The following is a 137,041-nucleotide window of genomic DNA, read 5'->3' on the forward strand; positions in this document are numbered from 1 at the left end:
ATGTGTGCACCATGCTTTGTCTTTTGGCCTGACAGAGGCTCTGTGCCTTTAACAGCCCCATGACAAGCGGGGACTCAGCAGGGGCTGGGGAAAGCTGGATCTGCTGCATGACTGCCTACGAGGACACTCCTGCTGGAGATGAAAGCTGGCCCAGCCTGTACTGACGCCATGGCAGCAAAGTGCATTATTTGTAGACACGTTGTGGTGGCTGGATGACTTCGGAACCTCTGACGTTGCCTCGTACCGAGTCAGACCCCAGGCCCACGACGGCCAGCAAGGGCCCTCCGGGGTTTCGGGCAGGAACTTTTCCTGCCCTGCCTGGAGATGCTGCTGGGGATCGAACCGGGGGCCTCCTGCAGGCAAAGCAGGAGCTCCACCACTGAGCTGGGCCAAGATGGATTGGCAGAGGTTTCCTCAGGAGGCGCAACGCTTGGGAGCTCATGCTCTATTTTGCTTCCCCCTGGTCAGTTTGTAATCCCGCCCCCACAACCATGTGTGCATATCTTCCTGTAACTTAGGATAACTTCTTCCCTGGCTGGGAGCACGTGCTATTTGATTCTACCTGTATGGTAAAAAAAAATATCACAAGGAGACCGTAACTCAGGTCCAAGAGCAACCATTCCAAGGAGAGGCAACACTTAAAAAAAATAAAATAAAATCATGCTTTATTTTTTTTTAAGATATTTGATTAATTTTATAACTGTAGATTTCTTTATATTCATAATCAACAGATTCCTAGCCACGAGGCTGGGTCTCAGTCCTGCCCCTTCCCATTTATCCTAATCCTAACCCTGTCCTATAAGTGGAGGATGTTCTTGTCCATGGTTGGACAGTATGCCTCCAAAAATGTGCCTGATGTTTATAAATGTGCATTATATTATAATAGTAAGTGAGAGAGGAATAATAATTTGGTATTAGTTAATGCGTGATAATAAGAGTTGTGTTTTTGTAACAAGTTTTTGCAGGTGAGTGTAATCCTTAGGAGTTTGGTTTTAATTTCAAAAAAATGTATTCCTGAAATATATATATCTATTCCTAACCCTATCCTTACAACAACGAACCATTTCCTTTTACATATGGTGGAATGACACTGAGAGACAGTGGTGTTTCTACTAAGGCCCTCCCAGAGATGAGTTTAGAATAGATGCCTCTCTGATGGTCTTTGTGCTGGAATGCATTAGCTGATGTCACATCCCGTGTCCAGCCCTTCCCAGAAAAGCTCGTGGACATTCCGTGACACGCCCCAGCCATTCAGCCAATGCCTGATAGGAATTGCAGATGGCCAACAGCGGTTGGTTCTTAGCCCGTTATATGTACATGTGACCAGGAAATCAGTTGCATGGGAATCCTCCCGGAATCCAGAGGATCAGGATCTTCTTTCTTCTAGACCTTCAGCTCCATCTCACATATCCAGAGGAACGTGCGGGAACAGTGGTTGTCGTTCCATAAACCACTGGGGTACATCTGAACACAGTCTTCGCCGCCCCCGAGGCCATGGCCATACCAGTGGTCTGGTTGACCCTCACTCCAGTCCCTAAAACAACAGTGGAGGGAGATTAACATTTGTTAAAGGGGCGGGGGGAAGAGAGAAACTGAATGCATATTTACAGATGTGTTCTTACAGTGCTCTGAGGTCGCGAGTTACGGTCTGAAATAATCAATCTAGGGTAACAGTTTCCAGAAGGGAGGCAGGAACCATGCTAGCCTACAGCAGGGGCATTTCTAGGCCTGGGCTCCTGCGGCCCCGTTGCCCCCAAATCTGTTTCCCAGGATCTGTTCTCAGAGCCCTGAGTGTTTATTAGTGCCAAAGGAAGGGGCTTTTTCTCAACTTAATTGCCATGCAGAGGACAATGTCAAGGGGGATTTCAGCTGGGGAGGGACGGGTTAACTCTCCCCATACCATGTGCTGCAATTTAGCTATCTACTTGCCCGTGCAGACACACCCACGATTTAGCTATTTCTTTGGGGTAGTTTTGATGAGAAATCAGTTTGCTGACAATGCCTTCTATGAAATTTAAATGAACCCTATTAAGGATTTCTAACTTTGCATATTTTAGATGTAAATTAGCATATGGAAATGTATACAGCTTTGTGCCTTATGGGCCTGGGCCCCAAATCTTCCAAGCGCGTAGCAATGCCCCCTCCCGAAGTCTACAGCAACAACATCAAAGATTCCTATGGCATCTGAAAGGCTGATGCATTTATTATGGCAGGAACTCTCATGGGCCACTTCATCAGATGCATAAAATGTTATTTCGGGTTGGGAGGGAGACATACATGTGGCTAGAGAGAGAGACAGAAATGTTAGCAGTGAGCACAGAGGGAAATTGTTCCCTTTGTGATTGTTCTGTTATGGCTTAAAAGTATTTAAGCTTTAACGCACCAGCAGCCATTCCAACAAGCTGTACTGCAGGGAAGCAAGGCCCTTCCACCAGCCCTGTGGAAAGAATTATTTTTTCCTCTTCCCTCCCCATTCCTTTTTCCTAGGGTGTCGTGTCTGTTTAGATTGTAAGCCTGTGGGGGCAGAGACTGACTTACTTTACTGATCGTCTGCAAGCCGCTCTGGGAGCTCTTTTGGCTAAGAGCAGCTTAAAAACACTTCAGATAAGTGATAAATAAACGCAGAGGTGGGGAAGCTGTGGTCCTCTAGATGTTCTTGGACTCCAACTCCCGTAAGTCCCAGCCACCATGGCTAATTGTCAGAGCCTCTGAGGTGATGGAAGTTGTAGTCCAACAACATCTGAGGAGCACAGGGTCCTCATCTTCTACTTAATGCAATTATCGCATTATTGTTATTATTATTGCAATTATTTAGGCCCCAGGCTAAAATGGTTTTCTTGCGGAAAGCTTTGGGCCACTTTTATTAGTTTATTGCAGCTTTCTCCAACCTGGTGCCCTCCAGATGTGTTGCACTACAACTTTCATCATCCCCAGCCAGCATGGCCATTGGTTGTCCAGCACATCAGGAGTCCACCAGTTTAGGGAAGGCTGGTTTATTGATATATTGTGTGTTATCCAATTAGATTTTTTACAATTGTATTTTGGTTTTTATCTATCTATCAATCAAAGAGGATGTACGCCCTCCCTTTCCCATTCCTAACAGCAGTTCAGAAATAGTAATATCAGTTTCCGTGTTTTTATTAAAAAAACATTCAACAAGCAATCACCCAAAAAAGAAGAAAAACAGTAGCCAGAAAAGCAGCAAAACAATGAGAAGCCACTAAGTAAAAACACTATTAAGCAGTAGGCAGAATGTAATTTAAAAACAAACAAACAAACAAATAAATAAATTCAGGCTGGTGCATCAAAAATAATTCTACTTCCTAGTTCTTGCTGGAAGGGCCAGTGGTGATTAATTGAACTCACGCTTGGTTGAAGGTGTACAATGTCCCATCCGTCCACTTCCAGATCCCGCTGGAATCAGTCAAGCCGATCCATGTGTGAGCTGACCTCTTGCGCTGATTCACAAACCTCTAGCATGAAAAACATGCATTAACAAATCAGCAGTTTGCTCAGAGTTTCCCTAACCCCCCAACCACCCCCGGAACCAGAGAACTGGGGGATGCCTATTGGGGGATGGTGCTCCCTCCCTGTTTTCTATGGCTCCCTCTGCTGGAGGACTACCTACTTTCTCCTCAGGCGAGTTGATGGAAACTAGGTGGGCTTTTTTCCTTTCACAGTCGCTTTTTGCGTTGTCCCATGACGCTGTGGATCTGGACACCCAGTAGCAGCTCTCTTGAAAAACCTGCCAGCCCCTGGGGCAGCAGCCACTTTTGGTCCCTATCCGTGGGGGAGAAAAGGTCAGAGCATGACCCCCATGTAACCAGTGGCTGCATTCACACAACCCATAACCCACACTAAGGACAGATTGAAGGCAGGACTTCTTCACATAGTGCAGAGTCAAACTGTGGAACTTGCTACCACAAGATGTGGTGATGGCCACCCACTCGGGGGGCTTTAAAAGGGGGTTAGACAAATTCCTGGAGGAGGCTATCAGTGGCTACTGGTCCCGATGGCTATGTGCTGCCTCCAGTATCAGAGGTGGTCTACCTGTGTACACCAGTTGCTGGGGAACATGGGCAGGAGGGTGCTGTTGCACTCGTGTCCTGCTTGTGGATTTCCAATCGGCAGCTGGTTGGCCACTCTGTGAACAGAAAGCTGGACTAGATGGACCTTTGATCTGGTCCAGCTTTAGGGCTCTTCTTATGTTCTTGTGCTATGTTCTTATGTCCGGATAGAATTCGGAGCAGGGCCTTATCATAGGACCCTGCCAGGGGCGGTGGCGGGGCAGTAACGTGTGTCTGTCAGTCACTGCTGGGGTTTACACAACATGATAACCCACACTCAAGGTTCAGTGTGGGTTGTCACTGAAATGTGGGTTGTTGTGTTGTCTGAATCCAGGCGTGCTAACAAACCATGGTTCGTTAAACACAAACAACCCATGGTTTCTTGTTGGGTTGTGAACTTGGGCTGTTCATGGGTTGTTCAAACCATAGTTTGTTAGCATGGCTGGGTTCAGACAACACAACCCCTGGTTCAACGACAAGGTCAAGTGTGGGTTATCATGTTGTGTGAACCCAGGCAGAGACTCACAGACACACATTACCCCTGCCCCACCGCCACCCCTGCCAGGGTCCTACGATAAGGCCCTGCTCCAAATTCTACCCCATGAGAAGGCTACATCAGCCTCGGCTGGCAGAAGGAGGTTCACTGGCTCCAGTGCTGCAGAACTCTCCACCAAGAGAGATCTCTGCCACCTCTCCCCTACTAACTTTCCTAGAAATATACAAGCCCTTGTTGTGTTTTTGCTTTCTTTCAAAAAATGAATATCCCCCCCCCCCCGGCCTACAGAGGGGTGTTGTTGTTTTGCCATTTTTGTTGCTGTTGTTTATTTGGAAGGTGTTATTTAGATTTCATTATTTTAAGAGTTATTGTATCGTCTTTTTTACTTTGTGAACTGTTTTTAAAATTAATATGAAAAAGGGGTATACAAATGTTTTCAAATAAGCATACAGGAAATGCTGCATCCTGTCACTGGACCCACTTGCTTACAGGGCTGGTATCAAAGGCAGCCATCCTCGGGCACCTGCCGAGGCCCCGCAGCCCAGCGGGGCCCCTGACAAGAGCCCCCGGGCTTGCGCCTCCTCCTCTGCCCCGCTGCAACCGGCTTGCCTACCTGCCTTGCCAACCGACAGCGTCATGGCGGCAATTCCAGCGGCATCCCATGACAAGGGAGCGTGGACCACTGGCCAGCAACACACCGAGCCAAGGTGGGCCTTGGAGCCCTTTCGCCCGGGGCCGGCGTCCAGGGTAGGCATGGCGGGCGCCTGCCAAGGGCCCACCCCAGAGGGGCCCACCAACAACAGCCCCCTGGACGTGCTCCTCCCCCTCCTCCCCTTGCAACCTGCTTGTTCGCTTGCTTCTTGCTCGGCCCCGATGACGGCGGAGGGAGAAGGCGCAGCAGCCACAGCCTGCGTGCTCCTGGGCTCTCTGCCTCCCAAGTAAGCAAGCGGTAGCCACGGTGAGAAAGAGGAGGAGGGAGAGCAGCGGGTGACAAAGCCGGGGCAAAGGCAGACTCTCTGAGGGAGGGGGCCCACGGAGGGGGTCTTGCTCAAGGGCCCTCTGAGCAGGGCAGGCTCCAGGTTTTGGTTACTTGATTTTCATAGACACCCTCTATCCAGGAAAGGCTACAAAGAGCAGGGTCTTTTCTGTGGTATCACCCACTTTGTGGATTTCTCCTCCCCTAGGGAAGCGTGGTCTCTTTTAGGAGGTGGGACCAGAAGACTCGCCCCTTTCAGAAGGGTGTTGGAGTAGCAAGCAGAGGTGGTTCTGCATACTGCTGTTTTTCTTCATGTCTTTTTGCGGATTTCTTGGTCTTTTACTTTTCTTTATTGTGAAATCTAATCTAAATGCAGTCTTACCTTGTAAGCCACCTTGATGGCCCTACTGAGGCCATAAGGCATAGTATTCATGTAATAATATTAATAAATAGTTTTTAATGCAATCTGTTTTAAAAGATGCTAGACTAGCATCCCTCTAAGCAGGGATGGGGAACGGGCCACCCCCTCCCCCTGCTTTTTGTACTGTTATCTCCAGTCACAGATAGGAGATAAGAAGATATTTAATGGCAATTAACCTTCAAATACCCTGCAAAAAATCAGGCTGTTGCAAAGATTTTGAGCAGTGCATTTTGCAGGCAGGCAGACCTGCTTACTTGTGAGTAGACATGCAGAGGCTCAGCATTTGGAATGCTGTTTGAAAGTGCTACTCAGTGATTCAGTCCTGCTTACTTGTGAGTAGACATGCGGAAGCCTTGTCCTCCTGAGTAGACTTAAAATGGTAAGCCAGCTCTAAACCAGCAAGGGAGCTGTCACCGAGAGAAAGCCTGTGTGGTAAAAAGCATTTCACTCTACAGGAAATTAGGGGAACTTTTCTTATGGTCTTTTGTAACTGTTTGCTTTGCACTCTGTCGATGCTCCAGAGTTCTAAAGAGTTGGAACTTTTGGCCCATAGTGGGGAAGTTATCCCAGGACAGTAACCGAAGGCTGAGCAAAGGGGACTTCCCAGTCTCTTACAAGGGGGCTCAGTGTACAGGACTGTTCCTCCATGCTCCTGTTGGTAGCAGAGTCAATACTAAATTTTATCTCTGGAGTAAGGAGGCAGGGCAAGGAGGAAAATCCTACTCATTGAGGTCTAGCAACTTGAGATTTTGGCCCATCTGCTAAATCTGAGCGTGCACAAGCCATGCCTAACAGCTCAGGAACTGTGGGGGTGGCAGAAAGGGATGTGACTCACACTTGGCCCTCCCCTTGGGTCCTCCTGTTTGTGGAATATAGGCGTGACATTCACATGTGCCAGTGGGGAGCACAGACGTAGCAGCAGGGAGAAAGGTGGGCTGGGTTCACAGTACTGCTGCACGGCTGCATTATGAGCCAGTAGCAAGAGAGCTGCTTCAGGGTGAGTGACTGAATGGGTTGGACTGCGGTAGGCCTGGGGCAGCCTCCTCCAATACATCTGGAGGGTACCAGCTTGCAGGGGCCTGGCCTAAAAGCCCTGCAATAAAGATGAAAGAGAGAAAGCAAGAGAGCTGAGAATGGGGGGGGGGGGCACCAGGGGGGGAGGAGCCTTGCTGGTTGGTCGACAAGTAACTGCACGAGTGAGGCCTCTTGCAGTGGGGGCCGGGGGCTCCGACGGCGGGGGGCAGTGGATGCGCTCCAGGTTTCAGTCTGAACTCTGAAGGGGCGACTTCAGATGCCTCTTGAAGTCCCGCCGGTTTACTCTGGCTTTATTATTTATTTGAATTGATTGGATCCCCGCCCTTCTGTCAAAAATGGCACTCAAGGCTTTCCCTGACATGTAATAGTGCTGCTCTGCTTTACTGTTTCTGCAGTGTTTTCAATGTATTTATTATTTCAGATTGTTTTTATATTGGCTTTTAGATGGTATTTTATGTATTTCTTATGAAAACTGCTTAGAGATCTTATGATACCAAGCTGCATACAAGTAGTTTAGATAAATAAGAAAACAAGTAACAACTGCACAAAGATTAAAATTTTTAAAATGGGATAAACACCCACCACCGATCATTCAGTGGACTGATGATCTTGCTGTTTTTCTGTTTCCTCGAGCTGTCCTTCTTCCATGGATGTTTACTTAGATATATGGACTGCTTATATTAAAGTATGTTTTTGAAATGGAATTGTTAAATCTTTTCCCCCTTGTTTTCTTTTTCTGTTAAGGGTGATGTAAATGATTTTGTGCAGGGATATGTTCTATGATGTGTTCTCTTTTTACCTCTTTTCTTTTTGTGCCCGCCCCCCACACACTTTGGTTTGGTTTTTTGCTTGTTATTGCTGTATTTGCAAATAATGTTTAAAAACACACATGATCCCAGAAACAGTACATGGACCCTTTCAATAATACTGTCGAAGAGAGGGCCTGCTCCGCGACACCCCAGGGGAAATGAAAGCGCCTGCTTTGCTGGACTCTACAAGAGGGGGGGATGTAGAGCTTGCTTCATAGTCTGAACTGCCGTACACCCCACGAGGGGGCATTCACAACAGTCGCTCCCAGATGTCTTCCTAGGACTCTTATCATAGAAGCACCAGCCTGCTGGTGGAACGGCTGCAACATGAAAGACCTTTTTGCCGCTGAGGTTCTGAAAGTCCCCAGTGTATATTCTGGTTATTATTTTACTCTTGCCTGATGGCCACGATTTGCACATAAATGGGCAGCCTTCTCCCTTCCTTCCCTGCTCTTGAAAGCCTGCATTTCAGCAGTCCTTGTAAATAAACCAAACATGTAATTATTGGTGATATCACATTGACAATATTTGGGAAGAGGAGGGAAGGGAGGAGGCCAAGGATATACTGGCTGGGGATGATGGGTCTTCGAATCATAGAATAGTAGGGTTGGAAGGGGCCTATAAGACCATCAAGTCTTGCCATTCAACACATCGGGGAGCATCAGGTTGGGGGAGACTGCAAGGGTTCCTGTAAACAACTTAATTAGGGTGCAATCCTATACATGTTAAAATAGAAGAAAATCCTACAACTCCCAGCATCCCTCAGCCAGCATGTTGTAAGACTTTTTTCTGCCTAGACATGCATAAGATTCCACACTTATTAATCATAAGGAAGAGGAGATTATTTATGGCATGAAAAGAGAGGATCCCGACCATCCAAGTGGCCCTGCCTGACCCCTAGAATTTGTATTCTTGCTTTTTACCATTGCTTCTCAATTCTACCAGGTCACAGTGGAATGCTCTGGTGTCCTGTTGCAAGGTATCCAGCTGCACTTGGATGAGTTTCTTAACTGGGAGAAGAGAGAGACAGAATAGAAGTTCATTACACACACTTCTGTGGGTTTACACGAGGGAGACTTAAGCCTGGTCCTCCAAATGCCCTGTGCACTCGCGATGAAACCAAGAACACCAAGGGGGACATTCTCCTAGCTGCACTCATTCTGATCAGGTGCCAAGCACACTGATTACTAGGAATCATAGGATAGTAGGGTTGGAAGGGGCCTACAAGACCATCAAGTCCAACCCCCTGCTCAATGCAGAAATCCAAGTCAGAGCATCTCTGACTGATGGCTGTCCAGCCTCTTGAACGCCTCCAGTGTGGGAGAACTCACTACTTCCCTAGGGAATTGCGTTGTCATATTGCTCTAACAGTCAGGATGTTTTTCCTGATGTTCAGCCGGAATCTGGCTTCCTGTCACTTGAGCCCATTATTTCGTGTCCTGCACTCTGGGATGATCAAGAAGAGATCCTGGCCTTCCTCTCTGTGACAGCCTTCCAAGTACTTGAAGAGCGCTATCCTATCACTTCTTCCCTCTGAGTATTAAGCACCCTGTTCAGAAGCACAATGTGCAAAGTAATCATCTCTCTCTCTCACACACACACACACACACACACACACACGCACACTTTTGTAGTCTGAGCCCCACCTTTCTCCATCTTGTTGTTGTCACTGGTCAGTGTTTTCTCCAGTGATGCCAGTTTCCACCCCGTGCTGTTCCCTAGAATTGGCGACAGAATGGCGATGTGAGGGTAATGCTGTCTCCAGCACCTTCCCCTTCCACGAATCCAAAGGAGCACTTCCCTCTCTCTAGCACTCCGGTGGAGGTGGTGGTTCTTATTGACTGGATTGGGCCCCATGTGGCAGGCAGGGATCCCTCACTCCTGCCTGCCTGCCTGCCTGCCTGCCCTCCTCCTCTTCCTCCAAGGCCTGTGCCACTTCAGCTTCCAACCACCAAAGGAACCTCTTGCCACAGCATGTTCCCAGCCAGTCCTCCTGCCCACCCTGCTCCTTCACTTACTCTTGCTCCGGAGGCTGCTAAGCCCACTGAAGACTGTCTGATTAAAGCTTTTGAGGGCCTCCTGTGTCCCCCATTGTTCTCTGCTGAGCTGGATGCCTGGGAAGAAGCAAAGCAGGGTGAGAATGGAAACCGGTCCCTTGCTTTGCATGCTCACACATCCCCTCTTTTGCACAAACACTTGCTCTGCCTCGCACACTCATTTCCTGCTTAGCACACTTTCCCTCAGATTGACAGAACTGGATGTCTTTCACACACTCATCTCCACCTTGCAGTTCTTCCACACACCCATGTCACCCACTTTGCACACATCATGTGCACTACAAGCTGGCTACCCTCTTGCTTTGCAGGCTCTGTCCTGGGCCTTCACCTTTCCCAACAACGTGAAGGGGCAGAGGGTTAACCCTTCATCAGAGTTGTAGATGAGACAAAAATGAGAAGGGATTGCTAGCATCTCAGAAGACAGGGATACAATTCCAAAATGACCTTGACAGAATGGGCTGAAGCTAACAAATGAAATCTAACACAGGCATTTAGCAAACAAAACAAACCCAAACCCCCAAAAATTAAATGTAGAGGTGTACAGGGTGGGTGGGGATCTGGCTTGGGAGCAGGTCATGTCAAAAGGATCTTGGGATTGCAGTCAATTGCAGTCAATCACAAACTAAGCGTAGGTTGACAATGTGACCGAGCTGCCAAAAAGGCGAGTGCAATTTGAGGCTGCATTAACAGAACCACAGTTTCCGAGTCACCGGGAGTGCTACTTCCACATTACTCCGCCCTAGCCTGACTTCATCTGGAGTACTGTGTCCAGTTCTGGTCACTGCATTTTAAGAATCGGAAGACAAACTGGAACGGGTCCAAAGGGCGGCCAGGAGGATGAAGCAGCAGCCTAGGAGGAAAGGCCGAAGGGGCCGCTTCGCCGGGAGAAGAGAAGGCTGCGGAGGGCAGGGCAGGGCAGGGCTCTTCGGATCTCTGCAGGGCTGTCGCGCGCACGGCTGGGCCTCCGGGCTTCAGTTACAGGCTGGCAGACCTGGGGTGACGGCAGGAGAGACCGCTACGCGGCAAGGGCGATGCTGCTCTGCGGCCCTCGCCCGCGCCCCCCCCCCGCGCGCCCCCCGCGCCCCGCGCCCGTTTCCTCCCCGGCCGAGCCCGCGCGCCTGCGCACTCACCTCGGACGCCCAGTATCGCCGCCGCGAGGGTGAGGACGGCGCAGAACCCCGTCAGGACCGCGACCAGCCGGCTGGTGGGACAGACGCGTCGCCAGGAGGACCGGGGCGAGGGCAGCACTGGGGGCGGCGGGGGAGGCGCGTTTCCAAGGCGAACTCCGTGCCCTCTCGCCGCGCCTTCCGAAGGGCCCCCCCGGCCCCCCCCCTTTGGCTTTGGTCATCTGTTTGCTATTAGTTATCTGCGTGCGCGAGGAGCCCAGAGCGGCGTACATCCTCCTCCTCCTGCATTTATCCTCACAACAACCCTGTGAGGTAGGTTTGACTGAAAGGGTAGCATCCAACGTTAGTCTTACGTACAGCAGACCCCTTGAAATCATGACTGACTTAAGTCTCACTCATTTCCGTGGGACTACTCCATGTAGGACTAACGCTGGCTATTACCCAGATTCAGTGACTGCCCCAGTGACTGCCCCATTGAGCTTCATGGCCGAGTGGGGACCTGAACCTGGGTCTCCCCAGGCCATTACTCTAACCACCACACCAGTCTAGCTGAGCGGAGCCTCACACTCAACAACCTGGTTTGCACCATGACAACCCAGAGTATGGTTGAGTATGGCTTGTTGCATCTTAGGTTGCTGTTACATGGGAACCCAGAACTATGGGTTAACTATGGGTTATTAACCACAACAACTGAAATAAATAAATAACCAACCCAAGAAGAGAAGCCATGGTTTGTTGCTGAGTTGTGAACTCTGGGTTGTTTTGACTATGGGTTGCCATTACATGTGAACCCAGGACCGTAGGTCATTCATGGCTTGTTTTGCCAGGCTACAGAGGCAGCTGGCAAGAGCAGTTAAAAAAAAACAACCCAGCTGCTCTACATGACAGTACAACACTGCAAAGGCATTTGGGATACAGGGAGGGAGCAGGAGAAGGAGGGTATCAAATAACCCAGGGTCAAACAACAACCACCACCACCACCTGCACTTTGCACGATTGTCTGGCAGACAAATCATAGGTAAACTCTGGGTAAGGCAACAGCCCACAGTGTGACCCAGGTCCAGAATCAATACCTCCTTTGCCCTCCCTCCCCACCACTTCCCATTGTTTCCATTTACCCATCTGCCTGCTTCAGAAGCAGCAAGTAGGGCAGTCAGGTTTAGGTTTAGCCAGGTTGAATGGGGATAATTGTCCCACATGCCCAGCTGCTGGGCCAGCCCTGCATGGAGCCCAAATCCCCCCTCGGTACCTCTCCCAAAGTGCTTTCCACTTTCGTCAGCCACATCCAGGGATTTGAGGTCTTGGTAATCCGTGGCCATTGTGGGCTGAGGTTCGCAGGCAGCCGAGCTGGAGGGAGGGAACATCAGGCAGCATGTGAGAACTGGAGAAAAGGGGTGTGGAGAAGGGGGAATGGTGCATCCGGAGCAGATACACCTCAGAGGCTGAGACAGGGATCGGCTGAATTCTGCCCTTAGATCATTAAACAATGCTCTGCAAGCCAAACTCAGCCTCCCTCAGGGGTTAACAACAACACCCCACCTTATAGGGTTGATGTAAGGATTGCTACAATATCATTGGGGCTGCAAACTTTAATCATTTTTTTTATTGATTTACTGAAAGATGCCCTGATTAACTGGGCAGCAGGTTAATAAAGAGCAAAAACCACCAACACTATTTTTTAATACAAATGCATACAACAGCTTTCTCCAACCTGGTGCCTTCCAGAATGTGTTGGACTACAATTCCCATCATCCCTAGCCAGGCCAGGTTGTGTGGGATGATGGGAGTTTTATTCCAACACATTTAGAGGGATGTGCTATTTTTGGTTGTTGTTTTAGAATACGCAAATCATATGCAAATGTATGCAAACATAAGTGATTAATCAGTTGACTAAAACTCTTATGGTTAATTGATCAACAGTGCAGTCCAAATCCTGTGTGCCCTTACGTGGGAGTAAGGCCAACTGAACATAGTGGGATTTACTTCTGAGTGAACTTGCATGGGCTTGTGGTGTAAGATTTCTTTAATCCCGTGAGAGCCTTAAAGATAAACATAAATTAAGTGCTCTGAACCCTGTAAACTCAGTAGAGTTTTATTAATAATGAAGGCTGTGTCCCATAGTGGTTACAGAGGTGGATTTGTATCCAGGGTGGGGGGGATTCCCAGTTCATGCAGCCTCTAATTCCAGGGCCCTGGCTGTAGAGAGGGTGCTGGAATCACCTTACCCCACCACCGTGCCTGGAGGCAGGGTCACATCTGATCACAGCCTCAGGCCTCCTTGCCACACTCCTGGCTGCCCCAGCACCAGCCGCTCTGCTGGGAGCCACATTATCCGCTCTTTGCTACTTACTTAACCACAGACGTGGCCATCTCCCAGCCCCAAGCCTCTCACGCGGTGTGGCTGACCGTGCCGCTGTGCTCCTGGGGCTTTGTCCAAATGTTGACCTGAGTGAAGTTGGGACAGAGTTAAGGTCCTGGCGGTGACTGATTTCCCAATCGAGGCCGCCTCCGGAGCAGGGGGTTGCTCAGCCATTGCCCGGGATTTGCAGGGAGCTGCCGGGGAGGCAGCTGGGAAAGAGGGTAGTGGACACGGGCTGGGCTCTGGGGGACACAGAGCCTCCTTTCACCGCCACTCCCCCCTTCCGAGTCTCAGGCAGCCACCCCAACCTCCAGCCCCTTGGCCTGGTTTTGCTCACTGTGCAACGGCTGGGATTCCTCCCACCCATTAACCTTTGCCCTGTCAATATTATTTCTCCCCAAAGTGCTTCAAATGGAGAACTTTCCAAAACACCCTCCCCCCAGAAGCTTGTGTGCTGGAGGGAGGGATGACTCCAGGATCCAGAAGTCTCCACGTTGGAATTTGACAGACACCCGGCCCACACAGGGATGGGGACCCTTGGTGGCAGGAGAGGAATGAACCACGCAAGCCTCTGGGGCCGAGGCCCTCGCTTATGCAGAAGTCCAGCTTAAAGGAACAAACCAGTAAGATTCAGGCATGTGCGCAAAGGCACGTGGGGGGCATCCTCCTGTCTTGCTCTGGTCTGGTCCCAAATGGCGAATGGCTGTTTCTTTTTTCCTCTCTCTCACTGCTTACATAAGCTTTCCCCAAGCTGATGCTGTTTGGATGTGTTGAAGTACAAGTCCCATCATCTCCCAGCCAATGGCCATGTTGGCTGGGAGGTGATGGGACTTGTAGTCCAATACATCCAAAAGGCATCAGCTTGGGGAAAGCTGCCCTACATCCGCCCCCACCCCGCAGCTGAAAGGAGTGTCACCTTCCCCAAGTGCATGTGTATGTCATTCAAGCCTACAGGGAGACTCCTGCCATCGCTGGACCTAAGAAGAGCTCCCATCAGCCGTCCATTCTGGGCTACTAACTCAGAATCTGCCTTCTAAAGCAATGAGGAGCCATAAGCCCCAAACACCATGTTCAGGACTACAGTTATTTCATTCTCGTTTTTCGCACAGCCAGCGTGTGAGACATGAAGTGCCACACAGAAGATGCCCATGCACACCCTGCAAACCCAGTTGGGAGAAAGATTATCACTGCCACATGGATAATGTTTACTCTGTTCCTTGGGACCGTTAGAACGTAGGCAGAAATCCACCACCATGGCTGTGAGCGTGGGGTGGTGCTGAAAGAAAGTGACTAGGTTGCTAGTCCTCATGAACTTATCTTGAGAATATATTTGACAAGCTCTGTGTTCCTTAAGTAACAATGCAATCCTACACATCTCTACTCAGAAGTAAATTCTCTGGTTTTCAAGGGGGCTTACTCCTGGGTAAATGTTTATAGGATTGCCATCTTAATCACCTGCTGATTTCATACTAAGATCACTACAATATATTGTAGTTCTGTACTTCACTCATAATCAAGCCCTGATTCGTGACTACAGTGTCTTTTTTTATGGGCACCTTAAGTAGCTGTATGGCAGGCTGAAATTCATTGGCAAATTATGGGACTACAGCAGGAAAAGCTTTCCCTGTTGAATATTATCTACCTGTTACACATCTGTGGGGAATGCCTGGGGGCTGGGAAGGGAGGGGCTAGCTCTTAGAAACTGCCTGGATCAGGGGGCCATGGAGGGGTGGGCGGGGCCCAGGAAGGGGCCATAAAGGGGAGGATGCACAGCTGCTCTCCGTCCATGTCGGCTGGCAGGCTGTGGTGATGGGGCTGACGGTGGGGAGGCGCTTCTTGCTACTTCTGGAAGTTTTGCTGAATTCTGGGTGCCTGACTGAGCAATGGCCTCCCACTGGGAGGCAGTCGGAAGCCCCAGGGGCCCTGGGCCATGTCCGCCTGCCCCTGGTGGAGCCTGCCGCCCGCCTTCGGAGGGCTGCACTGCCCCCTTCCCATGTGGTACAGGTGGACTGCGAGCCGCACGGCGTGGTGGTGGCTGTCCACCGAGACCTCTTTGGGGTGGGCAGGCTGGTGGCCCCTTCTGACCTGACGCTGGGGCCAGCTCCATGCCTGCCTGTGTCCTTCGATGCCACAGCTGATGTGGTGGTCTTTGCGGCTGGCCTCCACGAGTGTGGCAGTGTTGTGCAGGTAGTCCTCTGTTTGGGGGGCAGGGCGGGGGCGACACACAATGTGGGCTGCCTGGATGATACCCCTGCGGGCGTATTGCAGGGCTGGCTGTACCAGGGGACACAGTCCAGTGGGTAGATCTCCCACAGAAGCCCTGGCCCAGGGGTGTAGAACCTCTTTTGCCCAAGGGCCATATTCCATTTCAGAGAAGCTGTTGGGGGCTGCACTGCAGTGGTGGGTGGGGACGAAGGCAGAAGGGATGGGGCAACCCCCCCCCCCGCAAATAATCACATATTTTATCGCTGCTTTCCCCAACCTGGCGCCCTCCAGAAGTGTTGGACTACAGCTCCCACCGTTCCTGACCATTGGCCATGCAGTCTGGTGGATGCTGGGAGTTGTAGTCTGACATACCTGGCGGGCACCAGGTTGGGGAAGGCTGTTCTAGCTTCTTGCCAATACCTAAGCCTTAGGAGAGGATCTTTGAGAATGGGGGAAACGGCACAGAAGCCGGGAAACGGCAAAACGGTCAGTGGTTGGGTGAGAAAGGGCTGGGGTGTCTGGAGATTGGGGGCTCCAGAGAGCCAAATTTGGCTGCTGGGCCTGACGTGTGCAGGGCTTAGGAAATGCTGTGTCTGTGTCTCCTCGTTCCAGATGACTCCAGACTTGCTGATCTACCGAACGAGCCTATTCTACACACCCTCACTTGCTACCAATCCAGTCATTCTCCGGACCAATGCTGCTGAGATTCCCATTGAATGCCGCTACCCCAGGTAATAAAGGGTATCAGTGGGGAGGTGGGGGGGTGCTCTGCAGGGTTTCTTCCCCACCCCCAGCATGTTCTGTTTCAGTGCCAACATGGTGCATCTTTACTGCATGTAAAGGAAAGGGCGTGGCTCCTGCGTGGCTTCTTGGGGTCTTTCTCTGTGCTTTGTTGGTGCTGCATTATCCTGCTGGAGAGACACTCCCCCGTGTTTGGGACTGTGGCAGTGGAGGCTGGTGGCTCCAATCTCAGTGGGGTGGAGGACTCGCTCTGGGTTTCGGTCCAAACCAGTGAGAACTCTAAAGGAGCCCGAGGGATCCCCTGCCCCACTGACAACTGCAGTCCAGTAGAGGCTAAGCTCTGGCTTTGTCAAAGTATAAGAGGACTCAGCCCTGCCCCAAGGAGCTTACAGTCTAAAACTGGACATGGGGAGACAACAAAGGGAATGCAGGTAAGGCAAGGGGATGTATTTATTTCAGCCTGGTGGGGAGGATTCAGCCCAGGTGCTGGAGGCGGCTCATGGAGCATTTGGATCCAACATACAGCCTCCCCGCTTGGCCCGCACTAGCCCACATGGCAACTCGCTTTGGAAAAAAGATTCCACTTGCGCAGAGAGCAGGGGGGAGAGAGGAAGGGCATAGCAGAAGGGGGGCAACTTGGAGATAACCTCACAGGTTTACCCCAGCAGCCCTTCCCTCACCGAGGAGTTCTGGGGAGCAGTTCAAGGCATCCGGGGCAGCACAGGGGAAAGGGCGGGGTTGCTCCAGGGAGCAGGCCACCTCCAGACTGCTGGGGATGGCTGAGCTGGAGGGGAGGATGAACAGAATGGCCTTGAGGTGCCCTGCAGTCCTTGGACTAATGCTGCCAAGGGGCCACCTGGGCTCTCTGCTGCTTCCCTTCCAGGAAAAGGAACGTATCCAGCCAGGCCATCCAGCCCACCTGGGCGCCATTGCATTCTACAGCATCGGCTGAAGCACGGCTGGGCTTCTCGCTGCGGCTCATGAACAGTAAGGAAATCTCTGCGTTCGGAAGGGAGAGCCCCCTGTTTCTGGGACTCATCCAGGGGGATGAGTCATCCCTTCCCCTTCCTAGCACCCTCCAGGTGTGATGATACAGTCTCCATCATCCCCAGCTAGCCTGGCCATTCCCCAATGGGAAGGCCCGTAGTGTGGGGGTGGAGCCCCTGCTTGGCCTGCAGAAGGTCCCAGATTTGATCCCTGACAGCATCCTCAGGGCTGGAAAAGCCCCTGGCCGAAACCCCGGAGGTACAGCCGTTGCTGCCAGTCAGTGTTGACAATACACGGCTGGATGGATCCAGGGTCTGACTTACTGTAAGACCACTTCTGATATTAGAATCATAGAATAGTAGGGTTGGAAGGGGCCTACAAGGCCATCCAGTCCAACCCCCTGCTCAATGCAGGAATCCAAGTCAGAGCATCCCTGGCAGATGGCTGTCCAGCCTCGTCTTGAACGCCTCCAGTGTGGGAGAGCCCACCGCCTCCCTAGGGAATCAGTTCCATTGTTGTATTGCTTCACAGTCAGGACATTTTTTCTGATGTTCAGCTGGAATCTGGCTTCCTGTCACTTGAGCCCATGATTCCATGTCCTGCACTCTGGGATGATCAAGAAGAGATCCTGGCCTTCCTCTCTGTGACAACCTTTCAAGTACTTGAAGAGCGCTAAACATGCCCAGTTCTTTCAGTCTCTCCTCATAGGGCTTTGTTCCCAGTCCCTTGATCATCTTTGTTGCCCTCCTCTGAACCCTCTCCAGCTTGTCTGCATCCTTCTTAAAGTGTGGTGCCCAGAACTGGACACAGTACTCCAGATGAGGCCTGACCAGTGCTGAGTACTTCCTGGGATTTGGAAGCTATGCTTCTATGAATGCAGCCCAAAATAGCATTTGCCTTTTTTGCAGCCACATCACATTGTTGGCTCATATTCAGCTTGTGATCTACCACAATTCCAAGATCCTTCTCGCTTGTAGTATTGTTGAGCCACGTATCCCCCATCTTGTAACTGTGCGTTTGGTTTCTTTTTCTAGGTGCAGAACTTGGCATTTATCCCTATTAAATTTCATTCTGCTGTTTTCTGCCCAGCACTCCAGTCTATCAAGATGACGTTGAATTTTGTTTCTGTCTTCCAAAGCATTAGTTATCCCACCCAATTTTGTGTCATCTGCACATTTGATCAGCGTTCCCTGCACCTCCTCCTCCAAGTCATTAATAAAAATGTTGAAGAGCACTGGGCCCAGGACTGAGCCCTGCGGTACCCCACTCGTTACCTCTCCCCAGTTTGAGAAGATCTCATTGATAAGTACTCTTTGAGGCCGATTCTGTAGCTAACTATGGATCCACCCGATCGTTGTTTCATCTAGCCCTCTTTGAGCTAGTTTGCTCATCAGGATATCACGGGGCACTTTGTCGAAAGCTTTGCTGAAGTCGAGGTATATGATGTCCACAGCATTCCCACAGTCCACGAGGGAGGTTACTTGATCAAACAATGAGATCAGATTTGTCTGGCAGGATTTGTTCTTGACAAATTCATGTTGGCTTTGAGTAATCACTGCATTGTTTTCAAGGTGCTTACAGATGGATTGCTTTGTAATCCGCTCCAGAATTTTCCCAGGGATTGATGTCAGACTGAAGCTATGCTTCTATTAATGCAGCCCAAAATAGCAGTTGCCTTTTTTGCAGCCACATCACATTGTTGGCTCATATTCAGCTTGTGATCTATCACAATTCCAAGATCCTTCTCGCTTGTAGTGTTGTTGAGCCACGTATCCCCCATCTTGTAACTGTGCATTTGGTTTCTTTTCCTAGGTGCAGAACTTGGGATTTATCCCTATTAAACATCATTCTGTTGTTTTCTGCCCAGCACTCCAGCCTATCAAGATCCCTTTGGATTCTGTTTCTGTCTTCCAGGGTATGAGCTATCCCACTTAAGCTGCATATCCAGTGAAGGCCCAATGTTTGGCTTTGGTCTGATTCAGGTAGCTGACTAGGATGAGCTGGCACCAGGGCTTAAGAATGCAACAGTCCATGTCGTCCAGCACCCTGTCTCTGACAGTGGACAGCCAGATACTCTGAAGGCCACAGCCCTCTCGTGCTGGTTGCCTCCCCTCCACCCCAGCTGCTGACATGCAGGACTGGTTTAGGTGTCATGGTTAATAGGACCGACAGAAGCTGCCTCACAGCAAGTCAGGCCATTTGATCCATCCAGCCATCTTATCGACACGGACTGGTGGCAGCAGCGCTCCAGGGCTTCAGGCAGGATTCTTTCCAGCCCTGCTGGGAGATTCCACCTGGAATAGGACCTGGAACATTCCACCACTGAGCTACAGCTCCTCCTCCATGTACTGGTCTAATGCTTTGCTTAAAGCCAACTAAGACCATTGCTGCCCTGCTGTGGTAGCCAGTATGGTAGCTGTTGGCCACAATGGCTGGGAATGATTGAAGTTGCCATCCATCACATCTGGAGAGCACCAGGCTGGGGAAGGCTGTCTTGAAATGTTGATCCTTTTAGGCTGCAATCCTAGGCATGTTTAGACAGAAAAAAGTCCGACTCCCCGCATTCCCCAGCCATCATGGGTGGCTGGGGAATGCTGGGAGTCGCAGAACCTCTTTCTGTCCAAACCTGCCTAGGATATGCCCTTGAATACGGGTCTAACTACCTTGGGAAGATACCTCAAGGTTGCTGGGAAGCCATTGCCACCGTTGCACTATTTTTTAGCAGAAACTGTGCACATCGCTTTTCACACTTAACCATCTCATTCATGGGAGAACTCCTGGAAGCAACTGCACAGCTGGTTGCTTTTGAGAATGCAAAAGGGAGATCCAGTGCTCTTTTTCTCTTTTCCCTCCCCAGCACCCCCCCCAAACAAATTGTATCATGTTTTGAAATGTAATTAAAAGCAATCAGAATCTTAATTTTGCTATTGGAGCCCCATGTTGGCTTTAAAATGGTGGCAACAAGAGCTGAGACTAAATTATTTGTTCTCCTCCCTGCCCCAGATGACTGGAGTGCGGAGAGGACCTCCACCCATTTCCGGTTGGGAGACATCCTGCACCTACAAGCAGATGTCCATGCAGAAAACCAGCTTCCTCTGAGGCTCTTTGTGGATACCTGTGTGGCCAGCTTGAGCCCCCAAACCACCTCGGCGCCCCAATATGCCATTATAGACTCTAATGGGTAAGACGAAGAGCACTGTTGGAAATGTAGGGAGAGGCCTTGTGCCTGGACAGACTATACTGGTCCATGAAACATGGTTATTGACACAAAACAACAAGCCAGAGTACGGGTTGAGCGTGGGTTGTTGTTGAACTGTGGGTTGTTGTGCGAACCCAGCTGTGCTAACAAACCATGGTTTGTTAACCGTGAATAACCCACAGTTCGGAACTAAACCACAAATCATGGGTTCTCTTCGTAGGGTTGCTCATGGTTCACAAATCATGGTTTCTTAGCACAGCTGGGTTCACATGACACAACAATGGGAGTTGTAGTCTGACACAACTGGAGGGTGCCAGGTTGGAGACACCTACAATACAAGACACTGTTAAAAGTGCCAAGACAGATTTGGAAAAACCCTTGAACAAGCCAGTTGGGGGACATGGAGAGGGCTTGTCCCAACAACGAGGTTCTATAACAAAACCTCTTCTTGCACACACAGATGCCTAGTGGATGGGAGGCAAAAGGGTGTCTCATCCACATTCCTCTCCCCACGACCCCGGCAGGAGGCTCTGCGGTTCACAGTCGATGCTTTCAGATTTGCTGGCGATTCCAGGAGCCTGGTGAGAACATCTTGCTGTGGTGAGCTCTTGCGGGGTGGGGTGGAGGTTTTTACCTGGATGGATCCCACCCAGCAAATGGCAAAATTCCAAGGCAGGGATATGGAACCTCTTGTTTGTGGGCCTCTGAGCCGGCCTGTGGAGGATTCTACATCTGACAGCAGAGACTGATTGGATTCCACACAGAGGCAGGGCTTGGCCCCCAAATTCCACCCTCATGAGCAATCCCCAGTTATCTCTAATCTATGACCCTTCGCATCGAAGGCAAGGATAGGCAATGTGGCGCCCCCTGGATACTTTTCTTGGCACCCGCCAAGGGGCCCTGCTCCCCCTCCCACTTCTTAGAATCATAGAATAGTAGGGTTGGAAGGGGCCTATAAGACCATCGAGTCCAACCCCCTGCTCAGTGCAGGAATCCAAGTCAAAGCATCCCTGACAGATGGTTGTCCAGGCTCGTCTTGAACGCCTCCAGTGTGGGAGAGCCCACTGCCTCCCTGGGGAATGGGTTCCGTTGTCGTATTGCTCTGACAGTCAGGAAGTTTTTCCTGATGTTCAGCCGGAATCTGGCTTCCTGTCACTTGAACCCATTGTTCCGTGTCCTGCAGTCTGGGATGATTGAGAAAAGATCCTGGCCTTCCTCTCTGTGACAACCTTTCAAGTCCTTGAAGAGCGCTATCCTATCTCCCCTCAGTCTTCTCTTCTCAAGGCTAAACACGCCCAGTTCTTTCAGTCTCTTGTCACAGGGCTTTGTTTCCAGTCCCCTGATCATCTTTGTTGCTCTCCTCTGAACCCTCTCCAGCTTGTCTGCATCCTTCTTCAAGTGTGGTGCCCAGAACTGGACACAGTACTCCAGATGAGACCTGACCAGTGCTGAGTATTTCCCGGGATTTGGAAGCTATGCTTCTATTAATGCAACCCAAAATAGTAGTTGCCTTTTTTGCAGCCACATCACATTGTTGGCTCATATTCAGCTTGTGATCTACAGGAATTCCAAGATCCTTCTTGCTTGTAGTGTTGTTGAGCCAAGTATTCCCCATCTTGTAACTGTGTGTTTGGTTTCTTTTTCTAGGTGCAGAACTTGGCATTTATCCCTATTAAATGTCATTCTGTTCTCAGCTCAGTGCTCCAGTCTATCAAGACCACTTTGAATTCTGTTTCTGTCCTCCACTGTATTAGCTATCCCGCCCAATTTTGGGTCATCTGCCAAATTGATCAGCATTCCCTGCACCACCACCTCTAAGTCATTAATCAAAATGTTGAAGAGCACTGGGCCCAGGACTGAGCCCTGTGGTACCCCGCTCGTTACCGCTCCCCAATTTGAGAAGATCCCATTGATAAGCACCCTTTGAGTCCGATTCTGTAGCCAACTGTGGATTCACCTGATAGTTAATTCATCTAGCCCACTTTGAGCTAGTTTGCTCATCAGGCTATCATGGTCAAAGCTTAGTCAAAAGCTTTGCTGAAGTCGAGGTATATGATGTCCACAGCATTCCCACAGTCCACAAGGGAGGTTACCTGATCCAAAAATTAGATCAGATTTGTCTGGCAGGATTTGTTCTTGACAAATCTATTTTGGCTTTGAGTAATCACTGCATTGTTTTCAAGGTGCTTACAGATGGATTGCTTTTATGTGCTCCAGAATTTTCCCAGGGATTGATGTCAGACTGACTGGTCTGTAGTTCCCAGGTTTCTCCTTTTTACCCTTTTTGAAGATAGGGACAACGTTAGCCCTCCTCCAGTCATCTGGCACTTCACCCGTCCTCCATGATTTCTCATAGATAATAGACAGTGGTTCTGAGAGTTCCTCTGCCAGTTCCCTTATTACTCTAGGATGCAGTTCTTCTGGCCCTGGAGATTTGAACTAATTCAAAGGAATTAGGTGTTCCTTGACCATACGCCTATCCATCTCAAGCTGCAATCCTGCCCCTTCAGCCTGTACTTCACCTTGGCCAGGGGGGTCATAGACCCTCTTTTGGGAGAAGACTGAGACAAAGTAGGAATTGAGCACCTCTGCGTTTTCCTTGTCATCTGTTATCATTTTGCCATCCTTATTTAATAGCGGAACCACCATTTCTTTCCTCTGTCTTTTACTATGCACATAGCTGATGAAAGCCTTTTTGTTGCTTTTAGCCTCCCTCGCTAACCTCAGCTCATTCTCAGCATTAGCCTTCCTGATGCCATCCCTGCAGTTCTGTGCTACCTGCCTATACTCTTCCTTTGTAGCTTGGCCTTTGTTCTACTTCCTATATGGGTCCTTTTTTGTTCTCACATCATCTCTTACGCTTTTTGTGAAGCCACATTGGCTTCTTCTGTTGTCTTCCACTTTTTTTTTCTAGTTGGAATTGTTTGTAAATGTGCCTTTAGAATGTCCATCTTGGACTCATTTTCTCATTAGAGAAAAGGAAGGCTAGTTTTGATGTTAGCAAAGCTTGCCATGGGACCTTACTTATCATTGTTCTGAGTTTATTAACATTGGCTTTCCTAAAATCCAGGGTATGGGTTTGGCTACACTTGGCTTTTGCTTCCCTTAGAACCAAGAACTCAAGTGCAACATGGTTGCTTTCCCCCAGAGTTCCTGTAACTGCTACTTTACCCACTAAGTCATCTCTGTTGGTTAGGATCAAGTCAAGGATAGCCAATCCTCTAGTTCCTTCCTCCACTTTCTGTAGGAGGAAGTTATCCGCCACACAAGTCAGGAATTTCCTGGAGGGGCCATGTTTTGCAGAATTTGCCTCCCAACAAATAGTGGGGAAATTGAAGTCCCCCATTACAGCTACATCATGCTTCCTTGAAACATTGGCTGTTTGCTTTTCAAAAGTTTCATTCTCGTCTTCTCCTTGGTTGGGTGGCCAGTGGTAGACTCCAACCACCATGTTCATTTTATTCTTTGCTCCATTTATTTTATCCCAGATGCTCTCAATGGGACTACCAAGCTCATCCTCCTGTATTTCTGTGCAGATATATTATTTTTAACATATAGTGCAACCCCGCCTCCTTTTTTGTTCCTCCTGGTTTTTTTGAACAAGTTATATCCTTCAGTTGCTGTATTCCAGTCATGAGTCATCCCACCAAGTCTCAGTTACACCTATCAAGTCATAATTTCCCTCCTGTATTAAGAGTTCAAGTTCATTCTGTTTGTTTCCCCATACTCTGGGCATTAGTATATAGACATTGAAGACCATGTGCTTCATGGTCTGGCTTTCTTCCCACATGTTTGAAGACTATTTTTGGGTGCTATTAGAGCTGTTCTCTCCATTGCGGTGCATGAGCCTTCTTCCAACTTTATGCCTCCCTCCCCCGTAGGATTCAGTTTAAAGCCCTCCTGATGAAGTTCTTCATGCTGTGGCCAAACACATTCTTCCCATCCTTTGTGAGGTGCAACCTGTCCCTTGCCAACAGTCCATCTTCCAGGAAGTATAGCCCGTGGTCCCAGAATCCAAATCTCTCTCATCAGCACCACGTTCGTAGCCAGTCATTCACCCAAATAATTTTTCTTTCCCTTTGTATCCCTCTTCTAACTACTGGAAGGATGGATGAGAAAACTATCTGGGCCCCAAAGTTCTTGAGTTTCCTTCCCAAAGCTTCAAAGTCTGACGTGATTTCTCCATAGCTCCGCTTGGCGGTATCGTTTGTTCCCACATGGATGAGAAGAAAGGGATACCTGACAGTGGGCTTTATGAGTGCAGGCAACCTTTCAGTCACGTCTCTAATCTGTCCTCCCAGGAGTCAGCATACCTGGCGAGTCCATGGGTCTTCGTGACATACTTGGGTTTTGATCCCACGCAGCAAGGAGTCTCCCACTACTATTCCTCTTCTCTTCTTGCTGTTGTAGGCCTTGGTTTCATCTCCTCTGCTTGACTGACCTTCAGCCTCTTGCTCGCTCTCACGCAGGTTCCCCTGTAATTCTTCCTCTGCATGCTGTCCTCCAGTCTCATTCTCAAGTACCTGGAAATGGTTCCATAGTTCCAAGGCTTCCACTGGTGTAGAATGGTTCTTTCTTTTCTTTCTTTCTTTCTTTCTTTCTTTCTTTCTTTCTTTCTTCAATTAACATATTTTCTTCCTGGCAGCTGGAATTGCTGTGAAATAGGTTTCTGCTGGTGCTGAAAACTTTGGGTCCAAAGGGGTTGTTTAGTGTGTTGGGGCTCAGGCCCCACCTCTGCCTTTTCCTCAGTCCTTGGGGCAGGTGACTTGTCCTTTGCCACGCTTCCCGTGGCCATTTTGTGGTGGTGCCCAGGACAGTTTATCAAATTGCCAGATGTGCCCATGGGCCCAAAAGGTTGCCCCACCCTGATCTAAGGAGTCCACCAGGCTCTGCTGAAAGCCTTCCTGCTGAAGCCTTCCTGCCAAATTCACCAACCACCTCCCCACGCCACCCTGCCATCACTGCCCCCAATGTTTAAAAATGGATAAAGTGATACAAGAGGGGCTGATGACGGCCAAGTAGCTGCGTCTTGAATGTCCAAACCGAGGGCAAAGTGTGGGGGTGGGATGGGGCTGCAGGGGGAGATTTAGAATACTGAATCTCATTCTGTCAGCTGCTAAGTGATGAAGGAAGTGTCTATCTCTCATGGGTTTGGAGTATTAAACACTGACAATAACAGCTGAAGGGCAAGTCTCTGGCTCTGTTTGCCTCTCTCTCTGCCTGCTGGGGAAATTGCTACTGAACATTCTCCTTCCCTCTAGATCTACCTTACGTGCCACCTGAAAGTCACGCCAATTGAACAAGCACCAGATGCCTTGAACAAAGCTTGTTTGTTCAACGCAGCGAGAAGCGCGTGAGTTTGTTTGTAAGATTTTCCTCTCCCCAGTCTTGGTCTGAAGCTCTCCCTCCTTTTTGCAACTCCTCTTCCCGAAGAGACAGGAATGCCACGGTGGTGCCCCCCCCCCCCCGATCTGTTGAGGTGGCCTTGCTCACTGTACCATCACCTGTGGATGCATAACCAGCACCTTATTAGGATTGGAGCCTTTTCAGTAGCAAGCCTGCTGTTGTGGAATATCCTTCCCTGACTCCAGTGATGGCACATTACAGAGCACAAGAGTACAGTTCCCTGCCCCAAAGAGTTCACAATCTAAGCTTCAACGCAGGGAATGAGGTGGAGGCAGTGGGGGAAATACATATTAGCACCATAGCTCAGTGGTGGAGCCCCTGCTTTGCAGAAGGTCCCAGGATCGATCCCCAGCAGCATCTCCAGTAGGGCCGAAAAACTCCTGCCTGAAACCCCAGAGAGCTCCTGCTGCCAGTCAGTGTCAACAGTACTGGGCTAGATGGACCCAGGGTCTGACTCCATATAAGGCAGCTTCCTAGGAATTCTGGTCCTTAAAAAAGGGTATCGTAGAGTTAGAAGAGATGCAGAAAAGGGCAACCAAGATGATCAGAGAATTGGAGCAACTCCTCTACTAGGAAAGGTGACAGCGTCTGGGACTATTTAGCTTGGAGGAAAGGCGAGTGAGGGCAGACATGATAGAGTTGTACGAAACGATGCCTGGTGTGGAGAAAGTGGAGGGGGAAACATTTTTCTCCTCTCATAACCCTAAAATCCAGGGTCAACTCATGAAGCTGAATGGTGGGAGATTCAGGATAAAAGACGGACTTCTTCACTCAGTACGTAGAATTTGCTACCACAAAGTGTAGTGATGGGCATCAACTTGGATGGCTTTAAAGGGGGATTAAACAACTTCATAGAGGAGGAGACTATCAATAGCTACCAGCCATGATGGCTATAGGTTATCGGAGGCAGCGTGCCTCTCAATCCCAGCTGCTGGGGAACATGACCAGGAGTGTCCTCTTGCCCTCCTGCCCTGCTTGTGGGCTCCCCATTGGGGCATCTGGTTGGCCACTGTGGGAACAGGATGCTGGACTAGAGAGGCCTTTCATGTGATCCAGTGGGGCTCTTATGTTCTTAGGTGTTCTGGGAAGCAGGTCCAAGCAGAGGAGAAAAGGGGCTTTCAGAGGAAGCAGGAGACTTTCAAGTAGTAGAAGATGGGCGAGTAAACAATCATAGGCAGGGATGCAAACCACTCGAAGTGGCCATAAAGTTGGTCAGGCTGCAATTGGATTCAGATGGTTGACGAAGCAAAACACTCTTCAGACTTTCAAAGCTCTCTTCTGTGGGATTATTAAGAGCTTGGCGTAACTCCAGCATGTTCCTGTTCAATAGGAGCCCTGTGAATTTTCAGGGATTGCCTTCACAGGACCCATTTTTCAGTGGAGACCCTTGGCAGTCTCTAAACTGTGGCTCCTAAAGAGAATTTCTCACACTTCAACTGGAGTGCTCTGGAGGTGTGTCTCTTAGAAAGACAATTGTGTGTGCAAAGTGGGGGTGGATGGGTGGGGGTCTGCCCACTCCTAACACGACCTGTTTCTCCTCGCAGTTGGCTTCCGGTGGAGGGTTCCAGTGGCATCTGCAGCTGCTGTGAGATGAGGAGCTGCGGTCAAATGATGGGAGGGCAGCCTCAGGCCTTTGGCTCCAGACATCTGCCAGTGGAGATGAGTTGGCAAAGAAATCTGCCAGGTAGCAGTGGGGCTTGGCAGTGGCTACAGTTCTCGGCAGGAATGGCACTAAAGCAGCCTTTCTGCGCCGTTGCCCTCCAGATGGGTTGGACTACAACTCCCAGCATCCTGGCCAGCTGGCTGGGATGCTGGGAGTTGTAGTCTAACCCACCTGGAGGGCAATGGGGTCAGAAAGGCTGCACTAAGGGATCTAGGGAGACTTCCTTTAATGAATTGTATGAGGTTTTCTATCATAAGCAGTCAGTAGTCCCACTACGGCTGGATACTGGGGCTGAGAGTGTGACATGTGATGAGACCATCAGGGCAGCAGAAGCAAACTCCATTTTATTCCTGTAGTCACGGTGGCACTCTGATTTAAGTAAGTTTCAAATGCAAAACTGCCCGTGCTTGGGGGTTGTTGCTGTTTTTAAGAAGAGGGTTGGCAAATATTCTTGCTGTGGCTGTTGTTTTCTAACGTGATCAGGAATGTAGAAGCAGTTGTACAGCATGGGATGGTGGTTGGGGTGAAGAGAAACTGTATCAGTCTGTTTTATAATTGTGAGCTGCCTTGGGAAGGAATGGCTGGCTGGGGGATGCTGGGAGTTGTAGTACTTCTTTCTGCCTAAACATGTGTAGGATTGCGCCCTTCTTTATTTACATAGTTGTATTGCCTGATAGCCAAAAGCTCTCCGGGCAGTTCACAAAGTCAAATTAAAAACCATAGAATACAGTAACATAGTAAAACATAATCTTAGAACTTTTAAGTTTAAAACTGGATAAAACCATAGCGAAAACCAGCAGGAAAGGCCAGCAGCAGTGCAAAGATCTAAAATTGCACTAACACAATGTTTAAAACTTGAAGGACTAAAAAGCCTGGGAGAATAAAAAGGTCTTCAGCTGGAAAAGACAAAGACTTTGGTTGCTAGGACTGATCAGCTCTAAGGCCACCTCCCCCAGCCTGGTGCCCCCTAGAGGTGTTGGACTACAACTCCCAGCATGCCTCAGCCAGCCATGTTTTGCAGTCCAGCACATCTGGAGGGCATCAGGCTGGGTTGGCCAATTGAAATGTGCCCCAGCCTGATGTAGCCCAACACATTTGGAGCGTAACTGCCATTAGCTCAGGCAGGGGGATATATGGTGTGTGTCCCTCCTAAGCTGCTGCTTCGGCCCAGAAGTGCACACATCAGCGTCTTGCGAAAGCAGTGCGTGACGGATGGGATCTCCTCTTGCTACCCAACTTGGGCCGCCTAGTCCAGCAAACGATGCTGCACTGGACCTGGGTTCAAAGTCCAAGGGGGATGACCAAGGAAAGTTTGGTTCCCCCTCTGTAGGGAGACAAGTTGGTCTCTCCTCCCTGGAGTTCTGCTTACAACATCCTAGTGGATGGCGAACAGCTGCCCACTCACCCCCGCAAAGCACTCACCTGTTCCCTGGCTTCCTCTGACCACAGTGGAGACGGCTGCTCATGGGGACCTGGTGCTGGGTCCGCTCTTCATCTTTGGCTCCCAAGAGGGCGAGGGACGGTTCCCAGGAGACCTGGCAGATGCTGAAGAGATGGAGATGGAAGGTGAAGGGAACTAGCTGGGGGGAGAGGGCGGAGAAGGGTTTGCCTTGAGCTTCTCAAGAATTGTCTTGTAACTCCCCCACCCCACCCACTTCCTCAGCAGCAAGAAGCTGCCTGTCAGGGTTTCACTTCTGCGGGCTTCTCGGGAACTCTCCACAAGGCTGACTCCTTTCCCTGGAAGGGCCAGTTTTGTTCACTCACTGCTTATTCATCGTTTCTTTAAAGCATTTTTTCACCCTGCTCTTCGGCCAAAGAGACTCCCAGAGCAGTGTAGAGTTTTTGACCTTGTGTAAGCCTGAGGGCCTATCCAAAAGACATAAGGCAAAAGGAAAAGTAGATAAGGAGGGGAAAGGAGAACAAGCCAACTTGGACACCAATGTGCTATGCTGGTTGGGGATGATGGGTATTGTAGTTCAATACATCTAGAGGGCACCAGGTTGAAGAAGGCTGTTATAAGCATGTCACTGCATTCTAGTGTTTTTTGTGTTGTAGTCCTGTGCTTGAAGAAACGTTTCCGACTTATGGAAAGGTTTTGCAATGCTGTACAGTAGCAGTTCTAGCCATGCCCAACATGCTTTGCATGTCCACAGTTGAGGCATTTCAGGGCTACTGTGCCTTTAAAGGCAAGAGACTTCAGAATTAGCATTAAACCTGTTGATTAATTTTATCACCTGAGGTCTCCAATCAGGATAAAGGATTTGTATCACACTACATGTGTTAACTGGCTTACCTAGTGCCAGGATGGTATTGTCACTGTCAGCACTTTCTGCATTGAATTTCCTTGTGCCCTCACTGTTTATAATTCTTCCCCCACCCCCTGCTACCATATGCACTGTATGAAAACTTGAAGCTCTACGTAATGCTCCATCCATATATGATGAAGTGGACCGTAGGAACTCAATGAAATGCTCTCTCCTTGGTGGGGTAGCACCTCTTCCCAGCTCAGCTGGGGCATTAGTAATGGATTGCCCTGAAGTTGGCGTTGGCTCCCCAGGGTGCCAGCTGGGGATGGGGTGCTGGGAATGGTTTACTGGTTTCCTTCCTATTTCACTATTAAAGAATTGATAAAGGAAACCAGTAATTGCAGGGTGCCACCCCGTCCTTTGCAGGCAACACAGGATGAATGAAGGCAGCTTTCCCCAGCCTTGTAGTCCAACATGTCTGGACGGCACAACTCTCACCTTTCCCAGCCAGCATGGCCATTGGGGATGATAGGAGTTGCAGACCAACACATCTGGAGGGCGCAGGTGAGGGAAAGCTGACTAAAGGGTTGGTGTATCTCTAGCAGCTGTGCTGAATTGGGGGCAGTTGGGGGGCTGAGCCTCCCAGGGGGACTGTTGTGGAGGATGTTTGCTGAGTGGGACGGGCGTGTGAGTGGCCCTGCAGAGGAATCGTGGCCATGGAAAGAGCGTTTAGCACGGTATACTCCAGCCGGGCTGAACCAACATTTTGAATTCTGCTTTCAGCCAGTTGCAGAACAGCAGCTGCTTCAACAGCACAGAAGGGCTTTCATGGGGCGGCACCCGAAGGCTGTTTTTCATGTGGGTGAGCACTCGCTGTTCCACAGTCTGCTAGAAGCAGAAATAACCTGGTGGCACCAGCGCGCTCTGTCCCATAACAACCCTGCCATGCCAGCTCTCCTTGCTCCCAATCCCTTGCCTCCTTTTGCTTCCAGAATTGCTGCCAAAGGAGTTACAGCAGCCCTCCCCAGCCTGGGACCCTCCAGATGGGTTGGACTGCACCTCCCACCATTCCCAGCCAGCAGGGCCAACAGAGTTGCCATCCCGCCCACCTGGAGGGCCCCAGGCTAGGAACCTCAGAAGCCGCCTTATGCAAAGTCAGACCCTGGGCCCATCTAGCCCAGGCTTGTCAGCACTGACTGGCAGCAGCGGCTCTCCCAGGTTTCAGGCCGGATTCTTTCCCAGCCCTACTGGAGATGCTGCCAGGGACTGAGCCGGGGACTGCCTGGGTGCAAAACACGTGTTCTGTGGCTGCACCACAGTCCCCCTGGGGGAGGCTGAGTTACAGGCAGCCTCGGTGCTGCTGGCGCAGCTTCCCCAGTCCCTCTGTCCAGCCACAGCTGTCTGTGGGCTCTCCTGCTCCCCCCCCCCCCGCTGTTGCCAAGGGGGCACCCAGGGAGGAAGCGATGCCTGGTCGATGGCCAACTATCCCACACCAGCCCTTGCTGTTGCTCCTGCTGTTGGCTGCTTCAGGGACCGATCCAGCACTGTCAGCAGCAGGAGCTTCTCCACTGCCACCCACGGATTCCTCCCCACTTCCCCTGCTTTTTTAAAGTGCTTTTAATTGCTGCACTTCTCCTTTTTCATAAGGAAAAGAGAAATGAAACTAAAAAGTGAAATTGAAAAGTTTAGCTGCATCAGTAGTGCTTGGACACAGTGGTGCCATTTCTCTTATTTTGCCGCACAAGCCAGCTTTTTCCCCATGGAAAGAGCTGGAATGAAACTGGCTGGCAATTACGGAGGATCCAGGCAACTGCACATCTAGCAGTTCTGGAGCGAATGGCGAATGGCTGGCAGCTGCCGCACGATCTGCTTTGCTTATGAATACGAAAGCGGAGCCCGCATGGCATGAAAGGGGTATCCTGCACGAGGCAGCAAGTCCACTGCACATCAGATCCCAGGTCTGCGGTTTCAGCCTCTGGACCCCAGAGGTGCCCCCTAAGACTAGCTAGCTCCAGTTAAAACTCCCCACCCTGCCTCTCCCAGTTCAAAACTCTCCCTCCCCTCCTTGCTCTAACTCGAGAGTACTACATTCCAAAGGCAGGGAAACTATTCCCAGCTATCAAGGAACACAACTGTTCTCAAGTCTGACAGGACTTGTTGCCTGATGGTCACCAGCCCATCTGCAGTCATCAAGATGGCCAGGCTCAGTGCCAGGAAACGCCTGTCGACATCCCCCAGCAAAGCTCACCTGGGCGAAAGCAAGGGCTGGTCAGCTATTGCTCACCTAGCACTGCTCCCGTCCGGCGGTTCTTGGGCCTCTGCGGATTTCATGTTTTGGCTGAGCGGAAGCATCGCATGCTGGGAAGCGTTGCTTCTTGATGGACTGTGCCTCCACAGTGCAGCCCTTGCCAGGCCAGCATCCAAAGCAAGGAGACGTTGTCTGTGCCCAGAAGGGGCTATTGAGTGCATCGCCATGTTCGCAGTCTTCATCAGAGGCCCTGCTGTGTGTCCCGCCCTGAGAGAGGGTGAGATGTACCACGGGCGTATGAGAAGGGCCCTCTCCTGTAGCAGCACCCTGGCTATGGAACCTGGTCAGGTTGGCGCCATCCCTACTGGGTTTCAGAAAGGCAGCGGAACTGGCTTGGTGTGCCAGGCCTTTGGCTCTTACAAATGTTTTGGCCTTCTTTGTTTTTGTCAGATTTTATGTAACGATGCATTGCTTTGAGAGATGCGGAAACGTAATTAATAAATACTTTTAATAAAAATAATTTGTTGAGGCACCACGTGGGAGAGGTCCTTTCCCCAGAGCTGGTGCGATGGCTGATGAGGAATAAAAATGGTGGATTATGGGGGTTGTGGTTCAACCCATCTGACGGGCACTGATCTGGGGAAGGCCGCTATAGAAATTTCTGACACGGGGTGCAGTTGGTTCTTCCTTGTGCAGAATTTATGCCGGTGATCGAATCCAAGGCGGCTGTAGCAGGAGCCCAGCTTCCCTTTGAGGAGGAGGAAGGGTCTGCCACCACCTCAGAAGACCAAAAGGATAAACCGGCGCTGCCGGTGGAAGGTAAGAGCTGGGCGATCAACAGCAGTAACATTCAGAGGAGGTAAAACTAGCGCTGGCCCCAGGTTTTGGAGGGCCCTTGGGCAAGGCACCCTCCGTGGGCCCCTCCCTCAGTGACTCTCCCCGCTCGCCACCGTGGTCACCAGCTGCCCTTGGTCCTCCTCGCCTCTCTCCTCCTTGCCTCCACTTGTTTGCGTGTCAGGCAGGGAGCCAGGCAGCAAGCAGGCCCGGCCTTTCCTGCTCCTCCTTCTCACCACCACTGTTGTCAACGCCCGGATGAGAGGCAGGGGCACAAGCAGGTTGCCATGGGGAAGATGAGGAAGAGCAAGTCCAGGGGGCTCTTGCCAGCAGGCCCCTGCTGGGCTGTGCGGCCTTGCCAGGTGCCCAGTCATGTCTAGCTTTTGATGCTGGCCCTGGGCAGAAGAGCTCCAAGGTCCATCTTGCCTCGGCGTATTCCCTGCTAACCTTCCATGTTCCCTCATCGTGGGATTCCGCTAGAGTGGCAGCCGTGAAACTATCAGTTGGCAATGGATCATTGCAAACAAGTCCTCTCCCATCCAAGTTTTCTCCCATTATGCCCGGTCTTTGAGTTTCCCAGAAGCATTAGGCTAGTCCCTGTTGAGGAGACATCCTCTTGGATGGCCCTCTTGGGCTGGTCCAGTGAGGCAGTTCATGTCTTTAATCCTTTGCAGTGTACATCAGAGGAGGCCCAATCTTCATCAGCGAGGAAGAAGATGCCTCTGGATTTGGGGACCAAGCCAAAGCAGAGATGCCAGGTATGAACCTCCTACAGGAGGCATCCCAGAAGTGCTTTTTTAGGGGGGGGGGAGAGAGAGAGAGAGAGAGACTTGAGAGTGGTGAAAGAGTTGTGAAAGGTATGCATCAGCTTGCCAGTGGAACTGTGCTCTGATCTAGCACAGCCTTCCCTAACCTGGTGCCCTCCAGATGTGTTGGCCATGCTGGCTGGGCATGGTGGGAGTTGTAGTCTAACACATCTGGAGGGTGCTAGGTTGGGCAAGGCTGGTCTAGCATCCCTTGCTCTGCAAAGCTCTATGTTTCAAGGCAGACTGAACCACAAAATGTCCTGAACTGCCCCTTTCTCATCCCCAGAGGAGGAGAGCGCAGCCTTGGAATTGAAGGCGGAGGTCATATCCAGGCTTCTTGAAGATGCTGCCACCTCCAGCACCGAGAAACTCCCTGTAGAAGCAGCCAACATGGCAGCAGCAAAAGGTGAGGAGTCAAGCAGCACGTTCAGAGTCCAGATTTGGATCCAGGCTCCAAACGGGCCTGGCTTCAGTGTCTCATTGCCCAGGGTAATGGGCTTAACTCTAAACTGCTGTGGGGGCTCCAGTTTGCCTGGATGCCCCCTGCAACAGCACCCCAGACTCATGGATTGGTTGTGACCAGTCATGAGGGAAGATATTTTGCACAAGCTCAGGAGCACTCTTGATATCTCAGGCAGAGCCCCAGCCTTGCTCACTCAGGGTCTCAGCCTTAAATTCTAGAAGAGAGGGCAGCACAAGGCGCCTTCATGGCCCAGTTGAAAAAGGGAAAGGGGGAATGCTGAGCAGGCTGTAGCCTGGGGATGGGGGAGTCTGTCTTTCCCTTCCTTTCCTGCTCTGGAGTGCAGCTCTTCTCCCTCAGCTGTCCACCACACTCCTACTGAAATCATAACTGGAGTTGTTTCTCCTATGGGCTTACATTTAAAAAAAATAATCATGTAATGAAAATGGCAAGTTTTCTACCTTTTCTCTTAAAGGTGCAGAATCCCTGGTGTCCAAAAATGCCAATCACCCTTCCATAACTGGCTGACCCCAAGCTGCATTTCTTCTGCTGTAAGAATCCCACCGCTGGGCAAGTGCAAATGTCCAGCAGCATCAATGCCTCTGGGAAGGCTTAAGGGGGAGGCCACAGTTCTGATGGCACCTACTAGTCACCCGCATCGGGTGCTCAGAAACCTCCTGCCTCCAAACACGGAGGCTCAGTTCCGATTAACTGGCATGAATTGTGTTTTCTAGGCTTCCCCCCACCCTGGCGCCCTTCAGATGTGTTGGCCTACAACTCCCATCATGCACAGCCAATGGCCGTGCTGGCTGGGCATGACAGGAGTTGTAGTCCAGCGCATCTGGAGGGCGCCAGGGTGTGGGGAAGCCTGGTCCGGTCTCCCTTGTACAGCTGTCCATGCGCTCAGCCTCAGAGCAACCAGTTTGTAAGTGGACATGTTGAATGATGGACAGGCGTCAGACTGCAGTGCTCAGCCTCTGCCTAAGCCCTTCCTCTGCTTCCCTCTAGGTCCAGAGCGGTGGTCTGGTGTGGTGCTTGTCCTGTCACTGCTGATGGCCGGGCTGCCGGTCGGCTTCCTGGCTCTAGGAGTCTTTGTCCTGCTCAAAAGGTGCCGCCACCGCCGTTTCGACTCGGCCCTCACTCCATCTCTGCTCAGTGTGAGGCTTTAACATCTTCTGTATATGCTGAAACTGAGTAAAACGTGCATTAGACCCCCTGCATTTTTGCAGTCTGCTCACTCCAGGGTTTGGGAGGGTGATCCAGTGCGGGAGTCCTCGACCTTTTCAGGCCCGAGACCCGCCTTGAACCAAATGGGCATTTGGGGGTCTACTTACTCTTTTAGGGCACAACCCTAGGCATGTTTAGATAGAAAAAAGTCAGCTGGCTGGGGACTGCTGGACTTTGTAGGACTTTGTTCTGTCTAAACATGCCTAGGGTTGCGCCCTTACAGTATTTGCATGGTGGTGACGCTGCTTCAGGGTTCGCTGGGTGGCCACGCCCTTTCCCCTGGCCACACCCCCTTTCCTCCAACCCCCAATCCTTTTGTGTTTTCCCAACTTTTGCACCAGTATTTCCCCATTCTAAAGCACTGAGATGGCTCTCCCAAGGCGGTGTCATGGGCAGGAAGAGCATGACATGAAAATATGCTATCTTTGGCCCCGCCCCTTTTGCCTTTGGCTCCACCCATGACTGGAATGTGGCCCCTGAGAGCTTCTCTAGAAGTGAATCCAACCCTCAGGCTGAAAGAGATTCTGCACCCCTATCCTAGTGGGTCCTGATCCACCACTTGAAGACCAGTGGTCGAATGCATCTTGTTCTAGAGTCCTAGTTTTCTTGAGTGCTGTGGTTCTTGAACTGTGGGGCAGAACCCTTTAGGGAGAAAGCAAAGGTGGCAAAAAGCTCCAAGGAAGGACAGGATCCTGAGGCAGATGGGTGCATTCCCCCTCTAACAGCCAAGGTCTGGGAGTAATCATATCCCTCACTAATACACATTAGATGCACAGAGGGAATATGCTGCTATTACCCCGTCACTCCAAGTGAACTTGGAGCTACTCCTTCTCTCCCTGTACATGGCTTTAGAGGATGTCCGATTCTGCTCTCTTCTAATGCCAGTACAGGATTAGTACCCCAGTCCACAGCTCCCTCCCTGCAAACAGCATGCAAAGGTCTCTACACATCCACCTGTAGAACAGACAACTGGAGCCAGGTTGAAGATAGAGTCTCAAAAGGTTTCTGGAGAACTGTGCAAATAGATCTAACTTAGCTTTGCTATTAAGAGAAAAAGCATATACTGCGAAGTTAGAAGGGTCAGTACATCTATGAAACCTAAAGTATAAATACTTCATTTTTAGAGAAGCGTATCCATCATTTAGATATGCACCTGCTTACTGAAGTACCTCTGCATGCCTTGAGAGGGGAAGGTTAAATGGGAAGCAACAGTGTACTAAACAAAAAGGAAGCTGTTACACAGGCTTAGAAACAAACTATCCCTGCAGCTCATGGGGAGTGGCGAGACACACAAATTGTAACACCTGTTTATCAGAGGTGATAGTGAGGTGAGTATACACTCAAGCAGCAACATCTCTTTCAAACTGCTTCCAAATATCTGGGGAGAGAAAAAAACAACCCTCTAACAGCACAATCCTATGTATGTTTAGCTGGGCGCTGTAGGATATTTTTCTGCCTAAACATGCATCGGATCACAGCCTAACAGTCCTTAATACTCTAATCAGTAAATCTGAATACTTTATCAGGAGGGCTTTAACCTGAATCCTATGGGGGAGGGAGATGTAAAGTTGGGGGTAACAATGGATGAAGGCTTATGCACAGCAATGTAGAGAACAGCTCGAATAGCGCCCAATAATAGTCTTCAGACACATGTAGGAAGAAAGCCAGACCATGAAGCACGTGGTCTTCGATGTCTGTATACTAATGCCCAGAGTATGGGAAACAAACAGAATGAACTTGAACTCTTAATACAGGAGGGAAATTATGACTTGATAGGTATAACTGAGACCTGGTGTGATGACTGTCATGACTGGAATACAGCAATTGAAGTATATAACTTGTTCAAAAAGAACAGGAGGAACAGAAAGGGAGGTGGAGTTGCACTATATGTTAAAAATACATATCTCTGTACAGGAGGATGAGCTTGGTAGCCCCATTGGGAGCATCTGTGTTAAAATAAATGGAGCAAAGAATAAAAGGAACCTGGTGGTCGGAGTCTGCTACTGGCCACCCAATCAAGGAGAAGATGAGAAGGAAACTTTTGAAAAGCAAATAGCCAATGTTTCAAGGAAGCATGATGTAGTAGTAATAGGGGACTTCAATTTCCCCACTATTTGTTGGGAGACAAATTCTGCAAAACATGGCCCCTCCACGAAATTCCTAACTTGGGTGGCGGATAACTTCCTCCTACAGAAAGTAGAGGATTGGCTATTCTTGACTTGATCCTAACCAACAGCAATGACGTAGTGGATAAAGTAGCAGTTACAGGAACTCTGGTGGGAAACGACCATGTTATACTTGAGTGAGTTCATGTTTCTAAAGGAAGCAAAAGTCGAGTGTAGCCAAACATGTACCCTGGATTTTAGGAAAGCAGATTTTAATAAACTCAGAACAATGATAAGTAAAGTCCCAGGGCAAGCGACTCTAATGAGAAAAGGAGTCCAAAATGGGTGGGAGCTTTTAAAAAAGGAAATTCTCAAGGCACTATTGCAAACAATTCCAACAAGAAGAAAAGGTGGCTTCACAAAAAGCTTAGAGATGACCTGAAAACAATAAAGTACGTACAGTCAGGGCCAGAAATATTGGAAAAAGGATAACTGTTCTGGCAGTTGGCCTCTGTACACCACCACATTGAAGTTGAAAGGAAACACACCCAGATGGGAGTGAAGTCAGGACTTTCAGCTGTAATTCAAGGGGTTTGACAAAAGTGGGACGCTAACCATTCAGGAAGGACAGCCAGTGGCATACACACACCCCCATCGTTGGTGGCTCACAAGTAATGGACCGAATGGCTGACAAGCAGCTGCATGGCCAGGTGTGGACCATTTCCTGGGTACCCCATGACCTATCAAGCAGATAAAAGGCCTGGAGATGGTTCTGAGTGTTACATTTGCATTTGGTAGCTATTCACTGGAACTCCCAACATGAGGTCCAAAGAGGTGTCCATGCGAGTGAAGGAGGCCATCATTAGGCTGAGGAAATGAAATAAAGCCATCAGAGAGACAGCAAAAACAGTGGGAGTGGCCAACACAACAGTTTGGAACATGCTGAAAAAGAGGGAATTAACTGGCAAGCTCAGCAGCAGCAAAAAGCCTGGAAGACCATGGAAGGCAACTAAAGTGGATGACCGCAGAATTCTGCTCATGGTGAAGAGGAACCCTTTCACAACATGTAGCCAGGTCAGGAATGCTCTTGCGGAGGTAGGCATGTCATTGTCAACATCTACAGTCAAGAGACGGCTTTATGAATGTAAATACAGAGTCTTCACAAGGTGCAAACCACTGGTAATGCTCAAGAACAGACAGGCCAGATTAGCCTTTGCCAGCAAACACCTAAAAAAGCCTGCCCAGTTCTGGAATAAGATTCTTTGGACTGATGAGACCAAGATTAACTTGTACCAGAATGATGGGAAGAGAAAAGTATGGAGAAGGAAAGGAACAGCTCCTGATCCAAAGCATACCACATGATCTGTCAGACATGGTGGAGGCAGTGTTATGGCATGGGCATGTATGGCTGCCAATGGACCCAGGTCACTGGTGTTTATTGATGACCTGACTGCTGATAAAAGCAGCAGGATGAATTCTGAAGTGTGTACGGCTATACTTTCTGCTCAGATTCAGCCAAATGCTGCCAAACTGATGACGCCGCTTCATATTGCAGATGGATAATGACCCAAAACATACAGCAAAAGCTACCCAAGAGTTTCTCCAGGCAAAGAAGTGGGATGCTCTTCAATGGCCAAGTCAGTCACCTGATCTCAACCCAATAGAGCATGCTGTTCACTTCCTGAAGACAAGACTGAAGGCAGAAAGATCCACAAACAAGCAGCAGCTGAAGGCAGCTGCAGTAAAGGCCTGGCAAAGCATCTTGAGGGAGGAAATGCAGCATTTGGTCATGTCCATGGGTTCCAGACTTCAAGCAGTCATTGACTGCAAAGGATTTTCATCCAGGTATTAAAGGCGATCCTTAAGTTTGAGATTATGTTGGTTTGTTCCATTATTTATGATCCACCAACGATGGGTGTGTGTGTATGCCACTGGCTGTCCTTCCTGAATGGTTGGTGCCCCATTTTTGTCAAACCCCTTAAATTACAGCTGAAAGTCCTGACTTCACTCCCATCTGGGTGTGTTTCCTTTCAGCTTCAATGTGGTGGTGTACAGAGGACAACTGCCAGAACAGTTATCCTTGTTCCAATATTTCTGGCCCTGACTGTATATAGGAAGTGGAAGGAAGGCCAAGCAACAAAGGAAGAGTACAGGAAGGTTGCACAGAATTGCAGGGATGGCGTCAGGAAGGCTAAAGCTGAGAACGAGCTGAGATTAGTGAGGGAGGCTAAAAGCAACAAAAAAGGCTTTCTTCAGCTACATGCAAAGTAAAAGGCAGAGGAAAGAAATGGTGGTTCAGCTATTAAATAAGGATGGCAAAATGATAACAGATGACAAAGAAAAGGCAGAGGTGCTCAATTCCTACTTAGTCTTCTCCCAAAAGAGGGTCCATGACCCCCCTGGCCAAGGTGAAGTACAGGCTGAAGGAGCAGGATTGCAGCTTGAGACTGATAGGCATATGGTCAAGGAACACCTAATTCCTTCGAATTAGTTCAAATCTCCAGGGCCAGATGAACTGCATCCTAGAGTAATAAAGGAACTGGCAGAGGAACTCTCAGAACCACTGTCTATTATCTTTGAGAAATCATGGGGGACAGGTGAAGTGCTAGATGACTGGAGGAGGGCTAATGTTGTCCCTATCTTCAAAAAGGGTAAAAAGGAACCTGGGAACTACAGACCAGTCAGTCATAGAATCATAGAATAGTAGGGTTGGATGGGGCCTACAAGGCCATCGAATCCAACCGCATGCTCAGCCCAGTCTGACATCAATCCCTGGGAAAATTCTGGAGCAGATAATAAAGCAATCCATCTGGAAGCACCTTGAAAACAATGCAGTGATTACTCGAAGCCAACATGGATTTGTCAAGAACAAATCCTACCAGACGAATCTGATCTCATGTTTTGATCAAGTAACCTCCCTTGTGGACTGTGGGAATGCTGTGGACATCATATACCTCGACTTCAGCAAAGCTTTCGACGAAATGCCCCAGGAGATCCTGATGAGCAAACTAGCTCAAAGTGGGCTAGATGAAACAACAAGCAGGTGGATCCACAGTTGGCTACGGAATCGGACTCAAAGAGTGCTTATCAATGGGATCTTCTCAAACTGGGGAGAGGCAACGAGTGGGGTACCGCAGGGCTCAGTCCTGGGCTCAGTGCTCTTCAACATTTTTATTAAGGACTTGGAGGAGGAGGTGCAGGGAATGCTGATCAAATGTGCAGATGACACAAAATAGGGCGGGATAGCTAATACTTTGGAAGACAGAAACAAAATTCAAAGTGATCTTGATAGACTGGAGCGCTGAGCAGAAAACAACAGAATGACATTTAATAGGGATAAATGCCAAGTTCTGCACCTAGGAAAAAGAAACCAAATGCACAGTTACAAGATGGGGGATACATGGCTCAACAATACTACAAGTGAGAAGGATCTTGGCATTGCTGTAGATCACAAGCTGAATATGAGCCAAGAATGTGATGTGGCTGCAAAAAAGGCAACTGCTATTTTGGGCTGCATTCATAGAAGCATAACTTCCAAATCTTGGGAAGTACTAGTTCCCCTCTACTCAGCACTGGTCAGGCCTCATCTGGAGTACTGTGTCCAGTTCTCGGCACCACACTTTAAGAAGGATGCAGACAAATTGGAGAGGGTTCAGAGGAGGGCAAGAAAGATGATCAGGGACTGGAAACAAAGCCCTACGAGGAGAGACTGAAAGAACTGGGCATGTTTAGAGGTGAGAAGACTGAGGGGACATAGGATAGCGCTCTTCAAGTACTTGAAAGGTTGTCATAGAGAGGAAGGCCAGGATCTCTTCTTGATCATCCCAGAGTGCAGGACACGGAATAATGGGCTCAAGTGACAGGATGCCAGATTCCAGCTGAACATCAGGAAAAATGTCCTGTTAGAGTAATAGGACAATGGAACCAATTACCTGGGGAGGTGGTGGACTCTCCCACACTGGAGGCATTCAAGACGAGGCTGGACAGCCATCTGTCGGGGATGCTCTGACTTGGATTCCTGCATTGAGCAGGGGGTTGGACTCGACGGTCTTGTAGGCCCCTTCCAACTCTACTATTCTATGATTCTATGAAATCTGGATAGGGATCTAAACATGTACTATTCAACCATGTGATGTCACAATAATGGTGGACAGAGTTCCATGACTTTTGCGGCATGGAACTACTTCACTCAATACCATGCTCTCAGGTTTCATTTTCTAAACAGAAGGGGTTTCTGCAGGAGCGGTAGCTTCCATCTCCAAATACTAGTTTTCATCTCCAGGGTCAGCAGAGAACGGAACACTTGCATGGATCTGAAATGAATTTCTCTGCTCCTTCTCATGTTGGATTGTGTTTGGTTCCCAAAACATACTGCCGTTTCTCTCACACAAGAGCCGGAGTCATAAGCAGGTAAGGGGGGTTGTACTGTGGATCAGGTGTGGGCAGGTAGAATCTGTTTCCTGCTGCAACCCCCACCCCCTCACATCCATCAGCTAAACCCAGGTGCAAAAACACATAGAGCCAGGCTCCATCGGCAACCTGTGAGCTGCATACTGGGATGACCTACATATCCTACATACTATATCAAGGATAGACAAGGTGGTGCCCATGGGTACCAAAGTGCCACTGCCACCCACCAAGGTCTCCTGCCCCACCCACGTCTTTTAATTTTTTTAAATTAACACTTTTTCTTACCGGCAGCTGGAATTGCTGTGAAATATTTTTGTTGGTGCTGAAAACTGTGGGTTCAAAGTTGTTTAGTGTGTTCAGAGGTGGGCTCAGACCCCACCTCTGCCTTGTAGTTGGTCTTTGGGGCAGGTGACTTGTCATTTGCCACACCTCCCATGGCAGCCATTTTGCAGTGGTGCCCAAAATAGTTTCTCAAATTGCCAAATGTGGCCATGGATCTAAAAGGTTGCCTAGCCCTGTAGTATATTGTTTAGCCTTCCCCAATCTCATGCCCTCCAGATGGGTTGGACTACAACTCCCATCACCCCCAGTCAGCATGGGGATTAGGGAATGCTTTGTTAGATAGTATACATATAGCAAACCTGTTATCTGAGTATGGATCCTTCTATAGCCAAAAATCTGTGCACAAGAGGGAGGTATTGATAGGCTTTTTGCAGAACTACAAAAAATATTAAGGAAAACTATAAGGGGGGTGGAGGGAAAGCCCCCAAACAGCCCAGTGTGAGCGAAGCATACTTAGTGGCCGCAAAATGCTGACAATCGGAGTTTCCTATTCTTGTGAGAGACAACAAGTTCTTGTCTAGTTTCCTGCCTGACATTACACTGACTGTGTGTGTGTGTGTGTGTGTGTGTGCGCGCATGCGCGCGCCTAATGGAGTATTCTGAAATGAGGCATGGCTGGCTGAAAGCAGGAATACTGCACACATGTACATTGTGCAGCTATTCTGTTCTTAACAGTTTTTTGGGGGAGAAAGCTAACAGTAGAAGAGGATGACAGCTGAACACCTCCCCCCCATCCCAGTAAAATTCATGACTGAGGCAGTGCAATTGCACAATAAAAGTTTTGTCCAGAAGCACTACAGAGCAGCTTACAAAACTCCTGGGCATTTTCCTGTCAACTCAGCAGGTGATTCTGTCGAAGCCCTGGTAGACCTCTGGAATGGAGAAATGGCCTATGACCCAGTTCGTACATCACAGCAACAATTCCTAGGTTGTTTAATGCAGGAATTGCAGAGATGAGCAGTGTGTGTAAACATCCTCCCATGCAAAGACAAGGAAGGCTCCCTACTTTATTGGGGGGGAGAATTCCTTGGTAGGGCACCCCTATTCCTCCTTTCCACCCATCCTCTGGAAAGAAACCAGACTAAGACCTGGGGCTAGGGGAGGAAAACGGTGCACAAGAACTAGCGTGGCAGAACCAGCACTGCACTTGCTGCTCCCCGGACATGCCCATTTGCAGCCGTTTCCCCGCTCACTCTGGGCTTCCCATCAGGCATGGCAAGTCAGCAGGACTTGGTGAGTTCCAAGCACCTCACATTGTGTGAGCCATTTCCACTTTTAATTAGCAACCCAGTAACAAACCACAGGTTAACTCCGGATTGTTTAACCCATAAACAACCCAGATCTTCTGGGTTTACATCACATGAGGCAACCCAGGAATGAAGCATTCCTGGGTTGCTAATTAAAAGCAGAAATGGCTGACGTGTTTCACACATCCCAGGAACTGCTGCCATGATGTGTGAACCGGCTCACTGATTCTATAATTACCAGATGTGTTAAGTGTTCACTTAATTTGGCAGGCAGGTGTGTCTGTATATATGCCTAGATACTCACAGGGAGAGAAAAATGTAAGCAGTGATGCTGAGGGGAACGAAATGCACAAAATATGGACTGTGAAAATTACACTGAAGATTTGTCGTTCAGTCGTGTCCGACTCTTCGTGACCCCATGGACCATAGCACGCCAGGCCTTCCTGTCCTGCGCTCTCCCCCGGAGCGTGCTCAAGTTCATATTCATTGCATCGGTGATGCTATCTAGCCATCTCATCCTCTGCCGTCCCCTTCTCCTTTTGCCTTCAGTCTTTCCCAGCATCAGGGTCTTTTCCAGAGAGTTTTCTCTTCGCATTAGGTGGCCAAAATATTTCAGCTTCAGATTCTGTCCTTCCAATGAGCACTCAGGGTTGATTTCCTTTAGGATGGATGGATTTGACCTCCTTGCAGTCCAGGGGACTCGTAAGAGTCTTCTCCAGCACCACACTTCAAAAGCATCAATTCTTCGGCGCTCAGCTTTCCTTATAGTCCAGCTCTCACAGCCATATGTTGCTACTGGGAAAACCACAGCTTTGATTATACGGACCTTTGTCGGCAAGGTGATGTCTCTGCTTCTTACTATGCTGTCTAGGTTTGCCATAGCTTTCCTCCCAAGGAGCAAGCGTCTTTTAATTTCATGGCTACAGTCACCGTCTGCGGTGATCTTGGAGCCCAAGAAAATAAAATCTGTCACTGCTTCCATTCCTTGCCCTTCCATATGCCAGGAAGTGATGGGGCCAGATGCCACGATCTTCGTTTTTTTAATGTTGAGTTTCACACCAGCTTTTGCACTCTCCTCTTTCGCCCTCAACAAGAGGCTCTTGAGAAGTTTCGATAACACAAACATCCTGGCGTTGGTACGGTGCTTGCCATACACCCCAGCCTTCGCCAACCTGGTGCCCTGCGGATGTGCTGGACTGCAACTCCCATCATTCCCAGCCAGCTGGGAATGATGGGCCTTGCGGCCCACCACATCCGCAGGGCACCAGGCTACTAAATTTAGCATCCGGGCAGGGCAGGGCAGGGCAGGGCAGGGCGCTCTACCTAGCGAACAAGGAGGCGCCGGGCCCACCGGCTCCTCGCCCCGAGAGGCCCCGTGTCCCATCGCGCCCTGCTTCTGCGGATGACGTCAGCGCCGCCTTTCGTCTGAGGGCAACCCACCGAGACAGAAGCGCTCGGGATGCCCGCCTGAGGGGCGACCTTTGTTTTCCGGCTCGGGGGAGAGCGAATGGGGCAGGCGACGGTTGGGGCTGCCATAGAGACGGGATGCGCAGGGCAGCGAGCACGACCGGCCGCTACTGCCGTCGCCGCGCCGCCGCCTCCTTAAACGGGCGGATTCTTAGCTCGCGCCGTGACGTCACGCTCCACGAGCGGGGTGACGCGGCGTTTCCCCGCTCCTCCTCCTCTTCCCGTAGTCCCGCCCCTTTCTCCAGACGCCGGTTGATGACGCCTTTGGGCGGCGCCGGCAGCCGCGGCGGTTCCTGAAGGAAAGAGGCGGCGGCGGCGGCGGCGCTGGGAGCCGGGAGCCGAGGCGAGAGAGGCCTCCCTCTCTCCCCCCTCCCGCCCTCTCTCCGCGGCCCCCGCGCTCGGGCTCGCTGCGGCGCACGGTGAGGCGTCCCCGCGCGGGACGGGCCCCTCCCCCCAGCTGGGCCCCCTCGGCCTCCGTAGCCACCTGGGCCCCCTCCCCCCGGACAGGACCTTCCTTGCCCTCCTCCCGCCGCGGGCAGGCTCCCTTCCCATCGCCCTTTGCGGTGGCGGACCCCCAGCCCCCCCCCGGCTGCGTCGGATCCCCGAGGTCCCCCCCTCGATAACCTTTCCAGCCACGCCCCCTTTCCCAGCCGCCCTCTTTGTATTTGGGTTCGCCCCGGCCACGCCCCTTTCCCATCCCCCTCGTCCTCCCCGTATGGGGTCTGCTGGGACCTTCCTCCAACCAAGCAGCCCAAAAGTCCGCGCAGGCCCGTGAGTGGTGCAGTCCATGGCTTGCACGCAGGCATTCTCTCCCCACACGTCTCTGCCAGCCAGCTCCAGCCCCTCAGGAAGGGGTTCAGGTAGGCTGGATGGACCAGTGGTCTGACCCAAGCTTCACGTGTGGGTGCAAAAGTCTGCTTCCCCCATGCTGGGGCCTCGCTCAGGTGGGGGGCAGAGTGGTCCAGCAGCTTCTAGGCACTCAGAAGGTTCAAAATGCCCAGCATCTCTAGCTAAAAGTCTCTGGGTAGCAAATTCTCTCTTTGCCTGAGACCCTGGAGACTGCCATCCATAATAGCCAGGGTGGGCAGATGGTAAACCTGGATCTCTGGGTGATTTGCAGGAGAAAAGCAAGGATTTCTGACTCCCAATTGTTTAATGATAGCAGCAGTAAAATAGCTCCCTGCCTAACTTAAGTTGTGCTGCTGAAATGAAGAGTGATTTTTGGTGTGGAAGGGCTGTAAGCTCTGTTGGGTTCTGGCATTTAGAACAAATTCCTGGGCTCAGAATTCTTAAATTCTAGGTGTATGCCTTCTGCACCAGGCTCAAGTTGATGGACCTCAGGGTTCTAGTAAAAAAGAAGAAAAAAGTAAATTTCACAAGCCTGACATCTGTCCTTTTGTGGAGTAGACAATATTGGGATGGACCAGCTTGTGTGAACACTTGTGAAGACTTCCATCCTTTTCTAGTTACATTTCTTAATAAGATTTTGTTTTCTTCTCTCTTCCAGCCTTCTGCTAGAAGTCTTGCTGGCACAGTTACAGGTTTCCTCTCCCTTCCCCTAACTCACTGCACTCAGCCTTCTGCTTAGAGCCAAGGTTGGGAGAGAGTTGAACTTTCCTCTGCAAATTGGGTTTCAAATCCCCATCCTCCTGCAGAATCCCTGGGGAATCTCAGTGTCTTCATGTACAAAGTAGTGACTTCCATTTTATTGTAGTGGTGGTGAGATTAAAGTGGTTACAAGGTGTATAGGGTATCTAGCCTTGCAGAAAAACTATTAAACTTACAGTCTTATCCTTAAACTTGTACACTTGAACCCATGGCCTTCCACCATCCCTTCTTGGTGACAGTACAAGGAAATAATGAGGTAGTGATCCTCTCATCCAATGAGGCTGTGGAATTAGGAGTTTCCAAACTCCTGTATGCTGAGGGTTGAAGTGATTTTTCCAGCCCTGGCTCAGAGACCATCTTGTTCAACTCTCTGTCCTTCTGCAGAGTTTTCTGCATCTTCATGCTGCAGCCATGCCGTTAGCTCGAGTAAAGCTGCAATCTTGGTAGGTGAATGCTAAACTGTCCCACAGAGTAAATGTAGGGGAAAGCTTCTCCCTGATCCGCCAGGAGTGTCTAATTTAAAAGCAAAGAGATATCAGTGTTGGGAGGTATAAAAAAGAAGTCCCTCATCTCTATTTGAGATGTGAAGAAGAGAAACGCAGGGCTAGGTTTTCTTATTTCCAGGCCACAGCTCAATGTGGGAGGCACACTTGTAAATAGCTTAGCAGGAAAGACCCTCCAGAGGCAAAAGGTGTCTCTTCACTGTTTGTTCCAGAAGGGTTGAAGAACGCTGTGGGTCATCGACACTTCCAAGATGGTTGTGTGGATGCATGGATTGTAGTCCTGGAGGTGTGCGATTCAGCATCCAAAATATATTGGCTTTTGTGGGGCATTGTTAAAAACAAGTTTCTAGTTCTCATGGCTGCAAAGATATACTGTCTGGCAAAATCCTGGAGGCCAAAGTGAGGCTAAACAAGAATTGGAATGGGCCTTACAGCCACCTAAGGATGTTTCTTCAGTGTTTGGTATTCTCCCTCCTCTGGCTGCAAGGCTGAGGGAAGTAGTTTGTGTTATGTTAAATGAGCAAATATTTGGTGAATTGAAACAGCTGTCTGGTCCGTCAACTCTGCTTTCAGGGCATGAAAGTCCCTCCTCCTGAATCCCTCATGGCCAGAACAAAATATTTCTCTGTCTTTCCCGCAGGTGCATTGGTACCATGAAGGAAATCATTGAAGACAAGAAGTATTGGGGGCCATCCCCGGGCCTCCGTGACCCCATGGGGCATCGGGACAAGTTGTGCCGATCTTCTCGGGAATGGGGTGAACCTGAGCACAAGCATGGCGGATGCTTTGAGGGACGCCGGCGCTTGGAGTACACCAAGAAGCAGCCTCCAGGCTGTGCCCCTTTGTCCTCCAGCAGTGATGAGGAAGAAGGAGGGAAGTGGGATCTCTCCTGCATGTCCAGCTGGGGAGTGGCGGGGGGCACGTCTGACCCAGCTCACAACAAAGCTGGCAGGGGGAAGGTGGCCAGAAGCGGCGGGCGAGCCTGGCCGTTTGAGGTGGGAACCAGCTCTCATTTCAGAGGGCGCCCACCACTGCTGGGGAGCGCAAGGCGGCCCTGCCTCCGCCGCCGGCGTCAGCGGGCCCTGCGGGCCTTCCGGATGCTCCTGTATTCTAAGAGCTCTTTCCATTGGAAGCTGTGGGGCAAGATGGCCTGCAAGGGGCGCCGCCGAGGGGGGACAAAGCGGGCCCGGTCCTCCCTGTCCCTTTCCCCTGGCTCCCAGCCTGATGATGATCACCTTCCTGTCTACAAGATGAGCTGCCCCCTAGGGGAGGAGGACTGCCAAGGTGGAGCCAGGCGGAGGCCCTGCCCTGCCCGCTTCAAGCCCCGCCCTTCTGAGCCTCATCTGGACTATGAATTGGATGGGGCCTTTCCCCCAACTTCATCTGCGCCTCAGCCCTCCCGCCTCGGCTTGCTGGGAGCCCTGATGGATGAAGCCTCCCCCTACCCTCAGTATGTGGAGCTGCGGAGGGTCAGTTTTGACAAAGACCCTGGAGCGATGGAGCTGGATGAAGAAGGAGCTGCTGCCATGCTGAAATACCCTGGTGGGGGGGCCCAGGCCTCCCCAAGGACTAGGAAGATTGGAGAGGCAGAGCACAGTCTGGATGGAGCCGGAGGTAAACTTCAAACTGGGTTGCTGCTGCCCTTGAATCCATCTTGGTGTTTATGGTATTGACTAAGAAGTAGGACTGTCATCGGGACAAAGGGGTTTTGTGTGTTTTAATTAATGGGCTCACTCAGCCTTCCCCAACCTGGTGCACCCCAGATGTGATGGGCTGCAAAAAATACAGGCTGTGACAACTGCATTAAATGGCCATGCTGGTTGGGCATGATGGGAGTTGTGGTGCCACATATCTGGAGGGTGCCAGGTTAGTTGAGGAAGGCTGGTCTGTCTCTGAACGGGGGTATTGGTCCTCCGTGCAGGAAGTGGGGCAGCAGCATGGTGAAGAGTGTGAACCAGATGGCCCCTTGTTCAGCTCTGGCCTGGGCTATGAACTCCTGAGGTTGCCCTTAGGCAGGGCTGGAGAGCCTCTTTCAGCCCAAGGGCCAAGTGCAATTTCAGAGGAGCTCTGAGGGCCACATTCCAGGGGTGGGTAGAACTGAAGGCAAAGGGGGTGGGGCTAAAATGCCAGCATATTGCTGCTTAAGAGAGCATTCCTATGGCCCCGAGACAGAGTCGTAGGTGGGGTAGTTAATAGGCTAGTTCTGACTCCTGGATCTGAGGTCGGAGACGGCACTTGGACCCAGGAGCCTGAGCTCCCTGCTCTTTCCCCCTCACAGCCAGTGCAGAGAGAACCGTGCTGGCTGCTTCTCAAGAGGTCGCAAAGGCGACCTCAAGAGTGAAGGGAAAGGGGGCATGCCGGTGGGCAGAGAAGGGACTGGGGAGGCTGCCTTATGCTGTATCTGGAGGTCTCCCTGGCTTCCTTCTCTGCCCCTCTGCGATGCTTCAGCTAGATGGGCGACAAAGTTCGTCTAGCTAAACTGCAGAGCGGGAGGCGCAGCCAAGGCAAGGATCACCTCCGCCCTGTGCTCCACTCTGCACTGGATGCCTGTAAGCTTCCGAGTTCGGAGGCATACAAGTAGCAAGGGCGGATTTGATAGGATTGCACCCTAAAGCTCTTACTGCCAGTAAGTAAGCCTTAGGAGAGGCATTTTAACATCTTAGAATGGGAGAAAAATAGCAACAGTCAGGAAACCAATCGGTTATTGGAGGAAAAGTGGTGGGGCTCGGCAAAGGGTAGATGGCCACCCAGGGGCCCCAGGAGGGCTGGATTGGGGCCCCACCCCTGCCCTTATGCCAGCTGCTTTCTTTCTGCTCCTTCTATGCAATGTTTATTTGTTTGGAAGTACATTCAGGATAGCGCAGAAGAGAGAGAGAGGGAGAGATGTATATCTCAATAAATCCACTGCCTCAAGGCAATTCACAGTTTAAAATGTTGTCAATTAAATTATATGGCATTATCTCAAAGGGGAAGAGTCACTGGGAGGCAAGAGGAGAACAAGCAAACTTAGGTATCGGCTCCTACAGAATGTTACATCATTGCTACAAAGGCCAGATGGAATGGCTGTTGATGGAAGTGGTTCTGGGAGGAGAGGAGCCAAAGGGCCGTTGGTCTCAACCTGGTTGATTGAGGGCCCTGTGCTGTCTGCCCTCCGCAATTGGAAATGCCCAGGGGAAAGGGGTGCTGGCAACATGTTTAGTGGTACAGCCCCTGCTTTGCATGCAAAAGGTCCCAGGTTTGATCCCTGGCAGCATCTCCAGGTAGGGCTGGGTACGACCAACAGCCTGACTTGGTAGAAGGCAGCTTCCCATGTTCCTAATATGAGGGCATGGCAATGCTGCACAGATCGGTGCAAGGCTCTCAAGCCCTCCTCCGTCTCTCGCCCACTTTAGGCCCCCTGGATGCTCTTCCCAATGGCTTTGCCCCCCTCACTCCCGACGGGGACCTCTGCTCCCTCCCCGGAGTCACGGACGCCACCATCCTCATCAGCAACGTCTGTAGCATCGGAGGCCATGTGGCTGAGGAACTCTTCCAAGGCCCCCGCGACAAGGACAGGCTGTTGGATCCTTCTGGAATCAGGCTGGAAGCAGGGAGCCAGCAGGCAGAGTTGGCTGCTGAGGGTGGCCAGGAGAGGCTCGGCGAGAAGGCAGCCCAGCACAGCCCGCTGAGGGAAGAGCACATCACGTGTGTGCACAGTAAGGCCCGTGTGTGTGTGTGTGTGTGTGTGTGCGCGCGTGTTGGGGGGGCAGAGGACCAGGGGGTTCAACCAGCAGCTGTCCCTCTCCTGTGGCAGTTGTGCTCCAGAAAGACTTGTCCAGCCTGGCTGGGAATGATGGGAGTTGATGGGATGCAGTCCACCACCTAGGGCGCACCAGGTTGGGGAGGCTGGACTAGGCTCTCCTAGGGGTATGTGGCTGGATGGGTTCTGAAATTGGGTTTCCATATCTGTTTCCCCCACTTGGCGATGGGCTTTGCGGTGAGGAATAAAAGCCCCTCAGTGAGAGGAGAAGGAGCTTGATATGGGGGTGTTGCGTAACTGGGCAGGCTTTCTCAGGGTTGCAGGCTGCCTAGAAAGGGTCGGGATAGTTTGAGTGCCCTCATTGAGTTTGGTGCCATGGCTATCCCCAGCACATGGGCAGCTCAGGAGAGAGGGGTAAGGAACTCCATGGCTGCCGAGCCAGGCCTACTCAAAATGAGGTTGCGTGCCTCCAGGCTATTTCTCCCTTGTGCTCCCCCATCCCTCTGTCTCAGCTGGGCCCCAGTTCCAACTAAGTCACCCGAAAGAGGCTTGTGTCACTCCAGCTTTCCTCTGTCCTTCCTGTCAGACATCTTGGATGAGTTCCTGCAGACATACGGCAGCCTCATTCCTATCAGTGTGGATGAGGTCGTGGAAAAGCTGGAGGACATCTTCCAACAGGAATTCTCTACACCTCAGAGGTATGGCCTGCCTTTTCTCCCCTCTCCCCAAACCAGCTCCTAACCCAGTGCTCTGTCTCTAGCAGTGACCAGCCATTTGGCCCCTGGGAAGCTTCGACAGGCAGGACAAGGTGGAGAGAGTTGGCAGCTGGTGATTGGAAGTCGACAGGCTCTGGGAGTCGGAAGTCCAGGGTTTTCTGGGCGCTGAAATTGAGTGCGATGGGCTAGTTTGGGTGGGGGGAGGCACAGGCTGCCTGGGCTCCTGCGTCCTCTGGGAAGGGAGTCTGGCCCAATTCCCCGGAAGTGCAGCCCAGGCTCTCTTGACTGAGTTGCCTTTCGGCGCCTGGGACTAGGCTGGGTAGGGGGGATCTTTCTTCTGGTACAGTCGCTTTATATTCATTTATATTCATTCGTTTATATATTCATTATATATCTTATCTTATATATTTATATTTATGTATTTATACTTTATATTACATATTTATATTCATTATATATGTTATATTCATTATATAAAGTAACTTTATATTCATTTATATTCTTTTGGTATAGTCATATTCATTTTCAACCTAGCTTTTCAGGCAAGATGGATCCTGAAGCAGCTTCCAATTAAAATGTGCACAAGAGTCCAGTATAATTAGGGATATATTGGTGTGTGTTGTGGGAAGACCATTTTTCTGGCCCCTCCATGGCAGTTGATTGAGCACAGATTCCACCCTCCTCTTGTAGGCCCCTTCCAACCCTACTATTCTATGACTATTCTATGATTCTCTCCAGAGGGATGGGGCAGGAGGAGCCGCAGACAGATTTAGGGCGTGATTGAAAGTGAGGGAAGTGCTGAAAGCATAGTATTTCAAATGTGTCCAAATTAATGCTTTTCAGATCTGTGCAGGAATGTGGGGTGGGAGCAGGTCAAAATCTTTAGGTACCACTGTTATATTTTTCGTTCAGCCCCTCTGGCTACTTAAGCTGGCCCTATCTTCCCAAACATGAGAGCACTTAATGTGATCTGTTCTGTTTATTTCAGGGGTGGGAGCATCTTTTGGCCCAAGGGCTGAATTCAGTTTTGGAGAAGCTCTTGGGGGCCACATTCCAGTGGTGGGTTGGGCCAGAGTCAAAAGGGGTGGGGAATTTTTTTTTAAACCACCAGCATCTTTTAGGTTGAAGCTCTTCCTGCCAGTCACTCAGCCTTAGGAGAGGCCTTTCAACCTTTTAGAATGGGGGAAAAGCTGCACCAGAGCTGAGAAACCACTGAACGATCGGTGGTTGAGAGAAAGAAAGTGAGTGGGGTGGTCTGGGGAGGCCTGATTGGAATCCCAGGAGGGCTGGATTTGGCCCTTTTAATGTCTTTAGGGGCATGGGGAGAGGTGCAGAACCTCACTGCCTCTGGAAGGAAGATGTCTACATCCCAGGTGCTGGCACAGGGCCACTTGCTTCATGGCCAGGTTTGAACACTCCTGTTTATTTCAGCGCTGAGCCAATGTAGCAAAGGCAGTCTCTCCTCACTGGCTTTCTTTGGGCCCAGCAGGAAAGGCATGGTGAACCAGCTGATTCAGTCCTACCAGCGTATGCCGGGCAATGCCATGGTGCGGACCTTCCGGGTCACCTACAAGCGCCACGTTGTCACCATGGATGACTTGCAGACGCTTTATGGGCCTAATTGGCTCAATGACCAGGTATGCTGTGGAAGGGATCGGGAAAGACATGAAGGCAGGAAAAAATGAACAGCAGCAGCTTTTGCGTGGAGGAAGCGAGATTACTGGAGTGGGCAGAGGGCAGGGGGGCAGTAGAAACTTAAAATATTGCAGTACTGGCGGTAGTATCAGATTACTGCATTGCCTTTCATGATGGTCTGGAAACCTCAGTTATTCCAAATATGGCGGCAGAAGTATTGACTGGAACTGGGCATTATAATCGTATCGTGTCAGGAATCTACCATCTGCACTGGTTCCCAGTTCATTCCAGGCTCAAATCAAATTGCTGGCCTTAACCTATCAAGTGGGGGTAGACAACTTCTGGAGCTTGAGGGGGGGCACATTGGCTCCCCTGGAACCCTGTGGGGACTGTATTCCTCTCCTGCTGCCACCGGAAATGGCTTCTACCAGTGAAATCCCTGCAATGTTCCAGGGAGACATGGCATCCAGGAGTAGCATAGTGCCTAGTTTCCCAGCAGAATCGGGCTCCCAACAGTCTGCCAAAGAACACTTTGCTGAGAGATGGGGTGTGTGAAGGGAACCATCCCTGCATGCTCTGCTTCTCTGCAGAAACAGCGATCCTGCTTGGAAACAGTGTACACGTGTGGGGCAGGGTGGTGTGTGTGCGCCTTGTTTCCCAGCAGAATCATGAAGATTTGGGGGCAGCAGTGGTGGAGGCTTGGGAAGGGGCGGCGGCACACAAATGGTCATGGCAGGCTGTGTGTTCCCGCCCCTGCTGTAAAGCCCTTCATGGCGTAGGACCACACTAGCTGAATGACCGCCTCTTGCCATATTTTCTTACCCATGCCCTGAGATTGTCCTCAGAGGCCCTGCTCCAAGCACCCTCTGAGGTGTGGCAAGGGGTTACTCTTGAGCAGACTTTCTCAGTGGTAACCCCTCAGTTATGGCATGTCCTCCCCAGAGAGGTCCACCTGGCACCTACCCTTTTGTCTTTTCAGTGCCAGGCAAAGGCATTCTTATTCTCACAGACTTTTAAAATTGCTATTTATCCCTGCTGCCCACTGGTATTTTAGAATTTTGTGAATGTTTACAGATCTTTATGTTTTGCTTGGTATGTTTTAGTCTTTGCTAGTTTTAAATTGATTTCTATTGCTTTATTTGATTTTGATCCTATGTATCCCAACCTTTCTGTTTTGTTTGTATTTATGTTATTTTCCCCAAGAGGTAACTGCCATAAGACAACTAATTGAATGAATAACTAGTATGATGAGAGCTAGTTGCTAAGAAACAGAGGTGGCCTTTGGGAACACACCCACCCACCCCTGTTTCTCTCTCTCTTAGCCTAGTGTCTCCATCTGTAATATGGGAATAGTAACACAGGCCTACCTTACAGGGCTATTTTAAGGGTTATTGGGACAATACATGGAAACTGCTTGCAACCAGAGTGGGCATAAGGTAGATTGGGGTCTGCTGGTAAATCTCTGCGTTGAGTTTCAGCTACTGAGGAAGGAGATTTCTGTCTCCCACCTGTTTAATGATAGCAGCAGCAAAAAGGCTTTTTAGTGTGTACTGAATTAGGCTCTTAGAATCCTTAATCTGTAGGAACTCAGATAAAGATTTTCACCTGTCTGCGAAGGTCATCCCAGCACAAGGCTTATGGAGTGTTCAGAAGGTAGCTGGCTCCGCTATTTTTGCACCTGACTTTGGCTGGTGGGCATCGGGGTAAAAAAACAAGTAATGTAAAAGTAGATTGCACCAGCCTGAAGTCTGCTGCCTAGTCAGGTGCATACACTGTGTGTCTATATCAAGATGATAATATTCATGGCTCCTTAACCCAGCCACCTCATTTTTTCACATCTGGGCAGGTAATGAACATGTATGGCGATCTTGTCATGGACACGGTGCCAGAGAAGGTGAGCTTCTGGTCCAAAATTTCTCACTTGACAGGTAGGCAATCAGTCACCTGTATAGGCTGCAAATAGGCTCAAGCGTCTCTCCCTTTGCTGTGCATCCAGTTATGGCTTTGCCAGAAAGTGCTGTCTGTGGGAAAAGGACCACAAGCTAGGTCTAGGTCGAAAAGAGGGAGACTTTCCTCAGCTGGTGGGTCATGAACATCTCATGATATCAGCACCACTCTCTTCGGAATTGCTAAGGGAAGGAGGAGGAAAGTGAGAGAGGAAGGAAGAAGAAAAGGAAAATAGAGGGAATAGGGAGAAAGGCAGATATGTTGGATTAAAAAAAAAATATGTGTGTTCCACTTAAGTTAAAAGTGGATTCCAAATCAGGAAATGTTGAAGACCATTAAGCTAGCTGACCAAAGCAACTGTCATTCTGAGCTATTACCACTTGGTGGCGCTCTCAGAATGGCCATGATGTACCACACTTAACTACTGGTGACTTGCATCCTGAGGTCTAGTGGGCCAGTTTAACTTGGTGTGAGAAGTCGAGCCTTCTCACTTCCTCCTTGATTGGCTTGCCGCTCCTCCCGCACCCCCACTCCAATCCTCCCTGCCTTCAACCCCAGTTCCACTGCCTTCTTTCTTCCAACCAAAACTTTTTTCCCCCCCGCCAGGTACATTTTTTCAACAGTTTTTTCTATGATAAGCTACGAACCAAGGGGTATGAAGGAGTGAAGCGCTGGACCAAAAATGTAAGTTGTTGGCAAGAATCTATGTTGTGATGTACTTGTCTGGGGTGGGGGCGTAGGGATCAGTGAAAGCTGTTGCTGGCTGCTGTGGGTGAATTAGAAGGGAAATGGAAATTATACTATTGCAAGTTTCAATAATTGGACATCAGATTGGCTGCTAGACCCCAATTCTTCTATTTCAATGTTTGAAAAAGCTTTAATAGGAGCACCATTGCGCACTACCTTATGGGAAAATAATTCTTCTAACAAATGAAGCAAAAAGGAATGTTATAATTTCAAATTTGTTAAAAGTGGGATCAGTGTAAGAGGTTATTAAGACCACCTCTTTCATCTTTAAAATCAGTAATAGAGGAATTGGATTCAGATATGAATTTAAATTTTAAAATCTGAAAAGAAAATGATTTGTTTAGATATAAAGAATTCATTTATCATAGTAGTACATTATCTTATTCAGAATTGAAGGAGAAATTAAACGGTATAATGTCCCCTGTGGTTCGAATATTCACAAATTTGTTTGCTCTCAGAATAAACCATCAATTAAGAGTGTTGACATAATTTCCAATTATAATAGGGAAGAATAGGAAGCATTTATTATCTAAATTCTATAACTTAAAATGTTACAGAACCAAAATAGGTTAAAGACTATATATGGTTAAACAGTATATGAGGAAATCTGTGGAACAAAGAACACAACATTTTATTAAGTATGTCAGTCTGAGAAAATAGTTTTAAAGTTAAGTTTAAGTGGTATAAAACTCCAGATAAAATAAATGAGAGTTATTTTGTGAACTGTTGAGATTGCAAGAAACAAAGATTTTTTTTATTATATTTGGTAGGGATATGCTGTGGCAAAAAGGTACTGGAGAGCAATCAATAAAGTAATGGCAAAAATATTAGGGTATAGAAGTCCTTTGGACCCTTTGTATATGTATATTTGTATACATTTGTATAGGGATTTGTATATGAAACACCATAAGGAATTGACATCATACATGGCTTCTGCAGCTAGAATGTGATACGCTAAGAGACTGCAAATGATAGTTGTTGTTGTTGTTGTTCAGTCGTTAAGTCGTGTCCGACTCTTCGTGACCCCATGGACCATAGCACGCCAGGCCTTCCTGTCCTCCGCTCTCTCCCAGAGTGTGCTCAAGTTCATATTCTTTGCATCGGTGATGCTATCTAGCCATCTCATCCTCTGCCGTCCCCTTCTCCTTTTGCCTTCAATCTTTCCCAGCATCAGGGTCTTTTCCAGGGAGTTTTCTCTTTGCATTAGGTGGCCAAAATATTTGAGCTTCAGCTTCAGATTCTGTCCTTCCAATGAGCTGTCAGGGTTGATTTCCTTTAGGATGGACTGATTTGACCTCCTTGCAGTCCAGGGGACTCGTAAGAGACTTCTCCAGCACCACAGTTCGAAAGCATCAATTCTTCGGCGCTCAGCTTCCTTATAGTCCAGCTCTCACAGCCATACATTACTACTGGGAAAACCATAGCTTTGATTATACGGACCTTTGTCGGCAAGGTGACGTCTCTGCTTCTTACTATGCTGTCTAGGTGTGCCATAGCTTTCCTCCCAAGGAGCAAGCGTCTTTTAATTTCATGGCTACAGTCACCGTCTGCGGTGATCTTGGAGCCCAAGAAAGTAAAATCTGTCACTGCTTCCATTTCTTCCCCTTCCATACGCCAGGAAGTGATGGGGCCAGATGCCATGATCTTAGTTCTTTTAATGTTGAGTTTCAAACCAGCTTTTGCACTCTCCTCTTCCACCCTCAACAAGAGGCTCTTTAGATCCTCTTCGCTTTCTGCCATTAGGGTGGTATTGTCTGCGTATTGGAGGTTGTTGATAATTCTCCCGGCAATCTTAATTCTGACCTGTGATTCATCCAACCCGGCGTTTCTCATTATGTACTCTGCATATAAGTTAAATAAGCAGGGTGACAATATACAGCCTTGTCATACTCCTTTCCCAATTTTGAACCAATTGGTTGTTCCATGTCCGGTTCTTACTGTTGCTTCTTGACCCTTGTACAGGTTTCTCAGGAGACAGGTAAGGTGGTCTGGTACTCCCATCTCTTTCAGAATTTGCCACAGTTTGTTGTGATCCACACAATCAAAGGCTTTAGCGTAGTCAATGAAGCAGAAATAGACATTTTTCTGGAATTCTCTTGCTTTCTCCATGATCCAGCGAATGTTGGCGATTTGATCTCTAGTTCCTCTGCCTCTTCGAAACCCCGCTTGTATTTCCGGTAATTCTCGGTTCACATACTGCTGAAGCCTAGCTTGTAGGATTTTGAGCATAACCTTGCTGGCATGTGAAATGAGCGCAATTGTACAGTAGTTTGAACACTCTTTGGCACTGCCCTTCTTTGGAACTGGAATGTAAACTGACCTTTTCCAGTCTTGTGGCCACTGTTGAGTGTTCCAAATTTGTTGGCATATTGAGTGCAGCACTTTAACAGCATCATCTTTTAGGATTTTAAATAGCTCATCTGGAATACTGTCATCTCCGCTAGCTTTGTTGTTAGTAATGCTTCCTAAGGCCCACTTGACTTCACTCTCGAGGATGTCCGGCTCAAGTTCAGTGACCGCACTATCATGGCTATCAGGGACATTAAGATCTTTCCTGTATAGTTCTTCTGTGTATTCCTTCCACCTCTTCTTAATCTCATCTGCTTCTGTTAGGTCCCTGCCTTCTTTGTCCTTTATCATGCCCGTCTTTGCACAAAACGTTCCCTTGAGATCTCCAATTTTCTTGAAGAGATCTCTAGTCTTTCCCATTCTGTTGTTTTCCTCGATTTCTTTTCATTGTTCATGTAAGAAGGCCTTCTTGTCTTTCCTTGCTATTCTCTGGAACTCTGCATTCAGTTGGATATATCTTTCCCCTTTCTCCCCTGCTTTTCGCTTCCCTTCTTTCCTCAGCTACTTGTAAAGCCTCATCAGACAGCCACTTTGCTTTCTTGCACTTCTTTTTCTTTGGGATGGATTTAGTTGGTGCGTCCTGAACAATGTTATGGACCTCCGTCCATAGTTCCTCAGGCACTCTGTCTATCAGGTCTAATCCCTTAAATCTATTCCTCACCTCCATTGTGTATTAATAAGGGATATGATTTAGGTCATACCTGTATGGTTTAGTGGTTTTCCCTACGTTCTTCAATTTAAGCCGAAATTTTGCAACGAGAAGCTCATGATCTGAGCCACAGTCAGCTCCAGGTCTTGTTTTGACTGACTGTATGGAGGTTCTCCATCTTTGGCTGCAAAGGACATAATCAATCTGATTTCGATATTGACCATCTGGTGATGTCCATGTGTAGAGTCGCCTCTTGTGCTGTTGGAAAAGACTGTTTGCTATGATCAGCGTGTTCTCTTGGCAAAACTCTATTAGCCTTTGTCCTGCTTCATTTTGTACACCAAGGCCATGCTTGCCTGTTATCCTGGTGATTTCTTGACTTCCTACTTTAGCATTCCAATCCCCTATGATGAAGAGGACATCTTTTTTTGGTGTTAGTTCTAGAGGGTGTAGTAGGTCTTCATAGAACTGATCAACCTCAGCTTCTTTGTCCTCAGTGGTTGGGGCATAGACTTGAATTACTGTGTTGTTGAATGGTTTGCCTTGGATTTGTACTGAGATCATTCTATTGTTTTTGAGATTGTACCCCAGTACTGCTTTTCCCACCCTTTTGTTGACTATGAGTGCTACTCCATTTCTTCTGAGGGATTCTTGCCCACAGTAGTAGATATAATGGTCACCTGAATTAAATTCGCCCATGCCTGCCCATTTTAGTTCACTGATTCCCAAGATGTCGATGTTCAGTCTTGCCATCTCATGTTTGACCACCTCCAGCTTACCTTGATTCATTGATCTGACATTCCAGGTTCCTAAACAATATTGTTCTTTACAGCATCGGACTTTCTTTTCACCACCAGACACATCCACAGCTGAGTGTCCTTTTGGCTTTGGCCCAGCCGCTTCAGTCTTTCTGGCGCTACTTGGAAATCCCCTCTGGTCTTCCCCAGTAGTATATTGGACACCTTGCGACCTGAGGGGCTCATCTTCCGGCGTCATATCTTTTAGCCTTTTGATAAGTTCCATGGGGTTTTCTTGGCAAGAATACTGGAGTGGGTTGCCATTTCCTTCCCCAGTGGACCACATTTTGTCAGAACTCTCTGCCATGACCTGTCCGTCTTGGGTGGCCCTGCACAGCATAGCTTATGGCTTCACTGAGTTACGCAAGCCCCTTCGCCACAACAAGGCAGTGATCCATGAAGGGGATGCAAATGATACTGTCAATAATAGAATGGGTAGATATAATGTGGGATTTGCCCTCATGGCCAAATGACACGTTATGTTAGGAATACAGACAAAGATAGAATAAATTCATGAAAAACTGGAAAATGCTTTATTGTTTTTTGGTAAAAGAAATAAGACTTGAATATTCAGTTTTGCTTTTTGTTACTGTAAGCTTGTTTTAATTAACAGTAAGAAATGGATAAAGATAAAAACCGTTTTAATTTCTGAAAATGTAACCTAAAATAAGAGTAAGGGGAAAAGGACAACTGGTTTTATTTTTTGTTTTGTTTTTGCTCTCTGCTTACATTGTCCATAGGAATTGTTTCACTTAAAAAAATAATAATAGAAGGGAGATGGAAAGGCTTAACTTCAGAGGTGCCTGGTAGCCATGCCCTAAAACAGCTTTCCCCAACTGTGGCCATGCTGGCTTGAGGGGATTGCAGTCCAACACATCTGGAGGGCACGAGGTTGGGGAAGGCTTCCCTTTAACCTTACTCACAGTCCCACAATGTGTGAAAGGCTGCTGCTTGTTCTGTCCTGCCCTGTCCTGCCCCAGGGCTGAGTCACAGCATGGACATCTGGCTCCGGGGCTCTGTCCAGGGGGAGGATGGGGGGGGGACAAAGGCTGGCTGGGGAGAGGCTGCTGAGTTCCTCTGGTGGCCCCCATAGGTGGACATCTTCAACAAGGAGCTGCTTCTCATCCCGATCCACCTGGAGGTTCACTGGTCTCTGATCTGTGTGGAGGTGAAGCAGAAAAAAATCACATACTTGGACTCCCAGCGCACCCTCAACCGGCGGTGCCCCAAGGTAAAGGGAATGGCCGTTGCTCTCTTCTTGTAAGCTCCACAGTCACTGCATGCTTGAACCAGCCTTCAAACCGGTTTAACTGCTATGGCTTCCTTGGCTGACCACCTCCCAACCCTTGGAGTTCCTTGAAGGGAGAACCCATGACAGCTGACCACAAGTTTGGAGTGGAGAGGTGTGCCCTGGGATAGAGCGGGCTTGACTAGCTGCATTAGAGGGGACTGGGAATTGGACTTCAGGCGCATGTGCGTGCACACACTTGGATGTGATTGTCTCCTCTCCCCACCCCCAGCACATCTGTAGATACCTGCAAGCTGAAGCAGACAAGAAGAATCGTCCAGACTTCAGAGATGGGTGGAAAGGGGTTTTCCAGATGGTGAGTATTGCTCCTCACTCCCTTTACGGTGACAGGGTGACAGGAGGACTGTGTCCTGGTCTTTGCAGCAGGGGGGGACCCAAGAGTGGAGCCCACACTCTCAAGAGCAGAGTCACCTGTCAGCTTACTGCAGATTGGGGTTGGATTTCATCTTGGAGTTGTAACGAGCTCCGAACTTGTCCAGTCTGCACAGCGACCTGCGTCTGCACCATGCTGCCTGTGCTTCAGCCCAGCAGAAGGGCACCGATTCCACAATATGCCATGGAGAGCCATATCTCAATGGAGAAGGCTGGCTTGCCCAGCAGCTCCTCACACATTGTTCTAGGCCAGTTCTAGCAGGCCAGAGAAGGTGCCTGTGGGTCTCCCAGAGGCAAGGTGGGGGAGGCCAAAAGAGAAGGCTCTTGCCTGCCTGCTTCCCCTGTCCAAGATGACTGATTTCCTCCTGCTGCTTGGCTGTAACCTCACATGTCGAATGTTCCCTGTCCTCAGCCTCCTCCCCACTCTATGGAGATGGGGAGAGAAAAGTATGGGATAGAGCAGAGAGTGGTGGGGCGGGGGGAGACCTCAGCCAGCCACACCTCCTTTCCTTCCTCACAGTGGTTTTCCAGCTAAGCCTGAGCACAGCCTTCCCTGACCTGGTGCCCTCCAGGTGCATTGGACCACAGCGTCCATCATTCCCAGCCAGTGATGCTGGCCGAGGAATTCTGGGTGTTGTAGTCCAACACAACTGGAGGGCATCAGGTTGGGGAAGGTTGCCTTAAACAATGCGGATGGCAATACCAGCACAGGGGAAAGATGGGAAAATACAAACTAGCGTCCTGGGCTGACTTGACCAGGAGGTAGGGGAGGGAATTAATTTCTGACCCCCTGAATGGAATCATAGGAATTTGCCTTTTGCCAGGTCAGACCCTTGGCCCACCTGGCCCAGAATTGTCTATTCTGACTGGCAGGGGCCAGGCGAAGGTTGTTCACATCACCTGCACTTGCTCCCTTAAGAGAGGTGGATCAGCTGAACCCAGAAGACTGAGTTCTCCTCCCTCCCCCACTGGGCCAAAACCAGCAGCAGGCATGGTCAAAGCAAGGATTTTGACCTGGATTGGTGCAAATGCAGGATGCTCTGACATTTAGAGAAAATGGCAGGGGGCAGAGCATGGATTTTGGTGGAAGCCTCTTGTAAGGGAGCTGGAAGCGGAAGCTGCTGACCTGGAATGCGGTCCCAGGAGGGGAGGGGTATTCCTTGCCTCGCAGTGGCAGTGCTGGCCGGGGTGGGAGTCGCCCTTCCTCCTGTCTCTGCTGTGGTCTGACCTCTGTTTCATTTCTCCCCTTAGAACATTGCCAGGCAAAACAATGACAGCGATTGTGGAGCTTTTGTCCTGCAGGTGAGGCTGGGGTCTTGACTTTTCAGAACAGCAACAGGCACCTCGCTGTCCCAGAACTCATGTCCTTAGTTCTCCACCCGTCCTTAACATAGACCAGCCTTCTTGGCTGGAGGAGCTGTAGTCCAAGACATCTGGAGGGCACCAGATTGGGGAAGGCTGCAATAGGCATTAATGCTGCCCCAGGTTGGGATTGGGCTGGACATTGGAGTAATTTCCTGTCAATTTTTTAAAGCAAAAGCTCTCTACATTCTCCCCTCAGGGCCTGGTGGTCCTTGAGTAGCCCAGTGGCACCAGGAGCTAGATGGTGGGCAGCTCTTCTTGCTCCGACGGGGGGAGGGAAAGGCAGTCCTTGAAGAATAGGCTGGCACATGGGTGCACAGGGAGGGCCTGATAGAATCTCAGAAGCCATTTGGGGAGCCGGGACAGCAGGAACACTGAGCTTCAGCAAGGAAGGGAGTTAACTTCGGTGCCTCAGATCTAGGCGGGATGTACTTAAATTTGCATGATTGTGGCAGGTTGTTAGAAATCCAGTTTCTCTATGTGGAGAATTTGAATTATTTTGGCACAGAGCGTTTTTATGGAAGAGTTGTGTACACTAAATTTGATTTAAAATATTTAAAGAGAATGTTCTTATGTGTAGCAATTCCTATTCTACCAGAGTTTACACACCTAGTATTGAAAACCCTATCTCTGTATTCATAGGTGTTTTTAACAACCTGAGGGTAGTGCTGGTGTTGAGAGCTCTAAATTCTGTTCCTTAAGAACATAAGATACTGGAGGTAGCTCAGAGCCCTCAGGACTAGTAGCCATTGATAGCCTTCTCCATGAATTTGTCCAACCCACTTTTAAAGCCATCCAAATTGGTGGCCATCACTACTTCCTGTGGTAGCAAATTCCATGGTTTAACTCTGTGCTGTGTGGAGGAGTCCTTCCTTTGATCTGCCCTGAATATCCCACTGATCAGCTTCATGGGATGACCCCGGTGGGTTCTAGTATTATGAGAGGGGGAGAAAATTGTCTCCCTATCCACATTCTTGACACCAGGCATAATTCTGTAGACCTCTCTCATGTCTCCCATTACCCTCCTTTGTTCCAAGCTAAACATCCCAGCTCTTGTAACCTTCTCACATAGGCGAGATGCTCCAGCCCCCTGATCATTTTAGTTGCCCTTTTCTGCAGCTTTTCCAGCTCTACAATATCTTTTTTTAGGTGTGGTGACCAGGTGTGGTTCCTTCCTACACCTGCCCCAGGCGTGGGGTTTCATGTCCACACATTTTGGCTGACTAGCGAAGTCATATTGTGTTGTTGCCACTGAGCTCTCCCCCACCCCTGCAAGCCTCCCATGTACTCTGCTTGTGCAAGCGCAGTGGAGGAGAGATGGGGGCCCGACTCCTATCACACTGGGGCTGAAACGATCCCTCACTGCTTCAGCTTTGCCCCAAGGCTCAGCACTGTGACCCACAACCTCTCCTTGACTCCCTAGTGGGTGTCCTGTGTGGGCTCTGTGCCTTCTCCTGTGGCCATGTGGATTTGCAGGGGCCCAGTTCCCATCCCCATCTGCCTTCAGCCTCCTCAACGTCGAACTGAGCACTGTGGCCTTTTCTCCACCAATCCCAACACCAAAATATTATGGATTTATTTGGACTCTGCTTTAAACTTTTGAGAAAGCAGCGCACATATGGTGTCTGTCTGCCTAATCAGCTGTCTGCTCCTCTGCTGGGTACTTGAGGCTTTTGCCCTTGGCAGGGTGTTGGGTGTCAGCTGTGTATCAGTAAAGCCACATCTAGCTAGAAGGTATACAGACTTCAGCAGGGAGAGAGGAAGTGTGTGTTGCTGATCTCTTCTTTTTTTCCCTTCTCTCTCTTTTGCGTAGTATTCCAAATTCCTGGCTCTGGGCCTGCCCTTCACATTCACGCAGCAAGACATGCCGAAACTCCGCCGACAGATGTACAAGGAGCTGTGCCACTGCGAGCTGATTGCGTGACAGCCTCCACACACTCAGACACACACATCCGCTGCCTTGGACAGATGATACACTACTCCCCCTTCCCACAGCTGGGAGCAGCACCCCCAAAGCTCTTCCTCACCTTGTTGGGGTGCAGGCTCAGATGCCATCAGATTTGGGGTGTATACAAGGGGACTCTTAGGTCACGAACTCTGAGGTTTGACAACCGGACTCATGGGGGGGGGATTTTTTTTATCCAAGTCCCCCCCCCCCTTTCTTCTCTTCCTGGTCTTTTTTGTTTTGTTTTGTTCATATTTAAACCCAACATAGGGTGGCATTTCTCTAGGTTGGTTATTTTGGGATGTGGGGTGGGATTGGGGGTGGGTGGGTTATATGCCTAACATGTTCTCTGCAAATACTCCACTCCAGATCTGAGAGAGAGGGCATCAAGTCCTAAAATAGGGACCAGGAAGGGAGGGGGAGGAATAGACTACACCCCCCCACACACTTCTCCCTCTACTTTATCACCCTGTTGGTTACTTGTGTTAGTGGATAATGTATGTTTTTTTTTTTTCCCAAAAGGGGAAGGAGTTGGAAAAGGGGCAAGGGACAGTGAGTGGGGGTGGGGGGGTGGGGACAGGTTTATACACTGGGGCCGAGATAACTGAAACAAGCATTTTTTTATACGATGGCTACCATTGTGGGTAATTAAAAAAAATTCTTTGGAGAAGCATGCAAGTGCAGATGAATTTCCTGCCTCCCCTCCCTGTGTCTTCTACAAAGCCATGCAAGGGAGTTCTGTGTATTCTCACTGGCCCAAGCAAGCACACAGAGTATGTGTCCCACAACCTAGATCTGTCTTTGGTGAAAATAGAGCAAGTCCCTCACCCTTCTGCTTGCAAAAGATGGGCTTCCTCCGGATTGTGGAGGGCACTACTTGGGTCTTCCTCATGGGCCCTCTGTACCCTGCCCATATACATGGATAACATCCTTGTTCCTCTCTGGCAAGCAGCATAGCACAAAAATATATTTTTTAAATTGGTTACAGAAATGGGGTTTCCTTGAGATGGGATTTGTGATCTTTGGGGCAAGGGGCAAATGCTTATCCTTAGCAGGCCCTGATTTCCTCTGGTTGACTGTAGTAGCATTGGTCATCTTTAGCACAGTATGGCCTACCTGTAGTTGTAGCCCCCTCTACCTGTTGTTGTCATACACCCTCCTTCGAAACACATTCATAGATGCGTTTTGGAAGAAAGCCAGGTGCTCTAATACACAATATGAAGGACTTCTTCACACAGTGCACAGTTAAAGTGGCATTTGCTGCCACAAGCTGCAGTAATGGCCAACAACTTGAATTACTTTAAAAGGGGACTGGAGACATTCCTGGAGGCCAAGGCTATCCATGGCTACTGGTCTCGATGGCTGTATTACCTCTAGTATCAGAGGCAGTGAGCCTTTGTGTGCCAATTGCTGGGGCACCCGAGCAGGATGGTGCTGTTGCACTCGCATCCAGCTTGTGGGCTCCCAGTTGGGGCATGTGTTTGGCCACTGTGTGTGAACAGGATGATGGACTACCTAGAGAGGCCTTTGGTTCGCTGCAGCGTGTCTCTTCCTATGTTGTTAGGGCTTCCTTTCTGGAAGCTTCTGGCCCAAAACAGACTTCAGGGTTTGCTGGAATCAACTCAGCTTCTGCTTCCTATTGCCTCTCCCATCTCCTTTCTCTGTGCTTGGCCAACTACATAGACTCACATATTGTGTCTCCTTATGGTCCTGTACACGTGCAATCATGTAAAGTGGGATGGGGGGCAATTTGTAGCCCTCCAGATACTTTGGCCTACAACTCCCATCATCCCTCACTGCTGGCTGTGCTGGCTAGGCCTAGTGGGAGCTGTAGCTCAAAGCACCTGGAGGCCCACACATTGCCTACCCCTAATGTAAGGGCCCTTGAGATGATTTGCCTCGCCTTACCCAAAATGTGAGAGTAACAGTGAGGCTGAGGGCTTGCTTCAGTAGCACCTCTGGGTTCTGAACTAGAACCCAGGTCATGTGCCCAGAAGTGATTTCAGTTGCTAGAGGGGAAAACGGCCTTGTGAAGGGATCCCTAGGGCAGCCTTCCCAAACCTGGCACACTTTACATGTGTTGGACTGCAACTCCCATCATTCCCAGCCAATATGGCTAATATGGTCCTTTCCCAAGAGCATTCTCCTCACGTGGATGGCTCATATACATAGTTAAAAACATATAAAAACAAATACAAATAATTTCTTTACTATTACATGACTAAAGCAACGATCTACTACATTTTACAGGCCAGTATAACAAGTCAGATGTAATAACTTAGAACTTCAAACAATTAAAATATCCACCCCACTATCTTAACTAAAAAAAAAAAGAACAAAAAGCTTTTCAGGGCCCATTTAAAACCTGGTAAAGTTGATGGACAGCTTGATGAAAGTGTTGACCCAGTATGTGGCTGCTGTGAAAAAGGCAAATTCCATATTAGACATAAATTAGGAAAGGAAAATAAAACTGCCAAGATCACTCTTCCTATAAAAAAAACTATGGTGTGACCACACTTGGAGTACTGTGTGTAGTTCTAGTCACCGCACCTAAAAAAGGATATTGTAGAGTTGCAAAAAGTGCAACTAAAACGATCAAGGGGCTGAAGCATCTCCCCTTTGCGAGAAGGTTACAACAGCTGGGATGTTTAGCTTGGAAAAAAGGAGGGTGAGGGGAGACATGACAGAGGTGTACAAAATTATAAGACCATAAGAAGAGCCATATGGACTTGAGCACGCTCCGGGAGAGAGTACAGGACAGGAAGGCCTGGCGTGCTATGGTCCATGGGGTCATGAAGAGTCGGACACGACTGAACAACAAAGAAGAGCCATGCTGGATCAGACCAAGGGTCCCTCTAGTCCAGCATTCTGTTCACACAGTGGCCAACCAATTGCCCACAGGAAACCCAGAAGCAGGGCATGAGTGCAACAGGCTTTTTTAGGTGTTTGCTGGCAAAGGCTAATCTGGCCTTTCGGTTCTTGAGTGTTACCAGTGGTTTGCACCTTGTTGTGAAGCCTCTGTATTTACATTCATAAAGCCGTCTCTTGACTAGATATTGACAATGACATGCCTACCTCCGCAAGAGCATTCCTGACCTGGCTACATGTTGTGAAAGGGCTCCTCTGAGCAGAAATCTGCAGGCACCCACTTTAGTTGTCTTCCGTGGTCTTCCAGGCCTTTTGCTGCTGCTGAGCTTGCCAGTTAATTCCTTTTTCAGGATGTTCCAAACTGTTGTGTTGGCCACTCCCACTGTTTTTGCTCTCTCTCTGATGGGTTTATTTTGTTTCCTCAACTTAGTGATGGCTTCCTTCACTTGCATGGACACCTCTTTAGACCTCATGTTGGGAGTTCCAGTGAACAGCTACCAAATGCAAATGTAACACTCAGGCCACACCTGGCAAAGCAGCTGCTTGTCAGCCATTCGTTCCATTACTTACGAGCCACCAATGATGGGTGTGTGTGTATGCCACTGGCTGTCCTTCCTGAATGGTTAGTGCCCCACTTTTGTCAAACCCCTTGAATTACAGCTGAAAGTCCTGACTTTGCTCCCATCTGGGTGTGTTTCCTTTCAACTTCAATGTAGTGTACAAAGGCCAACTGCCAGAACAGTTATCCTTGTTCCAATATTTCTGGCCCTGACTGTACATCTTCAAGAGGTGTCTAAAGGTCTTCATAAGTTCTGCCTCTTGAACCACATGTGAGAGAGCGTTCCAGAGGGTGGGTGCCACTACCAAGAAGGCCTGCTTGCATGCTGTACCCTGATGCAATGCTGTTGGTTGTGGAAAGACCAACAAGGCCTCCTCAGGGTCAGTACTGGCTTCTTGAGAACTGCTGCTGATTACCATAGCATCTGTAGCATAGATGGTGCTAGACTAGATGCACCAATGCTTAAAGGCAACTTTCTGTGGGATGTTGTGAGTAAAAGGGAGACTGGCAGCTCATGTGCTTTCACGGTCATGCCAGATGGCATGCTGAAGAAAATGAAAGGTGAGGGAGTGCCTTGGTTTATCCCGAAGCCTGTTGGAGCAAATGCAGGGATTCTGGGGGGAAGAGGGTGATTGGCTGAAGGGATATTAATAAAAGTAGGAGGTGAGCATTGTAAAGGTTGGAGAACATCTTCATAGAGGCCTTTATGGGGTGAAGCTAGTTCTCCGCAGCATGACTGATGCAGATTCCACAATAGGCTAAACCAGCACTATCTCATCTTGGTGTTTCCCAGGGCATCTTTGTTGATCATGCCCATGTGGATGCTCCAGCGGGCAAGAGGAAGTACTTCTGCTGGTAGGTTTCACTGTACTGGCTTTTCTTTGACCCTGACTCCACTTCCCCAGTGACTCAAGAGTGACTAACCACTCTGAAATGGTTTGGGCTTTCCACAACTGCCCCAAGTGTGAGTCACGTGGGCAATTTCATGCCCAAACAGGAATTTGAGGTTGCACCACTCCTGCCAGTATCCATCAAATCCAAACCAGGTACAACCCTCATGCTTCTTCCCAAAAGGTCACAGGCATAAACCCTTTCTTGGACACCTGTTCCCTGGTCAAGGTAGATCGTCCAGGGCTGTTTCAGGATGGCGTATTTAGTAATAGACTATCTTGCACTTCTGAAGTAGGTTTAAATCAGCATGGTGCCCTCCACCTGTGTTGGGCTACAACTTCCATAATGCATAGCTGGTTGGGGAATTATAGGAGTTGTAGTCCACCTGTCTGGAGTCATAGAATGGTAGGGTTGGAAGGGGCCTTTAAGACCATTGAGTCCAACCCCTGCACAATGCAGGAATCCAAGCCAAAGCATCCCTGACAGATGGCTGTCCAACTTCATCTTGAATGCCTCTAGTGTGGGAGAGCCCACCACCTCCCTAGGGAATGGGTTCCATTGTCATATTGCTCTGACAGGAAGTTTTCCTGATGTTCAGCCGGAATCTGGCTTCCTGTCACTTGAGCCCATTGTTCTGTGTCCTGGCCTTCCTCTCTGTGACAACCTTTCAAGTCCTTGAAGAGCACTACCCTATCTCCTCTCAGTCTTCTCAAGGCTAAACATGCCCAGTTCTTTCACTCTGTCCTCATACGGCTTTGTTTCCAGTCCCCCGATCATCTTCCTTGCCCTTCTCTGAACCCTCTCCAGTTTGTCTGAATCCTTCTTAAAGTGTGGTGCCCAGACCTGGACACGGTACTCAAGATGAGGTGTAACCGGTGCTGAGTAGAAGGGAACTAGGACTTCATGTGGTTTGTAAGCTATGCTTCTATTAATGCAGCCCAAAATAGCAGTTGCCTTTTTTGCAGCCACATCACATTGTTGGCTCATATTCAGCTTGTGATCTACAATTCCAAGATCCTTCTCGCTTGTAGTATTGTTGAGCCACGTATCCCCCATCTTGTAACTGTGCATTTGGTTTCTTTTTCCTAGGTGCAGAACTTGGCATTTATCCCTATTAAATGTCATTCTGTTGTTTTCAGCCCAGTGCTCCAGCCTATCAAGATCACTTTGAATTTTGTTTCTGTCTTCCAGGGTATTAGCTATCCTGCCCAGCATTCCCTGCACCTCCTCCTCCAAGTCATTAATCAAAATGTTGAAGAGCACTGGGCCCAGGACTGAGCCCTGTGGTACCCCACTCGTTACCTCTTCCCCAGTTTGAGAAGATCTCATTGATAAGCACTCTTTGAGTCTAATTCTGTAGCCAACTGTGGATCCACCGGATTGTTGTTTCATCTAGCCCACTTTGAGCTAGTTTGCTCATCAGGAGATCATGGGGCACTTTGTCGAAAGCTTTGCTGAAGTCGAGGTATATGATGTCCACAGCATTCCCACAGTCCACAAGGGAGGTTACCTGATCAAAACATGAGATCAGATTTGTCTGGCAGAATTTGTTCTTGACAAATCCATGTTGGCTTTGGGTAATCACTGCATTGTTTTCAAGGTGCTTACAGATGGACTGCTTTATTATCTGCTCCAGAATTTTCCCAGGGATTGATGTCAGACTGACTGGTCTGTAGTTCCCAGGTTCCTCCTTTTTACCCTTTCTGAAGATAGGGACATTAGCCCTCCTCCAGTCATCTGGCACTTCCCCCGTCCTCCATGATTTCTCAGAGAGAATAGACAGTGGTTCTGAGAGTTCTTCTGCTAGTTCCTTTATTACTCTAGGGCGCAGTTCATCTGGCCCTGGGGATTTGAACTCATTCAAAGGAATTAGGTGTTCCTTGACCATATGCCTATCGATCTTGAGCTGCAATCCTGCTCCTTCAGCCTGTACTTCGCCTTTGCCAGGGGCGTCATAGACCCTCTTTTGGGAGAAGACTGAGCCAAAGCAGGAATTGAGCACATCCGTTATCATTCTGCCATCCATATTTAATAGCTGAACCACCATTTCTTTCCTCTGTCTTTTACTATGCATGGATCTGAAGAAGGCCTTTTTGTTAGCATCCCTCGCTAACCTCAGCTTGTTCTCAGCTTTAGCCTTCCTGACACCATCCCTGCAGTTCTGTGCTACCTGTCTGGCCTTCTTTCCACTTCCTATGTGGGTCCTTTTTTGTTCTCACATCTTACGCTTTTTGTGAAGCCACGTTGGCTTCTTCTGTTGTCTTCCACCTTTTCTTCTTGTTGGAATTGTTTGTAAATGTGCCTTTAGAATGTCTATCTTGGACTCCTTTTCTCATTAGAGAAAAGGAAGGCTCGTCTCCATGCTAGCAAAGCTTACATTGGCCTGTATTGGTGTGGTACCTACTTGCAAGTGTGTGAGGCAGTTTTGCCTCTAGCTTTCCACATGCTCAGGCTGCCTTCTGGTGCAAGCACAGCCTGTGTCAAGGCCAGCCCAGGTGTGCCTCAGAGAGGCACACTCTCTGAGTGCCCTGGAGTCTGCAGCGACACACAGGAGTCCAGGCCGTACTCAGCCCAGGGAAGAAGGCCGCATCCAAGCCTGTTTCCTCACACCGCCACGGGGGGCTCTGGGGCCTCGTCTGCCTGGGCGAGTGCGGGTCGCTGGACTGAACAGCGGTCCCTAGAAGCGCGGGGGGGCGGGGGTCCCTCCCCCTAAGACCGTGTTGCGCTCCCGCCAGGGGACCTGGGGGACGAAGGACGGGGGGCTCCACCCCTCCTAGGAAAGGCGGTGGGAGGTCGCCCCGTGTAAACGGGGGAGGGGTGGTGGGCTGCGAATAGTTTACAAGGAGGAGGGGGGAAATCCCCCCGCGAGGTACAGCACCGGGGGGTGGTCGGCCTGTAACGTTGGCCCGCCCTGCTGTACGGGGGGGTTGGCTCTCCCCCCAAAACAGGCCCCAGTCACGTGCTGGGAGGCTCCCGTGTCGTCCCCCCACTCGCGCGCGCACACAAAGGCAGGCCCCATCACCACGTGGGCTCTTCTCGGCTGTCCTCTAGATTCCGCCTTCCCCTGTCCGGGCTGTCATTGGCCGCGCGCCTCCCCTCCCCTCGCCAACGGACGGGGCCGCGGGCCAATCCGCCACCGGCCCCCTTGTTTGCGTCACGGAGCCCGCCGCGCGATTCTCACTCGCCTTGCGTCACCGAGGCCTGTTCTCCCGGAATGGCCCTCGCCCAATCAGCGCCCGCGGGCGTCAGCCGTGACGGGTTCGGCAGCTCATCAGAGCGAGGAAACGGGCCAATGGGAACGAAGCCGGTCGGGCCGATCCGACAGGCGCGGGCCAATCGTAGGACCGAAATAGGCGGGCGGGCCTAACCGAAGAGGCCAATGAAGGAGGGGCGGTGGGCGGAGCCCGGACGGCGGTTATAAGGTGGCGCGAGGCGGGCGGGGCTAGGACCTTTTCCCCAGAATGTCTGCGAGTCAAGAGAGCCGGTGAGTGCGCGAGTGCGAGCGAGGCCTCCCCCCACGGCGCTAGGCCCGTGCCCTCCCCTCCCTTTTAGGCCCTACGCGGATCGAACCATCCTCTGCCCACGGTGTGGGGGCGCTGAGGAACGGCCTCTCCCCTTGTGGATGAAAGGACGCGGGGCTCGCTTCTCTTCCCCTTGTCGAGTTAGGTCTTCCGCTTTGCGGCCGGCCTCTCCACGTGGCCGACTTGCCCGTGGTTTTTTCTTCTTGTTTCCCCTCCCCGAATGTGGATTGGTCTCGTCCTCCCCGCATAGGCGCTCTGTTGCCCTTGGGCCGAGACCATTTTCTCGGGGGGGGGGCGGCGAAAAAGAAAAGCGCGGAAGGCAGGAAAGGTTTAGAGGCGGCGGCGGCGGCCTGCCTGGCCGACCCCGCCGTGTGAGTAAGAACTCTGTCCGCAGCAGTGACGCCATTTCGGAGGGAGGCGCCTGCTCGTAATGGCGTCGCCTAACCTTTTTTCATAATTTCTGGCCTCCGTCGCCCCCAAATTCTTCTGCGCGGCGGGCGGGGCCATTTTCTTTCGCTGCGGGGGGGGGGGATTTGTCGCCTCTTTCGTTAAGGACGGGGGAGGCCGAGGCGATGCTCCTCCCGCGAGGGAGCGTCGAGGAACGTGGCGGCGGGGAGAAGGGCGGCCCTTTCCCCCTCCCCTTTTTGGCGGAAGGAGCCATTTTGGGTCTTTCACACGTTGCCCCCGTCTCCCCCAGTGGCCTGTTCCGTTTTCTCTTCTCCCCGTTCACCCCCAACACTTGGTTTTTCCCGGCGCGAGGGGCGGCAAAGGGCGCGCCCGCGCTCCCGCCGCGCAGACTTGGTACGGGCGGGTCCATTTCTAGAGCAGGGGAAGACTCGGAGCCCTTGCGAACTCCCCCCCATCTCCCCCCCCCGCGGCGGCCGCGTCCATTTTCCTCCTTGCCCATTGTCCTGCCGCTTCGCATCCGGGAACTCTGCGCCCGTGACGTCACGGGCCTGCGGCCAAAGGCGCGGAGAGGGGGAGGCGCCTCTTGCCCTTAAAAGGAAAACCGGAAGCGATGAGCGGTGAGGCAGGAGGGAGCACGTGGGAGGCGGGGCGTGGGGGGCAGCTGGGCAGGCCCGAGGCGGGAGAACTGCGGAGCTCGGGGCCTCCTCGCCCGGCAGGGGTAGTGCCCGCCCCGGGAGGCTTTTGCAAGGAGGCGGCCGGGCCATGTGCCAGTGGCTACCGGGAGCTTACTGCTTCCTTCAGGGTCCTTCCTCTTCCGAGGGCCAGGCTGCTGGAGCCGAACACGTCTGAGGGAGACTTCATCAACAGAGCGCCCTGTTTAAGAGCTTCTCAAGGGAGGAATTCTGGGTTGCCGCACTTGGTAGGATCCAGCATAAATTAGGAACGGGCTGGAGCTATGCAGACCAGAGACATACTACTCGTGGGAGAGGGGGAGCCACCCGCCACTAGGGTGTCTGGAAAGGAGAAGCGATGAAGACTTGAGGAGGGGGTGCAGCAAGAAGGCAGGGCCTCAGATTCATGCGGGGGGGTAGCCCCCTTTGTCACTAGTCACACTTCAGTGCAGCCTTCCCCAACCTGGTGACCTTCAGGTGTGTTAGGCTACAACTCGCAGAATTCCCAATGGCCCTGCTGGCTGGGGATGATGGAAGTTGTAGTCCAGCACCTTTGGGGACTGCTAGGCTGGGGAAGGCTGCTTCATTGGATCATTGTGTTGCTCGCAAGATGATGCGCAACTCCATTCTACTGCACTTCATGATGTTTGTGTTTTTTTCCCTAGACCTAGAGACAATGGCCCCGAAGGGATGGACCCTGATGGTGTCATTGAGGTGAGCGTGGTGGGCAGCACACTCAGTGGGTGTCAATATATGGATGAGGAATGCCTGGGACTTATGGGGGCTGGTTTAGGGTTCAAGTGTTATAGTTGGTTCTTGATTAGAGGCGTGATACAGATGGTGTGAACAGGCTGGGGAGGGCTGTGAGAGGAACAAGGAGAGTGCTTGCCTGGGGGTGGGTCTTAAAGTGTAGGGAGGCAGTTTCTTGCTAGAGATGTGAAGGCCCAGAAAATGTTGTCTCTCCCACCTACCCTCATTTTTCCTTGGCCTTGACATTTCTTTCTTTCTCTCTATCTCTCTCTCTCTCTCTCTGCATGCACACAAATAAATATACTGCTTCAGGACATACGCGGCAGTCTCTAAAATTGCCCAAGAAGCCCAGTGGGTGTGTGTGCAGGGAGGTGAAGCTTCTTTTCGGGAGCTTGGGGCTCAGACGAGGCAGCCATGAGAGGTGGGCTCATCCTCTACCTACTTCTCCCTACAGAGCAATTGGAATGAGATTGTTGACAGCTTTGATGACATGAACTTGTCGGAGTCGCTCCTGCGAGGAATCTACGCTTATGGTTTTGAGAAACCCTCTGCCATCCAACAGCGAGCCATTCTCCCTTGTATCAAGGGTGAGGTTAACCACACGCACTCTTTTTTTAAAAAAAAGAATATAGTAGCGGGAGTGGAGATGTTTGACCTCCCAAGTTGGTCTTCCCTGGCCTTGGCTACTCAGGAGTTGGTGGAGTGCAATTCCCATCATTCCCAGCCAGCATAGCCTATGCTCAGGAATGATGGGAGCTGTAGTCCAAGATTGGGATAGCCTGTCTTAAGCAAAAGGGGAAAGTGTAGCAAAAGGTTACCTGACTTTCAAAGGTGGAAGGTCGAAGGGAAGGGCTTGGAGCAGGCAAGAACAAATCTGAAGAGCAATTTAATGCCCAGGGTGCCTCCTTGCTGAGCAAAGATTTGAGCCTGGGTCTCCCTGCTACAAGAAGTTCAAGAAATGAAGCTGCTTTATGCTTGGCAAGTCTATTGGCTCTCCTTAAACTCAGTGCTGTCTGTTCCAACCTTCACCATGCTGGTGCCCTCCAGAAGTGTTGGACTGCAACTCCTATTACCCCCAGGTAGCACAGCTGTTGGTGGGAGTGCTTTTTTTTTTTTTTTACAGAACCCATATGCTGCTCTATCTCTTAACAAGCATTGCAGCCTCAACCCATCAGAGGGCGCCAGATTGGGAAGAGCGGGTCTGTTCTGACAGCAGTTTTCCAGAAATCCTGGCAAAGAGAGAGAGTGGGGGGGGTGCACACTTTCCCAGGCCCTACTGTGCTAGCCAAGCTCCTGTTAGCTTGAGATGCCAGCGATGGTAGCTCGATCCGTCTGCAAAGCGCATGCTCTACCCACCAGGCTATCGTCCCTCTCCAGATGCACCTGGGCAGTGTTCAATTTCTCTTGAGCGCTTGATGTCACCAGCCCCCTGCTAATGGGCAAAGAGGCACCTTTTAAAGTGGCTGCTCTCTTATATCTAGCAGGGGGACATCAACTGTCCTTATTCATCCCAGCGCAGCATTCCTCCCAGTGGCTGTTTGCTGGTTCATGCTGAGGGAATAGACTGAATGCTTAACAAAAGGTGTAGTGCTCTGCCTTGCTGGCTATAGAAGTGCTGTTCTGCTCTGGAGTGGAAGGCAGGGTGTCTCTCGCAGTTCTTTGGTGCCTGACCCTATTCCCCTTTCCTCCTGCTCAGGTTACGATGTGATTGCCCAAGCCCAGTCTGGAACTGGGAAGACAGCCACTTTTGCTATCTCCATCTTGCAACAAATTGAGCTGGACCTGAAGGCTACCCAGGCCCTGGTGCTAGCCCCAACAAGAGAGTTGGCTCAGCAGGTAGGCCTTGTTCTGCTACTTGTCCCTGGTGCACAGAGAAAGTAAAAAGTCTTGAGGGGTGGTTTGCCTGTTTGCACAGCCTGAGTGCTGGCTGCCAAGTTGTCCTTCCTTGCCTGTCTAATATAACAGGCACGGTGGCTAGAAACTTGACCAAGGGCCACAAGATGTCGTGACTGGGTATGCCTCAGCTCGCTCCACTCCCATCAGAAAGAGGCCAGGTCCTTCCTTGGGCCTCAGGAGCCATCTACCTCCCACTGCTATTGTGGCAGCATTGGGCCAAAGAGTGTTCCAGAGCATTGTTCCAGAATGGGGTGCCACCAGATGTTTTAGATTCCAACTCCCCTTAGCCCCAATTAGCATGGCTGATGGTCAGGGATATTGGGAGCTGTTCCCCAAAACATCTGGAGGGCAACACAATGAGGGATGTCACTCCAGAGGCTGGAGAAGTCTTGATTGCATTCCTCTGATTGTGTTCCACTTCATCTATTGGCTTTAGTCTCCTCCTGGGTGCCCCCATCTCCCTTGGACTTCCACTCCCTGCTAACTGGGCAAAGAGGCACCTTTTAAAGTGGTGGCTTCCTTATATCTAGCAGGGGGACATCAACCATCCCTATTCATCCCAGCACAGTGCTCCTCCCAGTAGCTGTTAGCTGGTTCATGCTGGGGCTACAAGAGGATTTTTTGAAGATGGCTTTAGGAAGCCAGCTGTGCCAGTTTTGGGACGTGGCATGGCTGCCTTATTGGGGGTTCCTTTGCCGCCACCCCATTCTCGAAGTGGCGAGGCTGGGCCAGCCCCCATCCCAGAATACCGATGAGATGGAAAACCTGCTCAGGGACTTTGGGTCAAGACCATATTAACTGTTCTCTCTTTCCCCATAGATCCAGAAGGTGGTGATGGCCCTGGGAGACTACATGGGTGCATCATGTCATGCCTGCATAGGGGGGACAAATGTCCGGGCTGAGGTTCAGAAGCTGCAAATGGAAGCCCCTCATATCATCGTTGGGACTCCCGGGCGGGTGTTCGACATGTTGAACAGGAGATACCTGTGTAAGTCTGTCCATGTTTTCCTGATTGCTTGTGTTCTGTGGGTCTCTGATTCACCCATGCAAGACAGCCAGGCATTGTGCACAGCAAATCTGCTCTTTGGAGACTGCATCTTTCCCTGGATTTTTTGGTTTAAGTGCCTAGCTTTGCAGCCGCACTGAAGCTGGATAATTGCATGGGCTGGGCGGGTGCTCTGTGCCATCTCAGCAGCTGGACAAGATTGCAGGGGCCTTGGTGCTCTGGCGCTTAACTTTCTGGCTTGTGCAGTTAGGTTCTTAGCATGGGGTTGTGTCACCAGACCCTTCTCATACTGCCGTTCCATGATGATCAACCCCATGCGTGTCATCTGACTCCCATGCCCCCAATTTTCCTCCCAGCCAGCGTTCTGCTGTGCTGGGGGAGGGCCACAGGGGTCTGGGGGAAAGTGATCATAACTAATCATGTCCCTGAGAACAGCAGCAGATTTGTCCTGCGAGTGCCAATCCACTCTTTTCGAGAGTCCTGACCGACGCTCTTTGTTTCTGCAGCGCCCAAGTTTATCAAGATGTTTGTGCTGGATGAAGCTGATGAGATGTTGAGTCGGGGTTTCAAGGACCAGATCTATGACATCTTCCAAAAACTGAGTGGCAACACGCAGGTAGAGAATTCATCACATAGCTGGCCATCCTGTCTTGGTGAGGTAGCCATGATCTGTAAGGCAAGGGGAGTAGCTTTATCTCAGCCCCTTCCAGTCCAGGCTGTTCATCAGCAGAATTACGGCAGGGGCAGGTTGGTTTCAGCCAATAACATGACCTTGGCTCTGTAGTCCTGGTGTGGTTGGCAGAGTAGGCGCTGGGGTTTTCCTTGGAGCCTTAAGGAAGCGGAATGGGACTGTGGCCTCCAAAGAGAGAACAGGAGCCTGCAGCTAGAGTGGAGAGTGGGGTCTGCCTGCCCCCGGCCAGCGGGGCTGGGTAATCCCTGCTGGAGAGGCCTCCAATTAGACGGCTGTGTCTCTTCCAGGTGGTGCTCTTGTCTGCCACCATGCCCATGGATGTTCTTGAGGTGACCAAGAAGTTCATGAGGGACCCGATCCGTATCCTGGTCAAGAAGGAAGAGCTGACCCTTGAGGGTATTAGGCAGTTCTACATCAATGTGGAGAGGGAGGTATGTACCAACAGCAGTTCTCTACTGTGCAGGGCTGGGGGGGGAGGAGATGCCTAGAATACCTGCAGATCCAGCCTTTTCCTTTCCCAGTATTTGGCAGTGCTGCTGGGCTTTGTGAGCCCCAGAAGGGGCTGAATCTGAATCTGTTTGCCTGCTTCTGTGTTCACTGCAGGGCAGGTCTACATCAGCCTTCCCGAGCTGGATTCCCTCCAGATGTTTTAGACCGCAGCTACTGGCATTCCTGACCATTGGCCAGGCTGCCTGGATGTTCAAAGTTCAGAAGATCTGAAGGGCACCAGGCTGGGGAAGACTGGTGTAGGCAGTCCCTGCAGAAGCAGTTCTGTGTTGAGTACTTGCTGTGGGAATTTGGTTAGGCTTGTGTATCTGCAAAAGACCCAGAAGGCAGCATTTTCATGTTCTCAGGGGCTCCAGGGCTGGGAATGTGGTTGCTCAAGCAGTATTTTATTCGAGAGGCTGGATCTGTGTGGGCTTCGGTTCTAACCCTCCTGTCTCATTCCAGGAGTGGAAGCTGGACACATTGTGTGACCTTTATGAGACCCTCACCATTACCCAAGCTGTCATCTTCATCAACACCAGGAGGAAGGTGGACTGGCTCACTGAGAAGATGCATGCCCGGGATTTCACTGTTTCTGCCATGGTGGGTGGAAACGCTTTGGCGGGGGCAGGCGCAGTGTGGCCTTCCTCAGGGTGATGGTCTTCTGAAGGTCTGCTTTTGAGGTCTACCTGGAGTGGGTGGGGAAATCTGAACAGCTGCTACTGGCTCATCTGAACAGCTGCTACTGGCTCCATACACCATTGTGGAAAGGAGCCAAAAGCATGAGGTATAGGCCATGTTAAGTGGATTACAGGTAATCTGATTTTCCTGAGAGGAATCTTCTTCAGAGGCACTGTGGTGGAAACTTGGCAAGAAAAGAAAAAACTAGATTGTAGGGCTGCATCCAGCATGGGTTGTGGGCATCGTGTGAATGGTGTGCGTTGGGAGGAGAAGCTTTGAAGCGTAGCCCTTGGAATTGAAAAAGTGGGCTGTCTGTCTTGAAGACCAGATTGGCGAATTTTGGGCTGTCCCATCCTTTGGAAGTGGGGAGAGGGTGATGGAGTTGCTGAGGGCACCAGGAGCAATGTCACTGTGGTAACAAGCGGTGCTTCTCCCTGCAGCACGGAGACATGGATCAGAAGGAGCGCGACGTCATCATGAGAGAGTTCCGCTCCGGCTCCAGCCGTGTCCTGATCACCACAGACTTGCTGGTGCGTGTGCTCCTGGGGCAGAGCAGCGCTGCTCTTCCTGTCCCCCTTCCCCAAGGAGATTCCCTCTCTGCCTCATTGGTGCAGTGCTGTTGGCGGATTGTAGCTCCTTGGCACACAAAGGGTTGGGAGGCTGCTCCTTTCCGCAGCAGGTGCCCATCAGGTTTCCTGCCACTTTGCAGCAGCCCACAAAATTGTCCTGCCATTTTAGCAAGGAACTTCCTCGCTTGCACAAGAGGCTCTCGGGCAGTGCAAACTTCTTCTGTGTGTTTTTGATACAAGCTGCCTTGAAGACTTGAAAGGTTGGGCTACAGATGCTGAAAATGGGTGTAGCTCACTGTGCCATCTTCCTTCCCAGGCCCGTGGAATTGATGTACAACAGGTGTCCCTGGTCATCAACTATGACCTGCCCACCAACCGTGAGAACTATATCCACAGGTGAGTGGACGCTTCTCAGAGCGGGGCTTCCAGAAGGCTCTCCTGCTTCAAGCCCTGTTTTGTCCTTGCTTGTCCTCACCCAGCTCCTTGCTGTCAGCTTCCACAGTAACTCTTCTCCCCCACCCCTCAGGATCGGTCGAGGTGGCCGCTTTGGAAGGAAAGGAGTAGCAATTAACATGGTGACGGAAGAGGACAAGCGCACACTGCGTGACATTGAGACGTTCTACAACACCTCCATTGAGGAAATGCCTCTCAACGTGGCTGACCTCATCTGAGCTGCCTCTCTGGGGGCCCACGTGCCTGCAACAACAAACACCCCCCCCATTGGGCACAAAATTCCCCCGTACCTGCCCTTTTCTATTTTTGAGTTTCCTTGCCTTTTGAATAAATGTCACTTTTTTGGAGGCAAAATGAAATCTTTAGTGTTTACTGGCGCTTTTCTCTGTCTCAATCTCTTCCCCTCTCCTACTTCTTGTGACTTCATTTTGTAGCTCAGTTCTCCAAATGTCCCCTGAATCCAGAACCCAGGTACAGTTCGGAGTGCGGAGGGGAGCAGATCATAGAAGCTCAGATTCCTGGCTTCTTATCCCCTCTCCTTCCTGCCATGCCCCTGAAAACTTTGTAGTCTTTGAAATTAAGCTTTCAACAGAATCGTGGTGCTAATGGAAGAAGAAAAAAAGCTTGAGAATCTAAAACCTACCTCAAAAAGGTCATGGTTTTTTTTTCTCCCTGCTTAAAATCATTGGTTCAAACAAATTGCCAAGATGTGTTTTTCTCTCTATGAAATGAGACCTCCCCATCACTTACTTAAAATAAAAACCTTAAAAAAATGAAAACTTTTCATACAGCAAAAAAAATCTGTGCGTGCAACCTTACCTTTTTTTGTATAGCTATTATTTATTCAAAAGGAAAGTTACAGTGACCAAAATAAACGTGATCTTGAGAAAACTATTTGCTTTGGGTGATTTTGTAAAAAGGGGGCCTCTTAGTCCTTGGATCCCTCTGAGGAAACCGTGTTAAAGAGGAGGTTGTAACTTGCTGAGTAGGAAGGATGCATGCCAGATCTTTCTCTTTGGCCTCTGGCGGTAGGGGAGAGTATTAACTGACACTGCCAGTGTGTTTGTATGTTGTGCTTTGCTTTCCTTGGATGAAGGAGCAGTTCATCTTAACCTCCCTGTTGTTTTAGTGTGTTAGGACAATGATAATTTTTCATACAAGGATCATGTTCAAAACAAGGGCCACCCTACCAGACACGGCAGGATAAGCTGATGGTGAAGTTCTTCCCACCCATCCTGTTGTTGCATACATGAGGTGCCTTGGAGGAAATGCTAGTTTCGTATGCAAAGAACTAGCAGCTTGGTTTTAAAAGACCCGCCCTGGCCTTGTGCAAGCATGAGAGTGACCCAGATGGAGAAGGAAGATGGTGAGGTGGTCATCCATAGCAGCGTGGCAAGGGCTGTTTTGCCTGCAGTGTAAAAGCTCTGGCCTGGATCTGTGCTGAAACTGGCTGTGGCCAGGAAAGGGTAGGAGACGGAAGTGGTAGGCCCACTTAGAGCTGCTTCCCTTCCTGTTCAGTGCTCTCCACGAAAGGTTATGCTGAAAAAATCAGTCTTTAAAGCAGCCTTCTGCAGCCTGGGGCCCTCCAGATGGGGGGGGACTGCAACTTGCAGCATCCCCCAGCCAGGGAGGGCTGCTTTAAAGTGCCACAAGACTCGAATGGACTAATGCAGCTCCCCTCTGGAAACCTTTAAAAACAGCTACTCCCAGAAGACATTTTTCTGCAAGAAACCTGAACAGAAATGTAGAAGTGGGCTGTCTGGCATAAACTAGTGTATGGTGCAATAGTGCCTGGATGTCGCGTACCAGAATGTTTTTTGCTCAGCCTCGCAGCCCCGTTCCTCCACCTTGGCTAGAATGGGAGGGAGCGCAGGCCTACACCCCTGCCCCCGCTCTGGGTGTCTGCTGCAAGGCAACTCAGTGGCACCCCACCAACGCCCCCAGCTCCAACAATGTATTTCAGAGCTTGCAAATGTGGGTGTCCATGGAGGAGCTCTGTCTCAGCAGGCCTCCTTGCCACTGCTAACTGGCCTTAAAAGAAGCCTTGCCTGGCCGTGCCCCCGGTGAGTTGCACACAAGGCTGGCCTGGAGCCATGGTGTTTTTCGGTTGCAGCGTAACCACTTAAAAGGCTGTGATTTTATTGTGCGCTGTCTTCGCACCCTGCTGATGAAGAACATCTCTTGCCCAGTGGAGAAGAAGAGCAGCCCAGGAAGACCCGCTGTCTCCAGCCCACTTTTTCTACCTCCCCTTGCCCATATGGCCAGCTCCTTTGACGGACCCAGGGGTCCTGGCCCCCTTTACCAACACCAGCAGCCTGCTAAGGCCTGGTCCTCAATTTGGTGGCTAGTCTGGGTCAGGTTTGTACTGCTGGTGGGGAGGAGGCCCCAGGTAGGGCGCTTGCATGACTGAATGCTGCTCAATGGGGAAAACAAGCAATATTGCTTACGCTGGCCTCCCCCAACCAGGTGCCCTCCAGGCATGTTGAACTACAGCTCCCATCTTACCCAGCCAGCATGGGAGGGGTGATGGGAGCTGTAGTCCAACACATCCAGGGGGTTGCTGCACATGTGGAAAACAAGTAGAAGGACCCCACATCGCCTCCCCTTGGCAGGCCAGATGTCGACGTGCAGGGCAGGTGGATGCCCTCGGGTAGACGCCCTCGGGGAGAGCATGTCTTTCCCATCACATGAGTGTCAGACCCTCCTGCTGTGGTCAGGCATGAGGAAGGCCAAGTGCTGACTCACCCCTGCCCCCGAGCGCTGTGAGCCATCCCCAGATGATCGGTTGCGCCCTCCGCCGCCGCCTCTCAGCCACAGGCAGCCGCAGCTCCTGACTCAGGGAGCCATGAGGCTCAGCCCTGCCCAGCTACCCCACCAAGGCAAAGGCAGCTGCCTTTCCACATCTGGCCAGGGATGCTGGTTTAATGGGGGAGCCGTTTTCAGGCAGGGCAATAGAAAATCTCTCCTGCAGTAGGGTCGACTGGTGTTTGCCATCTGGGGTCTGAGCTTCTGAGCAGAACTCTTGCCCGTGCTGGGGGTGGGGGGAGGCAGGTGGGTGTGTTTTTGTTTTACTCCCTCATATTTTATTTTAAAGATTACATCCCACCCTTTGGGGGAGCTTACGGAAATATAGTTTGGTGGGGAAACCCCATCAAAATAAGATAGGCCGACAATTACAAGAACACCGCAGCGGAAAACATCCAGTATGTGCCTTGCAACCAGTCCAGGAGGCCCGTTAAAGCAGCCTTCCCCGGCCTGTGCCCTCCAGATGTGTTGGACTACATGGCTGGCTGGGGCATGCTGGGAGTTGTAGGCCAACACATCTGGAGGGCACAGGCTGGGGAAGGCTGCTTTAATGGGCCTGAGCCAATAAAAAGTGCATCACCTGTGGAGCTGAGAAGTCACTGGAATGACCAGTAGCCAACTCTTCTTGGAGAGGGATCTGTACATAGGTGGGTGCCAACACCGAGAAGGCCCTTGCTCTGAGCACCAGCTGTCCTACCCAAAAGGTAGGAGCTCTGGGGGAGGGGCTGTAGCTCAGTGGTAGAGCCCTTATTTGCATGCAAAAGGACCCAGGTTCGATTTCCAGCAACATCTCCAGGTAGGGCAAGGGAGGAATCCTGTCTGAACTCCTGCAGAGCCATTGGTGCCCGTCAGTGTCAGCAATTCTGGGCCAGAAGGACTTAGTCTGACTTGCCATAAGGCAGCTTCCTGTGGTCCTCAGAATGGAGTGTGTTGCCCAATAGTCCAGCCCCCTGGGCTATGTAGCCCCCCCCCCACATGCACACGCACTCACAAATCAATCAAGACCAAGGGTTGCCCTGAACAGATGCACTGCCCAGACATATCTGCAGATGCTGCCCCCCCGACGCCAGCCAAGCTGCAACCTGCAAGGGGGGGACCAATTCTCCCTGGATCCCAGAGGGCCTCCACGTATTTGGCAATTCAGCACCCCCAACTGAGTCACTGGTTGTGAAGACAGCAAATTTCATTTCCTTCCCTTTATTCCAGGGCTCTGAGACACGAGGCAGAGGTGAGCAGAGCCTGCTGAGGGCAGACAGCGAAGGGAGAGCCCTCAAGCGGACACGGCGGACGGGCCCCGCAGGAGACATGAGACCTCCCAAGCCTGCTCCATGGCTGTCCCCCTGCTGGCTCGCCGGCTGGTGCGTGCTTGCAGCAGGTTGGTTGGGGGCTTATCTGGCCTTCCTTCACCCCAAGGTGGGCTTGAGGTGGTTTGGGAGGGGCTATGGAGCAGTGGAGGAATGGACTGAAGTGGGAAGAGAAGTGAGCAGGGTATCATGAAGTATCGCCAAGAGGGCGCCGGGCTGAGGAAAACTCGGCAAGGCACAGCGCTGGGGCCTCGGTGGCAGGAGCTGAACCTTGGGGCAGGAGAGTGGGGCTGCTTCGGAGCACGCTGCTCAGAGTGCTTTTCCTGAAGTGAGCACAGCAGTGGCTGGCTTGAGCCCCGGGACCTCTCCCTCCTGGCTACAGATGAAGGGAGGAGAGGAGGCGCCTGATCAGTCCACTGACTCTTCTCCACGAGGCCTGGTCTCTCACGAAGGAGCGGGGGGGTGGCCGGAGCGGTTTGCGGATGCGGAGAGACTGCAGACGGGGTGGATTCGATCGCCCGAGGGTCGCCTTCGGAGAGGGCAGGGGGCCAGGGCTCGAGGCCGCTCAGGGCGTGCCCTCCGCACCCCCCTGGAGGCACGTGCCGGTGCTGCTGCGGTGGAGTGTGGTGGGGCACGCTGCGTTCCAGGGGCTGATGCTCTTTCCTCCATGCTGTTCTTCTTCCAGTTTATGCTTCTGCTCAGGATGGGATGCCGCAGCTGACTGCAAGGGGGCCGGGACCCCTGGGCTCCCCACCATGTTCGGGCAGCACGCTATCGGGCCCACTTTGCCCCTCCACTAAGAGCTCGGTCATATCGGTGGCCTCATTTACAAAGGCAGCCATGGTGACAGCCAGAGCCCTTCCCAAACAGCATACCATGTCCCACCACCGCCCCACCACCTCCACCCACCAGACCACGCCCCACCACAAAAAGCATACCACATCCCACTACCGCCCCACCACCTCCACCCACCAGACCACGTCCCACCACAAAAAGCATACCACATCCCACCACCGCCCCACCACCTCCACCCACCAGACCACGCCCCACCACAAAAAGCATACCACATCCCACTACCGCCCCACCACCTCCACCCACCAGACCACGTCCCACCACATCCAGCATACCACATCCCACCACCGCCCCACCACCTCCACCCACCAGACCACGTCCCACCACAAAAAGCATACCACATCCCACCACCGCCCCACCACCTCCACCCACCAGACCACGTCCCACCACATCCAGCATACCACATCCCACCACATCCAGCATACCACATCCCACCACCGCCCCACCACCTCCACCCACCAGACCACGTCCCACCACAAAAAGCATACCACATCCCACCACCGCCCCACCACCTCCACCCACCAGACCACGTCCCACCACAAAAAGCATACCACATCCCACCACCGCCCCACCACCTCCACCCACCAGACCACGTCCCACCACAAAAAGCATACCACATCCCACCACCGCCCCACCACCTCCACCCACCAGACCACGTCCCACCACAAAAAGCATACCACGTCCCACTCTCACCCCACCAATCCCACCACAGCCCATCATCTGACCAATCCCACCACAGCTCCTGCCATCCTCACCACAGCCCACCATCACACCATGGTCCCGCTGCCCACGCAGACACCTAACGTGCCTGTGGGAGACTACATGGTTAAGAACGGATCAGACATATGTTTGCGAGCACAAACAGGCCTGCAGCTTGAAGTGCGTTATATGAGCAAAGGAAAGCAACAGGTAAGAGCTGCAGGGTGTGAGTTCTGAGGGCAGCGGCAACACATAAGTGGGGTTCACTGGGCCAGACAAGGCACTGAGGCAGAATTCCGGGGCATCTCTTAAGAAGCAGAACACCGCAGGAGCATGAGGAGGCTGGAAGTGAGGAGCCCTGAGTCCCAAGAAGAGGAGTGGGGTCAAGTGGTCGGAGTACAGTCACCAAATGTAACATCTCCTGGATTGTTTGGGAGAAGAGTGGGCAAGCAAGGAAGGCTGGGAGGCAGGACTCCTGGGATCTCTGAAGAAAAGTAGGGTGGTCAGGCCTCAGTGGAAATAGCGAGCATGTTTTCAGGCCTGTTTCCCCTTTTTCTTTCTCGTGTCGTCTCTGTGAGAAAGCAAAAATACCGCTTGGCAATATAACAGTGTACCTATGTATGAACTAAAGATGTGCTACTGATGGGGGTTTGGTATGTTAGTTTGACACTTCACTTTTAAGATTATGCTATGCATAAACTCTTTATGCTGTCAAAATGCATGATTTCCTCTTGTGGCCACGGAAGTATTGCAACCTCCCCCAACCTGGTGCCCTCCAGATGTGTTGGACTACAACTCCCAGCATCCCCAGCCAGCTATGTGTTGTAGTCCAACACATCTGGAGGGCACCAGAGGGAGTGAGGCTGGGGGAGGTGGCCTTTCTCTTCTCATGAGGTTGCTTGCTAGTTTTGCGTCTCTTGGTTTATTTATTCCTTCTCCCATTTTTTTTCTCCTGGTACTTTTGAAAACCTTTAAAAATAATGTGGGTATTTTGTGTGTGCGTAGGTTGTTTTTCTAAAGAGAGAGAGCATGTGGATTGGAGAGGCTGGGAGGCTAGACTACTGGATTCCCGGGGAGGGCAGCGCGATCTAAGGGAAGCCAGGGTTTCTGAGCCATGTGTGTGCACGTGCATGGGGGGTTACGATGTGGATGGTCAGGGGCAAAGGCAAGAAGCTGGATTTCAGTGTGCGCAATCTGGCTGGATTTTGACCTTGGGCCCAGTTCTGGTCCCACTCACGGCCTTTCCAGGAATTCGTGGGACTCCCTTCCCCTCCCTTCCCAACCCTCTATTTTCTTCCAGCTCTGGGGAACATTTGCTGTGCAGCCCAACACCACCACCACTTCTGGGGTCTGTTCCAGCAAGAGAGCCACCCTTAACCTGCGTTTCCCAGAGGGCTACCTCTTCTTCACATTCCAGAAGGTGCACAGGGGGGACTGGGGTGGCAGAGGGGAAGAGTGGCAGAGAGGAGGGGGATCATGGGATGTGTGGTGTGTGCATCTGGAGGAGAGGGGGTGCCTTCTTGGCAGGGCCAGCGTCCAGGGTCGGCATGGCCGGGTGCCTGCTGAGGGCCACAGCCCAGCGGGGGGCCCTGGCGAGAGCCCCTGGCCTTGCTCCTCCTCGTCCCCTTCAGCCTGCGCGCTAACCTGCCTCTCGCTCTGGCCCAGGCAACAGAGGCGGTGGTGAGGAGGCGCAGGAGGGGCCGCGGCCTTCTGGCTCCCCGGCTCTCGGCCTGGCAGGCCAGCAAGGGGGGGCGAGGAGGAGGAGGAGCAGGCGCGGCTGGCAGCGAGGAGGCAGGCCCCCTGGGGGAGGGGCCCCTGGAGGGGGTCTTGCCCAAGGGCCCTCCAAACTCTGACGCCACCCGCCTCAGCCCCCAAGAAGGCCAGGGGCTGCTTTTCAGGCCTGCCTCGGCAGCAAGCAGCCCGGGAATGCAGAGGGCCCCCGGGATCATTTGCACGTTGCCGGGGGTTGCCTGGAGGGTCAGGCGGTCCCCAGGTCTGTGGCCAGGCCATGGCTCTGCTGAAGGAAGACAGGAAACGGCCCAAAGGTGTTTCGAAGAAGAGCTGCCTTGCTGGATCAGGCCGAAACGGCACATGGGGTCCAGCAACGTGTTTGCAAGAGCGGCCAGTAGATGTCCCAGTGGGGAGCCCCACCAAGCAGTCCTGCCTCACTGTGTCCTCCAGCATAGGTAGACTGCCTCTAGTCCTGGAGGTTCCATCTAGCTGTGATGGCTGAGAGGAAATAGACCTCGACAACCTCCTCCATAGATCTGTCTAATCCAGCCATCAGCCATGCTGGCTGGGGATAATAGGAACTGCAGTCCAACACATCTGGAGGGCACCAGGGTGGCGAAGGCTGGTCGAATCCCCCTATAGAGCAGGGGTGTCGAATCTCTTTCAGCCCGGGGGCCACATTCCAGCAGTGGGTGGGGCCAGAAGCAAAAGGGGGTGGGTCCAAAGAGGCGAAAAGTTCCGGCCCATTGTGGCTTCAAGCGCTTCCGGCCAGTGACTCAGCCGTTAGGAGAGGCCTTGCACCCTTTCAGAATGAGGAAAAGCTCTGTGAAAGCCAGGAAACTACCAAGCGATCACTGGCTGGAGGAAACGGAGCGGGGCCAGGGGGAGGCGGCATGGGCATCTGGGGAACCCCAGAGGGCTGAAGTGGGGTCACAAGAGGGCTAGCTCTGGGCCCGGGCCTGAGGCTTCCCACCCCTGCTTTAAAGCTCTCTCAGCTCCTGCCCAGCACCACCTCTTCGGCAGCGCGCTTCGTGCGCCGATTATACAAAGAAGTACGACGAAAGAGTTTCACATATCTGTTCTGAATCTCCGGCCAGCCATTTTCATGGGCTTCTAGTATTAGGGGAGATGGAGAACAAAGATCTTCGTGTCCACTCATTGGAGACCCAAGCTGAGAATCTAGACTTTCATTAAACACACACACACACCCCAGTTCCTAAACTTTCTGTGGCAAAGGCACATTTGAAAGTATGTGTGCTCAGTGCCAGTCATAGTCTCAGCAGCAGAATAAATTCCATAAAGCAAGAGGTGTGGCACACACATTTTCTTGGCTTGACTAATATATGCAGATCTCTGGGGTTTGTTTTGTTGCCTTGTTTTTGGGCAGACTGGCCGTACTGAGCCATGGGACTGATTCAAGTTGATTTTATTGGCTCTTTTTGTAAAAGTTCCTTCCTGGATGGTGGGAGGAGCAAAGAAGTTGGAGGAATTAAATGGGCATGAACAGCCCTCCCCACAACATGCATATAACGTTTCAAACAGGTTTTAAAAAAACGATTAACATGTTTCTATTAAAAATAAACATGTTGATTTAAGCATTAAGTGAGCCCCTGTGTGAAGGCGTTTGTCAGCCTGCTTAGCTGTCTAGCCATATTCAGCATGCATTCTCGAAACGTAGAAAGCCTTGCTTTGGGAGCAATCAAAACCTAGTGTGCACACACCTTGCTTAAAGACAGGTAGCCCCCCCCCCCAAACACGCACTCCGCCCCTCCACACCCATGGAACCCAATGTGCCACCCGGGCAGGCGGTCTGAGCTGTAAGATGACTCCCAGAAGCCCGGCAAACTCCGCGGCACTGCTGATCCAAGATGTGAGTCACACTCTGGCTCTGTGTCTTTGAAATTGGCTGCGTGAGAGGCAGGACAGACTGGCTGAGCAGAAGCACAGGGCCAGCCCAGTGCACTGTGCGTGATCCAGAAAGATCCCAGGTTGCAGCTGTAAAATCATGCACTGCTTCATGGGACAGAGGAAGCCGCCTTATACTGGTTGAGTCAGACCTTGGGTCCATCTAGCCCAGTATTGTCGACGCTGGCTGGCAGCTGCGGCTCTCCAGGGTTTCAGCAGGAATTTTTCCAGCCCTGCCTGGAGATGCTGCCAGGGATTGAGCTGGGGGCCTCCTGCAGGCCAAGCAGGGGCTCCTCTGCTGAGCCACAGCCCCGCATGCCCTTGAAAATACAGCTGTGCCTCCCCCCCAGCAACTTGTGGTCGAACCAGGCCTGCCGTCTCTTCTCTGCTTGCTGGATTTGGGGGCTGACGGTGATCCTGCCCCAGGGGACTAGGCCTGGTGGTGTTCCTCAGCAGTACGAGAACCCTAAATTCCCCTTGCTTCCCCTTCTGAGGGAAAACTGCCCGGCTAAATTTCTCACTGCTTGGGATTTTAGGAACAAAACACAATCAACGTACGAAACTTTTAGAACAGCTCATTGGGGGGGGGGGAGGGAGGGAGGGAGGGAGAGAGAGAGAGAGTGTGTGTGTGTGTGTGTGTATGTATGTGAGGGCGGGGGGGATTAATCTTGATGGGTGTGTATAAAAGGCCAATGACCAAATCAATGTTGTCTCATGCTCCTCACACCACTTCTGCACCAGTCGTCCTCAGTGTTATGGTTAATATAGAATGGTCATCATTCAGAAAATTAATCCATGTTTCTTTTCCCCAGAATGAAACTCAAAATACATTCTACCTGAGTTGTGTGCAGGCCAACCTGACGGCCCAGTTCCTGCAGGCAATGGGTGAGGTCATTTGGGGGGCTGGCTCTGAATTGCAGGTCAGCATTTCTCATGGGGCAGAGCTCGTGTGCTGTTAATAACTGCGTGATCGGATGACACTTTGGCCCATGGAAATGTTTGGGGGTGTGTGGACACCACCGTGGTTGAGTTGCTGTCACACAGCTCTTTGAGGTACAAAGCTCATGTCCACAAACCCACTCCTGGTGGAGGTGTGCTTATGTGGGATGCCCTGGCCTGTGGTTGTTGTGTCGAGGAAGAGGTGGGCAGCTATTTAAAGCAAGGTCACCAAACGGTGTGCAAGTTTTCAGGACCTCAGATCGCATCCTCAGGCAAGAGGTTACCAGAAGATCTGGCGAGGTCTTGCCCGAATATTCTCTTATGGCCAACACAGCTACCTTTGCTTTTTTTTTGAAAGCCAGGTTCTCAGGACAATTCCAGCTTCTGAGCTTTTGTCCACCTCAGCCTGTTTGCACATTCAGCGGGTGAATCAGAGGCTGAAGGGAGATGAAGAAGAACTCCAAAGACCTGACAAAATGATGAAGACCATCTTTCATCCTCAAATGTTAAATCCGCCTTCCCCAATCTGGCACCCTCCAGATGTGTAGGACTTGGGAGTTCTGGTCCAACACATCTGGAGGAAGCCAGGTGGAGATTGCTGTGCTAAATGATCATAAATAAGGAAGAGCCTCATTTATGGGTGAGGCTCAAAGGCCCATCAGGATCAGTCGAATTTCATCCTCATGGCAAGCCTGGGAGCTAGGCTACAGGAAAGACTGTCCCTTGCCTAGGACTGCCCAGCGAGCATCATCGCTGAGAGGGGCTTCCCAAGTGCAGAGCCCTATGCTTGCCGGTATGCTGCACGCACTCGCTAAAAGAAGCCATTAATGTGTTCATGTGACCTTGAATGCATATTAAATGAATAATTCCCCCTTTCAACCGAGGCCAAAGCAGGGAGTAGGGTGGGGTGACCAATGATTTTGATGGGCCTCAGACCACTTCCTTTGTCCTCGCAGAGACTTCCTTTACAGCCAACAACTCCTCTCTGCACGAGTTCGAGGCCCACCTCGGGCACTCTTACCAATGCAAGAACCGCAGCTTGGCCCTCACTGAAGGTTTCCACCTGAATGCCTTGAACGAACGCATCCAGGCCTTTCGGCTGCAAGGTGGAGAATTTGGAGACGGTAAGGAACCCCCCACCCAGCAGGTTTTATTCACTTACTTTTAAAACTATACTTGTATGCCAAATTTTCTTTCCAGTGTGCAATGTCTTACCTCAATGCAGCAACATCATTCTGACCTTTCAGGCCATCCTGTGTGTTGTTTGCAGTTTGCTTCCATTTTGTGTCACCTGCAGATTTATCGAGTGCATTTCCTATGCTCTGGTTCAGCGTGAAATGCTCTCCTAGCTTTTCCCAGATTCACAAGAGCCCGCCTGAAGAGTTCTATTAGGGATGTGGAGAGCACCCAATTTCCCCCAGCATTCACATTCACCTCAGAGCTAAATAGTGACCTATGATCCTTCCTGCTTCCAGGAACTGACCTTGGCAGAGCAGCCATAGCCCCTGCATAACCCACCCTACAGCCACTGTTACGAATACCCAAGGAGCGGCCAATCAGAGGTGGTAGCCTCTCCTTCGGTCTCCCTTGCCCTATACATCTGTCCTCTTCCATGATTCCTTGAGGCCCATAGCAGAAGCTGGTAGCATGTAAGGGCAGTCAGATGAAGGCAGATAGAGTCCCATCCAGTAAGCAGGCTCAGGTCATGGCAGGCAAGATGAGGTTAAGCTGATAACACATCCCAGTCAAAGTAGACTGGTTAAGGCAGGAAGAAAATAGGAACTTGGATAGCTCCATGTGGGTCCTGGTGGCTGGAGCTCTCTCCTATTAGGACAATAGGAGGATGCTGTCTCAGCGGGGAGCTGAAGCCTTATGCAGGCTGACAAGCCCTGTAGTGTGGTCAGCTCCGCTGCTCCTGGAGGAGCTGAATGGAATGTTACAGAGCCCTCGCCCACTTTTGTAGCCTGAGACTTCTGCAAGGCTGGGGAGATGGAGGTTCTGCTGGGGACTCATCCTCCAAGCCAGAGGATGATGGCAGGGCTGTCTCCTGAATAAGACACTCGCTGTCCTACCCACAAGGAGGTGGCCTGTGCCTCATCCTCCTCAGAATCGTCTGCCGCACACTGAGGGTCATGACACCATCTCACCTTCACTAATGTTTTTATGCCTCTTCCAGCGGAGGTCTGTCCGGAGCAGAGACGTTCAAATGTTCTGCCCATTGTCGTGGGCGTGGTCCTTGTCGTTCTCATCCTCATTGTCCTCATGGCTTTCGCAGTGGGACGTTGGCGTAGCCACCAGGGTTACCAAGCCCTCTAAGGAGCCTTCCCCTGTGCACACCATTTATGGAGCTACAGCTGGGCCAAAGGAGAAGTGAGAAATGGATTTGGCGTCCTCCCTATCCCCTACAACAGCTACCTTAGGCAGTGGTATTTGCCTCTTTGCTGCACCTCCATTGCTAAATTCACACTTATTTTATATTTGTTGCTCTGTCAACTGCCAACTCAACTGATACAGAATGGCAGATGGAAGCCAAAGAATTTATCTTACATTTTAAAATATGCAATTATGTTTGTGACAGGGGGCTGAAGCCACGGTGCATTCAGGCATGACAAAAAAATTGGCTATTGGACCATATGATCTACGTATGGAGATCCAGCTCTCTTGGGAAGGAAATCTGGGTGTCAGTTTTGGGACAGTTTCTTCTCAGGGAGCGACATGGGGCAATTGTAATGGAATGCACAGGCCTATCCTATGCCTGTTCAGTGGGATCTACTCCCAGCTATTAAGTAGCAGGCCTATGTACATTTACCTAGACATAAGCTCAATTTAAACAAAGTGGGGCTTAACTTCTGAGTAAATAAGCATAGGATCAGCTGTTTGGAGGGATGTTTAACTTTGACTGGAAAATACTGGATCTGAGACTGCCTCCCCTCTGCCAGCAAATCATATTAAAAATTGGTTCATATACTGTTCATATTTCAAAATGCTGGCTTTCCTTTGTGTCCCTGATTCATTCCTTGAGCCTTTTCCTCTATTCTGTGAATCTTTTAAGGAATATGACACACACACACACACACATGCGACTTCACATACAACTTGCTGTAATCCTCTCAAAGCCCTTGGGGCAAATAATTACTCTCAAACAAATAAATTACTTTTTAAATTGTTTTGGGCAGTGGTGTCTTTATTCCTTCATTGTACATTGACCCGAGTACCATTAGCAGGAAGGGTGATCTCTAACCATTAAAAATGAGTATCTGGGTAGTACTGAAACCTCACATCTCTCACCACCGGGGCCTTCTACCCCACTTCCACAGCTTCTGCAATTTCTCTTTTCTTTTCAAGGAAATCTCATTTCTGTCACTCCAGATCCCCCCCTCATGAGACTGCCCCTCTAATCTTGGAAGTGTCTGGACTGTTTGTGGTTTGGGGACAGTCTTCTGTATGTGCACAGAGGCAATTTTATTGCTTCCCGTGCTCAAGGGCTGAACCTTACACTGAAAATGGCTCTAACTGGGTAGGATATGGGTAAGAGGCCCTGAAAAATAGAGATGTAGCACTTCTTAACCCAACACAGGAAACCTGCAAACATCAAATGTGGAAGATTTTATTAAAGACTGATATCCACGCATACCCATCTCACAGCTCCAAATTCACTTTCTCTCCCAATCTAATACTTCTGATACCCCAATTCCAATGATTGAGTCCTTCCCCATCCCAGGTCATCCTAGTCTCCTCCGACGCACAAACCAAGTTCCTCAACTCTTGAGGGGCTGGGATGGCACTGTCCTCTAGACAGTGGTGCTGGCCCCAAAGAATGGAAAATGCAAACAATAGCTTTTTGTATATCTAGGAAGGCTGCTGTTGGAGTATGCAGATGTTCAAATTCCACAGTATCCATCTGCCTAATGAGGAGTTCTGTGTAAATTTACAGCCTGCATATGCCTACACCAACCTTTGTTGGCCCAGCTGAAGATACTATTTGATGGGCTTGCATCTTCAGTTTTTCCAGTCAGCCCCTCAGTGCTGAAGCCAGAGCGTCACGGATCTCCACTGCTTCAGTGTCTTCCACCTCGCCATCATCAAACAGGTGTTCCTCCCGCTGCTCGTCCTCATCTTCCATCCAGCATGATTGGAAGATGTCTCCACGTGCCTCGCAGACATTGTGGAGGGTACAGCAAGCAGCAATGAGGGTGGGCAGGAAGGAAACATCCGTGTCGTTGCGTTTGGTGAGGCAGCGCCAGCGTCCTCGCAGGCGCCCAAAGGCCACGCCCACTACTGTCCGTGCGGCAGCCGCATACTCATTGAACCGCTGTTGAGTGGGAGTCAGAACCTCGTTCCGATAGGGCCGCATGAGCCAAGGGAGGAAGGGGTAGGAGCAGCCACCAAGCAAATAAACTGGCACCTGGATCCCGCTGATGTCTTGGGAGCCCCCTGGAAACAGTTCGCCCTCTTGGGCCCGTTGATAAAGCTCTGACGTGCACAGCACTTGGGTGTCTGTCACCCTCCCTGGGCATCCAACGTTGATATCCCAGAAACACCCGCGGGAGTCTACAGCAGCCTGGACCACCACCGAATGCCAGCCATGGCGATTGTAGTAGCCTGCAGCGTTTTCATTGGGTGCACGGATGGGGATGTGGAGGGATCCCAACACGCCAGCCAATTGGGGCAAGGGGAAACCATTCCCAGCAGCCACTTCCACAGGATCTGGAGGACGCACATATGCCGGTGTGAGGATGCCCACCACGGCTTCACAAACATCACGCAGGATTTTGCAGACAGTGGAGCGGGACACACCAAAGAGCTGCTCTACTGCCCGGTACTCAGTGCAAGCCCCCAGGCGCCACAGCGTCATGGCAAGGCGCACGTCAGCTGGTATGGCGCGGCGCATGTTGGTGTCCCGGCGCTGAATAGCATTGCGCAACTGGGCACACAGATAGTCAAACGTGCCAGGCGACACACGGAAGTTCTCGACCCACTCCCACTGGCCGAAGGCTTTGACCCGCACGATTTCCCAGAAGGCCGAGCTCCGTGCTTTGCTCCACAGGCGCCGCTCCCGTAGCAACCGTGGTAGGCTGCCCCCTCCACTGCCGCCCCCCTGGCAAAGGCCTGCTAAGCCAGGAGTCCGCGCCAGCATCCGGCAAAGCCACAGCAGCGCAAAGCGTTGGCGTGAGCGGGCCTGGGCTCGGTGATGGCGAGCAGCCCGGTGCCGACGCGCAGCCTCACGCAGGCGCCGGCCCCGCTGCAGCCGCATGTAGTAGAGCAGGCACAGGGCCACCGTGCCACAGCTGAGGGTGGGCAGCAGCTGCTGCTGGGGCCCCTCGCTCCTCTGGCCTGGGCTGGGGCAAGATGGCTGCTGAGCTGTGGCAGCCATTTTGTCCCTTGGCCAAATTGAGCCAGACAATGAGGGGAGGGGCGAGGCTGGAGGGGCAGCAGGGAAGAGAAAGTCAAAGGGCGCCTGCGCACAGGGCCTCCTGCTTCAACAGCATCCGAGAGCAGCACAAGCCCGTTCTGAGCGGCGGCGTTGTGCAGAGTGCGCGCGCGCAGCGCTAAACGGCGGCTCCCTCCCGCCGCTAGGGGCGCATGCGCGTAGCGGATAGCTCCGTAGGAGCAGCGGCTTCAGCCGCTGAGCATGCGCACACGGAGCCGCGTTACCTCAGGGCATCCGGCGCGTTCAAGGCCTGATGGAGGCGGAAGTTTCGCCCACTTCAGGCTCCCCCTTCGCCAAAATGGCGGCGTCAGCGCTGAAGGGCGCGCTCGTCCCGCACGTCCTCCCGGAACGCTGCTACGACGAGCTCCTCGTCGACTTCAACCTCTTGCACAGTGAGTCGGGCCCCCCTTTTCCCCGAGCGGGGCCCGGAGCGCCGTCGCCACGGCAACGGCCGGGGAAGCGGAAGCACCTCGGGGCGGCTGGCGGCCATCTCGGTGAAGGGTGAAAGCGCCTGGCTGCCACCTTCGCCGATAGAGGGAGCTAGGTGGGCGGCCATGTTGGAAGGGGGCGGAAGAGGCTCGATGCGTTCCGGTCCAGCGGAAGTTCCGTCATGTTAGGGCCGGGCGGAAGTGTCCCGGTCCTTTATTATTTATTTCTGCCTTTATCTTCCAATTTTATATCCGCCTGAGGCGCAGAATATACTCTGAAAATCCAGACCTTTATGGAATACAAATGTCTCAGATGAAACAATGAATACATAAATACACAGACCTAGGGGCGAAATAAGGTGAAGCCACTTGGCGCCATGCTGCTTTGGGGCGGAACTGGTAGCCTCAAATTAGTAATTCAGGATTATTGTTTTTGTTTTGTTTCTAATGTAGCCCAGTGGGCTTTCAAGCCACGCCACTTTCTTTCAGCAGGGCTCTCCTTTAATAGTTACCCTACCTGCTATCAAGAAACTACCTGTTAAACTTCTGCCCGCCATGCAACAGCAGAAGGCCCAGCAGAAAGTAAGGTGGTCACTTGCTCCATCAAGGGATTATTGCATGGCATTGCATGCCTAGTTTAACAATTGGATTTGTCACCTACCTCACAGAAACGTCATAAGAGTAAATGCAATAAAGGTTGTGAAGTAAACATATATGGTGGTAGTATTTAGTTCAATTTTTTTGTGTGTCTTTTCAATTCCTTTAGTTCCGTGCCTCAAAATCCTCATTAGCAAAGGACTTGGATTTGCCATCGTTGCTGGTTCCCTCATGGGTATGAGCACTTAAATTTCCCTGGTGGATTCTTGACCACGGTTGATAATGTGATTGTCGCTGTTTGTGTTTAATTTCCTTCTGACCTCACTGTTTACAGTTCTTTCCCCTCCCTGCATATGTACCATATATAAACCTAAGCTCCATAATACTCCATAATGCATCTGATATAATGGGTTCACAGAAGCTTATGCCAGAATAAATAAATAAGTCTTTAATGCCACAAGTGTCTCTGTTTTGCTGCAGTAGACCAGCACATGGCTGGAAGCTGCCTTCTGGAAACTGGCTTTTGCTGTGTGAGCAAAAGTGTGAACTATAGTCTCCCTATAGTTCAGTTCTATCAGTTGAGCTGAAAAACACTCTGAGATTTGTGTGGGGCTGATTGGGGTGACTTGGTGGAGAGGGGAAGGAATGGTGTGAAATGACTTCTTGTGTTACAGGGTTCTGCTAGCTTCTGTAAACCACCCAGAGAGCTTCAGCTGTGGGGCAGTATAGAAATGTAATAAATAATAATAATAATAATAATAATAATAGGACTTAAAACTTAGCTCTCGTGAGCCCAGCTTCAAATTGAAATCTGCCCCATTTTATGCTCACAGAATACTTTATTCATTTTTCCTTGGCTTCTTGATAAAATTCTGCAACCAAGAAAACCCAATACTGGTAGCTTCATCCCCACTAAATTGGTATTGTGAGCAGTATAGAAGAAAAGTGCACAGAATTGGAATTTTAAGTGGATCACTGCTGTTTGAAAAAGCAGTTCGGATCTTACCCAGAGAAAGGAGGAGGAGGAGGAATCAAATCGATGTCCCCTGAGCTGTGCCCTGTGACTGGCCACCTGGAGAGGAGGATCCAGGGCCGTTTGCCTCCTGAGGGAGCTGCTTTTTTTTTGAAGAAGGAAGCAGCTTCCTTTTGGGTGTATGTAGCAGGACATGTAGTGATGGTGCAAATTTTGAGTGGCTTATTACTTTTGTCTTATTCCTCCCCCTTTCTACAGTGAAGCTGCCCCAGATCTTCAAGATCCTGGGGGCCAAGAGCGCGGAGGGTTTGAGCTTCCATTCCATATTGCTGGAACTACTTGCCATCACTGGGACCATGGCCTACAGCATCTCCAACAGCTTCCCATTCAGGTAGGGTAGCATCTGAGATTCCAGGACAGGTCATTTTCACCCTCATCCTGAGCAGGGTGTCAGGTTGAGTCCTACTTGAGATCATGTGGCAGCCTATCCCTTAACAGAGGAGATTTGGGCACTTTCTTTCCCTTAGCCACTGCTCCATCCCTTTCTCTGCTGCTGCAAGGAACACTTGCACTGTCTTCCCCTTCACAACAGACCTTCATGACCATCCATGATTCTGGGGTTTAGCAAGGAGGATGGAAATGAGCTATGACTCCAAAGTAGGATCACCTATCATCTTAACAGCCTTAACCATAAGGCATTTGGTTAACCTTAACCAAAGTAGGATTGCTTATCATCTTAAATGCCTTAGCCCAGTCTGCTACTCTGTCTTTAGCAGTCGCCTGATCTGCAGAAATCTGATTCGAGGCAAGGAAGGGAGATGGCTCATGGAGGATGCCTCTGCCCAGTTTGGGGGGATCCCCCTCCCCACACCCACCACACCTCACCCCATTCGGCAGGGCCCCCATATCCTCCATGTGGCCTTCTAAGGGGCTGGAGGGGCTGCTGTGGGGAGGAAGGGGTGGGGAAGTCTGCTTTCACCTGCCCACTTACACATGCTTATATCTGGATCCAGACCATCCGTTGTCACTGGATAATGTCTGCATACCCAGCTGCTGTTTACAGGCACAAGAGCTGGTTCCTACAGAGCTGAAGGGCAGCACTCTCTGGCCTCTGCCATTGGCCAGGAGACCAAGGGCCACTGGGAGGCTGTTTCACTTGCCTCCCAGGAAAAGCATCATGGCAAGGGGAAAACCAGCTGAGCACCATTCATTGGCCAGAGAAGGCGCCTCTGCAGGCAACTTGTTTCACCCTTCCAGAAAGAGCACCTTTGTAACTAAGAACTAGGCCTGAGTTTGCCTTTTTCCTCCTTCCTCCCAAACATTTTTCCTTTTGTGTCGTGTCTTTGAAATTGTAAGGGACTTTCTCGCCACTGATCTTTGTAAGCCTCTCTGGGAGCCTTTCCAGGTGGAGAGCAGGGTAAAAATGCTGCTGCTGCTGTGATGATGATGATATTAGTGGTGGTGGCTGTGGTGGTGTCATAGCTCTGCCACAAAGGTCTGCCTTCAGTTTTGGGAAGTGGGAGGTACTGTGGGTTGCAGGGGGCTCCTTCTGCTTCTCAGCTGTTGCCTGCCTGGAAAAAGGTGTTGGGAGCTCTGAGCTTTGCCCTTGTTGGTTGCTAGGTACAAAAGCTCCCATTTCCCACACACCCTTCTTTTTCTCCTCACAGCTCCTGGGGCGAGGCTCTCTTCCTCATGATGCAAACTGTGGCGATTGGGTTCCTGGTGCAGCATTTTGGGGGGCATACGGGGCGTGGTAAGTCGGAACTGGGCTTCAGGGTACATTAGTAGCTGGGAATTCTCTCTCTCTCTCTCTCTCTCTCTCTCTCACTCACACACACACACACACACACACACACACACACACTTACTTGCCAGGGTACAGTAGGGGTGTGTATCTAGTTTAGATTCTGTAAGCTTGTGCGGAGGGGTCTTCTCTGCACCCAAAGAACAACCCGAGGGAGGGTTCCCTCAGGGAGGGAATTAATAAGTGGAAGCTGGGGATGGGTAGATACATGTGGTGGGGGAATGTTGAGGGACTGTGCAAGGTGTTGAGGCCCCTCTAGGTCCCCATGCAACCCTGTTTGGTCCCTCTCTGGCTTCTTAAATTTTACCAGGTATGTCCCCAGGTGGTTTTAAGTTTATTTTGTGTCGATAAGGTCTAGAAACTTTCTCTCTCTCTCTCTCTTTTTTTTTTTTTTTAAATGAGCATAAAGGTTCTTGGAATACTGACCTCTGAGTATGAACTTCATACTTCTGCAATGCAGTCGTTTATCTGGGAAATGGAGGGAGCTCAGTTCTGGGTGCCTGGTCATCTCCTTGTGCATTGGGAAATGCTAGCCAGACAGGGGGATGGGCAAGCAGGCAGGACGAGAGGAGGAGGCCCAGCAGTTAAATGGAGCATTGCTGGCCCTGCATCTCCTTTCCAGGGTGCTGCAGTCCTGGGGCACCAAGCAAGGAGGCAAAACTGGCTGGGGGGAGGGGCTGGACTGTGGGCTCTACAGACCATGTTGGTGGGGGGAGGGGCACGTGTGACACGTCTGTCCGGCTGTGGGGCTGGGTGGTGTGATGCAAGGCCTCCGTTCCCTCCTGTAGGTTTGTCCTTCCTGCTTGTCTATTCCGGAGCCCTTTCCCTCTTGCTGTCTTCGCTCACTCCCACGGGCGTAGTGACGGCCCTTCAGGCTTCCAATATGCCTGCTGTCGTCATAAGCAGGGTAAGCACCACCTCCGGCCTGGGACACCGGATGTGGGGATCTGGGCCCTTTGCCCCATGAGGGGTGCTGCTTCCTTCGTGCGCTGGGATGCCTCTCGTCTCAGCCTTTCTCTAGAGGTGGCAATCCTCTGCTGTGTGGGGGGAGAGTGGTTGGAGGGTTCCTCTCCTCTGGGGCAGCTAGAATTGCAGGTGCACTTTTTCTCTTAGGCTGACTGGGCAGGTAGATTTAGCTCAGCCTCTGGCAGAAAATCACGTCTAAGAAGCCTGGCTGGTGAACAATCAGGGTTGTGACGAGAGCCTGGCTGTGTCATCTTGGCCTGGCTTGTTTGCATGAAAGATCTGGATTTTTGGACCAGGTTGGTCCTCGTGTCCCGTAGCCACCTCTGGCGTGCCTTGCTTTGTTTGGCTCCGGCTGTGACGGGGAGAGTGCTTAGTCTGCGGTAGCCCTGCCCTCCCTGGTGCTCTCCAGGGGTGCTTGACTGCAACTCCTGCTGTGGGATTGTGGGAATTGTAGCTCAGCACACATCTGAGGGCACCAGGTTGGGGGAACTGACCTAGGGGGTGAGTGTATGAGGCTGAAGCTGAAGAGCGAGGGGGGAGCAGTCTCAGCACAAGGGGGGGGGATGTTGAGCTAGACTGCCATCTCAGAAGGGAGCTCAGCCGCATCTTCTCCTCCACAGCTCCTGCAGGCAGCCACAAACTTCCGTAATGGGCACACGGGCCAGCTCTCCGCCATCACGGCCTCTCTGCTTCTCACAGGGTCTCTGGCGCGAATCTTCACCACTGTCCAGGTAGGCCGAGTTTGACTTGTGACTGTGTGTGTGTGTGTAAGGGGAACTGCTTTGGTGCCGAGATAGGGAGAAGTTCAGCTCCTGTCCCAAGGAGTCCCCCTCATGACCTGTTAATAAATATCTATCAACTTTCTGAGTGTATATTTGAAGTGGTGCTGCTAGGACTGCCAGGGACTAAACCCCAGACGCTGCTCCTTTAAGAGGCTTTTCCAGCAGCTCTTTCCCACAGGGCTCTTGATCGCAACATGCATCCGGCATAATGGAAAAAGCCAAGCGCTTGTCAGAGCTGGGAGAGCAGCTTCGGAGTGCTTGCCAAGTAGTCTCTGGGTTTGTGCCTGGCAGCCAGGGTGGATTATAATCACTGATTTTTAAAAAAATGAATTTTTAACATTTAAATTGGATTTTTAAACTTTACATTTTAAAAAACATCATAATTGAAATACTAAATTTCTCTGTTACCCCCAAAATGAACATAGTTACAATTTTCATCTCATGAAAATGCTAAACCTACACTTACAATATCATAAAAATGAAGTTGTTTACCAATCAAATATGGGCATTCATTTCAGTGTTTCATCTCATAAAAATAGCTCTGGCCAGTTTACCTCCTAGCTCGTGCTCCTGGAAAGTGCTGGGCTTTCCGTTTCTCTGACTAAAGTCATACGTGCAAAGACGCAGGCTGCATAAGATTGTTGTGTCGTGGGAGCCACAGTTCTATGTGATGATGGAGCTGAGGTAAAAAAGGCAGAGGAGTTGGTCAAGACAGAAATGCAATATAGCAAGGTGGATAAAATTGATGCTTCAAAAAAATGAGATTTAAAAATAAATAAAATGGATTTTGTCTGCCCAGCTGCTTCAAACAATCAGTCACGCGCATTTCATTTTTGTTGGCTACTTTGTTTTTTGTGAGGGCCAAGCTGGGCCAATACAGAGTGAAGCAGAAAGGAGCAACAACAGAAAGAAAGAGAAGCCAAAATTGTCCAGTGTACCCCTTCCTGTATTCCCATACTAAGGCTGCAGTGCTGTACACACTTACCTGGGAGTAACCCCTATTGAACTCAATGGAACTTATTTCTGAGGAGATATGTACAGGATTGTGCTATTAATCTCAAACCTGTCATGGATTCTGGGCATAAGAAAGACCCTAGATGGGAAAATTTTAAAGAAATTCCCTGTGTAAGTAAAAAGGGAAGCATGCCAAATATATACCATAAGACAAAGAGATGCAAAGTCTGCTTGTATGAATGAAACAGTATAAATAATACTCAATTTAGTTGTAAATTAAAATGGTTTAGTGGACAGATTTGCCCCATTGTTCCAGAAATATATGAAAAAGTTTCAATGGGAAATGTGATTTAAATTGATAGTGATTTACACTGACAATTTCCTTGCTGATTTAAATCAATCCACCCTGCTGATATAAATTAGTGATTACCTTTTTCCTTGCTGTTTTTAATCATGATTTAAATCAATCCACCCAGCTGGCAGCAACCCCTTGCTGTTCTCCAAGCGCTCCCGCCTGCAAAATGGCTTCCCAGGTTTGTGGGGAGAGCCAAGTCGGAGGGTTTTGCTTAGGAGGCTTCCCAGCCTATCCCAGAAGTTTGAGGGAGGAGCGCCAAAACACATGGGGCAGTGGCCGCAGCTCCCTGAATTCCTGTGGCAGATCACGAGAGGACCCTGCTGCTTTCCATCCTTGCCTTCCAGGAGACGGGTGACCCCCTCATGGCTCTGACATACATCGTCTCCTCCGTGTGCAACAGCATCATCATGGGGCAGCTCATCTATTACTGGAACATCCCAGCTGACAAACGCAAGAAGGCCTAGGAGAGAGCCGCCCCCCTCTTCAGGAGGAGCCCCAGGAAAGGGCCAGAGGGCTTCCGTTCTGGGAGCAAGCGGGGAGACTGCCCCCCCCCCGCTCTTGGCACTGCCTCTACCACTGCTGTGATGATGATTCCAATTTTCCGGGCATCCCTCTTTTTGCATTCTGAGCCACGGGACAGTGCTGCCTGCTCTGGGACTCTCAGGGGACTTTGTGCTTGTGGGGTGGGCAGGAAAGGGCGGGTTGCTTCCCAGGCTGTTCTCCCCGCTGCTAGTGCCATGGTGCAGGGGCTGGGGGCAAGACCCTAGCTGGAAAGAAGTTTTCTGTAGCCTGAAATTATGTGCTCCCTCAAACGTTTTCCAAGTGAAATACACAGCTCTTCTTTATTACAGTGCCAGGTTCAGTCTTGTAGTTCCAGCCTCTCCCCACCAGAGAGCTGTTGCGTATGCTCTGGATTGTGCAGGTAAACTTCTAACCTGCGGTGTGCCCCCCCTACCTTTCCCACCTTCTGCCAGCCCCTCCCAGCTGCAGCTCTTTGCATTGCGAATGCCCTGGAGGGTGGGAAGTTGGTGCCTCTGCCTGCAATGGGCTGGGCTGGGCTGGGCTGGGCGGCAGGGCAGGGCATCCTAATTGGAGCATTTAGCAAGAGTTAGCTGCAGGGAGGAGCCCAGGTGAGTCAGAGCAGGGCCAGCACAGCTGGGCTTCCTGCCCCTGATGTGGGAGGGCCTCCAATCCCTTGCCAAGGGGGTCCTCCTTGCTGCTCCTTTAGCAATTGCAGCCAGGGCAGTGAGAGTGTTGCTGTTTGGCGGTGGCTTTTCAGAGGGGTAGACAGGAGCTATGAACCTGAGCACGCTCCAGGAGAGAGCAGAGGACAGGAAGGCCTGGCGTGCTCTGGTCCATGGGATCACGAAGAGGCGGACGCGACTGAACCACTGAACAACAACAAGAAGACAGGAGCTGCCTGCTGGATTAGAGCAGGAGCTGCTGTTGGGGGAGCAAGGAAGAAGACAGCAAAGCATCTGTTACTGCAGAGAGCCCGGAGCCTCCCTTCACCCTAATCTGTTAGGGATTGCAGAAAAGCTTTTGGGGGAGGGAGACCTGAGGCCCCAGGTGTTCTCATGTTTAGGGACTGAGTCCTACTCTACCAATGCCTTGTGGGAGGGGGGTGCTGCTGGGGTCTGTCTTCTCCTGCACCAACATAAGATGCCCAGCTGGATTGCCCCAACCTGGTGCCCTCCAGATGCGCTGGACTACAGCTCCCATAATCCGCCAGCCAGCCATGCCCTGGCTGTGCCTAACCTGCGAGGATTCCTCAACCACTGAGGTGGCACCAATGGAGCCTGAGGGGTGAGGCACAGATGCTCTGCCATTGTCTGGAGAGCAGAGCCATTAGCATGGTTACAAAGCCAACATCTCTTTGAGGGAAATAAATACTTTTATTAAGCCAAACCAAAGGCTGCAAAAGTGTGCAAGCTTTGGCAATCTCCAGATCACGTCGTCAGACAAAATATTACAAAAAGATCTGGAGATCTCAGAAGCTCACTTACGATGTTGCGACTTGTATTGCCCTAAAATGGATTTTGAATTTTTTTCCCCCAAAGGCCAAAACAGCTTTGATTTTTACAAAGCCAGTTTCTCAGGGCATCTCTGATCCCTGAGCTCAGGTCCACCTCAGCCAGTTTGTGCATCTAGCAGATGAGGATGAAACTTAGCTGCTTGTGCATTTGTGTGTTCATGGGATGAATCAGTGACTGAAGGGAGTTGAGCAAGAACCCCAAAGGGCTGAGAAGGTGATGAGGAAGAATGTCTTTCATCCTCAGCTGCTAAATCATCCTTCCCCAATCTGGCACCTTCCGCCATGCTGGGCCTAACTCTCATAGTCCAACACACTTGGAAGGCCTCAGGTTGCAGAAGGCTGGTATAGCAATACATTCTGCAAGTTAAAGTTGTGCCTCCTTTTGCCTTTGTGATCTCCTGGCCTTTCAGTTGCATTATGCAGGAAGACTTACACCCACTTTCTCCACACCTCCATTTATAAACCTCTTAATTCCCCTGCTTTTGGTCCTCTTTTCTCCAAGCTAAAAACACAGAAGAGCCCTGCTGGATCAGAGCAAGGGTCCATCAAGTCTAGCATTCTGGTCACAGTGGCCAACCAGCTGCTCACTGGAAACCCACAAGCAGGACAGGAGTGCAGCAGCACCTTCCTGCTCATGTTCCCCAGCCCCTGTGTACACAGGCATCCCGTCTCTGATACTGGAAGTAGCATATAGTCATCAGGGCTGGTAGCCACTGATAATCTTATCCTCAATGAACTTATCCAATCCCCTTTATAAAGCCATCCAACTTGGGGGCCATTACTATGTCTTGTGGTAGTGAATGCCATGGCAGTTGGAAGGGTGGCCTCCAGTCCCAGCCTGCCCACACTTTGGGGTCATCAGCAGAGGCCCTTCTCACTTGCCCACCAGTAAGGCCAGTGAGTACAAGGGACAGTGGTGGTCTTCACAGTGGTGGCCCAGGCCTCTGGAATAAACTTCTGTCAGGGGTTCATCAGGCCCTTTCCTTGCAGGTCTTCAAGAAAGCTCTGAAGACCCACCTGTTCTCATAGGCCTTCCCGTAATATCTGGGCTGCTACTTGTATTGGAAAGTTCTATTTTTGTTAATCCTGGGGATTTTTATTGAATACGTTTGGACTGAATTTTATCCACTTTGTTTTTTTTAAATCTTGTATGTTGCCTTGAGAGGGTTCCACCTTGAAAGGCCGCCTAAAAATAATTTAAAATTCAAAATACTTTTTTGGGTCTCATCCCCTTTTAAAGCCATCCAAATTGGTGGCCATTACTACGTCTCGTAGTGACTTCCACAGTTTAGACTATGCACTGTGTGAAGAAGGGCTTCCTTCTGGGAGTGGCCCATCTTCCATGTGCAGTGTCGATTTATGAACAAGCATTTCCATACTGGCTCTAATTTTCAGCCTGTTTCCCAACGTTCCGTATGGCCACAATGTCCCTTTTTTTCAGCTGTTGTACGCTGGATCAGCATCCATGGAACTGTCTATGACCACCACCCACAGGCGCTACCCTGGCCACCAGCAGCCCAGCCAGCATAGGTGTGCTTGCAACCTATTGGAACAGCCCCTTCAGAGAGCTGGAAGCAACATGGGGGGGGGGGCAGCAACAGCACTCCTGTTCCCTGGAAGGAGGGTGGGACCTTTTCCCTCTGCACCTGTCCTAGCATGAAGAGGTGCAGAGGGAAAAGGTGCTAGGGTTAGCTGCCCCCTAGCATTGCAGGGGGCAGCTAACCAAGGGCACGAGCAGCTGCCCGTTTCCTGCTCTGGCACAGGAGAAATACAGCCTCTTCTCCACCTTTAACTACCTTCTGCATAGCTTCCAAATCTCAGGAAGTCCTAGTTCCCCTCTATTCAGCACTGGCTAGGCCTCAGCTGGAGTACTGTGTCCAGTTCTGGGCACCGCACTTTAAGAAGGATGCAGACAAGCTGGAGAGGGTTCAGAGGAGGGCAACGAAGATGATCAGGGGACTGGAAACAGCCCTACGAGGAGAGACTGAAAGAACTGGGCATGTTTAGCCTGGAGAAGACTTGAGGGGAGATAGGATAGCGCTCTTCAAGGACTTGAAAGGTTGTCACAGACAGGAAGGCCAGGATCTCTTCTCCATCATCCCAGAGTGCAGGACACGGAATAATGAGCTCAAGTGACAGGAAGCTAGATCCCAGCTGAACATCAGGAGAAACTTCCTGTTAGAGCAATACAGCAATGGAACCAATGACCTGGGGAGGCGGTGGGCTCTCCCACACTGGAGGCATTCAAGACGAGGCTGGACATCCACCGGTCAGGGATGCTTTGACTTGGATTCCTCCATTGAGCAGGGGTTGGACTCGATGGTCTTGTAGGCCCCTTCCAACCCTACTGTTCTATGGTTCTGCATTCACTGATCCTCTGGCTGGTAGCCAAAGGGAGAGTCGTCCCTGTCCCAGTGTCCTCTGACTGGTGTGACACTGACACTGTCCCAGTGTCCTCTGACTACTGCCAGCAGTGTCCTCTGACTGGTGTGGTGGGGAGCTAGGCACATTCTGAGCCACATTCTGGTGAGTGCTGAGAAAGAATCTGGACTTAGTTAACCAGGAGTACACAAGCATGATCTGTTCCAATCAACAAAACTCAGTCTCTATAAACTCAGTCTTTTATTCTTTTTTGTTTTTTTAAAAAAAGTATTTTTGAAAAGTAGTTACATCCATTACAAAATATACCTCCCTATTTCTCATGACATCCCCAAAAATCTAGCTGAGAGTTCTTCTCTCTCCCCTGCCTCTCCTTAAACAAGCAAGGACTTGGAGAAAGCAACTGACCTAGGGGGCCGCTCCATGTGGTCGTAACCCCATTAAAAAGGGGCCTGCTGGCAGGAGTTCCTACCCCCCCCCCATGCACAATTTCCTTCATTGTTTAAAAAAAGTTCTGTACATTTCCCCTTGTTCCATACAGCTGCATGTACATGCAGCAGGCACGCTCAGCCCCTCTGCTGTGTTTTCCACACTGTGGCACACCAGCTTCTGCGTGCTGTCAGAGATGGGTCAGAGGGGTGGTGCTGTTGAACCCCAGCTGTGGACAGGGGTGCTGAGGGAGGCAGTACTGGGCTGCCCCATCAGCCACATCGCAGCCCTGCAAGCCGTAGGCGGCCATCATGTCGTGGAAGTCGCCAAGCGGGTGGAGCTGCTGCTGCTGCAGGCCGTCCTGCTTCACCATTGTGGCGACTGCTGGAGCAGACGGTGGGGTGCCGAAAGCCAGGCTGCTGTGGGGAAAGACAGTGTTTTAATCAATGGATCGTGGCCTGGCCGAGCTCATTTTAGTTCAATCATTTAACTAAACATTTCTTGGCTGCCTTGTGGGGGCTGGAGCCCCCTCCAGATGGCTTGCAACGTTAAAACGTGTACAGTGAAAGACGGATACAATAATAAGGCAGCAAACATTCATAGAACAGTGGACGCCAGCGATAAAACATTGCTTAAACCCTACAGTGCAGCTGCTGAGCAGAACAGCCCAGGCAAACACAGATGGGGAGGCAGAGCAAGCGCGTGGATCTTTGGGGCTTTCCTAAGAGCCTGCAAGGGCGGGCCCCGATGCCTTGGCCAATAGGGCTCGTTCCCCCAGGAGGCTGCTCTCCACTGACCAGCTCTCACACAGCAAGTGGCCTGTGGGACTGAAGTAGTTCGTCATGGGCCAAACCAACATGGCGGGGTGTGTGTGTGTGCAAAAGCTGACATGGAGGGCGGAGGGTGCTCAAGCGCACTCCGATCATAACAGAAAAGAGCCCTGCTTCTCACAGTGGCCAGCCAGGACTGAGGAGCCCACTGTGACCCCTCCCCACATCCACAGCGCACTCCCCCCGCCCCCAGCACCATTCTCAGAGACAAGCTGACAGGCTGCTCCTCCACCTGCCAGTGGGCCTCATCCCACCATCACCAGGTCTGGCAGCCAGTTCCTCTGTTAATGAGGCTGGAGGGAGGGAGGGAAGCTGCCATTTAGAGCAGCCTCCCCCACCTGGTGCCTTCCAGATGCGTTGGACTACAAGTCCCACCCACCCAATGGCCAAGCCAGCTTGGGACACTGGGTGTTGCAGTCCAGCACATCTGGAAGGGGCAGCAGGCTTGGGGAGGCTGCTGTCAGGGGAGGCTCCACCCAACCAAATGCCTGGGTCCCCCTTTTTCCAAACTCAAACTTGGATGTGGGACTTCCAAAGAGTGGCGGCGGGCGGGCAAAGACCCAGGGCTCCTGGGCTGTCGGGGGCAGGGGAGGGACCTGCCCCTTGCTGAGACCAGCAAGCGCCTCCCAGCACCAGCACCTGCCCTGCCCCTGCGGGCAGAGAAAGCTAATCCCCCTGGGGCCCGTGGGCGGGCCAGGGCTGCATTCCACAGCCAGCCTGTTCCTCCAGTTCTGGCGGAGAGCCCCCAAACCTGTCTGGGCCTGCCTGCCACCACTCGACTGCCACCTCTTCCCAGGGGAACCAGGAAAGGGGCCCAGCTGCTCTGCGTACCACGCCCCCCCCCACGCCCAGAACCCAGAAGTCCAGGCTCAAAGCCTGATCACTCTCCTTCCAGCGAGCAGCCAGGGGTCCATCTGGTGCCCCCAGCCGCAGAGCTGCCTCCTCTCCGTGTTGGGACTGGGCCAGGCCACGGCCGGTCATGACCCCGGTGGCACAGCTCTCCCCATGCGTGTCTGCATCGCAGGGCAGGGTGGGGCTGTGCCCTGCCCCTGGAGAGCACCCAAGGAGCTAGCACCCCAGGGGGAGGCCACACCCAACGTGCCAGCCCAGCGCAGCACCCACCCAGCTTGCTGGGGCATGACAGGCAAGCTAGGTCGGGGGCAGCCAGCCAGGATTCTCCAGGAAGGAAGTGCCACCTGGTAGGTTTGGACAAGAGGCTTTTCTCCTGTTGAAACTCCTGGGTCTTTCCCATAGGGCCTTCTGGGTTCTATGCACAAGAGGGGGCATGGACCTAGAGAATGCATCTCGCAGCCTTTCCCAACTGGCTCCCTCCAGATGGGTTGGACTACAACTCCATTCATACCCAGCCAGCAGACTGGGGGATAATAGGAGTTGCAGTCCAGCCGAACTGGAGGGCGCCAGTTGGGAAAGGCTGTCTTGTAGGATTGGGGCAAGGTATCACCTCACCCTACACATCAGCCTTTTGAAGCCAGAGTTCCCCATCCAATGTTACTAGGGGAATTTCCCCGACTACTAGGCCCTGCTGCCTTCAGAGACCCAGGCGTCCCAGCCTCCTTAGCACAACCACCAGGTGCCTGATATTTAACCCAACCCAGTATCTCAGCGCCCCCCAGGGAAAGCGGGGGGGGGGCTCTTAGAGCAGCTGTTGCTGCGTTCCAAAGAGTCTTCCTCGCACCCTCAACCGGTGGGGTGACACCAGAGTAGCGTCGCGTCGTCCCCCCCGCCCGCATTTAGGACGGGGGTGTTACTTGAGGCAGCTGCAATCAAGAGGCACCAGATTCAAATATCCAGTTTGGAAAGGCTGCTTCGCGCATCACAAATTTCCACAAAGGAATTCGCGTGAAAGTTGCACTGTGCAAAGGCCACCGAGTGGCGTTTTTGGTGGGTTTTTTGCGGGGGGGGAGCTTGGGGTAAACAAGCCTCAGAGGAGTCGGTTTTCAGGCTCCCCGTCTCCCTGCAGACGAAGGCGACACTCGCGCGCTGCACCCAAGACTAGTCCTGCACGCCCGTTTCCCTTAAAGAAAACGGCCGGGCAAAGAGCTCCGATCCATCTTCTGCGCAACTCCGCCCTTACATCCTCGGAAGTAAGTCCCGCTCGGCCGCACTGCTGTCCTCACTCCCCGGGAAAGGCGCAGAGGATCGCGGCCTGAGCCACTCTACCCTACTCGGACACTACCGGACTTCCTCCCGAGCAAGCCCGCCTGGCACTGCGCTGCGGGAAGGCGAGAACGTTCGACACCGGGGAACGAGGAAGGCGCGCCCGGTTCAGACGACCAAGAGACGCGTGTCCGGCGTCCAAACTCCAAGTAGAGCAAACCCATTTAAAGGGCGGGGACTTGAGGTGCCCACGACTAACTTCAGTCCCACTTATTGCAATAGGCCTGCTCGAAGTACGATTCATGGCGGGGTTTGCCCCCGGGACTCGTTCCGCGGGACAAACCGGCCAGTTTGCCAGTCGTGCCGGGCTGAAAGCACCTCCAGGATGGGCGCGGCGCGACCCCCCGCCCCGCGAAAAGCCCGCGGCCAGAGCGGCCCTGGGTTCGAAAGTCGGCCCCCGCCGCAGCCCGCGCGCCCCGTCGAGCGCCAGCCCTTACCTGTAGGCGCCGTAGTCATAGCGGAGTCCCGCCGGCGCCGCACAGCGGCCGCTGGCGGCCAGGGCCAGCCCGTCGGGGCCCGGGGGCCCGCCGTAGCCCGGCCGGCGGGGCGAGGCGGGGAAGGCGGCGGCGGCCCTCTCCCGGGCGGCGGCGGGGCGTCCCTTGCGGCGCGGCCGGTACTTGTAGTCGGGGTGGTCCTTCATGTGGCGCGCGCGCAGCCGCTTGGCCTCGTCGACGAAGGGCCGCTTCTCGGCCTCGGCCAGCCGCTTCCAGGCGGCGCCCAGCCGCTTCGAGATCTCCGAGTTGTGCATCTTGGGGTGCTGCTGCGCCATCAGCCGCCGCTGCGCGCTCGACCACACCATGAAGGCGTTCATGGGCCGCTTCACCTTCTCCAGCGGGTCCTCGACGGGCGGCGGCGGGGGCAGCGAGGGCGCCCCTGGCGCGGGCGGCGGCGCCCCCGCCCCCTCCTCCGCCGGGAAGAGACCCCCGAACATCCTCGGCGGCGGCGTGGCTCGGGAGGGCGCCGACTAGCGATCCTCGAGGGCCCCGGCCGAACGCGCTCCGTCTCGCAATGGGCAGCACGTGCCGCGCCGGCGCCCCAGATATAGCCGGCCGCCGAGGCCGCGCCCCCGGCCCGGCCCGCCCCTCACCGGCCGCCCCCTCCTGCTCGGCCTTCCCCTCCAGCTGGGGCGGGGGACTGCGACTCCCAGCATCCCCGGCCACCTTGGCCTCGATGTCCGACGCACCTCCCGGGCGCCAGGCTGGGCGAGGCCGCTCTCGGTCGCGTCCGCAGGCCCGGCCTTGCCGCTCTTCGACGGCGCGGCGCCAGAAGCGGTTGCCCATCTCCTGCCGATCAAAGCGCCCGGAGGTCCGCCAGCCCCTGCCCGGCGCCCTCCCGCCGTGTTGGGCTGCAGCCCCCCTAATCCCCCAGGGCTGGCTGCCATGGGGGTTGCGGTCCAGCGCGGCGGGAGGGCGCCGGGTTGGGGGAGAGCTATCGCAGGAGCTCCTGGAGCCCAGGAGCCGCGCTCCCCACGTCTAGAACCAGGCGCAACTTCCGCCGCCTTATGCCAAGAGAGGCCCCCGTGCACCCCCCCGCGGAAGCCGAGCACTTTCCGCGGGGTGGGCGCTGCCCTGCCCAAAGCCACCCGTGTTCCCTTCACCCCACTCTGTGGCCGGTGGTTGCCGCGGGCCCAGCGTGGGCCGCGGACGCGTCTTGCCCTCCGAGAGAAGGGCCTGGACTCTTGGACCCTCCAGTACCATCAGGCATGGCACCCTTCTGGCTGGGTTGTCTGGACTGGGCCCTGGAGGAATGACATTGCAGGGGTTCTGCTCCTACTTGGATGGTCTGTTCCAGAGGGGGATTATTGCTCTGGCCCCATGGCAGTTCTGCCATGATGTTCCGAAAGCCTCTATTTATTCATTTTCTTTGAAATGCTTAATTCCCACCCTTCCCCATGGAGCCAAAGGCAGCATACATGATCCTCCTCCTATCCATTTCATCCTCACCACAGCCCTGAGAGGTAGGCCAGACTGAGAGTCCCTGACTGGCCCAAAGTCACCCAGGGAGCTTCCAGGCCGAGTGGGGACTAGAACCTGGGCCTCCCGAGTCCAGCACTCAAACCACTTCTTTCATTTTTAGATCCCACCTTATCTGCTAAATGAAGGTGGTATGTAACAATTTAAAACAAAACCTTAAAACAATAAAAACAAGAACATTAAAAACAGCGAAACCAGTAAATATTAAAACAACACATTTTCTTAAGGCCAAGAGAGTGAGTACCAACCATAATTCTTGAGGGAGCGCATTCTATAGTTTGGGGACAACAGTATGGTGTAGTGGTTAGAGTGCTGGACTGGGATTTGGGAGACCTAGGTTCAAGTCCCCACTTGTCCATGAAGCTCACTGGGTGACTTTGGGCCAGTCACTGACTCTCAGCCTAACCTACCCCACAGGGCTGTTGTTGAGGATAAAATGGATAGGAGGACCATGCAAGCCACCTTGGGTTCCCCGCAAAAGGAAAAAGGGTGGGATAATGGGTAAAATAAATAAGCACAGGAGAAAGCTCTTTCACGTGTGCCAGAACAAGGGGCCTCTGCGGACAGTGGGCCCTCCAAAGGCTGCAGCTGCAGCTCTTAATACCTGGGCAGGCTCATGGCGAGACCTGTGTGAGCCACCGGGAGGGGTCATCCGGAGAGGGGGGCTGAGGTGTCTCCAATACGCAGATGACCCCCGGCCCTGTCTCTGTTTTTAATCCAAGCAAGGTGAGGCGGTGAGTGCTCTGAACCAGTGCCTGGGTGAGGTCAGGGGCTGGATGAGGGCCAATAACCTGAGAGGCCCGATCCAGGTAAGTCAGATGTACTGTTAGGAGGTGCTGCTTCTGCCTGGATGAGTGATAGTCAACCCATTCTGGAGGGGGTGGCACCCCCTTCAAGGACCAGGTTCACAGTCTGGGGGTGCGCCTTTGTTCAGCCAAACTTCAAAATGGGAAAGGTCTTGGGGAGGGGCACATTCCTTCTGTGGGTGGGGTCAAATCAGATTATTAACACGTTAAATCTACTCAGAAGTAAGGAGGATGAGGCTTCCTCATGTTTTCTCAGAAGAAAGCAGGGCTGAATTCCCCAGTAGCACTTTCAAACAGAGTCCCAAATGCTGAGCTGCTACGCATTCCAAGGTTAATGACATTATCTCCTATCAGTGATGGGAGATAACAGCAAGAGAAGCCGGTGGCTGGATGGGAAACCCCCACAGCCGCATCCAGCCCTGTCCTACAGCGGCACAGGTGGCAGAGCACCTTTTATCAGTGTAGATCTGGAGTCTCCAACATGTGCCCACAGACCCCTCTGTGCACCCCCACCAGGCTATGTGCCCCTCCCGGTTTGTATTCTAATAGTTTTAAAAATGAAATCCATGTTTTGGCTTTTTAACTGGGACGCTGGCCCACTGCAAAGCAGCGCTGTGGCCATCGCTATTTCCAAGGATGTCTTGGGGCCCCAGAGGCATTCTTGGAGAAGAAACATGGCGGGGGCCGGCCCTGTATTCTGAAGCATTCCCAGCCGCCCAGAAAAAGGGAAAAGGTCCGCTGGTGGTGTCAGGGAGAGCCCTGCGGGGCCAAGAGGAGCAGGGAGCAAAGGGATCTTACATGGTGTGTGTTTTGGCCTCAGATTTGTGTGCTTATTTGAAGTGTGTCTTTGCCACCCCACGGCCAAAAAGGCTCTGAAAGCGGCATGCGCACAATCCATTAGGCAAGAGAGCCCCTGCCCCCACAGTCTTACTACCTAAAAAGACACGACACACACAAGGAGAAAGGGATGGGGGGGATGAATTATTTCAGCTGGGCTGGGGAAGGGCCTCCCCCTGTGTCTCCCTCAGCGCAGCTTGCTGGAACAGCTGCTGGTGTGCGTGTTTCTCTGAGAACCACATTTGCCTTCTGCAAAATGGGTATTTTGTTGTCCACTGTGTGGGGGGGAAATATGTGATTTGGTGCTCAGACCCTGCCACTGCCTTGCTCTCAGCTTCTTGGCCAAGTTATGTCTTTCGGGCCTCCTCAAGCTGCCTTCTGTGAAGTGGGTGCTGGAGAAGGAAACGCTGGGTTCCAGAGTGGCTTGTGTTCTGGAGCCCAGGCTGGCCATCTGGGAAATGGGTGTTTTGTGACTGGCAACACCCATGACAGCCATTTTGTGAGAGCACCCACAACACTCTCAAAATTCCAGATGTGCCCCCAGACCCAACACACTTGGGGATCCCGGCTTATTTATTTTACATATTTGTATACCATTCTATATCTATAACAGATTCCGGAGCAGTGAACGTAAGTGGTACAGTAGTAAAAAGATAAAAACACTATATTAAAATTACTTTTAAAACAATGCCATAAAAACCGTGGCTGGTCATTTAAGGAATGCTTCCTGGAACAGAACTGTTTTGTGGGGGCGCCAGAAGCAATGCTGTGTTGGCACCTGCCTGACCTCCAAAGGCAGGAAGTTCTGCAGAAAGGGGGCCACCGCACTGAAGGCTCTTCTCCGGGTTGCCTTCTTCTCTGGACATATGGCCCAGCTGGGCCATAGGTCCATGTGGAACCACCAGGAACGTGCCCTCTGATGACCTCAGTGACGAGGCAGGTTGGTAAGGGAGAAGGCGCTCTCTCAGGTACCTGGTCACAAATTCTTTAGGGCTTTACACACGAGTACCAAAACCTCAAGCCTCGCCTGGTAGTGGATAGGCAGCCAGTGCAGTTCCCTCGGCAAAGGAGTTGCACGCTGAAAAGAGGCAGCTCCCAACAACAGCCGAGCTGCTGCATTCTGCACTCGCTCCAGCTTCCGGAGCAGCCCCACAGAGAGCGCGTTGCAGTAACCCAGTCTTGGGGTTACTGGTGCCTGGACCACTTAAACTGAAATACCAGCTGTGACCTGACCAAACCAGAGATAGCCTTGCTCTGCTCTGCTCCCCTTTGAATCAGGGCAAGGCGTTCTCTGGGCAGCTGCCTTTGAAAGAGGTTCGGGTACTCCAGGCAGAGTATGGATACTCCAGGCAGCCCAAAATGGGGCAGTAAAGTTGTGACCTGGGACTGGTCAATGGGACCCTATCACACCAGTGCTTTGCCATCTGCTCCGGCTTCTGGTGCATTTCCAGGCCCAATTCATTGTGCTGCTAGTAATAAGCCTTAAGCCCTAAACAGCATGGGCTGACGTTACCTGAAGGATTACCTCCTCTCATATATAGCTATGCGGCCGTATTTGCAAACTTAAAACCTTCTAGTGCTTTTTAAATTCTTTGCATTAACGTTATCTCCTGCTGCTAGTTTTATTTTCGTGGTATGGAGTTTTATCCTGCTCCAGACTGCTTGCATACTACTTTTTTAGGATTTTAAAATTTTACTGTAAAGTACCCAAATGCCCAGAGAATCTTGTTATTGGGCAATAGATAAAATACTGTAAATAAACATTTGTCCTAGCCCAGAATGAAAAGCGGTTCCCTATTTATTGCTTGACAACATAAAAGTCACAGGAGTTTGAGAACTGAAGGCAGCTGATGTCTATGTCCTTGTTTTGCAGGGGTCTATAATAGAGCAGATGGAGTTAGTCCCAAAGAGTAGGTGAAATGTTCTCTCTTACTCAGGTCAGGTATCAACACCCAGCCTGCTGGGTGGGGCATATGTGGGCAGATGCCTTGCTTGCCCCACTTACGACCCTCCTGTGGCACCTGCTGCAACCAACCACCCGGCTTGCCTGCAGGCTTACACAGCAGTGGCAGTGCTACCAGGGGGCAGGAGCAGGCAGGCTTTTGGGTTTCATAAATTACCTTCTTCTGCCTGATGAAGAACTCTATGAACCCCCCAATTTTGCATCATAACAAATTAGAACGTAATCGCTCCTTGTTTCACACTGCTCCTGGTGTGTGCCTGTGTGTGCACGCATGTGTGTGAAAGAGATACAGACATGGAGGCAGGGTAGGTAGGGGGAATTTGGCCTGCGGATTTGACCAGCAGCTTGTCACTGCTTGGAACATCCAACAGAATACGGCAACAAATCATAGAAAGGTGTAGAGCAATGGAGCAGTCAGAACATGTTACTTAAAGCCGAGGAGATCCCATTCAACCACAATGGCTACTAAATGATCTCAGGAAAGTCAGCATAAAGTCACTGGGTTGTGGTGAGGATAGGGAACCCCAAGTATACCACCCAGAAGTCCTTGGAGGAAGGGCAGAATAAAAATGTAATACATTGAACAGCTAAGCAAGCTTCTGCTAGGGTGGATGCTACTTACATGTCAGGCATTCATTCATTACATGTATATCCCCCCTTTCCTCCAAGGTGGCATACATGATTCTCTTCCTCTCGTTTTATCCTCACCATAACCCTGTGAGGTTGAATGGGCCTTAAGAAGCATTGCTAATAACAAGGCAGCAGGAGATGACGGTATCCCAGCTGAACTGTTTAAAATCTTGCAAGATGATGCTGTCAAGGTGATGCATGCCATATGCCAGCAAATTTGGAAAACACAAGAATGGCCATCAGATTGGAAAAAATCAACTTATATCCCCATACCAAAAAAGGGAAGCACCAAAGAATGTTCAAACTATCGAACAGTGGCACTTATTTCACATGCCAGTAAGGTAATGCTCAAGATCTTGCAAGGTAGACCCCAGCAATTCATGGAACGAGAATTGCCAGATGTACAAGCTGGGTTTCGAAAAGGCAGAGGAACTAGACACCAAATTGCCAATATCCACTGGATAATGGAGAACGCCAGGGAGTTTCAGAAAAACATCTATTTCTGTTTTATTGACTATTCTAAAGCCTTTGACTGTGTGGATCATAACAAATTGTGGCAAGTTCTTGGTGGGATGGGGATACCAAGTCATCTTGTCTGCCTCCTGAGGAATCTGTGTAACGACCAAGTAGCAACAGTAAGAACAGACCACGGAACAACGGACTGGTTTAAGATTGGGAAAGGAGTACGGCAGGGCTGTATACTCTCACCCTACCTATTCAACCTGTACGCAGAACACATCATGTGACGTGCTGGGCTTGATGAAGCCAAGGCTGGAGTTAAAATTGCTGGAAGAAACATTAACAATCTCAGTTATGCAGATGATACCACTTTGATGGCTGAAAATGAGGAGGAGCTGAGGGACCTCATGACGAAGGTGAAAGAAGAAAGTGCAAAAGCTGGGTTGCAGTTAAACCTCAAAAAAAACAAGATTATGGCAACCAGCTTGATTGATAACTGGCAAATAGAGGGAGAAAATGTGGAGGCAGTGACAGACTTTGTCTTTCTAGGCGCAAAGATTACTGCAGACGCTGACTGCAGCCAGGAAATCAGAGTTTACTTGTTGGGAGGAGAGCAATGACAAATCTTGATAAAGTAGTGAAGAGCAGAGACATTGCACTGACAACAAAGGTCCGCATAGTTAAAGCAATGGTATTCCCCGTAGTAACCTATGGCTGCGAGAGCTGGACCGTAAGGAAGGCTGAGCGAAGGAAGATAGATGCTTTTGAACTGTGGTGCTGGAGGAAAATTCTGAGAGTGCCTTCGACTGTAAGAAGATCAAACCAGTCCATACTCCAGGAAATAAAGCCAGACTGCTCGCTTGAGCGAATGATATCGAAGGCAAAACTGAAGTACTTTGGCCACATCATGAGAAGACAGGACACCCTGGAGAAGATGCTGATGCTAGGGAAAGTGGAAGGCAAAAGGAAGAGGAGCCGACCAAGGGCAAGATGCATGGATGATATTCTGGAGGTGGCGGACTCGACCCTGGGGGAGCTGGGGGTGGCGACCGCCAACAGGAAGCTCTGGCGTGGGCTGGTCCATGAAATCACAAAGAGTCGGAAGCGACTGAACGACAACAACCCTGTGAGGTAGGCTAGGCTGAGCATCCATCAATGACCCAGAGTCACCCATTGAGCTTCGTGGCCAAGTGGGGACTAGAACCCGGTTTCCCTAGTCCCACACCCTAACCACTACACCAGAGTACAGGATAATTTGGTGCAAGTCCAGGTTCTCTTTGCACATTTTCATCCTCTACAGCGTCCAACCCATTAAGGTCCCTGTGTGAGTTGGTCTTTGACACCTTATCAAATCCCCATTCTCTCCCCCAGGACAGATTTGCAGAGACATCAGGCAAAAGATTACCTTATAAATGGAGATTAATTGCCTCTTGGAAGCCATTCTAGAAGACAAAAGCAAAGCATTTACCAAGGGCTTGGGGGAATGTTAGCCCAATCCAACTCAATTTCAATTTGGGAAAGAGTGGATGAGAAAGCCAGAAGTAACTTTTTTCAGGCTTCCCTTTAAAAAAAAATGTAATTTACAAATAAAGGCAAAAAAGAGAGGAAGAATTGCAGCTTATTGATAACAATAATTACAAGAGTAAATACTGATAGCTGCAGTAGTTCCTCTGCTACAGACACCAAATTAATTTCAGCCAGCTTACAGGAGGTCCCAAGCAATAACGCAGGATGGATCTGCTCCCGCCTCACATTGCCAAATATACACGCAGGGGCTGTTCCCCGTGAGTTCTCCTGCACCAGCCCTAGTGAAACCAACAGGACCTTGCAAGCACACTGCTGTGCTAATTTGAAATGGGGTTTGCGCAGCGCCCTTGCTGGATATGGCCCAAATTTTCATCCGGATTGCTGCACAACACTCCAACCCCATTTTGTCATCTAGGGAAACTGTCCTCCTTCCTCAGTAGGCTGCTGGGGCTGTAGGCTGGGAATGCTCTTTTCCTGGTGAGGCTCCTCTGGTTTTTTAAACACAGCTGCAGAGCAGGCATGCATTCGGCGGGCATAGCTTCCTCCGGCACAAAAATGCCGTGACTGAGCTGCGCCGGTTTAAATGGCTGCTGCCACGCCGCTCTTACAAGCCAGGAGTCGGGCAGCCAGGTGGGAACTGTGTACCTCCAGTTTTCACTTAGTGCAGCCTTCCCCCACCTGGTGCCCTCCAGATGTGCTGGACTGTAACTCCCACCATTCCCAGTCAGCGTGGTCATGGAAGGTGTGATCCAACATATCTGGAGGGGACCAGGTTGGGAAGACCGAACGAGTGCTTTGGCTTGATCTCCCGTTTTCAAGGGAAGCAAAGGGGGGATGGCCATTGAGTATGGGCAGAGGGCCTTTCTCTTATCCAGTGTGGTATAGTGGTTAGTGTCAAACTATAGTTGGGGAGCTCCAGCTTTAACTCTCGCCCCACCCCACTGAGGCAGGGAGCTCACAGGGTCACTCCCACCCTAACCCACCTCATAGGGTAAGTGCAAGAAGAAAACTTGGAGGAAACCAAGTCAGAAAACTGACTTGGATCCCTGCACTGAGCAGGGGGTTGGACTTGATGGTTGGGCCCTTCCAACCCTACTACTATTCTATGATTCTATTCTATGATTCTAGGGGGGGGACACTAAACCTAACCCCAAGCTCCATGGGAGAATGTTGGGATAAACAGAAGACTTTTCCAAGTGCTGGGGCTCACTTGCACCCTAAGAAAGGCACTCCCTGGCCATGCTTCATGGCGTTCCTTCAACTCAGGGCCCAAAATTCATCCCCCAGCACCGGTAATTTGCAGTTACCAAAACCCAAAGCTCATCTCTCCTGCTCTACCTCAAGACGGCAGATGGGCTGTCCCTCCTCTTTCCCCTTGCTGATGGGATTCCCTGCGAAGGGCTCTGGGATGAATATTCAACACACCCAAACAACTCTCCCCTCCCCCCAACCAGGCCTTGCCCAAGCAAAAGCCTTACAGGACACCTGGGGGCCCAGGGAGGAAAAGAGTATGGCAGGTGTAGGAGAAACGGGATGATGCTGCCATTTAAAGTAACATGGGAGGGGAAGAAAATATGCAGGCCTACTGTAGAATAGCTCTGGCTTCTAGTTGCAGCTCAAGGGTTTAATGCTGTCCCTGCTATGAATTCTCCAGGTCAGCTTTCTCCAACCGGGGGTCCCCCAGATGTTGGTCTGCAGCTCCCAGTGTCTGGGAGCTGCAGTCCAACACATCTGGGGGACCCCCGGTTGGGGACGGCTGCTTCAGGTGGTCTTACGCAACACACAGCCTCAGCTCTCATCTGCAGTGCAGAGACACCCTGCCCACCTCTGGCACAAGGTAGCTGCACAGAGCTCCAAGGTTAGAGGGAAAGCGCTTGTCCCAGCGGAAGGGCTGCCTTGAATGCAAGGTATTCTCCTCCATGCCCCACCCCAGAATTATGTGGGGAGGTTTCTAGAGAGAATGTGCAGCCACAGCCCTCTATGCATTGGCCACAGCCAGCTGCCGGACAGCGGATCAAATGTGGGGGGATGTGGGTACTTTCAGCCCTCTCCCCTGCCAAGGACTCATTTTTAATTTACCTAGGGTCTCACAACCTTCAGCACGTTCCTCTCCACAAGCCTAGGAGGCAGGCGACAGTTTGTTCCTACTTTGCTGGCTGTGGGGGGTGTCTGGGGGAAAGGCAGCAACTCGCACCCAAGGCCAACGCACCACACACGAGACGGGCATAGGTGGGACGTGGAACTCGTCGTCGCCCAGGTGTCCCTTGCGGCTGGGCTGCACTTCACTCCCATGTTCTTTAAAAGAGAAAACGATGGACAACTTGCCTGCTGGGCTTGCAAGGAGCGCACCCACGGAGAGCAGCGCACCTTCTTCAGCGGTGAAGACGACAAACGTCTGCTGTGCTACTCTGACATGGGCTGGCAAAGAACAGTCATCACGGGCCATCCAAACAGGCTCAGTTTGCAGGCCAGAGGGAAGCCATCAGCACGCGAGAGGCCTGGGCCCTCGCGCCCCTGCCTGGCTCCCTTGAGGCACAGCAACCCGCTTCCATTCCGCACCAGCTGGCCGAAGGAGAGGGGACAGCCCAGAGGGTGCCCCGCCCCGAGAAGGAAATGGCTGCTTGGGAACAATTCACCACAGCAGTAAACTGGCTGTGCCCTAGCCCGGGGGTGGCGCTGGGGCAGTTTCCTTGCCCCACCTCGTCCAGCCAGCTGCTGCGGGGGGGGGGGCATTGTGGGTGAGCCCCAGCCCCAGGATCAGCCTCTGTGCCCAGTGTACCTATGTAGCCCCTCAGCCTCTTTATCCGCAAGTCTCCTGGGAGGACGAGAGTGAGCCGGAGCGAGCATCTAGCGGCCTGTCCAACCGTCAAGCCCATTCTTAACAGGGGCAAAGGGAGACACAGGAGACCGTGTAGCCCAGCGGGCAAAGTTGGAGTTCTCAAAACCAGGGGCATGCCACCCTCTGCAAGTCCGACTGATATCCTGCGTTTCTCTGCCTAATGGGACCCAGCCTGCCCTCTTCCCCCGGCAGCTAAGCACTGCACTATCCCAGTAAAATCCAAGTCTTGGCACCCAATTCAGACGTTCAACAGGCAGCTCTAATCAGACAAGTTGTCCCCCTGGCTTGGGTACTGCCTGAAAGCACCACAAAGCATTTAAGCCCCCGCCCTGCCCCCTGCCCACACTGGCAAACCCCTCCCTGTTGTGAGGACTGAGCTCCCAACAGCCTTGTGTCTGAGGTGGCAGGCCAAGGCCTGAGGTGGCAGGCCAAGGCCTGAGGGGAGGCCTAAGAGGAGCCACCGAAATTAGTCTGACACTGCAAAGGCTCAGAACCCATCTCTCTCCCCCAACCCCTCCCCGTTTCCACCCCTCCCAAGATGCAGAGGCTGGAGGGGTCATACAACACTCTGCCACCACTCCGACAGGACCATTTCATTCCACTGATGGCCCAGGTGGAGGCCACCTTGAGGGGCTTCTATTGCCATGGCCACATACCTGGCAGAAAGAGAGAGAGAACACGAACACATGGCAGGCAGGCAGGACAGAAAGCAACCTGGCATGTTTTTTTTCAAGAGTTGGGTTTTTTATTCTTTTTAAATACTGTACAGTGAAAAATAAATAGTCTCAACCGTCACAGATCAAATTCCCCCCTTTCCCCACGCACAAACACGCAAACTTGAGGCAGGCACGCCAGGAGCATGGTCTGCTGCATCAGCTTGTCCTAAGCCTGTCATTTCTCTTTTTGTCTTCCACAGTGTTTCAATAAAAGGAAAAGAAAGAAGGAAAGGGTACTCACTGGGGGGGCCGAGGAGCCACGTCCCACGCCTTCCCCTTCCCCTAGCGTGGCGGCACTGCCTCCCCTACCCCACTGCAGAACTGTGTCCTACCATCGAGGTCTGGACCTGTCTGGGGAGGGGGGAGGGATCAATCGAAACAGCCATAGAACCCTCTGCACTGGGCGGGCCAGCTCTCCTATCTCGGACGTAACTGAATCCTTGCCTTCGATTTTGAACGAGTCGAAGAATAAAGGAAAAAACAAGAGCACTCCGCGCTGTGTGTGTGTGTGTGTGTGTGTGTGTGTCTGCATCATCAGAAGGCACAGGTTTCTCTCTCCCTCTCCTTTCCCCAGTTTGAATAGCCGGTTATTTTTTCCTCACATTTGTTTCAAAACAAAAAATGTTTAAGTCACCAAAACAGATGCATGGAAGGCGTAGTTTCCCCCCCACACACTGTTTGCACCTCTCAAAAGGGGGGGTAACGAGCTCAGGTAGCATCAGAACCCCCCTTGACATAACAAGAGGGCAGAAAAAAGAGGGGGTTTAACTGCCCTGTCTGGCTGCCGTTGCTGAAGCTTAACCTGGATGTGTCAAGAGCTGTGGTAAAAAGAGTTTCCCATCTTTGGCAAGCTTTTAACGAGCACTAGTTAATTACCTTGGGATTGGGTTGATTTGTTTTGCTTTTTTTAAATAATGGTTTTGTTCTTAAACAAGAGATTGGTGTGGTGTTTATTTTGTTTCTCTTAAGATGTTGCAAGCAGGTGAAAAGTAGGGATCATTTCATTTCATTTAAAGGAGGGTTTGGCCGGCTGCGACCCAGGGGGGCTTAGGACACCCCATTCACCATGGCGGCTACCACCTCCTCCTCTTCACCGCCAGCAGCAGCAGCATGTTCTCCATTCTGTGAAGGGCCATTGGCAACCTTACTGTTGGCCTCACCCTGGAAGTGAGAACACAACAGGTGGTCAGTTTAAACGTACAGAGAACCTGGAGAGGGGCGTTGGGCACTGTCGTGCCTAGAACACAACTGGTCCCACCTGAGCTTGCTCCAGAGCCCCAAACTGTGGAATTCCCCAAAGCCCTCTGTGTACAAGGTGTAAAACTCTCCCACACCCCACCTGCACCCCCTTGCCCGGACTCACCTTCTGCCTAGGTGTGTTGTCTTCAGTTGACTTCTCCCGGCTTTCTTGGCGTGGGGGACCCTGACGGCTCTGAGACTCTGCCCGGGAAATGTAGTCTGCCACGGTGACTGTTGGGATGGGGAAGTAAGAGCATGGAAGGTCACAAAGGAAGGTGAAGTGGACTACAACTCCTAGCCTCTCTGAGGGCCATTTTCCCATTTCAAACGGGAGGCAGCCCCCACCTCTGTGAAATCGATTCCTGTATCTGTCTTGTCAAGGAAGAAAGGGAGGGCAGGCATCACCTGGTTGGCGGTCCCGACTGATAGAGCCATCCACACGGTTGCCACGGTTACGCCGGCGCCGGCTTCTATTGCGTCTCTGAGGCTTGGACTCCTCCTCTGGCAAAGAGAGAGGCAGATGGTCGGCTGTGCCTTGGCCCACCTGGCCCCCAACCTCCAAGGGGAGAAGAGTCCAGGATGGCACACACAGATCAAGGGGCAGCAAGGAAGTTGGGAGCCATTCAAGCAGCCCTGCCGGATCACGTCTGCCCAGCGTCCTGCTACCTACGCTGGCTGGCCAGGTGCCCTGTGGGAGGCCCACCAGCAAGGCCTGAAGGGAACAGCCCCCACCACCATCCCCACTTCTTGTCAGCACCTGACAGTCAGCTGTGCGGTGCTCCTGAAGACAGGGGCTCCTTTGGGCTACCATAGCTGCTTCCCAGTTTCATCTCCGGGATCCATTCTTCCGCCCCTGCTGTATCCCCATCTCCCAGCCCCCCTCCTTCAGGCCTGCCAGGCCCCCTCCCCACAACCCTCCGAATCGGGGGCTTCCACTCACCCACACCATTCTCACTGACAGACATGCTGTCGGACTCAAGGGCCCCGTCCATCATCGTGGCATCCTCGTCAGTGCGGCGCCGACGAGAGCGGCGCCGGCGGCTGCTGACCGGCTGCGACTCACTGGCATCTGTGTCTGCGGTCTGGTCCGTTTCAGTGTTGTCCAGAAGGCTGTAGGGGTTGCTGTCAGGGTCTTTCAATACTGCACAGAGAAGGGGAGAAGCCTCCTACCGTCAGCCAGTCAGCTTGGGAAGAGGGGCAACACTGAAGAGAGACTATCAAGCTTTCTATCGAGCTCTTTGTGAGGCTGCATAGAGCCTGATGAAGGAGCAGGGAACCGTTCTGAGGGACAGCAGCCAAAGCACAAGGGGATGAGAGAGCCACTGATTCCCTGAAGCAGGGGGGATGTGGACCCAAGCCGTTCCACTTGTTTGCTCCACGCTCTCGAGACGATTTGGGGCCAATGCTCCCTCTCTCCCCATTGTTCTGAGGAGAGAGGAGGCTGAACTAGGGATCCATTTACTGCCTGACTGGGTGTGTGCGTGCGCGCATGTGTAACTGTCCGTGCTAAGTATCAGAAACGGTTCAATTTCATAAGCAAAACCAGAACAGGAGGAGGGGGAACATGTGGTCAGGACTGAGAAAGCTCAAGGGGCGTTAGGGACACCCGGGGGGGCATATCCCCCCCCCCAAAACATCCAGTTCTTAGCCTGGGTGTTTTCTAAGAGGAAGAACAGCAGGCAGGCCAGCCAGCCATCAAAGTAGCAAATGGAGATCCACAATCCACTCCTGTGCCTTCACCCAAGAAAATGCAACCTAAAAGAGCTAACAGTTCAGTGGCCTCTGATGGGTGCCTTTGGGAACTACCCAGGACGCTCACAACTTCTGAAGCCAGCCAGTTGCTCAGCCCAGGACTCCTGCCCAGCATTACCAAAAGGTAGTTTGGTTCAGACATGCAGAAGAATCCCGTGCTCCCTGATTCTGGCCAGAGGGCCCCAAGAAGGTGCTGTGTCCTTCCATACCTGAACTGATGGAGGAATTGTTGTACTTGCTGCTGCTGCTCCCGCGAGGCACGGGTGCAGGGCCCCGCGCACGCCCTGCCCCTGACCGCCTGCGGTTGTCCTCCAGGCGGGGGTCACGGTCACTGGGCTGTGGGCAGTCGTATTCGTCCCTCTTTTCTGACTCTGTCTCTGAAGCGTTGGACATATCGGAGTTGGTAGCTGGAAAGACACAGCAAGCAAAGAGAGGATCCCAGGGAGCAGCTTTCTCCTGCTGTTCAGTGGCTTAGCTGCCTCGCAGCTTTCTCCCGGGAGCCTGGGTTCCAGGGGCCAACATGCTGGGGTTAGGAGACCACCCTGGCTGCACTAGACAGCCAGCAGGACACCGCCCGCCCAGCCTCTCCTCTGACTCACCATAACCAGAGTTGGGTCCTCTGCGCCCACGGCCGCGCCCACCATAGCTGCCCCCATAGGTCCGCGTGCCATGTAGAGAGGAGGAGGTGCTCTCATCGGTGGTGTAGCCGCCCCGCTCCTTATCCGATCGGCTGGAGAGGGGACGGAAGCCCAGGCCGATCTGGCGCAACTGCTCATCTATCTGCAGCCTTTCTAGGCGCAACTGCTCCACCTCCTGGAGGGAGAAAGGGGAAGGCGGAGAACAGAGCCACAGCGCCTAGAGGGTAACCAAGGAGCCCAGGTAAAAAAAAAGCATTGCCGGGGCAGCGAGGGGGGGAGGAATCCTTCTGCTCTGGGGGCTGGAAAGGGCACCAGAACATTGCGCTGGTCATCTCTCACCCAGCCTGTAAAGCTCGGAAGACCAGCAGCAGACACAACTGCTGCCAAGATTCCCTCCAGGCCAGGAGTGGCAGCAGAAAGAGCTGTGCAGCACTGCACAAAAAGCACCCGATGGCTATCCCTGCTGCCTCTCCTGCATTTAACCAACCATTCAATATGGTTACTCTAATCCCACATATTTCTGAGGGAGAGGTTGCTACTGCCATCCCTCCTGGGAGAACCACACACCAGTTCTATCACCCAGCACCTCTTCCCTAAAGTAGGTGGCAAAAATGCTATTGCTTGAGGTCCAGGGTCCCACAGCAGATCAACCCCACTGTTAGCTTCCCAGGAAGGCTCTGGATCTGTCACACATGTATGGGCCATGGCACACCCCCATGGCTCTGGCAAGGGGAACCATGCCAGTCTTACCTGAAGGTAGGACAGATGGTACTCCAGTAGTGCCTGGGCATTGCTGATATTCTCCCGTGTTCCTACAAAGATGAAAGGCACCATCCCCTGCAGAAGGAGGAGATATATTGGCAAAGGGGACAAGAGCAGATACCTCTGATCCAGGACAGAGAGGTGACTTGGTGACTTGGGCTGCCAGCTTTAAAATTAAGTATTCAGCTAAAATATTCACTGCAAAATCAGCAAGCATACCACTTAAAACCAGGCATTCGCTCACATTTTATGCTCCAAAAGCCCAGGAATATGGCGCTTCAAGAAAGCAAACTCTATCTCGACCACAGCAGGATAAACGGAGTGAGTGCAAGCAGCAGGGCTGGGTGCTGGCAGGGCAGGACAAGCAGGATCAGGGAAGAGGCAGCCCGAGTAGTGGCTGTGCATTCCTGCAATGTTACGCGACAGCAGCAGTGTGTTGTAGTCGCCAGCGAATTACAGCAGGAGACAATTTGTTACAAGAATCTGAGTCATTTTTATAACCCCTGAAGAAGGCCTTACAATAAAAAAAAAGAGGCCAAAATGTGTCAGGCTTTTTACTAACAAACCCTTGTCCAGCAGCCTGAGATGATTCTTAGAACAGGGAGACCCAGCTTCAAATTCCTGATCAACCCTGAAGAAAACAGAGGTTTCTCTCCAAACACTGACATGTGACTTTCTGGTTCTTGCCCAGCACATGCCAGCAAGAATGATTTGGCGGGATGTGGTGGATGGGCAGAAAATAGAACTGGGTGCACTTAGCTTCCAGGAAAGACGGGGGGGGGGGGGGCAGGAGCATGCGGTTTTGAAATGGGAGCAGGGGACACACAGACAAAGGGGCTGCTGGCGTCTCCACTCTCCAGCCCAATTTACCTCCTCCCTGGGGTTCTTCTTGTCGTTGTCACCTTCCACCCGCACTCGGACCACGCCAGATTTGTCCACGATCTCCTGGATGACTTTACCATTCTTGCCTATCACCTTTCCTGCAGCAAAACGAAGGCAGGCAGCTGAGGGGTGTCATCTAATAAGGCACACAGGCACAATCCCCACCTCTAGGCTACTCCCTCGCCACTGGCAGAGTTGCTCTGATGGCCTGGAGAGTCCCTGCCCATTCTCAATGCTCCAAGAGAAGCTATCAGGAACAGAATGCTCACAAACACTGCAGTCCCTTTAAGGAAAGCAAACGGCTGGCTTGGTTGGGAACAACCTCACACAGGGCCTAGGGCTGAGTCAGAATGCAGCCTGCTGGTTGGAAAGGAGTGGCCAAACAAAGGATCTTTGGAGGCTGCAGCCACAGACAAAGAGAGAAGGCGAAGCCAAGCTTCCCAGACTGAACTAGGTGCCGAGATCTTCCTTTGCGAGTCCCCAATAGTACTCATCCTAGCAGTGTTTGAGGAACAGTTCTGCCCACTCGAGTCCTAAATGGTTTGGAGAAGCAGCACTCAGCCCTTCAAGGGCTGCTTGATGCTCTTTCAGTCCCTCCTTTTCCCAAGCAGAGATTCTGCAATTGACGCAAAGGCCAACGCCGGCCAGAGCGGGCTTTTGACTAGAGTGTCAAGCACATCTGGCATTGGGGAGAGAGATAGAGAAGGAAAGGATGTCCGGCAGCTGTGCCCTGGAGCCGGAAACAGCTTCACTCACCAACCAAGTTTCGGGGGACTTGAACAGAGTCTTCAGAGAACTCCAGGAAGCTCCTGGCCTGCTTACAGGCTTCTGGGGTCTGTGGAAAGCAGAAGGGCAAGGCATGGCTCGCAGTGTAACACCACACTGCTAGGCTAGAAGGCCCGTAGATGCCAAGTCCTGCTTGGGTAGCCCCCAACTGCACCTGACGTGGGCTAGGCGGAGGCATGGCCCCTCATGTCTCCGTTCCCCAGGGTTCATGCCTTTTTGCTTAAGCTGCACTGCCCGCCAACTTTACCCCCACCCCAGCCCCCACCCCCCACAGGAACCTGGGATTTCTGGCTCTGATTCCCAACCATGGGCAGATGACAGCACCCACCCACCACATGGGCTTGGCTCTTCATCTCCACATACTCGCCCCAAGAGAAAGGAAGCCAGCCCTACCCTGCTTCAATACCCAAGAGTCCTCAGAGGTGGCCCTTTAACTCCTCACCTCCCCATAGATGCGGAAGGTGCAGGTCTCCTCGTCCAGCTCAATGGCAGTGACACCTAGCACTTTGCGGGCCTGCTGGATGTTGGCCCCGTGGGTACCGATGGCCAGACCCATCAGGTCCTCCCGCACCGTGAACTCCTCCTGGAATGCTGATGCCAGCTGCTTGCTCGTCTAGGGGAAGCATCAGATGTACGATGGGAAACAGTCAGCAGCCCCCAGAGATCATAGGAGCCCCAGCTCTTTTTAAGTCTACTGCCAAAGCCTTAGGAGTAGCCGCTGGCCTTAGCCCAGCCCACCCCTCATAGCCACCAGGAGGGCTGCCTAGGCTGGAAGGCAAAAGCATCAGGGCTAGGCAAAGGAGTCTGGGGGCTCTCTTAATTAGAACTCTGGGGATAAAGTGGATCTTATTGGATCAAGAATACGTAAGCATCTGATTTTCACAGGCAGGAAGTGCTCCAAAATGCAAACCCAACACTGGTCCAAATAAAAAGGAATCCTTCTGCACCTCCTTTGCATGACCCAGCCTTTTGAGCCAAGACAGCAACTGGCCCAGAGTCTTAAGTTCTCAGCCCCACTCCCCAAGACACTGGGGACAGGCCCTTCCTCGCCTGCATTGGGTGGATTCTCTGACCTCCAAGTGCTTGTTGGCCTCCTCATTCCGGGACATCAGCATAAGCTTGGTTCGGATGCTGCGCAGATGCATGTCGCCCAGCAGAGATGCCCTCTTGACAGTGGATTCGTTTGTGGACTGCGAAGGGAAAGGAAACACCAGTAAGTGGTCCTCTTCTGGCAAACAGGAAGAACGTAAGCGAGGGCACAACACAGAGCTACCCCATCCGCAGCAAGGAGGAAACAGCTCTGAGACCACCAAGGAGCAAAGCCCTGACTTGGTCAAGACAACAGCTCCACATAAGCGCCCTATTTGTGAAATGAGAACATTAGCGTCACACTACACAGGAGATCATAATGCATGGCGCATTTATGCTTTATGCAGTAATATTAAGACAGCCGCATTAAAGCTGGGCCTTGCCAGATATCAATCTGGTTTGAACACACCATTCTTTTACAATTCAGGTCAATTAACACTGAAAACATTCAGCGGAAATGTCTTGTTGAAGATCCTGGAGGAGATAATTCCTCTGAGATCTTTATGCTCTTAGTGCAAAATGAGAGATTCTTTACGAGTCTAGATGACAAATATGTGGGTTCTTGAGAGAACATCCACAAAGGGATTGTAAAGAAGTTGTGTTAAAAGTTCCAGCTGTGCATTTAACTGTCATTTGAAGTTCTGCCACTAGAGGGGAATGAAGAGCCATGTTTCACAAGCCCAAGTTGCAACTACGAGACAATGCCCAACAAGTTTTCTGCAAGTCTGTTATGCTTGTATTCCCTATAAATATACAGATATAGTTATACACACAGACACTCTCCACAGAAGAGAGATGGGGCCTTACAAGGATGATGAGTTCGCTGCTTGTGGAACTGAGGAAGATGCAATTTGCACCCACGGCCTTCTTGAATTCTTTGTGGACATTTTCATTTGAGCAGCTGTGGAGTAGAAACAGGAGGAACGTAAGTCACTTTCGAAAGCCTGAACATCACTGGCAGCTGCTAAAAGCCCAGAAGCCAATCTGGAAAAGAATCAGCATGGGGCAAGGTATCTGCATCCCCCCAACTCTGTGACACTTTCCTCCCTCCTCTGACCCCGCTTCACCATCTCAAAAACTACTTGCTAGCACCTCATTTCCTTTCTACCAAGAAAGTCCCAGTTAGGCTTCCTCTCCCAGATTCAGGAGATGCATGCATGTTGCAAGTCAAGTTAAGTTCATGCAGATTCATGATCACGTCCATGGATTTGGCAGATAATTCCCTGGTGTGCACACACACAACTGTTAGCTCCTGCTCGCACTCACGCCTCCTTGAGATCCTCTGGCACTGCAATGGTGAATTTGAAAAAGCTGCACTTGGTGGCCACTTTGCTGGGGTTGACAGGCCGCAGCCGCTCCAGTGTGACGATCTCATTGTAGATGGCATCGCAAGCAGCATATTCTATGACGTAGAACTGCGAAAGAGAGCAAGAGCACAGATCATCTCTGAGCCACAACCTGGCAAGGTGCCCTGCTGAGATGCAGAAGCCGAGAGAGGCAAAAGGAGGAAATATGGTCTAAGGTTCTAGTAGGTAGTAAGAAAAGAAAATCCAAAGGGGATGGGGTGTGAAGCTCCCAGGCTATGAATCCTATCTGCTCCCACTGCCACTGGGAAGGGAAAACCCATGGCACACTCTTCCATGGGGTCACCCCAAATGGCAAGCCCCCCTCTCTTCACTTTGCTGCCCTACCCACCCATATGATGGCGTCACGGTCTTCAGCTCCAATGCAATTCTCTCCTGGATGTTCAGAACGAGCAATCACCGATGGACTAAATGATTGCCACCGTGTGAGGTGAGTGGGGACATCGACCCTCCTCCGTCAAAGGGCCAGAGGGGCTAGTGTGCCTGGAGACTGTCATTCCTAATCCTACCTTGCTGTCAGTGGCTTGGCTCACTTGCTGAGTCACCTGGAGCCACCTGCTTTGCAATGCCACCACGCCACCTCACTATTCCTACTCCTAGCTTGCAGCACAGCAGTTTGGATGTCATCAGCTGATCCATGGCGCTCTGCTGTGGACATGAGTAGTCCATATCTTGTGTTAGCCCGAGCAGAAATGAGACAATAAACTGCTGCTCCTGCACTGAGAGGCTCTGCTCGTTAACAGGTTAAAGAGAAAATACCAGCCTGCCTGCCCCTTCCCTGAGACAGGGTAGATTCTCAGAGGGAGATTTTGTCCCAAGACTTACATCTCCTTTCATCATGCGGACCCTGGCCAGCCACCAGCCACATGGCTCGTGCTCGTTGGCTCGGGAATAAACCTAAAGGGACAAAGCAGTCTAAGTTCATGGATGTCCTCATCCAACAGCTTCCCACTCTCCCCCATGCCCCCAAATTAGTGGAGGGTGGGGGAGAAGCCCCACACTGGCCATCACTCACCTCCACCTCATCACCTTCTGAAATCTCTTTGTTGTAGTCTGTGGGTGGGGGTAGCCGCACATCACCAAAGGGGATTTGCCTTTCAGGCTGCCAGCTAGGAAAAAGCAGAGTTATTCCGGGTGACAATGAGACTAGCTATATATGAACAGAGGGCACCATTTAAACAAGCCCAGGGCGAGAGAGTGATGCCTGTGGCTAATCAATGTCAAGAGTTCAATTTCACCCAGATGAAAGTAACAGACACCTTAAGACCAATCCCACTGTAAGCCATCTCCCGCAACCCCCAGCCCAATTAGAAATAGCTGGTTTACAGAAATACACTATGCATATCCCTCACCCCTGCTAAAGAGATGTCCTCTTCTCTAATGATGCAGTATGGTGCATTAGTCAATTGCACCTCACCTGAACTCCCTACCTGCTACTAGCAACATGCTTTGTCAACTACAGCTACACATGCCTGTAAGAACCCCAATACATGCACCTAAACATTCATGTCACCTAGGAGCTTTAATTTCCACTGCCCATAACCCCAAGCTATAAAAGGCTGGCTCTCAAATATTCAGTGCTGGCTCTTAGGCACCACAACCATTTGGTAATGCCACTGTCAGAAGAAAAGGCTACGTAACATTTGTGTTTTACTTTATTCCATAATGCAGTAACCTGACAGACAAAAAATGTCCTAGACACAAAACCCATCTGTGCCACGAAGACCCATGTTAGAGCTTGTGGCAATGATTAGCTGCCCACTACCAATGTGCATCATCTGAAGGAAAGCTTCAGCAGCCTCCCTTTCAGAGGGAAACTATGTGCCAGCCCTAGAGAGAAAGTGAACAGAAAGGCAGTCTCTATTCCCACTCCAGGTTTGACATAGGGAAGTGGCAGCAAGCATCACAGAGGGCTCTTCCAGAGGGTGGCTTGGACTTGTCAGACTCCCCAAATAAACATGACCTTTTAAAATCTGTATTTAAGTTTTAGTTGATTAAAGGTACCACTGAGGTGTTTAAAATCTGGAACCCAAAAGCACTGCAAGCTGAAGGAAGCAAACCCGCCGAGAGCACTCAGGAGCTTATAAACCATCTCTAAGTGCCTGGGGGAATGAGAAATACAGGTGAACTGAAGCTACCCACCCCGCTTGGGGAACACCACAAGGAGGGCTGGCAGAATTGTACAGAAAGATGCTATGAAGTTCTGCAGGACCCCACAGGGGTTTCAAGCCCATCTTCCTCCCTCTAGCAGAAATCCTGCTAGAGCTGTGTTCCCAGCCTGCCACAGCAAAACCCTGGGAACTGGCCGTGGTGCTGCAAGGCTGCCTCATTAACTGCAGCGGAATTAGCCAGTATTTACATACCCCCATGCTATCGCGGGTGGGTAGACTGGAGGCCAGACACAGCTGCTGGCAGTGGGCCAGCTTCTTTCCTTGCTAGCTCCTACCTCCTGATAAACAGAGCCCAGCTCCTGCTGCCAGTACGTGGAAATTCTAGCAAAGCCAGCACCTGCTGGTTCCAGGGAGCAGGGCCAAAGCACAACCTCAGCCCCCGAAGCTGAGGAGAACAGAGCAGTCGCTTGACTGCGGTGGCTGGGAGCAGCTCCCCTCCTGCAGCTGTTGCAAAGCAACACGTGTCTCCTGATGTTTCAGCTGCTAAGGAATGACCTTTGCAAGCAGCTTGAAACTCCCCCCCCCCCAACACACACACTTCTGGCCTGCTGTTGAGTTGGGAATTTGAGTCACTCCCCCACCTCCACCCCCAAATAAGCAACATTCAAAAATCCCCCCAGCTACTCACAAGTGCCACAGTACTTGCTGTGAGAGAAGTTTCCAACGGACACAGTGAAAGCCATAATAGGGCGGCTGGGGTAAAGCCCTTCCCCCATGCCGACTTGGGTGTGATGCAATCGAACATCCCACTGCCACCCCAATGTTGCATCATCTCTACCTCTCCCTCTCTCTCTCATTTCTATACCACCCAATAGCTCTCTGGGTGGTTCACAAAAATTAACATGGGGTTCACATGGAGGGAGAGGGGAGAAGACTAATTGAATTCCATGATGCAGCCTCTGCTGAGACTCTTGGCAGACAGCCCCCCGCCCCCCCATGAAGGCATAGGTTAAACCATTTAAACAGGATTGGAAAAATCCTTATGTTTGCCTCAAAAGAGATAAAAAGTTCCTGGGAAGGTATACACTAAAAAGAGAAGGGAAACAAAGCCAAGGCCAGGAAGCTCATGCCATCACTTCCTGGAGGAACCATCAACTGGCCTGAGAGAACTCTGTGGCTCTATGGCTTGTACAGTTTTGGTATTTCAAAACTGTAAACTACTTGGGTGCCTTGGCAGAAAGGTGGGATAGACATACATTAAATAAAGTTATTCTCATTAAAGAACATCCTAAATGTTGCTCAAAATAGTGAAAGGGGGAGAGAGGGGGTTTCACAGAAAGACAATGCAGATCCATCTCAGTCAGCCAAAAAGGCAAATGCTCCTCACCTGGCCATCTGTGTCTGCACCATCTGCCTGAGAATCAAAGCCCAGCCCAGCAGCTCCAGAAGTGGACTGGGAAGTTTGAGGAAGATGCTACAGGAGGCAGGAATCTAGAGGTTTACCAAAATCAGGGGTGGGCAACTCATAGGGAAAAACATATGGAGGGCTACAACTCCCATCAGCCCTAGCCAATGGTGAGGCCATGGCAGTTGTAGGCCAAGACATCTGGAGGGCCCCAAGTTGCCCACCCCCAACCTAAGGGCTGGAGGCCTATCTTGTCTGAGCAGCAGGGAGACAGCCAGTGCTCTCCAGGAGGGGAAGGGGAAGCGACCAGAGTCGCGACGATGCAGGCCATCCCAGAAGGAGGAACAGAGCTCCAGAATCCCAGCACCTGTTTCTCCCCCTGCACCCAACTCCCAATAAAAGGCAGGCAAAGTTATGAATATAACAGCATTTAGTGGGTCAGAGCAAGGGACCTAGTGGGGCCAGCAACTCTTCTTGGACACAACGCAAACAGTATTCCAAATTCCTAGGAGCCAGCGCTGAATTGTGGGCACCAGCACCCTACTCAGGATTGAGTCAAGATGGCACAAAGCCAGAAAACAAGCTTCCAGGTGCCAGGCAACCCAGCACCTCCTCTGGGAACTCTGTGGGGTTCCATCATCAGAGGGGCTCTGAGCCAGTATACCTGGATTGTACCCTTGGAACTGCCACAGCAGCTCATCTTCTGAATGAATTATTTTAAGAGCACAGGAATAGCCACTACGAGACAGTTCCAAAAACTGTCAACTCTGTTGAACAGCGATGGGCCTACACCTGCCAGCACTCTCCAAACCTTCCTTGAAAAAGGGCAGGGACCATCCGACTGCATCTGTGCTGAGACTCACTTGTTCTCGAAGGATATCGTGACTGAATCTTCATGAACATCTTTAACAAAACCCTGCAGAGGAAGGAACAGACAAGAAACACTGCATTAACAGCACAGCAAGCAATCCAGAGCCGGTGCAAGTCTCCCACCACTGCTGTGTCTCCCCACTCCCAGTGGTACAGGTGACCTCTGGGACATCCCCTCCCACAATGCTTGGCTCTGTGGAAGGACCCCCTCAGAGGCAAGCATTTGAGTCTGGCTTGTTCTCTGAAAAGCTGTGCCAGCATCTTTCTCTGGCCAACGCAGTTTTACAGAGACCGCCTGCCCTCCGGCTTGCGTTGAGAGGATTCTCAGCCTGAGCCAAGGGCACGTAGCTGAGATCAGCTGCCCATCCTCTAGTTCGCTCAGAGCAAAACAGAGGGCGGGTGATTGCTCCGGAGAGCCCTGCCAACCGCTCTCTCACTGCAGCATTTGCCACAGCAAGAGAGAGGGGCTGGCGGGACTCACTGGAGCACCCGCGAGCATTGCTGAAGGGATGGCTACTTGGGAGAGCCCTGCCAGTCCTCTCCAAAGCACCCACAGGAGGCGGTGGCTGCCCCTCCTAGTGGGGGCGGAGTGGTGCAATTCATCATCCCTCCCACTCCACTGCCTGAATCGGGGGCTTCCCTCTGCTTCTTGGGAGGGCCAGCCCTGAGGAAACCACCCAAAGCTTGTTGCTTGTTGCCATGAAAGAGCAAAGGAGCAACACAGAGGCCAGCAAAAAGCTGCAGAGCCACTGGACTGCATCAACTAGACCCAAGAATCTAGCAGCCTACCTGAAGTACTACTGTGTAAGCAAGAGCCTGTGCAAAACAAGGGATGCTAGTCACTGCTGAGTACATGAACTCATGTTCAGTGCAAATCAATCACTGACTCACAACTACAGAACAGGCAACCATGCCACAGAAGTGACCCTCTGGAAGCATTGTAAGGCACTACCCTTGACTATAACTCAATAACGAATAACGTGCTGGCTGGAAACTGGAAACATAACCAATGTCACACCATCTGTTTGGCTCTTGCTACAACAAGACCAACTAAATTCAGGGGCAAACAAGAGAACGTGCTTAGTTAGAACACAGTGCAAGTACAAACCACAGCCCGCACTCTGAGGTCAGTTCCCAGAGAGCCTCCTGCCCACCCCCTCCCCCTCATAGGTGGTGCAGATCATCCCTGTGCTCATAAGAGCAGTGTGGAGTGTGGCAAAAGGGAAGTTCCCAGGGGTGGGGAGTGCAGAAGTGCCAGTACGACGCTTCTTAAGCAGCATCCAGCCTCCCCACTCAGCGCTCTGAAGTCCTGCAGCTAGACAACCGAATCAGCCATCTAGCCGTGAATGCAGAGCGGCTGGAGCGCAGAGGAGGGTTTGGAGGCGGCTGCCTATCCCAACAGGATTTCCCCCTAATACTACAACGTGTACCCTACTACCAATAGGCTCTTGTGACAGGTTGTACCCTGCTCTTCTTCCAGAGAACTCAAAGCAGCTCAGCTGTGGTGCTCCCATGCAGCCAGAACTCAAGGCAGTGATGAGGGTTTTCCGGGAAATTTTCCAATGCAAATTAGAATCATTTGCATCGGAAAATTTTCAGTTTGCATTGGAAAATCACTATAAAGTGATTTAATTAAGCATGTTAACTAAATACAAGTAAACTAACCAACAAAGCTTTAAAAAGTACCAGATGCTATTTTTTTGTCCCAATACATCTCATGTTCTGAAATATGAGGGTGGGGGATTAAAGCATATTTAATGTGATTTAAATGTTATATTATATAGACATTTTTATTGGAATATTTGCAAAAAATTAAAGACAATAGTATGTATTTCCCTTACATTGTTTAAATGTAAGAAAGGAACAAAGGTACTGAAAACTGTTGACACATTATTCCAGCCTTCTCCAACCTGGTGCCCTCCAGATATTTTGGATTACAACTCACAGCA

The 137,041-nt window shown here is 51.3% G+C and overlaps 8 protein-coding genes and 1 non-coding gene across 13 annotated transcripts in view; 6 read left to right on the plus strand and 3 right to left on the minus strand.

The window, feature by feature from the left end:
* Positions 1–640: 640 nt before the first annotated feature.
* Positions 641–29,192, minus strand: LOC146343172 (asialoglycoprotein receptor 1-like). Of its 3 annotated transcripts, none has more exons than XM_084806777.1 (10): positions 28,971–29,192; positions 13,339–13,433; positions 12,238–12,335; positions 10,992–11,108; positions 9,823–9,918; positions 9,451–9,522; positions 8,728–8,814; positions 3,629–3,780; positions 3,367–3,473; positions 641–1,534 (listed from the first exon to the last, which is right to left on the minus strand). In XM_084806777.1, the coding sequence occupies exons 2-10, from the start codon at positions 13,356–13,358 to the stop codon at positions 1,384–1,386; spliced, it is 900 nt and encodes a 299-aa protein (XP_084662903.1). In that variant the 5' UTR covers positions 13,359–13,433; positions 28,971–29,192; the 3' UTR covers positions 641–1,383. The 3 variants fall into 3 exon arrangements, with proteins under 3 accessions (XP_084662903.1, XP_084662901.1, XP_084662900.1); XM_084806775.1 differs by lacking the exon at positions 28,971–29,192 and adding an exon at positions 13,685–13,744; XM_084806774.1 differs by lacking the exon at positions 28,971–29,192 and having other exon boundaries at positions 13,339–13,672.
* Positions 10,984–35,361, plus strand: LOC146343173 (zona pellucida sperm-binding protein 3-like). The gene is made up of 13 exons (XM_084806773.1): positions 10,984–11,300; positions 13,751–13,970; positions 16,165–16,283; positions 17,177–17,280; positions 20,284–20,461; positions 20,940–21,060; positions 25,741–25,832; positions 27,430–27,569; positions 28,998–29,114; positions 32,739–32,861; positions 33,551–33,634; positions 33,969–34,088; positions 35,151–35,361. Exons 3-13 carry the CDS (start codon positions 16,165–16,167, stop codon positions 35,309–35,311), a joined length of 1,359 nt encoding a protein of 452 aa, XP_084662899.1. The 5' UTR covers positions 10,984–11,300; positions 13,751–13,970; the 3' UTR covers positions 35,312–35,361.
* Positions 35,362–45,219: 9,858 nt separating this feature from the next.
* On the plus strand, positions 45,220–66,984 carry SENP3 (SUMO specific peptidase 3). The gene is made up of 11 exons (XM_084806778.1): positions 45,220–45,359; positions 47,692–48,665; positions 50,444–50,746; positions 51,377–51,488; positions 52,996–53,143; positions 54,988–55,035; positions 55,695–55,772; positions 60,724–60,861; positions 61,151–61,234; positions 62,563–62,613; positions 64,487–66,984. The coding sequence occupies exons 2-11, from the start codon at positions 47,705–47,707 to the stop codon at positions 64,595–64,597; spliced, it is 2,034 nt and encodes a 677-aa protein (XP_084662904.1). The 5' UTR covers positions 45,220–45,359; positions 47,692–47,704; the 3' UTR covers positions 64,598–66,984.
* Positions 66,985–72,381: 5,397 nt separating this feature from the next.
* On the plus strand, positions 72,382–80,960 carry EIF4A1 (eukaryotic translation initiation factor 4A1). The gene is made up of 11 exons (XM_084806779.1): positions 72,382–72,420; positions 74,202–74,250; positions 74,741–74,873; positions 75,983–76,122; positions 77,002–77,170; positions 77,695–77,804; positions 78,167–78,310; positions 78,831–78,968; positions 79,487–79,576; positions 79,932–80,011; positions 80,142–80,960. The coding sequence occupies exons 1-11, from the start codon at positions 72,398–72,400 to the stop codon at positions 80,284–80,286; spliced, it is 1,221 nt and encodes a 406-aa protein (XP_084662905.1). The 5' UTR covers positions 72,382–72,397; the 3' UTR covers positions 80,287–80,960.
* On the plus strand, positions 77,483–77,621 carry LOC146343176 (small nucleolar RNA SNORD10). The gene has a single exon (XR_014784179.1). It is a non-coding gene; the product is annotated as a small nucleolar RNA SNORD10 (small nucleolar RNA).
* Positions 80,961–84,123: 3,163 nt separating the features above from the next.
* CD68 (CD68 molecule) lies at positions 84,124–93,471 on the plus strand. 2 transcript variants are annotated; one of them, XM_084806780.1, is made up of 6 exons: positions 84,124–84,248; positions 84,863–85,938; positions 87,029–87,148; positions 90,177–90,249; positions 91,260–91,427; positions 92,480–93,471. In XM_084806780.1, the coding sequence occupies exons 1-6, from the start codon at positions 84,179–84,181 to the stop codon at positions 92,617–92,619; spliced, it is 1,647 nt and encodes a 548-aa protein (XP_084662906.1). In that variant the 5' UTR covers positions 84,124–84,178; the 3' UTR covers positions 92,620–93,471. The 2 variants fall into 2 exon arrangements, with proteins under 2 accessions (XP_084662906.1, XP_084662907.1); XM_084806781.1 differs by having other exon boundaries at positions 84,124–84,231.
* Positions 93,472–95,961: 2,490 nt separating this feature from the next.
* Positions 95,962–103,438, plus strand: MPDU1 (mannose-P-dolichol utilization defect 1). Of its 2 annotated transcripts, none has more exons than XM_084806782.1 (7): positions 95,962–96,126; positions 96,929–96,994; positions 97,991–98,123; positions 99,400–99,485; positions 100,325–100,443; positions 101,123–101,233; positions 102,715–103,438. In XM_084806782.1, exons 1-7 carry the CDS (start codon positions 95,988–95,990, stop codon positions 102,946–102,948), a joined length of 888 nt encoding a protein of 295 aa, XP_084662908.1. In that variant the 5' UTR covers positions 95,962–95,987; the 3' UTR covers positions 102,949–103,438. The 2 variants fall into 2 exon arrangements, with proteins under 2 accessions (XP_084662908.1, XP_084662909.1); XM_084806783.1 differs by having other exon boundaries at positions 102,938–103,438.
* Positions 103,439–107,233: 3,795 nt separating this feature from the next.
* Positions 107,234–111,458, minus strand: SOX15 (SRY-box transcription factor 15). The gene is made up of 2 exons (XM_084806784.1): positions 110,882–111,458; positions 107,234–107,855 (listed from the first exon to the last, which is right to left on the minus strand). Exons 1-2 carry the CDS (start codon positions 111,373–111,375, stop codon positions 107,627–107,629), a joined length of 723 nt encoding a protein of 240 aa, XP_084662910.1. The 5' UTR covers positions 111,376–111,458; the 3' UTR covers positions 107,234–107,626.
* A 10,750-nt stretch (positions 111,459–122,208) lies between these two features.
* Positions 122,209–137,041, minus strand: part of FXR2 (FMR1 autosomal homolog 2) — a 22,128-nt gene continuing 7,295 nt past the window's right edge. Inside the window, exons 2-17 of the mRNA XM_084806785.1 lie at positions 135,086–135,138; positions 131,722–131,815; positions 131,532–131,603; positions 130,609–130,757; positions 130,150–130,243; positions 129,327–129,443; positions 128,696–128,866; positions 128,224–128,302; positions 127,456–127,565; positions 126,574–126,660; positions 125,785–125,998; positions 125,395–125,592; positions 124,374–124,574; positions 123,839–123,934; positions 123,558–123,664; positions 122,209–123,355 (exon numbers count right to left, since the gene is read on the minus strand). Coding sequence (XP_084662911.1) covers positions 123,242–123,355; positions 123,558–123,664; positions 123,839–123,934; positions 124,374–124,574; positions 125,395–125,592; positions 125,785–125,998; positions 126,574–126,660; positions 127,456–127,565; positions 128,224–128,302; positions 128,696–128,866; positions 129,327–129,443; positions 130,150–130,243; positions 130,609–130,757; positions 131,532–131,603; positions 131,722–131,815; positions 135,086–135,138 — 1,956 coding nt within the window. The 3' untranslated portion in view covers positions 122,209–123,241. The remainder of the gene's footprint in view (positions 123,356–123,557; positions 123,665–123,838; positions 123,935–124,373; positions 124,575–125,394; positions 125,593–125,784; positions 125,999–126,573; positions 126,661–127,455; positions 127,566–128,223; positions 128,303–128,695; positions 128,867–129,326; positions 129,444–130,149; positions 130,244–130,608; positions 130,758–131,531; positions 131,604–131,721; positions 131,816–135,085; positions 135,139–137,041) is intronic.

The sequence above is a fragment of the Heloderma suspectum genome, chromosome 6 (assembly GCF_057233095.1).
Source record: "Heloderma suspectum isolate Gila_16-S chromosome 6, 16-S_ref, whole genome shotgun sequence".
NCBI classification, from domain to species: domain Eukaryota; kingdom Metazoa; phylum Chordata; class Lepidosauria; order Squamata; family Helodermatidae; genus Heloderma; species Heloderma suspectum.

Coding starts and splice junctions, on each gene's coding strand:
- LOC146343172 (XM_084806777.1), bottom strand. CDS start 13,358: ATGGCCACGTCTGTGGTTAA. Junction 8,815..9,450: donor CAACAACAAGATGGAGAAAG/GTGGGGCTCAGA, acceptor CTCTTCTCCCAG/TTAAGAAACTCATCCAAGTG. Junction 3,474..3,628: donor TCAACTCGCCTGAGGAGAAA/GTAGGTAGTCCT, acceptor TTTTCATGCTAG/AGGTTTGTGAATCAGCGCAA.
- LOC146343173 (XM_084806773.1), top strand. CDS start 16,165: ATGACTCCAGACTTGCTGATCTACCGAACGAGCCTATTCTACACACCC. Junction 27,570..28,997: donor TTGGCAAAGAAATCTGCCAG/GTAGCAGTGGGG, acceptor CTCTGACCACAG/TGGAGACGGCTGCTCATGGG. Junction 29,115..32,738: donor TGAAGAGATGGAGATGGAAG/GTGAAGGGAACT, acceptor TTCCTTGTGCAG/AATTTATGCCGGTGATCGAA.
- SENP3 (XM_084806778.1), top strand. CDS start 47,705: ATGAAGGAAATCATTGAAGACAAGAAGTATTGGGGGCCATCCCCGGGC. Junction 55,773..60,723: donor TGAAGCGCTGGACCAAAAAT/GTAAGTTGTTGG, acceptor TGGCCCCCATAG/GTGGACATCTTCAACAAGGA. Junction 62,614..64,486: donor GTGGAGCTTTTGTCCTGCAG/GTGAGGCTGGGG, acceptor TCTTTTGCGTAG/TATTCCAAATTCCTGGCTCT.
- EIF4A1 (XM_084806779.1), top strand. CDS start 72,398: ATGTCTGCGAGTCAAGAGAGCCG. Junction 77,171..77,694: donor GTTGAACAGGAGATACCTGT/GTAAGTCTGTCC, acceptor TTGTTTCTGCAG/CGCCCAAGTTTATCAAGATG. Junction 78,969..79,486: donor ATTTCACTGTTTCTGCCATG/GTGGGTGGAAAC, acceptor TTCTCCCTGCAG/CACGGAGACATGGATCAGAA.
- CD68 (XM_084806780.1), top strand. CDS start 84,179: ATGAGACCTCCCAAGCCTGCTCCATGGCTGTCCCCCTGCTGGCTCGCC. Junction 85,939..87,028: donor TGAGCAAAGGAAAGCAACAG/GTAAGAGCTGCA, acceptor ATTTTCTTCCAG/CTCTGGGGAACATTTGCTGT. Junction 87,149..90,176: donor TCTTCTTCACATTCCAGAAG/GTGCACAGGGGG, acceptor TCTTTTCCCCAG/AATGAAACTCAAAATACATT.
- MPDU1 (XM_084806782.1), top strand. CDS start 95,988: ATGGAGGCGGAAGTTTCGCCCACTTCAGGCTCCCCCTTCGCCAAAATG. Junction 98,124..99,399: donor TCCAACAGCTTCCCATTCAG/GTAGGGTAGCAT, acceptor TTCTCCTCACAG/CTCCTGGGGCGAGGCTCTCT. Junction 101,234..102,714: donor GAATCTTCACCACTGTCCAG/GTAGGCCGAGTT, acceptor CAATCCACCCAG/CTGGCAGCAACCCCTTGCTG.
- SOX15 (XM_084806784.1), bottom strand. CDS start 111,375: ATGTTCGGGGGTCTCTTCCCGGCGGAGGAGGGGGCGGGGGCGCCGCCG. Junction 107,856..110,881: donor TATGACTACGGCGCCTACAG/GTAAGGGCTGGC, acceptor CTTTCCCCACAG/CAGCCTGGCTTTCGGCACCC.